Here is a 140,568-nt window from a genome sequence, read left to right on the forward strand (position 1 = left end):
CTAAAGACTTACACTAGCCCACCTGGCACTGAACTGACAGTTTTGGTTCTGATCTGGCAGAGGAGGTCCAGCAGAACCGCTTGGAGGCTCTGGATAAGAACTTTGTCTTTCCTCGGTCGGCACTGGCGGTCCAGCTGAGCACTGCGAGGGCGGGGCTAAACTACTGCCCCGAGGCACGATCCTTCCTGAAGATCGACCCGCCAACCAAACCGCTGCCCCCTCCATGCACCAGGTTCCAGGTTTTCAGGGATCTACGGGGGCGGGGCTTCTTCTTGACGTCTGCAGGGAAGTTCGGCGGAGACTTCCTCGTCTATCCAGGTGAGTCCCTTAACTTGTCTCAGGCTCCGCCTACCAGCTGACCTAGTAACCCCATTTGTCCTTAGGTGACCCTCTGCGCTTTCACGCCCACTTCATAGCCGTCTGTGTGGAGGGGGACGAGGCGGTCCGGGTTCTGGACCTGCTGGCTGTGGCACGTCTGGGCTCCAACGTGAAGAAGACCGTCTTACTTTGCTCGCCAGCAGCAAATGGAGACGTCCGCTACACCTCCTTACAGTGGAGCGGCATGGTCTGAGCCGGGGTCCACACAGAACCCAGCAGAACCCGGTTTCAAATAAGGACCTGCGCCTCCCACTGGGGTCACATGATGGGCCCAGGTCAGACCTGGCTGGACCCTTCCAGAACCTTCTGTTCTGAAGATCAGAGAGGGTTCTGTTTCTGCTGGCTAAGCGGTCGGATCCACATCCGGCACCATGAAAGGATTTGTCAGAACCTGGATTGACTGAAGACCTCCCAGCTGGACGGGTTCTGTGTTCAACAAAACCTTTGATGTTCTAACAGAACCAAAAATATTAAAGTATTTTACTTTTTGTGAAAATAACAACTCCAACTCAGTCGCTGCCTGGTGATGTCATCACACCAAATATGGTAACAGGACACATTACATCTGAGCCGGGGGTGTTCGTGTCCCTGGGGGGTGGGTTCTGGTCCTTGCTCCTGAGTGCTGGGCCCCGCCAAATTTCCAACTGTGGCCGAGCCTGGTCGGGCCATATTTACAACACCCCTTGTGGGTCCTCTTTTTCCCCCGGGGTTCCCCCCTCCTGGGCGGGGGCGGCGGGCCCCTGCCTCGCTCCTCCCTGGACCAACCGTGGGCCGGGCGGATGGCTGCCTGGAGTGCGGAGTGGGTCTCCCTTGGGGGGTCCTGGCTCGTACCTGGGGTTGGGGCGGGGGGGTGCCCGGAACTCCTGGGTGGTGGTGGGGTGCTCGTCTGGGGCTGTGGGCGTCCTTCTCCGGTGGGGCCCTGCGTTGGGTTCTCCCGGCCTGGCGGGGGGGCTGCTCTCCTGGTTGGGCTGGGGCGGCGCTCTCTTTCCCTCCGTGCCTCCCTGCTCTCTGGCTCTGGGGGCCTTGCGGCGGCCCTGCTGGCCCTGGCCTGGGTGGCGGGCTTGGTCGCCCGGGCGGCGGTTGTTCCCTGCCGGTTCCCGTGTGGCGTTGGGGGGATTCCGGCTGCCGCTGCTGGTGCGGTGGGGGTCTTGGGGTGGGGATGGCTGGGCACTCTCCCTCCTTCTTTTCACGTTCCACCATCCATTTTAGAAGAACATAAACACTCACCTGAGCATAGGTGTTAGCTCAACAGACTGAATGACTGAAATATTTCACACTAGTTGGTTTTAAGGCATAAGTATGCGTGTGAACACTATCTGTTTTGTGTACATGTCGACAGGTGGACATTTTTGCAGCTAGCAGGTGTGTTCATAACATTTGAGTGTGTGTGTGGACAGGCCCCGCCCTTTTTGTACTGCATTTGAGCCTTACCATAATGATTAACAACCAGTAAACTTGTTGCTTTATGCTGCTTCATGGTCTTACCCCCCTTCCCCTCCTATTATCACCCCCTACCCCCCCTCTCTCTATCGTCCCTCTCTCTTCTTCCCCTCTTTCCTTTTCCGTCCGGTCCAACACCAAAGATTTTCAGACATGTTTGAAATTAATAAAGTTTGGCCTCAATTCCAAAAGGGGTTTATTCAGACATACCTTTGGTTTGTCTGAAGATGAATAACCCCTCTTGTTAAAGTAAAATATGTCCAACCCAAGAGGCCCTCAGCTCTCATCTGTCTGCCCAGCTGTTGGACAGGACAAGTTTAAAAAAACAAACAAACAAAAAAAAAAAAAACAAATATGGTAACAGGAGGAATTCCTCTTGAAGTGTTATCAGCTTTGTGTCTGTGGTTCCTTTTAGCATCATAACTGGTTCTGATCCAAGTGAGGCAGATTTATTTCAACCCCGCAGGTCACACAGATCCAAATGATTGACGTTAAAAAACAAAGGTTATAAAAAAATCAACCAAAGCCTACGTTACCGTTTACGTCTCATTACAAAAACACAAAAGTCAAACCGATAAACACGACCATCACCGATAACTAACCAACCATGCAAAGTCCATTGGAGGAGGAAATGACCTGAACATTTCTGGTCTGTCCAGAAAAACACATCAAACAAATTAGCCAAAACGGTTAGCTTGCTGTAGCGGTTGACAGATGTGAGTAGTTATTTATTTATCCAGCAGAGGGCGCTAGTGGATCTGAAACCGTTTGAATTATTTCTTTCATTTTGCACATAAAATATTTATATTTTCTACACTTTATACCACCTTTATGGAGATGTGGGAGGAATAATATTTAATTTTGAAGAGTATGTAACCCTTGTGCTATCTTAGATGACCCCCCCTTCCATTGAGGTGTTCTCCCTACCATGACAAAGGTGGATAAAGGTGGAAAGATTTCATGTAATCCATGGACACCAGTGAAGATCACAAATCATTGAAGAAAAAAGGTTCAGAGCACTGTCTAGTGGGTCTAGATGACCCCACTCCCAATGTTAAAGTGCCTAGGATAGAACAAGGGTTAAATACACATATTTTACCATTTGGGATTTTCTCGGGGCGATCAGACTTTTCTGAAAGAGGGGATGTCCGGGTACAACCCGGTCCATTTTGTTCTGTCCCTCGTCTGCCTTTCAGACTTTCTGCAGTCTTTCAAAGTGGTGGGGGAACTCTGGATCTGGGCGGTACTCAGTAGAACGGGGGGAGGCCTCCCCAGTTAATTGATGCTCCTTCCCACTTGGTCCTGATGGTCATCTCCAGTGAAGGAAACCGCTTCTCCGGGTCCACATCAGAATCAGAGGAGGGCGCCTCCCAGTGGTGTGAGTGAGTGTCTGCAGGGGTTCAGAACAGATGGGTAACCACGGAGACCAGCTTTAAAGTGGGATGGCAGCACTTACCCACGGTCAGTCTGGCAGTAGTTTTCTGAGAGTTCTGGCCGTTGTAGTAGAACAGCTGGAACTGGTGCTCCGTTCTCCAGTTGGACAGCAGAGAATGGGTCAGACTGAACAGAACCGAATAGGTGCTGTTGATGCAGCAGAGCCACACTGGAAACCTGGGGGTCTTCAGCATGCTCCCCACCTGCAGACTCAGAGGGAGGGGCAAGGTAAATGTTGTGTGTCGGTCTGTTTGTTTTTAACTTGTCCAACAGCTGAGCAAACAGAAGAGAACCGCAGGTCTCTTGTGTTGCACATATTTTACTGTTACAAAATCTTACAACGAATACAACAAATCTTCTGACACACAAGGTGTATATCTGAATAAACCCCTTTTGTAATTTATACTAAACTTTATTCATATTGCTTATATTTGCAACAGTTTATTGTTGGACCGGACGGAAAAGAAAAGGAGGGAAGTAGAGAGGAATGCCGGGGTGGGAGGGTGATCATAGAAGAGGGGGGTAAAATCACGAAGCAGCAGGTTTCTGGATGTTTATAATCATTACTGTCACGTTTAGGTGTAATACAAATCTAGAGGGGGCGGGGCCTGTCCACACACACTCAAATGTTACAAACATACCTGTTGGCTCCAACAAGTAAACATGGACATAATACAACTAATGTTCACACACGCATACTTATGCCTTCAGAATAACACGTTAAACCTTTCATTCAGTCCTACTATTAGTGCAAAGGTGAGACAGCACCTGTGCTGGAGGGAGTGTTTGTTCTTCTAAGGTGGATGATGGGATGTAAAAGGAATGAGGGGGAGTGTCAAGCCATTCCCACACAAAGACCCCCGCCGCAGCAGCAGAACCCCCCCAACACCCGCACGGCAGCAGATAGAGAACAACCGCCCGCCGGGCGATCACATCCACCACCCAGGCCAGGACCAGCAGTTCCGCCACGGGGCCCCCAAGGTTAGAGAGCAGGAGGGCATGGGGGAACAGAGAGTGCAGCTCCAGCCCAGCCAGGAGAGCAGCCCCCCCGCCACGCCAGGAGGGCCCAATGCGGGGCCCCGCCCCAGGGGAGTATCCCCAGCCCCAGACGAGCACCCCACCACCACCCAGGTGTTCTGAGCACCGCCCAGGCACGAGTCAGGGCCCCCCAAGGCAGACCCACCCCACGCTCCAGGCAGCCACCCACAGCTGGACCAGGAGAGAGCAATGCAGGGGCCGGACACCCCCGCCCAAGAGTAGGACGGCCAAGAAAGGTGGGAGTCCACAAGTAATACTGTAAACATGGCCCAACCAGGCTCACCCACAGTTGGAATTTTGAAGAGGACCAGTGCTGAAGGGCAAAGACCAGAACCCCCACCACAGGGACACGGACACCCCCAGGCTCAGATGTGATGTGATCCGCGGCTCTTGCCAGAGAACTCAGGGATCCCCCTCCCTACGTCGAGAGAGTCCCCCGGAAAGCCAGCACCCAGGGGACACAGGTGTTTTATTACTAATGAGCCCCCACTCTGAGCAAGGGAAAAATTCTATCAGTGGGATTGTGAGCCCAAGAGAAAGATGTACGCAGGTCCAGTGTGCCCCCGAATGCGTGTGGGCCTCCTCAATGATGGAGTTACATTTCCAAAAGTCTCTTAAATCATTTGACCTTTGATCTGTTGGGCAGCACAAATGCAATCCTCACATATGTTCTAAGAAGTTCTGCCAGGAACTCTAAAAACTCTTGACTGAAACCCTTATTATCTCTTGAAAGCATGGACCAGGTTCCACAAAACACTACAAATAACTGCAGGTCAGCAGAAGAGCTTGTTTGTGGAAAGAAGACATCCATCCATTCTCCAAACCCGTTGAATCCCCTTCAAGATCACAGGGTTGCTATCCCAGCTACTGTTGAGTGAAGGTAGAGTCCACAGGTCGCCAGTCCATCGCAGGGCCTGATCTAAGTCCAGCTCAACTCTTTACAGAAATGTATTTCTTTCTAAAGTTGTGGAGAGAAGAGTGCGAACAGAAAGGATCTTTGAGGAGTTCCAGTCAGGATTTAAAGGATTCATAGCCCTGAAAATCTGTACCTGGGGCAGACGGCCCCTGTCCATCTGCTCTCGGCTCCAGTGCAGGTAACCTATATCACCACGAGACAGAACACCCTGCAGGGGGGGGTCCACAGGTGCAACGCCCCCTCCGACGGCCTGAGTGCCATTAAAGACGTAAGGAGTGGCTCTGCCAGTGAGCAAGAGGTTCAGCAAAGCCTGCAGGAACACACAGGACAGAACACCAGTAAGACAGAACCCGACTCTGATGTGTTCAGTCAGAGAACCGGACCATATCATCAGGAACCTTGAGGGTTGTCTCTGTGATGTTACTGAGTCTGTGTGTCTGGGTGTGTGTTTGTGTGCAAGTGTCCCACCTGGCTACATACAAAGTTACCCAGGCTGCATTGCAGTAGCTGGGCAGTGGAAGAGTCCAGATCCTCTCTGATTCTGTGACAAAATAAACAGAAGTACGTGTGGTCACTGGGGGTGTGGTCACCGCACATGATGCCAAATCCAGCTGTTACCTGTCAATGGTCCTGGAACAGACGAGACTGTACAAAAAGAGGATCACGCCATGACCGCCCTCTTCCTGAAACTACAGAAGACAGGAATTTCAATTATGATGGTGATTCTGTTACGATTTAGGTTCTGTCATGGAGGAGGTTCTGTCATGAAAGAGGTTATGTAATGAAGTAGGTTCTGTCATGAAGAAGGTTCTGTCATGGAGGAGGTTCTGTCATGAAGAAGGTTCTGTCATGGAGGACGTTTTGTAATGAAGTAGGTTCTGTCATGGAGGAGGTTCTGTCATGAAAGAGGTTCTGTCATAAAAGAGGTTCTTTAATGAAAGAGGTTCTGTCATGGAGGAGGTTCTGTCATGGAGGAGGTTCTGTCATGAAAGAGGTTCTGTCATAAAAGAGGTTCTGTAATGAAGTACGTTCTGTCATGGAGGAGGATCTGTCATGGAGGAGGTTCTGTCATGAAAGAGGTTCTGTCATAAAAGAGGTTCTGTAATGAAGAAGGTTCTGTCATAAAAAAGGGTCTTTAATGAAAGAGGTTCTGTCATGAAGAAAGTTTTGTCATGGAGGAGGTTCTGTCATGGAGGAGGTTCTGTCATGAAAGAGGTTCTGTCATAAAAGAGGTTCTGTAATGAAGAAGGTTCTGTCATAAAAAAGGGTCTTTAATGAAAGAGGTTCTGTCATGAAGAAAGTTCTGTCATGGAGGAGGTTCTGTCATTGAGGAGGTTCTGTCATGAAAGAGGTTCTGTCATAAAAGAGGTTCTTTAATAAAAGAGGTTCTGTCATGGAGGAGGTTCTGTCATGGAGGAGGTTCTGTCATGAAAGAGGTTCTGTCATAAAAGAGGTTCTGTAATGAAGTACGTTCTATCATGGAGGAGGATCTGTCATGAAGAAGGTTCTGTCATAAAAGAGGTTCATTAATGAAAGAGGTTCTGTCATGAAGAAGGTTCTGTCATGGAGGAGGTTCTGTCATGAAGAAGGTTCTATCATGGAGGTGGTTCTGTCATGAAGAAGGTTCTGTCATGGAGGAGGTTCTGTCATGGAAGAGGTTCTGTCATGGAGGAGGTTCTGTCATGGAGGAGGTTATGTCATGAAAGAGGTTCTGTCATAAAAGAGGTTCTGTAATGAAGTACGTTCTGTCATGGAGGAGGTTCTGTCATGAAGAAGGTTCTGTCATAAAAAAGGGTCTTTAATGAAAGAGGTTCTGTCATGAAGAAGGTTCTGTCATGGAGGAGGTTCTGTCATGGAGGAGGTTCTGTCATTGAGGAGGTTCTGTCATGAAAGAGGTTCTGTCATAAAAGAGGTTCTTTAATGAAAGAGGTTCTGTCATGGAAGAGGTTCTGTCATGGAGGAGGTTCTGTCATGAAAGAGGTTCTGTCATAAAAGAGGTTCTGTAATGAAGTACGTTCTGTCATGGAGGATGTTCTGTCATGAAGAAGGTTCTGTCATAAAAGAGGTTCATTAATGAAAGAGGTTCTGTCATGAAGAAGGTTCTGTCATGGAGGAGGTTCTGTCATGAAGAAGGTTCTGTCATGGAGGTGGTTCTGTCATGAAGAAGGTTCTGTCATGGAGGAGGTTCTGTCATGGAAGAGGTTCTGTCATGGAGGAGGTTCTGTCATGAAAGAGGTTCTGTCATAAAAGAGGTTCTTTAATGAAAGAGGTTCTGTCATGAAGAAGGTTCTGTCATGGAGGAGGTTCTGTCATGGAGGAGGTTCTGTCATGAAAGAGGTTCTGTAATGAAGAAAGTTCTGTCATGGAGGAGGTTCTGTCATGAAGAAGGTTCTGTCATGAAGAAGGTTCTGTAATGAAGTACGTTCTGTCATGGAGGAGGTTCTGTCATGAAAAAGGTTCTGTCATGAAGAAGGTTCTGTCATGAAGAAGGTTCTGTCATGGAGGAGGTTCTGTCATGGAAGAGGTTCTGTCATGGAGGAGGTTCTGTCATGAAAGAGGTTCTGTCATGAAGAAGGTTCTTTAATTAAAGAGGTTCTGTCATGAAGAAGGTTCTGTCATGGAGGAGGTTCTGTAATGAAGTACGTTCTTTCATGGAGGAGGTTCTGTCATGGAGGAGGTTCTGTCATGAAAGAGGTTCTTTAATGAAAGAGGTTCTTTAATGAAAGAGGTTCTGTCATGAAGACGGTTCTGTCATGGAGGAGGTTCTGTCATGGAGGAGGTTCTGTCATGAAGAAGGTTCTGTCATGGAGGAGGTTCTTTCATGAAAGAGGTTCTGTCATAAAAGAGGTTTTTTAATGAAAGAGGTTCTGTCATGAAGAATGTTCTGTCATGGAGGAGGTTCTGTAATGAAGTAGGTTCTGTCATGGAGGATGTTCTGTCATGGAGGAGGTTCTGTCATGAAGGAGGTTCTGTCATGGAGAAGGTTCTGTCATGAAAGAGGTTCTTTAATGAAAGAGGTTCTGTCATGAAGACGGTTCTGTCATGGAGGAGGTTCTGTCATGGAGGAGGTTCTGTCATTGAGGAGGTTCTGTCATGAAAGAGGTTCTGTCATAAAAGAGGTTCTTTAATGAAAGAGGTTCTGTCATGGAGGAGGTTCTGTCATGGAGGAGGTTCTGTCATGAAAAAGGTTCTGTCATAAAAGAGGTTCTGTAATGAAAGAGGTTCTGTCATGAAGAAGGTTCTGTCATGGAGGAGGTTCTGTCATGGAAGAGGTTCTGTCATGGAGGAGGTTCTGTCATGAAAGAGGTTCTGTCATAAAAGAGGTTCTTTAATGAAAGAGGTTCTGTAATGGAGGAGGTTCTGTCATGAAGAAGGTTCTGTCATGAAAGAGGTTCTGTCATGGAATAGGTTCTGTCATAAAAGAGGTTCTTTAATGAAAGAGGTTCTGTAATGGAGGAGGTTCTGTCATGAAGTAGGTTCTGTCATGAAGAAGGTTCTGTCATGGAGGAGGTTCTGTCATGGAGGAGGTTCTGTCATGAAAGAGGTTCTGTAATGAAGAAAGTTCTGTCATGGAGGAGGTTCTGTCATGAAGAAGGTTCTGTCATGAAGAAGGTTCTGTCATGGAGGAGGTTCTGTAATGAAGTACGTTCTGTCATGAAGGAGGTTCTGTCATGAAGAAGGTCCTGTCATGAAGAAGGTTCTGTCATGAAGAAGGTTCTGTCATGGAGGAGGTTCTGTCATGGAAGAGGTTCTGTCATGGAGGAGGTTCTGTCATGAAAGAGGTTCTGTCATAAAAGAGGTTCTTTAATTAAAGAGGTTCTGTCATGAAGAAGGTTCTGTCATGGAGGAGGTTCTGTAATGAAGTACGTTCTGTCATGGAGGAGGTTCTGTCATGGAGGAGGTTCTGTCATGAAAGAGGTTCTTTAATGAAAGAGGTTCTGTCATGGAGGAGGTTCTGTCATGGAGGAGGTTCTGTCATGAAAGAGGTTCTGTTATGAAGAAGGTTCTGTCATGGAGGAGGTTCTGTCATGAAGAAGGTTCTGTCAGGGAGGAGGTTCTGTAATGAAGTAGGTTCTGTCATGGAGGAGGTTTTGTCATGGAGGAGGTTCTGTCATGGAGAAGGTTCTGTCATGAAAGAGGTTCTGTCATGGAGAAGGTTCTGTCATGTAAAAGGTTCTTTAATGAAAGAGGTTCTGTCATGAAGACGGTTCTGTCATGGAGGAGGTTCTGTCATGGAGAAGGTTCTGTCATGGAGGAGGTTCTGTCATGGAGAAGGTTCTGTCATGGAGGAGGTTCTGTCATGGAGAAGGTTCTGTCATGGAGAAGGTTCTGTCATGTAAAAGGTTCTTTAATGAAAGAGGTTCTGTCATGAAGACGGTTCTGTCATGGAGGAGGTTCTGTCATGGAGAAGGTTCTGTCATGGAGGAGGTTCTGTCATGGAAAAGGTTCTGTCATGAAAGAGGTTCTTTAATGAAAGAGGTTCTGTCATGAAGACGGTTCTGTCATGGAGGAAGTTCTGTCATGGAGAAGGTTGTGTCATGGAGGAGGTTCTGTCATGGAAAAGGTTCTGTCATGAAGACGGTTCTGTCATGGAGGAGGTTCTGTCATGGAGGAGGTTCTGTCATGAAGAAGGTTCTGTCATGGAGGAGGTTCTGTCATGGAGGAGGTTCTGTCATGAAAGAGGTTCTGTCATAAAAGAGGTTTTTTAATGAAAGAGGTTCTGTCATGAAGAAAGTTCTGTCATGGAGGAGGTTCTGTCATTGAGGAGGTTCTGTCATGAAAGAGGTTCTGTCATAAAAGAGGTTCTTTAATGAAAGAGGTTCTGTCATGGAGGAGGTTCTGTCATGGAGGAGGTTCTGTCATGAAAGAGGTTCTGTCATAAAAGAGGTTCTGTAATGAAGTACGTTCTATCATGGAGGAGGATCTGTCATGAAGAAGGTTCTGTCATAAAAGAGGTTCATTAATGAAAGAGGTTCTGTCATGAAGAAGGTTCTGTCATGGAGGAGGTTCTGTCATGAAGAAGGTTCTATCATGGAGGTGGTTCTGTCATGAAGAAGGTTCTGTCATGGAGGAGGTTCTGTCATGGAAGAGGTTCTGTCATGGAGGAGGTTCTGTCATGGAGGAGGTTATGTCATGAAAGAGGTTCTGTCATAAAAGAGGTTCTGTAATGAAGTACGTTCTGTCATGGAGGAGGTTCTGTCATGAAGAAGGTTCTGTCATAAAAAAGGGTCTTTAATGAAAGAGGTTCTGTCATGAAGAAGGTTCTGTCATGGAGGAGGTTCTGTCATGGAGGAGGTTCTGTCATTGAGGAGGTTCTGTCATGAAAGAGGTTCTGTCATAAAAGAGGTTCTTTAATGAAAGAGGTTCTGTCATGGAAGAGGTTCTGTCATGGAGGAGGTTCTGTCATGAAAGAGGTTCTGTCATAAAAGAGGTTCTGTAATGAAGTACGTTCTGTCATGGAGGATGTTCTGTCATGAAGAAGGTTCTGTCATAAAAGAGGTTCATTAATGAAAGAGGTTCTGTCATGAAGAAGGTTCTGTCATGGAGGAGGTTCTGTCATGAAGAAGGTTCTGTCATGGAGGTGGTTCTGTCATGAAGAAGGTTCTGTCATGGAGGAGGTTCTGTCATGGAAGAGGTTCTGTCATGGAGGAGGTTCTGTCATGAAAGAGGTTCTGTCATAAAAGAGGTTCTTTAATGAAAGAGGTTCTGTCATGAAGAAGGTTCTGTCATGGAGGAGGTTCTGTCATGGAGGAGGTTCTGTCATGAAAGAGGTTCTGTAATGAAGAAAGTTCTGTCATGGAGGAGGTTCTGTCATGAAGAAGGTTCTGTCATGAAGAAGGTTCTGTAATGAAGTACGTTCTGTCATGGAGGAGGTTCTGTCATGAAAAAGGTTCTGTCATGAAGAAGGTTCTGTCATGAAGAAGGTTCTGTCATGGAGGAGGTTCTGTCATGGAAGAGGTTCTGTCATGGAGGAGGTTCTGTCATGAAAGAGGTTCTGTCATGAAGAAGGTTCTTTAATTAAAGAGGTTCTGTCATGAAGAAGGTTCTGTCATGGAGGAGGTTCTGTAATGAAGTACGTTCTTTCATGGAGGAGGTTCTGTCATGGAGGAGGTTCTGTCATGAAAGAGGTTCTTTAATGAAAGAGGTTCTTTAATGAAAGAGGTTCTGTCATGAAGACGGTTCTGTCATGGAGGAGGTTCTGTCATGGAGGAGGTTCTGTCATGAAGAAGGTTCTGTCATGGAGGAGGTTCTTTCATGAAAGAGGTTCTGTCATAAAAGAGGTTTTTTAATGAAAGAGGTTCTGTCATGAAGAATGTTCTGTCATGGAGGAGGTTCTGTAATGAAGTAGGTTCTGTCATGGAGGATGTTCTGTCATGGAGGAGGTTCTGTCATGAAGGAGGTTCTGTCATGGAGAAGGTTCTGTCATGAAAGAGGTTCTTTAATGAAAGAGGTTCTGTCATGAAGACGGTTCTGTCATGGAGGAGGTTCTGTCATGGAGGAGGTTCTGTCATTGAGGAGGTTCTGTCATGAAAGAGGTTCTGTCATAAAAGAGGTTCTTTAATGAAAGAGGTTCTGTCATGGAGGAGGTTCTGTCATGGAGGAGGTTCTGTCATGAAAAAGGTTCTGTCATAAAAGAGGTTCTGTAATGAAAGAGGTTCTGTCATGAAGAAGGTTCTGTCATGGAGGAGGTTCTGTCATGGAAGAGGTTCTGTCATGGAGGAGGTTCTGTCATGAAAGAGGTTCTGTCATAAAAGAGGTTCTTTAATGAAAGAGGTTCTGTAATGGAGGAGGTTCTGTCATGAAGAAGGTTCTGTCATGAAAGAGGTTCTGTCATGGAATAGGTTCTGTCATAAAAGAGGTTCTTTAATGAAAGAGGTTCTGTAATGGAGGAGGTTCTGTCATGAAGTAGGTTCTGTCATGAAGAAGGTTCTGTCATGGAGGAGGTTCTGTCATGGAGGAGGTTCTGTCATGAAAGAGGTTCTGTAATGAAGAAAGTTCTGTCATGGAGGAGGTTCTGTCATGAAGAAGGTTCTGTCATGAAGAAGGTTCTGTCATGGAGGAGGTTCTGTAATGAAGTACGTTCTGTCATGAAGGAGGTTCTGTCATGAAGAAGGTCCTGTCATGAAGAAGGTTCTGTCATGAAGAAGGTTCTGTCATGGAGGAGGTTCTGTCATGGAAGAGGTTCTGTCATGGAGGAGGTTCTGTCATGAAAGAGGTTCTGTCATAAAAGAGGTTCTTTAATTAAAGAGGTTCTGTCATGAAGAAGGTTCTGTCATGGAGGAGGTTCTGTAATGAAGTACGTTCTGTCATGGAGGAGGTTCTGTCATGGAGGAGGTTCTGTCATGAAAGAGGTTCTTTAATGAAAGAGGTTCTGTCATGGAGGAGGTTCTGTCATGGAGGAGGTTCTGTCATGAAAGAGGTTCTGTTATGAAGAAGGTTCTGTCATGGAGGAGGTTCTGTCATGAAGAAGGTTCTGTCAGGGAGGAGGTTCTGTAATGAAGTAGGTTCTGTCATGGAGGAGGTTTTGTCATGGAGGAGGTTCTGTCATGGAGAAGGTTCTGTCATGAAAGAGGTTCTGTCATGGAGAAGGTTCTGTCATGTAAAAGGTTCTTTAATGAAAGAGGTTCTGTCATGAAGACGGTTCTGTCATGGAGGAGGTTCTGTCATGGAGAAGGTTCTGTCATGGAGGAGGTTCTGTCATGGAGAAGGTTCTGTCATGGAGGAGGTTCTGTCATGGAGAAGGTTCTGTCATGGAGAAGGTTCTGTCATGTAAAAGGTTCTTTAATGAAAGAGGTTCTGTCATGAAGACGGTTCTGTCATGGAGGAGGTTCTGTCATGGAGAAGGTTCTGTCATGGAGGAGGTTCTGTCATGGAAAAGGTTCTGTCATGAAAGAGGTTCTTTAATGAAAGAGGTTCTGTCATGAAGACGGTTCTGTCATGGAGGAAGTTCTGTCATGGAGAAGGTTGTGTCATGGAGGAGGTTCTGTCATGGAAAAGGTTCTGTCATGAAGACGGTTCTGTCATGGAGGAGGTTCTGTCATGGAGGAGGTTCTGTCATGAAGAAGGTTCTGTCATGGAGGAGGTTCTGTCATGGAGGAGGTTCTGTCATGAAAGAGGTTCTGTCATAAAAGAGGTTTTTTAATGAAAGAGGTTCTGTCATGAAGAAGGTTCTGTCACGGAGGAGGTTCTGTAATGAAATAGGTTCTGTCATGGAGGAGGTTCTGTCATGGAGGAGGTTCTGTCATGGAGGAGGTTCTGTCATGGAGAAGGTTCTGTCATGAAAGAGGTTCTTTAATGAAAGAGGTTCTGTCATGAAGACGGTTCTGTCATGGAGGAGGTTCTGTCATGGAGGAGGTTCTGTAATGAAGTAAGTTCTGTCATGAAGAAGGTTCTGTCATGGAGGAGGTTCTGTAATGAAGTAAGTTCTGTCATGGAGGAGGTTCTGTAATGAAGTAGGTTCTGTCATGAAGAAGGTTCTGTCATGAAGAAGGTTCTGTAATGAAGTACGTTCTGTCATGGAGGAGGTTCTGTCATGAAAAAGGTTCTGTCATGAAGAAGGTTCTGTCATGAAGAAGGTTCTGTCATGGAGGAGGTTCTGTCATGGAAGAGGTTCTGTCATGGAGGAGGTTCTGTCATGAAAGAGGTTCTGTCATGAAGAAGGTTCTTTAATTAAAGAGGTTCTGTCATGAAGAAGGTTCTGTCATGGAGGAGGTTCTGTAATGAAGTACGTTCTTTCATGGAGGAGGTTCTGTCATGGAGGAGGTTCTGTCATGAAAGAGGTTCTTTAATGAAAGAGGTTCTTTAATGAAAGAGGTTCTGTCATGAAGACGGTTCTGTCATGGAGGAGGTTCTGTCATGGAGGAGGTTCTGTCATGAAGAAGGTTCTGTCATGGAGGAGGTTCTTTCATGAAAGAGGTTCTGTCATAAAAGAGGTTTTTTAATGAAAGAGGTTCTGTCATGAAGAAGGTTCTGTCATGGAGGAGGTTCTGTAATGAAGTAGGTTCTGTCATGGAGGATGTTCTGTCATGGAGGAGGTTCTGTCATGAAGGAGGTTCTGTCATGGAGAAGGTTCTGTCATGAAAGAGGTTCTTTAATGAAAGAGGTTCTGTCATGAAGACGGTTCTGTCATGGAGGAGGTTCTGTCATGGAGGAGGTTCTGTCATTGAGGAGGTTCTGTCATGAAAGAGGTTCTGTCATAAAAGAGGTTCTTTAATGAAAGAGGTTCTGTCATGGAGGAGGTTCTGTCATGGAGGAGGTTCTGTCATGAAAAAGGTTCTGTCATAAAAGAGGTTCTGTAATGAAAGAGGTTCTGTCATGAAGAAGGTTCTGTCATGGAGGAGGTTCTGTCATGGAAGAGGTTCTGTCATGGAGGAGGTTCTGTCATGAAAGAGGTTCTGTCATAAAAGAGGTTCTTTAATGAAAGAGGTTCTGTAATGGAGGAGGTTCTGTCATGAAGAAGGTTCTGTCATGAAAGAGGTTCTGTCATGGAATAGGTTCTGTCATAAAAGAGGTTCTTTAATGAAAGAGGTTCTGTAATGGAGGAGGTTCTGTCATGAAGTAGGTTCTGTCATGAAGAAGGTTCTGTCATGGAGGAGGTTCTGTCATGGAGGAGGTTCTGTCATGAAAGAGGTTCTGTAATGAAGAAAGTTCTGTCATGGAGGAGGTTCTGTCATGAAGAAGGTTCTGTCATGAAGAAGGTTCTGTCATGGAGGAGGTTCTGTAATGAAGTACGTTCTGTCATGAAGGAGGTTCTGTCATGAAGAAGGTCCTGTCATGAAGAAGGTTCTGTCATGAAGAAGGTTCTGTCATGGAGGAGGTTCTGTCATGGAAGAGGTTCTGTCATGGAGGAGGTTCTGTCATGAAAGAGGTTCTGTCATAAAAGAGGTTCTTTAATTAAAGAGGTTCTGTCATGAAGAATGTTCTGTCATGGAGGAGGTTCTGTAATGAAGTACGTTCTGTCATGGAGGAGGTTCTGTCATGGAGGAGGTTCTGTCATGAAAGAGGTTCTTTAATGAAAGAGGTTCTGTCATGGAGGAGGTTCTGTCATGGAGGAGGTTCTGTCATGAAAGAGGTTCTGTTATGAAGAAGGTTCTGTCATGGAGGAGGTTCTGTCATGAAGAAGGTTCTGTCAGGGAGGAGGTTCTGTAATGAAGTAGGTTCTGTCATGGAGGAGGTTCTGTCATGGAGGAGGTTCTGTCATGGAGAAGGTTCTGTCATGAAAGAGGTTCTGTCATGGAGAAGGTTCTGTCATGTAAAAGGTTCTTTAATGAAAGAGGTTCTGTCATGAAGACGGTTCTGTCATGGAGGAGGTTCTGTCATGGAGAAGGTTCTGTCATGGAGGAGGTTCTGTCATGGAGAAGGTTCTGTCATGGAGGAGGTTCTGTCATGGAGAAGGTTCTGTCATGGAGAAGGTTCTGTCATGTAAAAGGTTCTTTAATGAAAGAGGTTCTGTCATGAAGACGGTTCTGTCATGGAGGAGGTTCTGTCATGGAGAATGTTCTGTCATGGAGGAGGTTCTGTCATGGAAAAGGTTCTGTCATGAAAGAGGTTCTTTAATGAAAGAGGTTCTGTCATGAAGACGGTTCTGTCATGGAGGAAGTTCTGTCATGGAGAAGGTTCTGTCATGGAGGAGGTTCTGTCATGGAAAAGGTTCTGTCATGAAGACGGTTCTGTCATGGAGGAGGTTCTGTCATGGAGGAGGTTCTGTCATGAAGAAGGTTCTGTCATGGAGGAGGTTCTGTCATGGAGGAGGTTCTGTCATGAAAGAGGTTCTGTCATAAAAGAGGTTTTTTAATGAAAGAGGTTCTGTCATGAAGAAGGTTCTGTCATGGAGGAGGTTCTGTAATGAAATAGGTTCTGTCATGGAGGAGGTTCTGTCATGGAGGAGGTTCTGTCATGGAGGAGGTTCTGTCATGGAGAAGGTTCTGTCATGAAAGAGGTTCTTTAATGAAAGAGGTTCTGTCATGAAGACGGTTCTGTCATGGAGGAGGTTCTGTCATGGAGGAGGTTCTGTAATGAAGTAAGTTCTGTCATGAAGAAGGTTCTGTCATGGAGGAGGTTCTGTAATGAAGTAGGTTCTGTCATGGAGGAGGTTCTGTAATGAAGTAGGTTCTGTCATGAAGAAGGTTCTGTCATGGAGGAGGTTCTGTAATGAAGTACGTTCTGTCATGGAGAAGGTTCTGTCATGAAGAAGGTTCTGTCATGAAGAAGGTTCTGTCATGAAGTAGGTTCTGTCATGGAGGAGGTTCTGTCATGAAAGAGGTTCTGTCATAAAAGAGGTTCTTTAATGAAAGAGGTTCTTTCATTAAGAAGGTTCTGTCATGGAGGTGGTTCTGTAATGGAGGAGGTTCTGTCATGAAAGAGGTTCTGTCATAAAAGAGGTTCTTTAATGAAAGAGGTTCTGTCATGGAGGATGTTCTGTCATGGAGAAGGTTCTGTCATGAAGAAGGTTCTGTCATGAAGTAGGTTCTGTCATGGAAGAGGTTCTGTCATGAAAGAGGTTCTGTCATAAAAGAGGTTCTTTAATGAAAGAAGTTCTTTCATTAAGAAGGTTCTGTCATGAAGAAGGTTCTATCATAAAAGAGGTTCTTTAATGAAAGAGGTTCTTTCATTAAGAAGGTTCTGTCATGAAGAAGGTTCTGTCATGGAGGTGGTTCTGTCATGGAGGAGGTTCTGTCATGAAAGAGGTTCTGTCATGGAGGAGGTTCTGTCATGGAGAAGGTTCTGTCATGAAAGAGGTTCTGTCATGAAGAAAGTTCTGTCATGGAGGTGGTTCTGTCATGGAGGAGGTTCTGTCATGAAAGAGGTTCTGTCATAAAAGAGGTTCTTTAATGAAAGAGGTTCTGTCATGGAGGACGTTCTGTCATGGAGGAGGTTCTGTTATGGAGGAGGTTCTGTCATGGAGAAGGTTCTGTCATGAAAGAGGTTCTGTCATGGAGAAGGTTCTGTCATGAAAGAGGTTCTTTAATGAAAGAGGTTCTGTCATGAAGACGGTTCTGTCATGGAGGAGGTTCTGTCATGGAGAAGGTTCTGTCATGGAGGAGGTTCTGTCATGGAGAAGGTTCTGTCATGAAAGAGGTTCTTTAATGAAAGAGGTTCTGTCATGAAGACGGTTCTGTCATGGAGGAGGTTCTGTCATGGAGGAGGTTCTGTCATGAAGAAGGTACTGTCATGGAGGAGGTTCTGTCATGGAGGAGGTTCTATAATGAAGTACGTTCTGTCATGGAGGAGGTTCTGTCATGAAGAAGGTTCTGTCATGAAGAAGGTTCTGTCATGGAGGAGGTTCTATAATGAAGTACGTTCTGTCATGGAGGAGGTTCTGTCATGAAGAAGGTTCTGTCATGAAGAAGGTTCTGTCATGAAGAAGGTTCTGTCATGGATGTGGTTCTGTCATGGAGGAAGTTCTGTCACTAAAGAGGTTCTGTCATAAAAGAGGTTCTTTAATGAAAGAGGTTCTTTCATTAAGAAGGTTCTGTCGTGAAGAAAGTTCTGTCATGAAGAAAGTTCTGTCATGGAGGTGGTTCTGTCATGGAGGAGGTTCTGTCATGAAAGAGGTTCTGTCATAAAAGAGGTTCTTTAATGAAAGAGGTTCTTTCATTAAGAAGGTTCTGTCATGAAGAAGGTTCTGTCATAAAAGAGGTTCTTTAATGAAAGAGGTTCTTTCATTAAGAAGGTTCTGTCATGAAGAATGTTCTGTCATGGAGGTGGTTCTCTCATGGAGGAGGTTCTGTCATGAAAGAGGTTCTGTCATGGAGGAGGTTCTGTCATGGAGAAGGTTCTGTCATGGAGAAGGTTCTGTCATGAAAGAGGTTCTGTCATAAAAGAGGTTCTTTAATGAAAGAGGTTCTTTCATTAAGAAGGTTCTGTCATGAAGAAGGTTCTGTCATGAAGAAAGTTCTGTCATGGAGGTGGTTCTGTCATGGAGGAGGTTCTGTCATGAAAGAGGTTCTGTCATAAAAGAGGTTCTTTAATGAAAGAGGTTCTGTCATGGAGGAGGTTCTGTCATGGAGGAGGTTCTGTCATGGAGGAGGTTCTGTCATGGAGAAGGTTCTGTCATGAAAGAGGTTCTCTCATGGAGAAGGTTCTGTCATGAAAGAGGTTCTTTAATGAAAGAAGTTCTGTCATGAAGACGGTTCTGTCATGGAGGAGGTTCTGTCATGGAGAAGGTTCTGTCATGGAGGAGGTTCTGTCATGAAAGAGGTTCTGTCATAAAAGAGGTTCTTTAATGAAAGAGGTTCTGTCATGGAGGACGTTCTGTCATGGAGGAGGTTCTGTCATGGAGGAGGTTCTGTCATGGAGAAGGTTCTGTCATGAAAGAGGTTCTCTCATAAAGAAGGTTCTGTCATGAAAGAGGTTCTTTCATGAAAGAAGTTCTGTCATGAAGACGGTTCTGTCATGGAGGAGGTTCTGTCATGGAGAAGGTTCTGTCATGGAGGAGGTTCTGTCATGGAGAAGGTTCTGTCATGAAAGAGGTTCTTTAATGAAAGAGGTTCTGTCATGAAGACGGTTCTGTCATGGAGGAGGTTCTGTCATGGAGGAGGTTCTGTCATGGAGAAGGTTCTGTCATGGAGGAGGTTCTGTCATGGAGGAGGTTCTGTCATGAAAGAGGTTCTGTCATAAAAGAGGTTTTTTAATGAAAGAGGTTCTGTCATGAAGAAGGTTCTGTCACGGAGGAGGTTCTGTAATGAAGTAGGTTCTGTCATGGAGGAGGTTCTGTCATGGAGGAGGTTCTTTCATGGAGGAGGTTCTGTCATGGAAAAGGTTCTGTCATGAAAGAGATTCTTTAATGAAAGAGGTTCTGTCATGAAGACGGTTCTGTCATGGAGGAGGTTCTGTCATGGAGGAGGTTCTGTAATGAAGTAAGTTCTGTCATGAAGAAGGTTCTGTCATGGAGGAGGTTCTGTAATGAAGTAGGTTCTGTCATTGAGGAGGTTCTGTAATGAAGTAGGTTCTGTCATGAAGAAGGTTCTGTCATGGAGGAGGTTCTATAATGAAGTACGTTCTGTCATGGAGGAGGTTCTGTCATGAAGAAGGTTCTGTCATGAAGAAGGTTCTGTCATGGAGGTGGTTCTGTCATGGAGGAGGTTCTGTCACGAAAGAGGTTCTGTCATAAAAGAGGTTCTTTAATGAAGGAGGTTCTGTCATGGAGGAGGTTCTGTCATGGAGAAGGTTTTGTCATGAAGAAGGTTCTGTCATGAAGTAGGTTCTGTCATGGAGGAGGTTCTGTCATGAAAGAGGATCTGTCATAAAAGAGGTTCTTTAATGAAAGAGGTTATTTCATTAAGAAGGTTCTGTCATGAAGAAGGTTCTGTCATGGAGGTGGTTCTGTCATGGAGGAGGTTCTGTCATGAAAGAGGTTCTGTCATGGAGGAGGTTCTGTCATGGAGAAGGTTCTGTCATGAAAGAGGTTCTGTCATAAAAGAGGTTCTTTAATGAAAGAGGTTCTTTCATTAAGAAGGTTCTGTCATGAAGAAGGTTCTGTCATGAAGAAAGTTCTGTCATGGAGGTGGTTCTGTCATGGAGGAGGTTCTGTCATGAAAGAGGTTCTGTCATAAAAGAGGTTCTTTAATGAAAGAGGTTCTGTCATGGAGGAGGTTCTGTCATGGAGGAGGTTCTGTCATGGAGGAGGTTCTGTCATGAAAGAGGTTCTGTCATAAAAGAGGTTCTTTAACGAAAGATGATCTGTCATGAAGAAGGTTCTGTCACGGAGGAGGTTCTGTAATGAAGTAAGTTCTGTCATGAAGAAGATTCTGTCATGGAGGAGGTTCTGTCATGAAAGAGGTTCTGTCATAAAAGAGGTTCTTTAATGAAAGAGGTACTTTCATTAAGAAGGTTCTGTCATGAAGAAGGTTCTGTCATGGAGGAGGTTCTGTCATGGAGGAGGTTCTGTCATGAAAGAGGTTCTGTAATGAAGTAGGTTCTTTCATGGAGGAGGTTCTGTCATGAAGAATGTTCTGTCATGAAGAAGGTTCTGTCATGAAGAAGGTTCTGTCATGGAGGAGGTTCTGTAATAAAGTACGTTCTGTCATGGAGGAGGTTCTGTCATGAAGAAGGTTCTGTCATGAAGAAGGTTCTGTCATGGAGGTGGTTCTGTCATGAAAGAGGTTCTGTCATAAAAGAGGTTCTTTAATGAAAGAGGTTCTGTCATGGAGGAGGTTCTGTCATGAAGAAGGTTCTGTCATGGAGGTGGTTCTGTCATAAAAGAGGTTCTTTAATGAAAGAGGTTCTGTCATGAAGAAGGTTCTGTCATGGAGGGGGTTCTGTCATGAAGAAAGTTCTGTCATGGAGGAGGTTCTGTCATGAAGAAGGTTCTGTCATGGAAGAGGTTCTGTCATGGAGGAGGTTCTGTCATGAAAGAGGTTCTGTCATAAAAGAGGTTCTTTAATGAAAGAGGTTCTGTCATGGAGGAGGTTCTGTCATGAAGAAGGTTCTGTCATGGAGGTGGTTCTGTCATAAAAGAGGTTCTTTAATGAAAGAGGTTCTGTCATGAAGAAGGTTCTGTCATGAAGAAAGTTCTGTCATGGAGGAGGTTCTGTCATGAAGAAGGTTCTGTCATGGAGGAGGTTCTGTCATGGAGGAGGTTCTGTCATGGAGGAGGTTCTGTCATGAAAGAGGTTCTTTAATGAAAGAGGTTCTGTAATGGAGGAGGTTCTGTCATGGAGGAGGTTCTGTAATGGAGGAAGTTCTGTCATGAAAGAGGTTCTGTAATGAAGTAGGTTCTGTCATGGAGGAGGTTCTGTCATGAAGAAGGTTCTGTCATGAAGAAGGTTCTGTCATGGAGGAGGTTCTGTAATGAAGTACGTTCTGTCATGGAGGAGGTTCTGTCATGAAGAAGGTTCTGTCATAAAAGAGGTTCTTTAATGAAAGAGGTTCTGTCATGAAGAAGGTTCTGTCATGGAGGGGGTTCTGTCATGAAGAAGGTTCTGTCATGGAGGAGGTTCTGTCATGAAGAAAGTTCTGTCATGGAGGAGGTTCTGTCATGGAGGAGGTTCTGTCATGAAAGAGGTTCTTTAATGAAAGAGGTTCTGTAATGGAGGAGGTTCTGTCATGGAGGAGGTTCTGTCATGAAAGAGGTTCTGTAATGAAGTAGGTTCTGTCATGGAGGAGGTTCTGTCATGAAGAAGGTTCTGTCATGAAGAAGGATCTGTCATGAAGAAGGTTCTGTCATGGAGGAGGTTCTGTCATGGAGGAGGTTCTGTCATAAAAGAGGTTCTTTAATGAAAGAGGTTCTGTAATGGAGGAGGTTCTGTCATGGAGGAAGTTCTGTCATGGAGGAGGTTCTGTCATGAAAGAGGTTCTGTAATGAAGTAGGTTCTGTCATGGAGGAGGTTCTGTCATGAAGAAGGTTCTGTCATGAAGAAGGTTCTGTCATGGAGGAGGTTCTGTAATGAAGTACGTTCTGTCATGGAGGAGGTTTTGTCATGAAGGTTCTGTCATGAAGAAGGTTCTGTCATGGAGGTGGTTCTGTCATGAAGAAGGTTCTGTCATGGAGGAGGTTCTGTCATGGAAGAGTTTCTGTCATGGTGGAGGTTCTGTCATGAAAGAGGTTCTGTCATAAAAGAGGTTCTTTAATGAAAGAGGTTCTGTCATGGAGGAGGTTCTGTCATGAAGAAGGTTCTGTCATGGAGGTGGTTCTGTCATAAAAGAGGTTCTTTAATGAAAAAGGTTCTGTCATGAAGAAGGTTCTGTCATGGAGGGGGTTCTGTCATGAAGAAAGTTCTGTCATGGAGGAGGTTCTGTCATGAAAGAGGTTCTTTAATGAAAGAGGTTCTGTAATGGAGGAGGTTCTGTCATGGAGTAGGTTCTGTCATGGAGGAAGTTCTGTCATGAAAGAGGTTCTGTAATGAAGTAGGTTCTGTCATGGAGGAGGTTCTGTCATGAAGAAGGTTCTGTCATGAAGAAGGTTCTGTCATGAAGAAAGTTCTGTCATGGAGGAGGTTCTGTAATGAAGTACGTTCTGTCATGGAGGAGGTTCTGTCATGAAGAAGGTTCTGTCATAAAATCGGTTCTATAATGAAAGAGGTTCTGTCATGAAGAAGGTTCTGTCATGGAGGGGGTTCTGTCATGAAGAATGTTCTGTCATGGAGGAGGTTCTGTCATGAAGAAGGTTCTGTCATGGAGGAGGTTCTGTCATGGAGGAGGTTCTGTCATGAAAGAGGTTTTTTAATGAAAGAGGTTCTGTAATGGAGGAGGTTCTGTCATGGAGGAGGTTCTGTCATGAAAGAGGTTCTGTAATGAAGTAGGTTCTGTCATGGAGGAGGTTCTGTCATGAAGAAGGTTCTGTCATGAAGAAGGATCTGTCATGAAGAAGGTTCTGTCATGGAGGAGGTTCTGTCATGGAGGAAGTTCTGTCATAAAAGAGGTTCTTTAATCAAAGAGGTTCTGTAATGGAGGAGGTTCTGTCTTGGAGGAGGTTCTGTCATGGAGGAGGTTCTGTCATGAAAGAGGTTCTGTAATGAAGTAGGTTCTGTCATGGAGGAGGTTCTGTCATGAAGAAGGTTCTGTCATGAAGAAGGTTCTGTCATGGAGGAGGTTCTGTAATGAAGTACGTTCTGTCATGGAGGAGGTTCTGTCATGAAGAAGGTTCTGTCATGAAGAAGGTTCTGTCATGGAGGTGGTTCTGTCATGAAGAAGGTTCTGTCATGGAGGAGGTTCTGTCATGGAAGAGGTTCTGTCATGGTGGAGGTTCTGTCATGAAAGAGGTTCTGTCATAAAAGAGGTTCTTTAATGAAAGAGGTTCTGTAATGGAGGAGGTTCTGTCATGGAGGAGGTTCTGTCATGGAGGAGGTTCTGTCATGAAAGAGGTTCTGTAATGAAGTAGGTTCTGTCATGGAGGAGGTTCTGTCATGAAGAAGGTTCTGTCATGAAGAAGGTTCTGTCATGGAGGAGGTTCTGTAATGAAGTACGTTCTGTCATGGAGGAAGTTCTGTCATGAAGTAGGTTCTGTCATGAAGAAGGTTCTGTCATGGAGGTGGTTCTGTCATGAAGAAGGTTCTGTCATGGAGGTGGTTCTGTCATGGAGGAGGTTCTGTCATGGAGGAGGTTCTGTCATGAAAGAGGTTCTGTCATAAAAGAGGTTCTTTAATGAAAGAGGTTCTGTAATGGAGGAGATTATGTCATGGAGGAGGTTCTGTCATGAAAGAGGTTCTGTCATAAAAGAGGTTCTTTAATGAAAGGTTCTGTCATGAAGACGGTTCTGTCATGGAGGAGGTTCTGTCATGGAGGAGGTTCTGTAATGAAGTAAGTTCTGTCATGAAGAAGGTTCTGTCATGGAGGAGGTTCTGTAATGAAGTAGGTTCTGTCATTGAGGAGGTTCTGTAATGAAGTAGGTTCTGTCATGAAGAAGGTTCTGTCATGGAGGAGGTTCTATAATGAAGTACGTTCTGTCATGGAGGAGGTTCTGTCATGAAGAAGGTTCTGTCATGAAGAAGGTTCTGTCATGGAGGTGGTTCTGTCATGGAGGAGGTTCTGTCACGAAAGAGGTTCTGTCATAAAAGAGGTTCTTTAATGAAAGAGGTTCTGTCATGAAAGAGGTTCTGTCATAAAAGAGGTTCTTTAATGAAAGAGGTTCTGTCATGGAGGAGGTTCTGTCATGAAGAAGGTTCTGTCATGGAGGTGGTTTTGTCATAAAAGAGGTTCTTTAATGAAAGAGGTTCTGTCATGGAGGAGGTTCTGTCATGAAGAAAGTTCTGTCATGGAGGTGGTTCTGTCATAAAAGAGGTTCTGTAATGAAAGAGGTTCTGTCATGAAGAAGGTTCTGTCATGGAGGGGGTTCTGTCATGAAGAAAGTTCTGTCATGGAGGAGGTTCTGTCATGAAGAAGGTTCTGTCATGGAGGAGGTTCTGTCATGGAGGAGGTTCTGTCATGGAGGAGGTTCTGTCATGAAAGAGGTTCTTTAATGAAAGAGGTTCTGTAATGGAGGAGGTTCTGTCATGGAGGAGGTTCTGTCATGGAGGAAGTTCTGTCATGAAAGAGGTTCTTTAATGAAGTAGGTTCTGTCATGGAGGAGGTTCTGTCATGAAGAAGGTTCTGTCATGAAGAAGGTTCTGTCATGAAGAAGGTTCTGTCATGGAGGAGGTTCTGTAATGAAGTACGTTCTGTCATGGAGGAGGTTCTGTCATGAAGAAGGTTCTGTCATAAAAGAGGTTCTTTAATGAAAGAGGTTCTGTCATGAAGAAGGTTCTGTCATGGAGGGGGTTCTGTCATGAAGAAGGTTCTGTCATGGAGGAGGTTCTGTCATGAAGAAGGTTCTGTCATGGAGGAGGTTCTGTCATGAAAGAGGTTCTTTAATGAAAGAGGTTCTGTAATGGAGGAGGTTCTGTCATGGAGGAGGTTCTGTCATGAAAGAGGTTCTGTAATGAAGTAGGTTCTGTCATGGAGGAGGTTCTGTCATGAAGAAGGTTCTGTCATGAAGAAGGATCTGTCATGAAGAAGGTTCTGTCATGGAGGAGGTTCTGTCATGGAGGAGGTTCTGTAATGAAGTACGTTCTGTCACGGAGGAGGTTCTGTCATGAAGAAGGTTCTGTCATGAAGAAGGTTCTGTCATGGAGGTGGTTCTGTCATGAAGAAGGTTCTGTCATGGAGGAGGTTCTGTCATGGAAGAGGTTCTGTCATGAAGAAGGTTCTGTCATGGAGGTGGTTCTGTCATAAAAGAGGTTCTTTAATGAAACAGGTTCTGTCATGAAGAAGGTTCTGTCATGGAGGGGGTTCTGTCATGAAGAAAGTTCTGTCATGGAGGAGGTTCTGTCATGAAGAAGGTTCTGTCATGGAGGAGGTTCTGTCATGGACGAGGTTCTGTCATGGAGGAGGTTCTGTCATGAAAGAGGTTCTTTAATGAAAGAGGTTCTGTAATGGAGGAGGTTCTGTCATGGAGGAGGTTCTGTCATGGAGGAAGTTATGTCATGAAAGAGGTTCTGTAATGAAGTAGGTTCTGTCATGGAGGAGGTTCTGTCATGAAGAAGGTTCTGTCATGAAGAAGGTTCTGTCATGAAGAAGGTTCTGTCATGGAGGAGGTGCTGTAATGAAGTACGTTCTGTCATGGAGGAGGTTCTGTCATGAAGAATGTTCTGTCATAAAAGAGGTACTTTAATGAAAGAGGTTCTGTCATGAAGAAGGTTCTGTCATGGAGGGGGTTCTGTCATGAAGAAGGTTCTGTCATGGAGGAGGTTCTGTCATGAAGAAGGTTCTGTCATGGAGGAAGTTCTGTCATGGTGGAGGTTCTGTCATGAAAGATGTTCTTTAATGAAAGAGGTTCTGTAATGGAGGAGGTTCTGTCATGGAGGAGGTTCTGTCATGAAAGAGGTTCTGTAATGAAGTAGGTTCTGTCATGGAGGAGGTTCTGTCATGAAGAAGGTTCTGTCATGAAGAAGGATCTGTCATGAAGAAGGTTCTGTCATGGAGGAGGTTCTGTCATAGAGGAGGTTCTGTCATAAAAGAGGTTCTTTAATGAAAGACGTTCTGTAATGGAGGAGGTTCTGTCATGGAGGAGGTTCTGTCATGGAGGAGGTTCTGTCATGAAAGAGGTTCTGTAATGAAGTAGGTTCTGTCATGGAGGAGGTTCTGTCATGAAGAAAGTTCTGTCATGAAGAAGGTTCTGTCATGGAGGAGGTTCTGTAATGAAGTACGTTCTGTCATGGAGGAGGTTCTGTCATGAAGAAGGTTCTGTCATGAAGAAGGTTCTGTCATGGAGGTGGTTCTGTCATGGACGAGGTTCTGTCATGGAGGAGGTTCTGTCATGAAAGAGGTTCTTTAATGAAAGAGGTTCTGTAATGGAGGAGGTTCTGTCATGGAGGAGGTTCTGTCATGGAGGAAGTTATGTCATGAAAGAGGTTCTGTAATGAAGTAGGTTCTGTCATGGAGGAGGTTCTGTCATGAAGAAGGTTCTGTCATGAAGAAGGTTCTGTCATGAAGAAGGTTCTGTCATGGAGGAGGTGCTGTAATGAAGTACGTTCTGTCATGGAGGAGGTTCTGTCATGAAGAATGTTCTGTCATAAAAGAGGTACTTTAATGAAAGAGGTTCTGTCATGAAGAAGGTTCTGTCATGGAGGGGGTTCTGTCATGAAGAAGGTTCTGTCATGGAGGAGGTTCTGTCATGAAGAAGGTTCTGTCATGGAGGAAGTTCTGTCATGGTGGAGGTTCTGTCATGAAAGATGTTCTTTAATGAAAGAGGTTCTGTAATGGAGGAGGTTCTGTCATGGAGGAGGTTCTGTCATGAAAGAGGTTCTGTAATGAAGTAGGTTCTGTCATGGAGGAGGTTCTGTCATGAAGAAGGTTCTGTCATGAAGAAGGATCTGTCATGAAGAAGGTTCTGTCATGGAGGAGGTTCTGTCATAGAGGAGGTTCTGTCATAAAAGAGGTTCTTTAATGAAAGACGTTCTGTAATGGAGGAGGTTCTGTCATGGAGGAGGTTCTGTCATGGAGGAGGTTCTGTCATGAAAGAGGTTCTGTAATGAAGTAGGTTCTGTCATGGAGGAGGTTCTGTCATGAAGAAAGTTCTGTCATGAAGAAGGTTCTGTCATGGAGGAGGTTCTGTAATGAAGTACGTTCTGTCATGGAGGAGGTTCTGTCATGAAGAAGGTTCTGTCATGAAGAAGGTTCTGTCATGGAGGTGGTTCTGTCATGAAGAAGGTTCTGTCATGGAGGAGGTTCTGTCATGGAAGAGGTTCTGTCATGGTGGAGGTTCTGTCATGAAAGAGGTTCTGTCATAAAAGAGGTTCTTTAATGAAAGAGGTTCTGTAATGGAGGAGGTTCTGTCATGGAGGAGGTTCTGTCATGAAAGAGGTTCTGTAATGAAGTAGGTTCTGTCATGGAGGAGGTTCTGTCATGAAGAAGGTTCTGTCATGAAGAAGGTTCTGTCATGGAGGAGGTTCTGTAATGAAGTACGTTCTGTCATGGAGGAGGTTCTGTCATGAAGAAGGTTCTGTCATGAAGAAGGTTCTGTCATGGAGGTGGTTCTGTCATGAAGAAGTTTCTGTCATGGAGGTGGTTCTGTCATGGAGGAGGTTCTGTCATGGAGGAGGTTCTGTCATGAAAGAGGTTCTGTCATAAAAGAGGTTCTTTAATGAAAGAGGTTCTGTCATGGAGGAGGTTCTGTCATGAAGAAGGTTCTGTCATGGAGGTGGTTCTGTCATAAAAGAGGTTCTTTAATAAAAGAGGTTCTGTCATGAAGAAGGTTCTGTCATGGAGGGGGTTCTGTCATGAAGAAGGTTCTGTCATGGAGGAGGTTCTGTCATGAAGAAGGTTCTGTCATGGAGGAGGTTCTGTCATGGAGGATGTTCTGTCATGGAGGAGGTTCTGTCATGAAAGAGGTTCTGTCATAAAAGAGGTTCTTTAATGAAAGAGGTTCTGTAATGGAGGAGGTTCTGTCATGGAGGAGGTTCTGTCATGAAAGAGGTTCTGTCATAAAAGAGGTTCTTTAATGAAAGAGGTTCTGTCATGAAGAAGGTTCTGTCACGGAGGAGGTTCTGTAATGAAGTAGGTTCTGTCATGGAGGAGGTTCTGTAATGAAGTAGGTTCTGTCATGAAGAAGGTTCTGTCATGGAGGAGGTTCTTTAATGAAGTACGTTCTGTCATGGAGGAGGTTCTGTCATGAAAGAGGTTCTGTCATAAAAGAGGTTCTTTAATGAAAGAGGTTCTGTCATGAAGAAGGTTCTGTCATGGAGGAGGTTCTGTAATGAAGTAGGTTCTGTCATGGAGGAGGTTCTGTAATGAAGTAGGTTCTGTCATGAAGAAGGTTCTGTCATGGAGGAGGTTCTGTCATGAAGAAGGTTCTGTCATGAAGAAGGTTCTGTCATGGAGGTGGTTCTGTCATGGAGGAGGTTCTGTCATGAAGGAGGTTCTGTCATAAAAGAGGTTCTTTAATGAAAGAGGTTTTGTCATGGAGGAGGTTCTGTCATGGAGAAGGTTCTGTCATGAAGAAGGTTCTGTCATGAAGTAGGTTCTGTCATGGAGGTGGTTCTGTCATGGAGGAGGTTCTGTCATGAAAGAGGTTCTGTCATGAAAGAGGTTCTGTCATAAAAGAGGTTCTTTAATCAAAGAGGTTTTGTCATGGAGGAGGTTCTGTCATGAAGAAGGTTCTGTCATGGAGGAGGTTCTGTAATGAAGTACGTTCTGTCATGGAGGAGGTTCTGTCATGGAGGAGGTTCTGTCATGAAAGAGGTTCTGTCATAAAAGAGGTTCTTTAATGAAAGAGGTTCTGTCATGAAGAAGGTTCTGTCATGGAGGAGGTTCTGTAATGAAGTAGGTTCTGTCATGGAGGAGGTTCTGTAATGAAGTAGGTTCTGTCATGGAGGAGGTTCTGTCATGAAGAAGGTTCTGTCATGAAGAAGGTTCTGTCATGGAGGAGGTTCTGTAATGAAGTACGTTCTGTCATGGAGGAGGTTCTGTCATGAAGAAGGTTCTGTCATGAAGAAGGTTCTGTCATGGAGGTGGTTCTGTCATGAAGAAGGTTCTGTCATGGAGGAGGTTCTGTCATGGAAGAGGTTCTGTCATGGTGGAGGTTCTGTCATGAAAGAGGTTCTGTCATAAAAGAGGTTCTTTAATGAAAGAGGTTCTGTAATGGAGGAGGTTCTGTCATGGAGGAGGTTCTGTCATGGAGGAGGTTCTGTCATGAAAGAGGTTCTGTAATGAAGTAGGTTCTGTCATGGAGGAGGTTCTGTCATGAAGAAGGTTCTGTCATGAAGAAGGTTCTGTCATGGAGGAGGTTCTGTAATGAAGTACGTTCTGTCATGGAGGAAGTTCTGTCATGAAAAAGGTTCTGTCATGAAGAAGGTTCTGTCATGGAGGTGGTTCTGTCATGAAGAAGGTTCTGTCATGGAGGTGGTTCTGTCATGGAGGAGGTTCTGTCATGGAGGAGGTTCTGTCATGAAAGAGGTTCTGTCATAAAAGAGGTTCTTTAATGAAAGAGGTTCTGTAATGGAGGAGATTCTGTCATGGAGGAGGTTCTGTCATGAAAGAGGTTCTGTCATAAAAGAGGTTCTTTAATGAAAGGTTCTGTCATGAAGAAGGTTCTGTCACGGAGGAGGTTCTGTAATGAAGTAGGTTCTGTCATGGAGGAGGTTCTGTAATGAAGTACGTTCTGTCATGAAGAAGGTTCTGTCATGGAGGAGGTTCTGTCATGGAGGAGGTTCTGTAATGAAGTAGGTTCTTTCATGGAGGAGGTTCTGTCATGAAGAAGGTTATGTCATGAAGAAGGTTCTGTCATGAAGAAGGTTCTGTCATGGAGGAGGTTCTGTCATGAAGAAGGTTCTGTCATGAAGAAGGTTCTGTCATGGAGGTGGTTCTGTCATGGAGGAGGTTCTGTCATGGAAGAGGTTCTGTCATGGAGGAGGTTCTGTCATGAAAGAGGTTCTGTCATAAAAGAGGTTCTTTAATGAAAGAGGTTCTGTCATGGAGGAGGTTCTGTCATGAAGAAGGTTCTGTCATGGAGGTGGTTTTGTCATAAAAGAGGTTCTTTAATGAAAGAGGTTCTGTCATGGAGGAGGTTCTGTCATGAAGAAAGTTCTGTCATGGAGGTGGTTCTGTCATAAAAGAGGTTCTGTAATGAAAGAGGTTCTGTCATGAAGAAGGTTCTGTCATGGAGGGGGTTCTGTCATGAAGAAAGTTCTGTCATGGAGGAGGTTCTGTCATGAAGAAGGTTCTGTCATGGAGGAGGTTCTGTCATGGAGGAGGTTCTGTCATGGAGGAGGTTCTGTCATGAAAGAGGTTCTTTAATGAAAGAGGTTCTGTAATGGAGGAGGTTCTGTCATGGAGGAGGTTCTGTCATGGAGGAAGTTCTGTCATGAAAGAGGTTCTTTAATGAAGTAGGTTCTGTCATGGAGGAGGTTCTGTCATGAAGAAGGTTCTGTCATGAAGAAGGTTCTGTCATGAAGAAGGTTCTGTCATGGAGGAGGTTCTGTAATGAAGTACGTTCTGTCATGGAGGAGGTTCTGTCATGAAGAAGGTTCTGTCATAAAAGAGGTTCTTTAATGAAAGAGGTTCTGTCATGAAGAAGGTTCTGTCATGGAGGGGGTTCTGTCATGAAGAAGGTTCTGTCATGGAGGAGGTTCTGTCATGAAGAAGGTTCTGTCATGGAGGAGGTTCTGTCATGGAGGAGGTTCTGTCATGAAAGAGGTTCTTTAATGAAAGAGGTTCTGTAATGGAGGAGGTTCTGTCATGGAGGAGGTTCTGTCATGAAAGAGGTTCTGTAATGAAGTAGGTTCTGTCATGGAGGAAGTTCTGTCATGAAGAAGGTTCTGTCATGAAGAAGGATCTGTCATGAAGAAGGTTCTGTCATGGAGGAGGTTCTGTCATGGAGGAGGTTCTGTCATAAAAGAGGTTCTTTAATGAAAGAGGTTCTGTAATGGAGGAGGTTCTGTCATGGAGGAGGTTCTGTCATGGAGGAGGTTCTGTCATGAAAGAGGTTCTGTAATGAAGTAGGTTCTGTCATGGAGGAGGTTCTGTCATGAAGAAGGTTCTGTCATGAAGAAGGTTCTGTCATGGAGGAGGTTCTGTAATGAAGTACGTTCTGTCACGGAGGAGGTTCTGTCATGAAGAAGGTTCTGTCATGAAGAAGGTTCTGTCATGGAGGTGGTTCTGTCATGAAGAAGGTTCTGTCATGGAGGAGGTTCTGTCATGGAAGAGGTTCTGTCATGAAGAAGGTTCTGTCATGGAGGTGGTTCTGTCATAAAAGAGGTTCTTTAATGAAACAGGTTCTGTCATGAAGAAGGTTCTGTCATGGAGGGGGTTCTGTCATGAAGAAAGTTCTGTCATGGAGGAGGTTCTGTCATGAAGAAGGTTCTGTCATGGAGGAGGTTCTGTCATGGACGAGGTTCTGTCATGGAGGAGGTTCTGTCATGAAAGAGGTTCTTTAATGAAAGAGGTTCTGTAATGGAGGAGGTTCTGTCATGGAGGAGGTTCTGTCATGGAGGAAGTTATGTCATGAAAGAGGTTCTGTAATGAAGTAGGTTCTGTCATGGAGGAGGTTCTGTCATGAAGAAGGTTCTGTCATGAAGAAGGTTCTGTCATGAAGAAAGTTCTGTCATGGAGGAGGTTCTGTAATGAAGTACGTTCTGTCATGGAGGAGGTTCTGTCATGAAGAAGGTTCTGTCATAAAATCGGTTCTATAATGAAAGAGGTTCTGTCATGAAGAAGGTTCTGTCATGGAGGGGGTTCTGTCATGAAGAATGTTCTGTCATGGAGGAGGTTCTGTCATGAAGAAGGTTCTGTCATGGAGGAGGTTCTGTCATGGAGGAGGTTCTGTCATGAAAGAGGTTTTTTAATGAAAGAGGTTCTGTAATGGAGGAGGTTCTGTCATGGAGGAGGTTCTGTCATGAAAGAGGTTCTGTAATGAAGTAGGTTCTGTCATGGAGGAGGTTCTGTCATGAAGAAGGTTCTGTCATGAAGAAGGTTCTGTCATGGAGGAGGTGCTGTAATGAAGTACGTTCTGTCATGGAGGAGGTTCTGTCATGAAGAATGTTCTGTCATAAAAGAGGTACTTTAATGAAAGAGGTTCTGTCATGAAGAAGGTTCTGTCATGGAGGGGGTTCTGTCATGAAGAAGGTTCTGTCATGGAGGAGGTTCTGTCATGAAGAAGGTTCTGTCATGGAGGAAGTTCTGTCATGGTGGAGGTTCTGTCATGAAAGATGTTCTTTAATGAAAGAGGTTCTGTAATGGAGGAGGTTCTGTCATGGAGGAGGTTCTGTCATGAAAGAGGTTCTGTAATGAAGTAGGTTCTGTCATGGAGGAGGTTCTGTCATGAAGAAGGTTCTGTCATGAAGAAGGATCTGTCATGAAGAAGGTTCTGTCATGGAGGAGGTTCTGTCATAGAGGAGGTTCTGTCATAAAAGAGGTTCTTTAATGAAAGAGGTTCTGTAATGGAGGAGGTTCTGTCATGGAGGAGGTTCTGTCATGGAGGAGGTTCTGTCATGAAAGAGGTTCTGTAATGAAGTAGGTTCTGTCATGGAGGAGGTTCTGTCATGAAGAAAGTTCTGTCATGAAGAAGGTTCTGTCATGGAGGAGGTTCTGTAATGAAGTACGTTCTGTCATGGAGGAGGTTCTGTCATGAAGAAGGTTCTGTCATGAAGAAGGTTCTGTCATGGAGGTGGTTCTGTCATGAAGAAGGTTCTGTCATGGAGGAGGTTCTGTCATGGAAGAGGTTCTGTCATGGTGGAGGTTCTGTCATGAAAGAGGTTCTGTCATAAAAGAGGTTCTTTAATGAAAGAGGTTCTGTAATGGAGGAGGTTCTGTCATGGAGGAGGTTCTGTCATGAAAGAGGTTCTGTAATGAAGTAGGTTCTGTCATGGAGGAGGTTCTGTCATGAAGAAGGTTCTGTCATGAAGAAGGTTCTGTCATGGAGGAGGTTCTGTAATGAAGTACGTTCTGTCATGGAGGAGGTTCTGTCATGAAGAAGGTTCTGTCATGAAGAAGGTTCTGTCATGGAGGTGGTTCTGTCATGAAGAAGTTTCTGTCATGGAGGTGGTTCTGTCATGGAGGAGGTTCTGTCATGGAGGAGGTTCTGTCATGAAAGAGGTTCTGTCATAAAAGAGGTTCTTTAATGAAAGAGGTTCTGTCATGGAGGAGGTTCTGTCATGAAGAAGGTTCTGTCATGGAGGTGGTTCTGTCATAAAAGAGGTTCTTTAATAAAAGAGGTTCTGTCATGAAGAAGGTTCTGTCATGGAGGAGGTTCTGTCATGAAAGAGGTTCTGTCATAAAAGAGGTTCTTTAATGAAAGAGGTTCTGTCATGAAGAAGGTTCTGTCACGGAGGAGGTTCTGTAATGAAGTAGGTTCTGTCATGGAGGAGGTTCTGTCATGAAGAAGGTTCTGTCATGGAGGAGGTTCTGTCATGGAGGAGGTTCTGTCATGGAGGAGGTTCTGTCATGAAAGAGGTTCTTTAATGAAAGAGGTTCTGTAATGGAGGAGGTTCTGTCATGGAGGAGGTTCTGTCATGGAGGAAGTTCTGTCATGAAAGAGGTTCTTTAATGAAGTAGGTTCTGTCATGGAGGAGGTTCTGTCATGAAGAAGGTTCTGTCATGAAGAAGGTTCTGTCATGAAGAAGGTTCTGTCATGGAGGAGGTTCTGTAATGAAGTACGTTCTGTCATGGAGGAGGTTCTGTCATGAAGAAGGTTCTGTCATAAAAGAGGTTCTTTAATGAAAGAGGTTCTGTCATGAAGAAGGTTCTGTCATGGAGGGGGTTCTGTCATGAAGAAGGTTCTGTCATGGAGGAGGTTCTGTCATGAAGAAGGTTCTGTCATGGAGGAGGTTCTGTCATGGAGGAGGTTCTGTCATGAAAGAGGTTCTTTAATGAAAGAGGTTCTGTAATGGAGGAGGTTCTGTCATGGAGGAGGTTCTGTCATGAAAGAGGTTCTGTAATGAAGTAGGTTCTGTCATGGAGGAAGTTCTGTCATGAAGAAGGTTCTGTCATGAAGAAGGATCTGTCATGAAGAAGGTTCTGTCATGGAGGAGGTTCTGTCATGGAGGAGGTTCTGTCATAAAAGAGGTTCTTTAATGAAAGAGGTTCTGTAATGGAGGAGGTTCTGTCATGGAGGAGGTTCTGTCATGGAGGAGGTTCTGTCATGAAAGAGGTTCTGTAATGAAGTAGGTTCTGTCATGGAGGAGGTTCTGTCATGAAGAAGGTTCTGTCATGAAGAAGGTTCTGTCATGGAGGAGGTTCTGTAATGAAGTACGTTCTGTCACGGAGGAGGTTCTGTCATGAAGAAGGTTCTGTCATGAAGAAGGTTCTGTCATGGAGGTGGTTCTGTCATGAAGAAGGTTCTGTCATGGAGGAGGTTCTGTCATGGAAGAGGTTCTGTCATGAAGAAGGTTCTGTCATGGAGGTGGTTCTGTCATAAAAGAGGTTCTTTAATGAAACAGGTTCTGTCATGAAGAAGGTTCTGTCATGGAGGGGGTTCTGTCATGAAGAAAGTTCTGTCATGGAGGAGGTTCTGTCATGAAGAAGGTTCTGTCATGGAGGAGGTTCTGTCATGGACGAGGTTCTGTCATGGAGGAGGTTCTGTCATGAAAGAGGTTCTTTAATGAAAGAGGTTCTGTAATGGAGGAGGTTCTGTCATGGAGGAGGTTCTGTCATGGAGGAAGTTATGTCATGAAAGAGGTTCTGTAATGAAGTAGGTTCTGTCATGGAGGAGGTTCTGTCATGAAGAAGGTTCTGTCATGAAGAAGGTTCTGTCATGAAGAAAGTTCTGTCATGGAGGAGGTTCTGTAATGAAGTACGTTCTGTCATGGAGGAGGTTCTGTCATGAAGAAGGTTCTGTCATAAAATCGGTTCTATAATGAAAGAGGTTCTGTCATGAAGAAGGTTCTGTCATGGAGGGGGTTCTGTCATGAAGAATGTTCTGTCATGGAGGAGGTTCTGTCATGAAGAAGGTTCTGTCATGGAGGAGGTTCTGTCATGGAGGAGGTTCTGTCATGAAAGAGGTTTTTTAATGAAAGAGGTTCTGTAATGGAGGAGGTTCTGTCATGGAGGAGGTTCTGTCATGAAAGAGGTTCTGTAATGAAGTAGGTTCTGTCATGGAGGAGGTTCTGTCATGAAGAAGGTTCTGTCATGAAGAAGGTTCTGTCATGGAGGAGGTGCTGTAATGAAGTACGTTCTGTCATGGAGGAGGTTCTGTCATGAAGAATGTTCTGTCATAAAAGAGGTACTTTAATGAAAGAGGTTCTGTCATGAAGAAGGTTCTGTCATGGAGGGGGTTCTGTCATGAAGAAGGTTCTGTCATGGAGGAGGTTCTGTCATGAAGAAGGTTCTGTCATGGAGGAAGTTCTGTCATGGTGGAGGTTCTGTCATGAAAGATGTTCTTTAATGAAAGAGGTTCTGTAATGGAGGAGGTTCTGTCATGGAGGAGGTTCTGTCATGAAAGAGGTTCTGTAATGAAGTAGGTTCTGTCATGGAGGAGGTTCTGTCATGAAGAAGGTTCTGTCATGAAGAAGGATCTGTCATGAAGAAGGTTCTGTCATGGAGGAGGTTCTGTCATAGAGGAGGTTCTGTCATAAAAGAGGTTCTTTAATGAAAGAGGTTCTGTAATGGAGGAGGTTCTGTCATGGAGGAGGTTCTGTCATGGAGGAGGTTCTGTCATGAAAGAGGTTCTGTAATGAAGTAGGTTCTGTCATGGAGGAGGTTCTGTCATGAAGAAAGTTCTGTCATGAAGAAGGTTCTGTCATGGAGGAGGTTCTGTAATGAAGTACGTTCTGTCATGGAGGAGGTTCTGTCATGAAGAAGGTTCTGTCATGAAGAAGGTTCTGTCATGGAGGTGGTTCTGTCATGAAGAAGGTTCTGTCATGGAGGAGGTTCTGTCATGGAAGAGGTTCTGTCATGGTGGAGGTTCTGTCATGAAAGAGGTTCTGTCATAAAAGAGGTTCTTTAATGAAAGAGGTTCTGTAATGGAGGAGGTTCTGTCATGGAGGAGGTTCTGTCATGAAAGAGGTTCTGTAATGAAGTAGGTTCTGTCATGGAGGAGGTTCTGTCATGAAGAAGGTTCTGTCATGAAGAAGGTTCTGTCATGGAGGAGGTTCTGTAATGAAGTACGTTCTGTCATGGAGGAGGTTCTGTCATGAAGAAGGTTCTGTCATGAAGAAGGTTCTGTCATGGAGGTGGTTCTGTCATGAAGAAGTTTCTGTCATGGAGGTGGTTCTGTCATGGAGGAGGTTCTGTCATGGAGGAGGTTCTGTCATGAAAGAGGTTCTGTCATAAAAGAGGTTCTTTAATGAAAGAGGTTCTGTCATGGAGGAGGTTCTGTCATGAAGAAGGTTCTGTCATGGAGGTGGTTCTGTCATAAAAGAGGTTCTTTAATAAAAGAGGTTCTGTCATGAAGAAGGTTCTGTCATGGAGGGGGTTCTGTCATGAAGAAGGTTCTGTCATGGAGGAGGTTCTGTCATGAAAGAGGTTCTGTCATAAAAGAGGTTCTTTAATGAAAGAGGTTCTGTAATGGAGGAGGTTCTGTCATGGAGGAGGTTCTGTCATGAAAGAGGTTCTGTCATAAAAGAGGTTCTTTAATGAAAGAGGTTCTGTCATGAAGAAGGTTCTGTCACGGAGGAGGTTCTGTAATGAAGTAGGTTCTGTCATGGAGGAGGTTCTGTAATGAAGTAGGTTCTGTCATGAAGAAGGTTCTGTCATGGAGGAGGTTCTTTAATGAAGTACGTTCTGTCATGGAGGAGGTTCTGTCATGAAAGAGGTTCTGTCATAAAAGAGGTTCTTTAATGAAAGAGGTTCTGTCATGAAGAAGGTTCTGTCATGGAGGAGGTTCTGTCATGAAGTAGGTTCTGTCATGGAGGAGGTTCTGTAATGAAGTAGGTTCTGTCATGAAGAAAGTTCTGTCATGGAGGAGGTTCTGTCATGAAGAAGGTTCTGTCATGAAGAAGGTTCTGTCATGGAGGTGGTTCTGTCATGGAGGAGGTTCTGTCATGAAGGAGGTTCTGTCATAAAAGAGGTTCTTTAATGAAAGAGGTTTTGTCATGGAGGAGGTTCTGTCATGGAGAAGGTTCTGTCATGAAGAAGGTTCTGTCATGAAGTAGGTTCTGTCATGGAGGTGGTTCTGTCATGGAGGAGGTTCTGTCATGAAAGAGGTTCTGTCATGAAAGAGGTTCTGTCATAAAAGAGGTTCTTTAATGAAAGAGGTTTTGTCATGGAGGAGGTTCTGTCATGAAGAAGGTTCTGTCATGGAGGAGGTTCTGTAATGAAGTACGTTCTGTCATGGAGGAGGTTCTGTCATGGAGGAGGTTCTGTCATGAAAGAGGTTCTGTCATAAAAGAGGTTCTTTAATGAAAGAGGTTCTGTCATGAAGAAGGTTCTGTCATGGAGGAGGTTCTGTAATGAAGTAGGTTCTGTCATGGAGGAGGTTCTGTAATGAAGTAGGTTCTGTCATGAAGAAGGTTCTGTCATGGAGGAGGTTCTTTAATGAAGTACGTTCTGTCATGGAGGAGGTTCTGTCATGAAGAAGGTTCTGTCATGAAGAAGGTTCTGTCATGGAGGTGGTTCTGTCATGGAGGAGGTTCTGTCATGAAAGAAGTTCTGTCATAAAAGAGGTTCTTTAATGAAAGAGGTTCTTTCATTAAGAAGGTTCTGTCATGAAGAAGGTTCTGTCATGGAGGTGGTTCTGTCATGAAGAAGGTTCTGTCATGGAGGAGGTTCTGTCATGAAAGAGGTTCTGTAATGAAGTAGGTTCTGTCATGGAGGAGGTTTTGTCATGAAGAAGGTTCTGTCATGAAGAAGGTTCTGTCATGGAGGAGGTTCTGTCAGGAAGGAGGTTCTGTCATAAAAGAGGTTCTTTAATGAAAGAGGTTTTGTCATGGAGGAGGTTCTGTCATGGAGAAGGTTCTGTCATGAAGAAGGTTCTGTCATGAAGTAGGTTCTGTCATGGAGGAGGTTCTGTCATGAAAGAGGTTCTGTAATGAAGTAGGTTCTGTCATGGAGGAGGTTCTGTCATGAAGAAGGTTCTGTCATGAAGAAGGTTCTGTCATGGAGGAGGTTCTGTCATGAAGGAGGTTCTGTCATAAAAGAGGTTCTTTAATGAAAGAGGTTTTGTCATGGAGGAGGTTCTGTCATGGAGAAGGTTCTGTCATGAAGAAGGTTCTGTCATGAAGTAGGTTCTGTCATGGAGGTGGTTCTGTCATGGAGGAGGTTCTGTCATGAAAGAGGTTCTGTCATAAAAGAGGTTCTTTAATGAAAGAGGTTCTGTCATGAAGAAGGTTCTGTCATGGAGGAAGTTCTGTCATGAAGGAGGTTCTGTCATAAAAGAGGTTCTTTAATGAAAGAGGTTTTGTCATGGAGGAGGTTCTGTCATGGAGAAGGTTCTGTCATGAAGAAGGTTCTGTCATGAAGTAGGTTCTGTCATGGAGGTGGTTCTGTCATGGAGGAGGTTCTGTCATGAAAGAGGTTCTGTCATAAAAGAGGTTCTTTAATGAAAGAGGTTTTGTCATGGAGGAGGTTCTGTCATGAAGAAGGTTCTGTCATGGAGGAGGTTCTGTCATGAAGAAGGTTCTGTCATGAAGAAGTTTCTGTCATGGAGGTGGTTCTGTCATGGAGGAGGTTCTGTCATGGAGGAGGTTCTGTCATGAAAGAGGTTCTGTCATAAAAGAGGTTCTTTAATGAAAGAGGTTCTGTCATGAAGAAGGTTTTGTCATGGAGGAGGTTCTGTAATGAAGTAGGTTCTGTCATGGAGGTGGTTCTGTCATGGAGGAGGTTCTGTCATGAAAGAGGTTCTGTCATAAAAGAGGTTCTTTAATGAAAGAGGTTTTGTCATGGAGGAGGTTCTGTCATGAAGAAGGTTCTGTCATGGAGGAGGTTCTGTAATGAAGTACGTTCTGTCATGGAGGAGGTTCTGTAATGAAGTAAGTTCTGTCATGAAGAAGGTTCTGTCATGGAGGAGGTTCTTTAATGAAGTACGTTCTGTCATGGAGGAGGTTCTGTCATGAAAGAGGTTCTGTCATAAAAGAGGTTCTTTAATGAAAGAGGTTCTGTCATGAAGAAGGTTCTGTCATGGAGGAGGTTCTGTAATGAAGTAGGTTCTGTCATGGAGGAGGTTCTGTAATGAAGTAGGTTCTGTCATGAAGAAGGTTCTGTCATGGAGGAGGTTCTGTAATGAAGAAGGTTCTGTCATGAAGAAGGTTCTGTCATGGAGGTGGTTCTGTCATGGAGGAGGTTCTGTCATGAAGGAGGTTCTGTCATAAAAGAGGTTCTTTAATGAAAGAGGTTTTGTCATGGAGGAGGTTCTGTCATGGAGAAGGTTCTGTCATGAAGAAGGTTCTGTCATGAAGTAGGTTCTGTCATGGAGGTGGTTCTGTCATGGAGGAGGTTCTGTCATGAAAGAGGTTCTGTCATGAAAGAGGTTCTGTCATAAAAGAGGTTCTTTAATCAAAGAGGTTTTGTCATGGAGGAGGTTCTGTCATGAAGAAGGTTCTGTCATGGAGGAGGTTCTGTAATGAAGTACGTTCTGTCATGGAGGAGGTTCTGTCATGGAGGAGGTTCTGTCATGAAAGAGGTTCTGTCATAAAAGAGGTTCTTTAATGAAAGAGGTTCTGTCATGAAGAAGGTTCTGTCATGGAGGAGGTTCTGTAATGAAGTAGGTTCTGTCATGGAGGAGGTTCTGTAATGAAGTAGGTTCTGTCATGGAGGAGGTTCTGTCATGAAGAAGGTTCTGTCATGAAGAAGGTTCTGTCATGGAGGAGGTTCTGTAATGAAGTACGTTCTGTCATGGAGGAGGTTCTGTCATGAAGAAGGTTCTGTCATGAAGAAGGTTCTGTCATGGAGGTGGTTCTGTCATGAAGAAGGTTCTGTCATGGAGGAGGTTCTGTCATGGAAGAGGTTCTGTCATGGTGGAGGTTCTGTCATGAAAGAGGTTCTGTCATAAAAGAGGTTCTTTAATGAAAGAGGTTCTGTAATGGAGGAGGTTCTGTCATGGAGGAGGTTCTGTCATGGAGGAGGTTCTGTCATGAAAGAGGTTCTGTAATGAAGTAGGTTCTGTCATGGAGGAGGTTCTGTCATGAAGAAGGTTCTGTCATGAAGAAGGTTCTGTCATGGAGGAGGTTCTGTAATGAAGTACGTTCTGTCATGGAGGAAGTTCTGTCATGAAAAAGGTTCTGTCATGAAGAAGGTTCTGTCATGGAGGTGGTTCTGTCATGAAGAAGGTTCTGTCATGGAGGTGGTTCTGTCATGGAGGAGGTTCTGTCATGGAGGAGGTTCTGTCATGAAAGAGGTTCTGTCATAAAAGAGGTTCTTTAATGAAAGAGGTTCTGTAATGGAGGAGATTCTGTCATGGAGGAGGTTCTGTCATGAAAGAGGTTCTGTCATAAAAGAGGTTCTTTAATGAAAGGTTCTGTCATGAAGAAGGTTCTGTCACGGAGGAGGTTCTGTAATGAAGTAGGTTCTGTCATGGAGGAGGTTCTGTAATGAAGTACGTTCTGTCATGAAGAAGGTTCTGTCATGGAGGAGGTTCTGTCATGGAGGAGGTTCTGTAATGAAGTAGGTTCTTTCATGGAGGAGGTTCTGTCATGAAGAAGGTTATGTCATGAAGAAGGTTCTGTCATGAAGAAGGTTCTGTCATGGAGGAGGTTCTGTCATGAAAGAGGTTCTGTCATAAAAGAGGTTCTTTAATGAAAGAGGTTTTGTCATGGAGGAGGTTCTGTCATGAAGAAGGTTCTGTCATGGAGGAGGTTCTGTAATGAAGTACGTTCTGTCATGGAGGAGGTTCTGTAATGAAGTAGGTTCTGTCATGAAGAAGGTTCTGTCATGGAGGAGGTTCTTTAATGAAGTACGTTCTGTCATGGAGGAGGTTCTGTCATGAAAGAGGTTCTGTCATAAAAGAGGTTCTTTAATGAAAGAGGTTCTGTCATGAAGAAGGTTCTGTCATGGAGGAGGTTCTGTAATGAAGTAGGTTCTGTCATGGAGGAGGTTCTGTAATGAAGTAGGTTCTGTCATGAAGAAGGTTCTGTCATGGAGGAGGTTCTGTCATGAAGAAGGTTCTGTCATGAAGAAGGTTCTGTCATGGAGGTGGTTCTGTCATGGAGGAGGTTCTGTCATGAAGGAGGTTCTGTCATAAAAGAGGTTCTTTAATGAAAGAGGTTTTGTCATGGAGGAGGTTCTGTCATGGAGAAGGTTCTGTCATGAAGAAGGTTCTGTCATGAAGTAGGTTCTGTCATGGAGGTGGTTCTGTCATGGAGGAGGTTCTGTCATGAAAGAGGTTCTGTCATGAAAGAGGTTCTGTCATAAAAGAGGTTCTTTAATCAAAGAGGTTTTGTCATGGAGGAGGTTCTGTCATGAAGAAGGTTCTGTCATGGAGGAGGTTCTGTAATGAAGTACGTTCTGTCATGGAGGAGGTTCTGTCATGGAGGAGGTTCTGTCATGAAAGAGGTTCTGTCATAAAAGAGGTTCTTTAATGAAAGAGGTTCTGTCATGAAGAAGGTTCTGTCATGGAGGAGGTTCTGTAATGAAGTAGGTTCTGTCATGGAGGAGGTTCTGTAATGAAGTAGGTTCTGTCATGGAGGAGGTTCTGTCATGAAGAAGGTTCTGTCATGAAGAAGGTTCTGTCATGGAGGAGGTTCTGTAATGAAGTACGTTCTGTCATGGAGGAGGTTCTGTCATGAAGAAGGTTCTGTCATGAAGAAGGTTCTGTCATGGAGGTGGTTCTGTCATGAAGAAGGTTCTGTCATGGAGGAGGTTCTGTCATGGAAGAGGTTCTGTCATGGTGGAGGTTCTGTCATGAAAGAGGTTCTGTCATAAAAGAGGTTCTTTAATGAAAGAGGTTCTGTAATGGAGGAGGTTCTGTCATGGAGGAGGTTCTGTCATGGAGGAGGTTCTGTCATGAAAGAGGTTCTGTAATGAAGTAGGTTCTGTCATGGAGGAGGTTCTGTCATGAAGAAGGTTCTGTCATGAAGAAGGTTCTGTCATGGAGGAGGTTCTGTAATGAAGTACGTTCTGTCATGGAGGAAGTTCTGTCATGAAAAAGGTTCTGTCATGAAGAAGGTTCTGTCATGGAGGTGGTTCTGTCATGAAGAAGGTTCTGTCATGGAGGTGGTTCTGTCATGGAGGAGGTTCTGTCATGGAGGAGGTTCTGTCATGAAAGAGGTTCTGTCATAAAAGAAGTTCTTTAATGAAAGAGGTTCTGTAATGGAGGAGATTCTGTCATGGAGGAGGTTCTGTCATGAAAGAGGTTCTGTCATAAAAGAGGTTCTTTAATGAAAGGTTCTGTCATGAAGAAGGTTCTGTCACGGAGGAGGTTCTGTAATGAAGTAGGTTCTGTCATGGAGGAGGTTCTGTAATGAAGTACGTTCTGTCATGAAGAAGGTTCTGTCATGGAGGAGGTTCTGTCATGGAGGAGGTTCTGTAATGAAGTAGGTTCTTTCATGGAGGAGGTTCTGTCATGAAGAAGGTTATGTCATGAAGAAGGTTCTGTCATGAAGAAGGTTCTGTCATGGAGGAGGTTCTGTCATGAAGAAGGTTCTGTCATGAAGAAGGTTCTGTCATGGAGGTGGTTCTGTCATGGAGGAGGTTCTGTCATGGAAGAGGTTCTGTCATGGAGGAGGTTCTGTCATGAAAGAGGTTCTGTCATAAAAGAGGTTCTTTAATGAAAGAGGTTCTGTCATGGAGGAGGTTCTGTCATGAAGAAGGTTCTGTCATGGAGGTGGTTTTGTCATAAAAGAGGTTCTTTAATGAAAGAGGTTCTGTCATGGAGGAGGTTCTGTCATGAAGAAAGTTCTGTCATGGAGGTGGTTCTGTCATAAAAGAGGTTCTGTAATGAAAGAGGTTCTGTCATGAAGAAGGTTCTGTCATGGAGGGGGTTCTGTCATGAAGAAAGTTCTGTCATGGAGGAGGTTCTGTCATGAAGAAGGTTCTGTCATGGAGGAGGTTCTGTCATGGAGGAGGTTCTGTCATGGAGGAGGTTCTGTCATGAAAGAGGTTCTTTAATGAAAGAGGTTCTGTAATGGAGGAGGTTCTGTCATGGAGGAGGTTCTGTCATGGAGGAAGTTCTGTCATGAAAGAGGTTCTTTAATGAAGTAGGTTCTGTCATGGAGGAGGTTCTGTCATGAAGAAGGTTCTGTCATGAAGAAGGTTCTGTCATGAAGAAGGTTCTGTCATGGAGGAGGTTCTGTAATGAAGTACGTTCTGTCATGGAGGAGGTTCTGTCATGAAGAAGGTTCTGTCATAAAAGAGGTTCTTTAATGAAAGAGGTTCTGTCATGAAGAAGGTTCTGTCATGGAGGGGGTTCTGTCATGAAGAAGGTTCTGTCATGGAGGAGGTTCTGTCATGAAGAAGGTTCTGTCATGGAGGAGGTTCTGTCATGGAGGAGGTTCTGTCATGAAAGAGGTTCTTTAATGAAAGAGGTTCTGTAATGGAGGAGGTTCTGTCATGGAGGAGGTTCTGTCATGAAAGAGGTTCTGTAATGAAGTAGGTTCTGTCATGGAGGAAGTTCTGTCATGAAGAAGGTTCTGTCATGAAGAAGGATCTGTCATGAAGAAGGTTCTGTCATGGAGGAGGTTCTGTCATGGAGGAGGTTCTGTCATAAAAGAGGTTCTTTAATGAAAGAGGTTCTGTAATGGAGGAGGTTCTGTCATGGAGGAGGTTCTGTCATGGAGGAGGTTCTGTCATGAAAGAGGTTCTGTAATGAAGTAGGTTCTGTCATGGAGGAGGTTCTGTCATGAAGAAGGTTCTGTCATGAAGAAGGTTCTGTCATGGAGGAGGTTCTGTAATGAAGTACGTTCTGTCACGGAGGAGGTTCTGTCATGAAGAAGGTTCTGTCATGAAGAAGGTTCTGTCATGGAGGTGGTTCTGTCATGAAGAAGGTTCTGTCATGGAGGAGGTTCTGTCATGGAAGAGGTTCTGTCATGAAGAAGGTTCTGTCATGGAGGTGGTTCTGTCATAAAAGAGGTTCTTTAATGAAACAGGTTCTGTCATGAAGAAGGTTCTGTCATGGAGGGGGTTCTGTCATGAAGAAAGTTCTGTCATGGAGGAGGTTCTGTCATGAAGAAGGTTCTGTCATGGAGGAGGTTCTGTCATGGACGAGGTTCTGTCATGGAGGAGGTTCTGTCATGAAAGAGGTTCTTTAATGAAAGAGGTTCTGTAATGGAGGAGGTTCTGTCATGGAGGAGGTTCTGTCATGGAGGAAGTTATGTCATGAAAGAGGTTCTGTAATGAAGTAGGTTCTGTCATGGAGGAGGTTCTGTCATGAAGAAGGTTCTGTCATGAAGAAGGTTCTGTCATGAAGAAGGTTCTGTCATGGAGGAGGTGCTGTAATGAAGTACGTTCTGTCATGGAGGAGGTTCTGTCATGAAGAATGTTCTGTCATAAAAGAGGTACTTTAATGAAAGAGGTTCTGTCATGAAGAAGGTTCTGTCATGGAGGGGGTTCTGTCATGAAGAAGGTTCTGTCATGGAGGAGGTTCTGTCATGAAGAAGGTTCTGTCATGGAGGAAGTTCTGTCATGGTGGAGGTTCTGTCATGAAAGATGTTCTTTAATGAAAGAGGTTCTGTAATGGAGGAGGTTCTGTCATGGAGGAGGTTCTGTCATGAAAGAGGTTCTGTAATGAAGTAGGTTCTGTCATGGAGGAGGTTCTGTCATGAAGAAGGTTCTGTCATGAAGAAGGATCTGTCATGAAGAAGGTTCTGTCATGGAGGAGGTTCTGTCATAGAGGAGGTTCTGTCATAAAAGAGGTTCTTTAATGAAAGAGGTTCTGTAATGGAGGAGGTTCTGTCATGGAGGAGGTTCTGTCATGGAGGAGGTTCTGTCATGAAAGAGGTTCTGTAATGAAGTAGGTTCTGTCATGGAGGAGGTTCTGTCATGAAGAAAGTTCTGTCATGAAGAAGGTTCTGTCATGGAGGAGGTTCTGTAATGAAGTACGTTCTGTCATGGAGGAGGTTCTGTCATGAAGAAGGTTCTGTCATGAAGAAGGTTCTGTCATGGAGGTGGTTCTGTCATGAAGAAGGTTCTGTCATGGAGGTGGTTCTGTCATAAAAGAGGTTCTTTAATGAAACAGGTTCTGTCATGAAGAAGGTTCTGTCATGGAGGGGGTTCTGTCATGAAGAAAGTTCTGTCATGGAGGAGGTTCTGTCATGAAGAAGGTTCTGTCATGGAGGAGGTTCTGTCATGGACGAGGTTCTGTCATGGAGGAGGTTCTGTCATGAAAGAGGTTCTTTAATGAAAGAGGTTCTGTAATGGAGGAGGTTCTGTCATGGAGGAGGTTCTGTCATGGAGGAAGTTATGTCATGAAAGAGGTTCTGTAATGAAGTAGGTTCTGTCATGGAGGAGGTTCTGTCATGAAGAAGGTTCTGTCATGAAGAAGGTTCTGTCATGAAGAAGGTTCTGTCATGGAGGAGGTGCTGTAATGAAGTACGTTCTGTCATGGAGGAGGTTCTGTCATGAAGAATGTTCTGTCATAAAAGAGGTACTTTAATGAAAGAGGTTCTGTCATGAAGAAGGTTCTGTCATGGAGGGGGTTCTGTCATGAAGAAGGTTCTGTCATGGAGGAGGTTCTGTCATGAAGAAGGTTCTGTCATGGAGGAAGTTCTGTCATGGTGGAGGTTCTGTCATGAAAGATGTTCTTTAATGAAAGAGGTTCTGTAATGGAGGAGGTTCTGTCATGGAGGAGGTTCTGTCATGAAAGAGGTTCTGTAATGAAGTAGGTTCTGTCATGGAGGAGGTTCTGTCATGAAGAAGGTTCTGTCATGAAGAAGGATCTGTCATGAAGAAGGTTCTGTCATGGAGGAGGTTCTGTCATAGAGGAGGTTCTGTCATAAAAGAGGTTCTTTAATGAAAGAGGTTCTGTAATGGAGGAGGTTCTGTCATGGAGGAGGTTCTGTCATGGAGGAGGTTCTGTCATGAAAGAGGTTCTGTAATGAAGTAGGTTCTGTCATGGAGGAGGTTCTGTCATGAAGAAAGTTCTGTCATGAAGAAGGTTCTGTCATGGAGGAGGTTCTGTAATGAAGTACGTTCTGTCATGGAGGAGGTTCTGTCATGAAGAAGGTTCTGTCATGAAGAAGGTTCTGTCATGGAGGTGGTTCTGTCATGAAGAAGGTTCTGTCATGGAGGAGGTTCTGTCATGGAAGAGGTTCTGTCATGGTGGAGGTTCTGTCATGAAAGAGGTTCTGTCATAAAAGAGGTTCTTTAATGAAAGAGGTTCTGTAATGGAGGAGGTTCTGTCATGGAGGAGGTTCTGTCATGAAAGAGGTTCTGTAATGAAGTAGGTTCTGTCATGGAGGAGGTTCTGTCATGAAGAAGGTTCTGTCATGAAGAAGGTTCTGTCATGGGGGAGGTTCTGTAATGAAGTACGTTCTGTCATGGAGGAGGTTCTGTCATGAAGAAGGTTCTGTCATGAAGAAGGTTCTGTCATGGAGGTGGTTCTGTCATGAAGAAGTTTCTGTCATGGAGGTGGTTCTGTCATGGAGGAGGTTCTGTCATGGAGGAGGTTCTGTCATGAAAGAGGTTCTGTCATAAAAGAGGTTCTTTAATGAAAGAGGTTCTGTCATGGAGGAGGTTCTGTCATGAAAAAGGTTCTGTCATGGAGGTGGTTCTGTCATAAAAGAGGTTCTTTAATAAAAGAGGTTCTGTCATGAAGAAGGTTCTGTCATGGAGGGGGTTCTGTCATGAAGAAGGTTCTGTCATGGAGGAGGTTCTGTCATGAAAGAGGTTCTGTCATAAAAGAGGTTCTTTAATGAAAGAGGTTCTGTAATGGAGGAGGTTCTGTCATGGAGGAGGTTCTGTCATGAAAGAGGTTCTGTCATAAAAGAGGTTCTTTAATGAAAGAGGTTCTGTCATGAAGAAGGTTCTGTCACGGAGGAGGTTCTGTAATGAAGTAGGTTCTGTCATGGAGGAGGTTCTGTAATGAAGTAGGTTCTGTCATGAAGAAGGTTCTGTCATGGAGGAGGTTCTTTAATGAAGTACGTTCTGTCATGGAGGAGGTTCTGTCATGAAAGAGGTTCTGTCATAAAAGAGGTTCTTTAATGAAAGAGGTTCTGTCATGAAGAAGGTTCTGTCATGGAGGAGGTTCTGTCATGAAGTAGGTTCTGTCATGGAGGAGGTTCTGTAATGAAGTAGGTTCTGTCATGAAGAAAGTTCTGTCATGGAGGAGGTTCTGTCATGAAGAAGGTTCTGTCATGAAGAAGGTTCTGTCATGGAGGTGGTTCTGTCATGGAGGAGGTTCTGTCATGAAGGAGGTTCTGTCATAAAAGAGGTTCTTTAATGAAAGAGGTTTTGTCATGGAGGAGGTTCTGTCATGGAGAAGGTTCTGTCATGAAGAAGGTTCTGTCATGAAGTAGGTTCTGTCATGGAGGTGGTTCTGTCATGGAGGAGGTTCTGTCATGAAAGAGGTTCTGTCATGAAAGAGGTTCTGTCATAAAAGAGGTTCTTTAATGAAAGAGGTTTTGTCATGGAGGAGGTTCTGTCATGAAGAAGGTTCTGTCATGGAGGAGGTTCTGTAATGAAGTACGTTCTGTCATGGAGGAGGTTCTGTCATGGAGGAGGTTCTGTCATGAAAGAGGTTCTGTCATAAAAGAGGTTCTTTAATGAAAGAGGTTCTGTCATGAAGAAGGTTCTGTCATGGAGGAGGTTCTGTAATGAAGTAGGTTCTGTCATGGAGGAGGTTCTGTAATGAAGTAGGTTCTGTCATGAAGAAGGTTCTGTCATGGAGGAGGTTCTTTAATGAAGTACGTTCTGTCATGGAGGAGGTTCTGTCATGAAGAAGGTTCTGTCATGAAGAAGGTTCTGTCATGGAGGTGGTTCTGTCATGGAGGAGGTTCTGTCATGAAAGAAGTTCTGTCATAAAAGAGGTTCTTTAATGAAAGAGGTTCTTTCATTAAGAAGGTTCTGTCATGAAGAAGGTTCTGTCATGGAGGTGGTTCTGTCATGAAGAAGGTTCTGTCATGGAGGAGGTTCTGTCATGAAAGAGGTTCTGTAATGAAGTAGGTTCTGTCATGGAGGAGGTTTTGTCATGAAGAAGGTTCTGTCATGAAGAAGGTTCTGTCATGGAGGAGGTTCTGTCAGGAAGGAGGTTCTGTCATAAAAGAGGTTCTTTAATGAAAGAGGTTTTGTCATGGAGGAGGTTCTGTCATGGAGAAGGTTCTGTCATGAAGAAGGTTCTGTCATGAAGTAGGTTCTGTCATGGAGGAGGTTCTGTCATGAAAGAGGTTCTGTAATGAAGTAGGTTCTGTCATGGAGGAGGTTCTGTCATGAAGAAGGTTCTGTCATGAAGAAGGTTCTGTCATGGAGGAGGTTCTGTCATGAAGGAGGTTCTGTCATAAAAGAGGTTCTTTAATGAAAGAGGTTTTGTCATGGAGGAGGTTCTGTCATGGAGAAGGTTCTGTCATGAAGAAGGTTCTGTCATGAAGTAGGTTCTGTCATGGAGGTGGTTCTGTCATGGAGGAGGTTCTGTCATGAAAGAGGTTCTGTCATAAAAGAGGTTCTTTAATGAAAGAGGTTCTGTCATGAAGAAGGTTCTGTCATGGAGGAAGTTCTGTCATGAAGGAGGTTCTGTCATAAAAGAGGTTCTTTAATGAAAGAGGTTTTGTCATGGAGGAGGTTCTGTCATGGAGAAGGTTCTGTCATGAAGAAGGTTCTGTCATGAAGTAGGTTCTGTCATGGAGGTGGTTCTGTCATGGAGGAGGTTCTGTCATGAAAGAGGTTCTGTCATAAAAGAGGTTCTTTAATGAAAGAGGTTTTGTCATGGAGGAGGTTCTGTCATGAAGAAGGTTCTGTCATGGAGGAGGTTCTGTCATGAAGAAGGTTCTGTCATGAAGAAGTTTCTGTCATGGAGGTGGTTCTGTCATGGAGGAGGTTCTGTCATGGAGGAGGTTCTGTCATGAAAGAGGTTCTGTCATAAAAGAGGTTCTTTAATGAAAGAGGTTCTGTCATGAAGAAGGTTTTGTCATGGAGGAGGTTCTGTAATGAAGTAGGTTCTGTCATGGAGGTGGTTCTGTCATGGAGGAGGTTCTGTCATGAAAGAGGTTCTGTCATAAAAGAGGTTCTTTAATGAAAGAGGTTTTGTCATGGAGGAGGTTCTGTCATGAAGAAGGTTCTGTCATGGAGGAGGTTCTGTAATGAAGTACGTTCTGTCATGGAGGAGGTTCTGTCATGGAGGAGGTTCTGTCATGAAAGAGGTTCTGTCATAAAAGAGGTTCTTTAATGAAAGAGGTTCTGTCATGAAGAAGGTTCTGTCATGGAGGAAGTTCTGTAATGAAGTAGGTTCTGTCATGAAGAAGGTTCTGTCATGGAGGAGGTTCTGTCATGAAAGAGGTTCTGTAATGAAGTAGGTTCTGTCATGGAGGAGGTTCTGTCATGAAGAAGGTTCTGTCATGAAGAAGGTTCTGTCATGGAGGAGGTTCTGTCATGAAGGAGGTTCTGTCATAAAAGAGGTTCTTTAATGAAAGAGGTTTTGTCATGGAGGAGGTTCTGTCATGGAGAAGGTTCTGTCAGGAAGTAGGTTCTGTCATGGAGGAGGTTCTGTCATGAAAGAGGTTCTGTCATAAAAGAGGTTCTTTAATGAAAGAGGTTCTGTCATGAAGAAGGTTCTGTCATGGAGGAGGTTCTGTAATGAAGTAGGTTCTGTCATGGAGGAGGTTCTGTAATGAAGTAGGTTCTGTCATGAAGAAGGTTCTGTCATGGAGGAGGATCTTTAATGAAGTACGTTCTGTCATGGAGGAGGTTCTGTCATGAAGAAGGTTCTGTCATGAAGAAGGTTCTGTCATGGAGGTGGTTCTGTCATGGAGGAGGTTCTGTCATGAAAGAAGTTCTGTCATAAAAGAGGTTCTTTAATGAAAGAGGTTCTTTCATTAAGAAGGTTCTGTCATGAAGAAGGTTCTGTCATGGAGGTGGTTCTGTCATGAAGAAGGTTCTGTCATGGAGGAGGTTCTGTCATGAAAGAGGTTCTGTAATGAAGTAGGTTCTGTCATGGAGGAGGTTCTGTCATGAAGAAGGTTCTGTCATGAAGAAGGTTCTGTCATGGAGGAGGTTCTGTCATGAAGGAGGTTCTGTCATAAAAGAGGTTCTTTAATGAAAGAGGTTTTGTCATGGAGGAGGTTCTGTCATGGAGAAGGTTCTGTCATGAAGAAGGTTCTGTCATGAAGTAGGTTCTGTCATGGAGGAGCTTCTGTCATGAAAGAGGTTCTGTAATGAAGTAAGTTCTGTCATGGAGGAGGTTCTGTCATGAAGAAGGTTCTGTCATGAAGAAGGTTCTGTCATGGAGGAGGTTCTGTCATGAAGGAGGTTCTGTCATAAAAGAGGTTCTTTAATGAAAGAGGTTTTGTCATGGAGGAGGTTCTGTCATGGAGAAGGTTCTGTCATGAAGAAGGTTCTGTCATGAAGTAGGTTCTGTCATGGAGGTGGTTTTGTCATGGAGGAGGTTCTGTCATGAAAGAGGTTCTGTCATAAAAGATGTTCTTGAATGAAAGAGGTTCTGTCATGAAGAAGATTCTGTCATGGAGGAGGTTCTGTCATGAAGGAGGTTCTGTCATAAAAGAGGTTCTTTAATGAAAGAGGTTTTGTCATGGAGGAGGTTCTGTCATGGAGAAGGTTCTGTCATGAAGAAGGTTCTGTCATGAAGTAGGTTCTGTCATGGAGGTGGTTCTGTCATGGAGGAGGTTCTGTCATGAAAGAGGTTCTGTCATAAAAGAGGTTCTTTAATGAAAGAGGTTTTGTCATGGAGGAGGTTCTGTCATGAAGAAGGTTCTGTCATGGAGGAGGTTTTGTCATGAAGAAGGTTCTGTCATGAAGAAGTTTCTGTCATGGAGGTGGTTCTGTCATGGAGGAGGTTCTGTCATGGAGGAGGTTCTGTCATGAAAGAGGTTCTGTCATAAAAGAGGTTCTTTAATGAAAGAGGTTCTGTAATGAAGTAGGTTCTGTCATGGAGGTGGTTCTGTCATGGAGGAGGTTCTGTCATGAAAGAGGTTCTGTCATAAAAGAGGTTCTTTAATGAAAGAGGTTTTGTCATGGAGGAGGTTCTGTCATGAAGAAGGTTCTGTCATGGAGGAGGTTCTGTAATGAAGTACGTTCTGTCATGGAGGAGGTTCTGTCATGGAGGAGGTTCTGTCATGAAAGAGGTTCTGTCATAAAAGAGGTTCTTTAATGAAAGAGGTTCTGTCATGAAGAAGGTTCTGTCATGGAGGAAGTTCTGTAATGAAGTAGGTTCTGTCATGGAGGAGGTTCTGTAATGAAGAAGGTTCTGTCATGAAGAAGGTTCTGTCATGGAGGAGGTTCTTTAATGAAGTACGTTCTGTCATGGAGGAGGTTCTGTCATGAAGAAGGTTCTGTCATGAAGAAGGTTCTGTCATGGAGGTGGTTCTGTCATGGAGGAGGTTCTGTCATGAAAGAGGTTCTGTCATGGAGGAGGTTCTGTCATGAAAGAGGTTCTGTCATAAAAGAAGTTCTTTAATGAAAGAGGTTCTTTCATTAAGAAGGTTCTGTCATGAAGAAGGTTCTGTCATGAAGAAGGTTCTGTCATGGAGGTGGTTCTGTCATGGAGGAGGTTCTGTCATGAAAGAGGTTCTGTGATAAAAGAGGTTCTTTAATGAAAGAGGTTCTATCATGGAGGAGGTTCTGTCATGGAGGAGGTTCTGTCATGAAAGAGGTTCTGTCATAAAAGAGGTTCTTTAACGAAAGAGGTTCTGTCATGAAGAAGGTTCTGTCACGGAGGAGGTTCTGTCATGAAAGAGGTTCTGTCATAAAAGAGGTTCTTTAATGAAAGAGGTACTTTCATTAAGAAGGTTCTGTCATGAAGAAGGTTCTGTCATGAAGAAGGTTCTGTCATGGAGGAGGTTCTGTCATGAAGAAGGTTCTGTCATGAAGAAGGTTCTGTCATGGAGGAGGTTCTGTCATGGAGGAGGTTCTGTAATGAAGTAGGTTCTGTCATGGAGGAGGTTCTGTCATGAAGAAGGTTCCGTCATGAAGAAGGTTCTGTCATGAATGAGGTTTTGTCTGCATTGTTCTATCTTAGATGACCCCCCCCCTTACAATGACGTGTTCTCCCTACCATGACAAAGGTGGATAAAGGTGGAAAGATTTCATTTAATCCATGGACACCAGTGAAGATCACAAATCATTGAAGAAAAAAGGTTCAGAGCTCTGTCTAGTGGGTCTAGATGACCCAACTCCCAATGTTAAAGTGCCTAGGATAGAACAAGGGGTAAAGAGTCCATGTAACAGATTACTGAGCATGTCTCCTTCTGGTTAACTCACACACTGGATGTGGTCCAACAGGAAGCTGCTGAGGTTCTCCTTCCTGTTGAAGACGAACATCTGCATCTATAAGGTGTGATGAAGGAACACGATGATGAGAGGTGGAACCAGAACCACATGATGCTCCTCAGACGCACCTTTTCTGTCAGGAGGTCCAGTTTGTGGTCTAAGTAAGGTTGGTGGCAGAAATCCTCTGTTACCATGGTTACCGTTGCACTCTCCTCCTGACCAGCCAACCAGAGGCTGTCGGACAGGGCAGCTACCAGCGCCCCCTGCTGTTCCTGTGATCCGAGCTCTGTCAGACTAAAGTGTTTGGGGGGGGGGGGGGGGGGGGGGCAGGACAACAGGTCAGTGTCTCACAGAAACTGGACAGGCTGTCCTCCTGGTCTGAAGGGGCCTTCTCTGTGATTTGTAAGCTTTGGTCGCTGCCGTGAATTTCCGACCACGGCTCTGGGTTTTGGCCTTTGGCTTCGATAACCCAACGCTTCTAAAAGTGAATGTGCTACCCAGATTGTTATATCTGTTCTTATCATTGCCGGTGCAGATTCCAGAGGATGAATTTGTAAAATGGGACAAAGAAGTGAGTAGATTTATTTGGGAATGGAAAAAACCAAGAGTAAAATTGAAAACGCTCCAACTAGAAAAAGAAAGAGGAAGATTAGGTCTCCCAAGCTTTCAAGAATACTATTCAGCAGCCCAGTTAAGATACATAGTATGTTGGTGTACAACAGAATATTACTCCAAATGGAAACAAATGGAGTTAAGGCTAAATGTCCACCACAAGCAAGACTGGGGGAGAAAATACAAATAGAAATCATAGAACAAAACCCTATTATTGAAATGATATTAAAGATCTGGAGGGGCGTGGCCAATAAATACAAAAGAGGTGGAGATTACAAACTACTTATCTGGCCCTCCCAATCTCAAAAATTCAGAATGGGACAGACGGACAATATCTTTAAGAAATGGAGTGACAGAGGAATGACGGCAGTGTGCTCAAAGGCTCAAAGAGGAGTTTCAGCTGGATACGGCTGACCTATTCAGGTATTTCCAATTAAGGCACTTCTACAATACGGAGATTAAAAAATATGTTAGTCAAGACAGAAGCAAGGTAATCGAAATGCTGACGGGGTCTTATAAGAAGTTACACTCAAAGGTTGTTTCCAAACATGCTTGGTAAACCGTAACGGACATAACTCTGCATACAAAGCAAAAGTGGGAATCAGAATTACAAATTTCACCATCAGAAGATAAATGGCATTCAATCGGTGGACTACAGCATAGCTCCACATGTTCTAGAAAATGGAGAGAATTTGGATGGAAAAACATGACAAGGTTTTTTATTAGTCCTCACATAAATAGTAAACAGGAACCCCACAACCACGCTGGAGGCTGTGTGGGGACTTTACCGCTAACCATTCACACATCTTCTGGTCATGTGGAAATATTTCTCCTTTCTGGGAAATTATGGTCAAAACCTTTCAGATATCCTAGGATGTGAGATAGTCATGGACCCACAGATACTGTACTTTGGCCTAACGACGGACGTCATTTGACCAGAAGACAAGAACCTGTTCAAGGTGATGATACTAGCCTGTAAAAAGGCTGTAACAAGAAACTGGTTGAGAAGTGAAATGCTGACACTGCAGCAATGGAGACATTATGGAGGAAATTTTCTCCATGGAGAAGATGACGCATTACTTAAGGCTACATGCACAAAAACTTGAAGATCGATTGAAGAAATGGACACGATATTCTGCTATCTCGGACCGGTCTTGAAACAACGTTTTAGTTGCTCCCCGCTACTTGTGTTTGTCTTTGCTGTTGTTTGTGAAGGAACAGCTGTATTTTGTGCTAAGAAAAATATTTTTAAAAATAAAGTTAAAAAAAAATGATACCCACTAGCACAACAGGGTCCTTCACTGCCTCACAGAATGGATTTTCAGTCATGAATCTTAGCTGTAATGCTGTCAGTCAATACAATATTTACTAGGATTTTGTCAGTATTTTCATCATCGTCACAATCATTATCTGTAAGGAATTTGTTGGAGGAGCTGCTCAAGTCTAAGGGAAGAACAATAAGTGGTCCTTCTGTCAGCCCCGCCTCCAAAATCCTCTTCCAGGTGTTTTCCATCGTTTCACACACGTGAGTGTACAGGTACAGGTGTGTACAGGTATCAGACAGGTGTCATGACACCAGCTCACCTGAGCAGCACACGCCTCTCTGAGCCCACCTGCTGGCCGAAGAGCAGATGCTTGATGATGCGAGCCTGGATGACCATCTGAACAGTGCGAGCCCCGCCCTGAAACACACACCTGAGCAGGTGAGAGCTGCTTTCAGAAAGATGAGAGGTTTTTCTATTGACTCAAGTTTATATTTGAATCTCCAGAGCGTTTTTTTCTACTTCTCGTTCCTTATCCTTTCTTTTCTGGTGCAGGAATCCTTTGACACCTAACGGCTATGCAGAGGACAGGTGGCTGACGGAGCCCAGAGACGTACCCGGTCCACCTCCAGAGCATAGGAGAGCTCCGAGTTTGGTTCTCTAAACTGGAAAAAGGATTTCCTCCAATCAAAGTTAAAGACACGGACCGTTCTCCCAAACAGGAGCCTCCTCAGGTTCTGAAAGCAATCAAAGGACATGTCCAGAAAACTGAGACGAGTACCAAATATAGTCTAGTGTAAAGCCAAACAGCACACCAGGGGGTATTCCAGAAGGCCCGTTTAAACTCCCCTGACTTTAACCCTGAACTCTGGCTGAAATCCTCCTGAACTTGTTTATTCTGGGTATGTCGGTTCCTAAAGACCGGATATGAGTTAGCATAATTACACTCCACTTGGTAACCCTGGGTTAATGCACGTGCACAGCAGGTACATAAAGACATTCTCAATGGATCACAGATTTCCAGAGTCACCATGGAAACGCGTGGAGGAAAAAAAGAGAGCGCTATACTTCAGTGAGACGGAGTCTGAGATTTTAACCCTTGTGCTATCTTAGATGACCCCCCCCCTTCCATTGAGGTGTTCCCCCTACCATGACAAAGGTGGATAAAGGTGGAAAGATTTCATGTAATCCATGGACACCAGTGAAGATCACAAATCATTGAAGAAAAAAGCTTCAGAGCACTGTCTAGTGGGTCTAGATGACCCACCTCCCAATGGTAAAGTGCCTGGGATAGAACAAGGGTTAATGACGGGGTATGAAGATTATACGTCCATTAATAAAGTAACACAGCTGCATCATCAAAAGAAAGAGTTTCTGCTTGGAGAAAAAGAACAAAGTAAACGCACGAGTTTCTGATCTTATTTCCATTTTCATTGTGACGCATATATATATATATATATATATATATATATATATATATATACATATATAACTTATCCAATTTTCCCATCGTAAATGAATTACTTATTGGTAACAAGTAATTGAGTTAAATTTAATCAAACTAATTTCTTACGTCTATAAACTCAATAATTGTTAATACAACTCAAATTTACATATTTATCTAACTAAATGTCATATTACTCCAATTCAATTAAATGTTTTTAATATTACACCACAAACTAGTAGAGGTTCTAAATATCATCATCCTCCTCTTCCTCCCTCTCACTCATGGTGCAGTAAGAATTAAACATATAAGTACAAATAACTCAACAAAACACAGTAAAACGACTAAACAACTAAACACATTTGGTCAAAAACCCACACTTAAACCCAAATCCGTCCAGACAGGCAAAGGGAATGATATCCCAAATATATATATATATTATCCAAGTTATATATATATATATGTGTATGTATATACATATATACATATATATATATATATATATATATATATATATATATATATATATATATATATATATATATATATATATATATATATATATGTGTGTATGTATATACATATGTATATATATATATATATATGTATATAGAGGCTCAGATCTACCACACCAGACAAGACCCAAGGTGTAGGCTATGCAAAGAGGCGCCTGAAACAATCCAGCACATAACTGCAGGGTGTAAGATGCTGGCAGGTAAAGCATACATGGAGCGCCACAATCAAGTGGCTGGAATAATATACAGGAACATGTGTGCAGAATATGTACTGGAAACCCCAAGGTCAAAATGGGAAACACCTCTGAAGGTGGTAGAGAATGAGAGGTAAAAGATCCTGTGGGACTTCCAGATCCAGACTGATAGGATGGTGATGGAGAACCAACCAGACATTGTAGTGGTGGATAAAGAACAGAGGAAAGCCGTTGTGGTGGATGTGGCAGTGCCAAGCGATGGGAACATCAGGAAGAAGGAACATGAGAAACTGGAGAAATACCAGGGACTCAGAGAAGAACTGGAGAAAGCCTGGAAAGTGAAGGTGACAGTGGTGCCTGTGGTAATTGGAGCACTGGGGGCAGTAACCCCCAAGCTGGAGGAGTGGCTACAACAGATACCTGGAAAGACCTCAGACCTCTCAGTCCGGAAAAGAACAGAACAGGAACAGCTAAGATACTGCAGGACCCTCAAGCTCCCAGGTCTCTGATAGAGGACCTGAGCTTGGAGGAGAAACCACCTGTGGGGGGGCAGAGGGGCGTTTTTTTTTATATATATATATATAAAAAAAAAACGCCCCATATATATATATATATATATATATATATATATATATATATATATATATATATATATATATATATATATATATATATATATATATATATATATATATATATATATATATAATTTGGATAACCTATCCAACTTAAATGAATTAATTCAATTGGTAACAAGTAATTGAGTTACATTTATTCAACCTAATTTCTTACGTTTACGCAACTCAATATTTTTGATTTGATTTTTGATTTTTGATTTTATTGATTTATTTCAAGCATTGTAGTCAAAGCAATAAAGAATTCACACATATTTATCAAAGTCATTACAGAAATGATGAAATGCATAGATTAAAAAGACAGAAAACAAAACAAAAATGTCACTTAAATCATATATGCTTAATTAAATACAGTGATCATTAACTGAAGTATAAGTAGAGTTTGATATATTGCTTGAAAAGGAGCGTGAAGAAGCAAGTTTATATAACCCCACCCCTACTGAGTTCATTCATGTGATAGTTTTACAGAGTTTTAAATCCGGTTCTGATCAGATAGATTCCACTGCCTAGAAATGATTGATGATCTTCAGAAAACATTCATTCATGATTTCAGTAAACAGTAACGATACCGATATGAAATAATAATTGATTATCATTAGAACACATGATAAGATTAAACCAGAAATTATTGCTACACATTGCAGATCAAGTAAATAAAATCAATAGCTTATTGATTGTAATTTAAACCTTTCAGTAATCATTATTGCACATCACAATGTAACACTCAGTGGTTGTAATTAAAAGATCTTTGATTATTTCACCACATTCCAGTTCACACATGGATTTGGAATTATTCAAACACCTGTTGATCCTTAAATCCTCTTATCTTCATATCCTGAAATCAGAGTTTCTTTATACATTTTCTTGAATATTTGAATATTTGATCATTTCTTGAGCTCATTACTTAAACTGTTCCAAAGTTTAGTGCCACACCGACACACAGAAACTTTTCTTTGTGGTTCTTATCAGTTTGATCTTGAAGTTCCTACATCCCCTCAGTCTGTAGCCTCCTTCATTTTCTAAGAACTGTTTTTGGATGTTGAATGGTAACAATTTCCAGCTGGCTCTGTATAAAAGTTGCGCAGTGTAAAAATCAACAAGGTCATACAGTTTTAAAAGTCTTGATTGATAAAATAGATTGTTTGTATGATCAAGATATCCGGCTTTATGTACAATACTGACGGCTCGTTTTTGAAGTAGAAAGAGAGGATGTAGTGAGCTCTTGTAATTATTCCCCCAAATTTCTATACAGTAGGTGAAATATGGTAATATTAAAGAACAGTACAATAAATATCTACTGTTGTATCCTAATATATGTTTAGATTTATTTACGATTGAAATACTTTTTGAGACTTTAGTTTGTATGTGTCTGATGTGTGGCTTCCAACTTAGTTTGTCATCGATAAAAACCCCTAAGAATTTGATTTCTGTAACACGTTCGATTAAGACATTATTTATTTCAATTGAGAGCTCTTTATTTGCATTGAAGTTTCCAAAAAACATCGCTTTGGTTTTATCTAGGTTCAAAGATAATTTGTTGTAATCCATCCATAGTTTTATATTATTTAACTCTGTGTTCACCACCTTTATAAGTTCCCTATGATTGTCTGTAGAATAGAATATATTTGTGTCATCAGCAAATAATATGAGTTTCATAAGCTTTGAAACATTGAATATGTCATTTATGTAAATATTGAATAGCAGCGGGCCTAGAATTGATCCTTGTGGGACACCACAACTTATCTCTTTGGTTTCTGATGTATATTCATCAATCTTGACAAATTGTTTTATTCCCGTTAAATAGCTTTTGACCCAAGTTAATACTAGTCCTCTTATCCCATACACTTCCAGTTTGTCCAGTAGGATGTCATGATTGAGAGTCAAATGTTTTTTTTAGGTCAATGAAAATTCCAGCTGCATTTTTCTTTTTGTCCAGAGCATTTGTGATTTCCTCCACAGCATCAATGATAGCCAATGAGGTGGATCTATTTTCTCTAAAACCGTATTGGTTTTCATTTATAATGTTATGTTTTTCAATAAATAAAGCTAATTTATCATTGAATATTCTTCTAAAATTTTTGAGAATTGTGGAAGAAGAGAAACAGGTCTATAGTTTGTAAATTGGTGTTTGTCTCCACTCTTATAGATGGGAATCACTTTGGCTATTTTCATTTGGTTTGGGAATCTCCCAGTTTGTAATGATAAGTTACATATGGATGTTAGAGGCTTAGCTACACTATGAATGACTTCTTTCACCACCTTCATATCTATATCCTCACAATCTTTTGAGTTTTTACTTTTGAAATTATTCACAATTGATATCAGCTCATTTTTGTTCACATTAGAGAGAAAGATTGAGTGTGGGATCCTTTCGATGGGTGGGTTATTGTCTTTGCTAGTTTTGCATTTTGGAATTTCCGCTGCCAACTCTGGACCCACGTTTACAAAGTAGTTATTGAGACCGTTTGCAGCTTCATTGATGTCATAGCTTTGACCCTTCTCATCTGTAAAGTAATCTGGATAAGTTCGCTTTTTTGTCCCATTTTTAATGATGTTATTTAATATTTCCCAAACTCGCTTTACGTTGTATTTATTTTCATTCAGTAGATTATTGAAGTACACTTTTTTACTGTAACGTGTTATTTCAGTTAGTTTATTTTTATATGACTTATATCTTTGTTCAGTTTCTCTTGTCCTCTGTTTTTATAGAGGTTATTTTTCTTTTTACAAGCATTTTGTAGACCGGTGGTTAACCAAGGGCATTTGGCAAATGTGTTCTTGAATTTATAAATTGGACAGTTCTTATTGTAAAGTGAGCTAAATATTTCTAAAAAACATTTATAAGCGATATCGACATCTTTCTCTCTGTACACAGAGTTCCAGTTTTGTCTGGATAAGTCATTATTCAGAGCATTCATGGTTTTTTCATTTCTTAGCCTTTTGTAGACTGGTTCTTTTATCATTTTCTTTGTCTTCACCTTGATGTCAAATAGGGAAAAAACTGGTAAATGATCAGTTATGTCACATATCATTAGTCCGCTCATATGAGTGCATTCTATATTATTTGTAAAAATATTATCAATGAGAGTAGCACTTTGAGTAGTGATTCTGCTGGGTCTTGTTATGGTTGGATATTAAACTCATAGCATACATTCTGCTGATAAAGTCGTCGGTTGCTTTATGTTTGCTGGGGTTTATCAGATCCATATTAAAGTCTCCACAGATGTAGAATATTTTGTTATTTAGAGAGGTAAACATCTTTTCCATCCAGTCACTGAAAACTTCTAAGCTTGACCCTGGCGACCTATAAACACAGCTTATAAAGACATTTTTCCCTGAATTGTTACATATTTCAATTGTAAGACATTCCAGTATTCCATCCACTGCGACAGACAATTTATCAATTACCATAAACTTCATATTTTTTTTCACAACTCAAATTTACATATTTATCTAACTAAATGTCATTTTACTCCAATTCAATAACATTTTTTTCCATCTTCATTTTGTCATATGTCTAAATTTGAGGCTGCAGATATTCTCATTTATATAACAATAAAATGAATGAAACAAAACGGATTCACAACTTAAAATCAATCATCATTTCTCTGACTTTAACATTACACTATGAAACAGTAGAGGTTCTAAATATCCTCATCCTCCTCTCTCACTCATGGTGCTGAAAGAATTAAACATAACAGGACAAATAACTCAACAAAACACAGTAAAACAGCTAAACAACTAAACACATTTGGTCACAAAGCCACACTTAAACCCAAATCCATCCAGACAGGCAAAGGGAATGATATCCCACAATCCCTTGCGGTGCCGATCTAACAGCAGCAACAAAGTTACACCTACTTAATTGAATTAGTTTGAATGAAAGTAAAATACCTACGGTGGCCCTGAAGTGCAAACCATTCAACAAATCACTCGATACAAAAACATTTTTAAGATCACAGCAACTATTTAAAAAGCAGTATTACATTTTAGAAAAACAAGACAAAATTTCAGAAACCAAAACACAAAAAAGAAAAAAAAGAAAAAAACATTTCAGAAAACAAAATTAATTTCCAGAAAACAAAACGAAATCTTCAAAAATGAAAAACATTTCCAAACCGGAAGAGGCAGGTACTATGGAACAACGCTGATTGGATGATGATTTTTGTCAATCATTTGAACTGAAAAGTATTTTAAATGAAGCGATGCCGGATTTCATCGTCCAAACAACAATGTACTATAATAATCCAAGTATTTCCCATTTACATATTAAATCAAAAATGCAGCAAACGGATAATGAAGGTTTAAATTCTTTTTTGAATATTTCGTCTGAAGCAGAACGGTCACCCGGAAGTAGTTTGTGTGGATGACGTCCGTTCTGCAGGTAAACAAAGAAAGGGACGGTAAAACGTTAACTCAAACGTTAATCTTTGAATATTTAGCGGATGTGATGACAGAACGCACAGAAATATCAACACCGACCAGGTTTACAAATGTTTCGAAATGTCGTGAGAGGATTCTGTCTAAAGCAGCAGCTGTGAAGAAACGGGTGTTAAAGACGGCGCACATCAGGAAATGCAGTCCCGTCATCCACAGATAAGGTATGGAGGCACATTTGTTTGATCTAATAAATGTAGCGTTAAACGTGATTTCTAGGTGGGTGTTTACAGACAGATCCAAGATCCTTCAGTCATACGTTAATGACAGGTTACCTCATCAGCTGGAGAGGGGGGGGGGGTCACGTGGGCAGGATTCTCAGACAGGTGTACCAGCCGCATAAATCAGCAAAGCTGTCAGGTAAACTGCAGCAGTTTGTGTCTCAGAATAACATTTATGAATGCTTCTTATTCACACTATTAAGATCTGTGACTTTAGAGTGTGTCAGTGCACAGAAACATGACAGTAAATGACTGGATCTGCACATCATCAGACACGTCCAGGTGTGTAACTAACGGTGGCAAAGTCTGTAGAGTAAAAAACATCTTTAAAAAAACATTTTAGTCTTTCAGGCAGAGGAGGAATACCAAAGTGTTTTAGAATGTATTTTTATAAGACTGAAATAATGTATTTTATTCTGAGTTTGGTGTTTTGACCCCTCCCTAATGAATTTCTGGTTTAACCCATTTTCTCCTCATTTTGATGAACTCAACTTTTTCCTGAATGAAAGATGAACGGCAGCTGATGTTTTTCTGTCAGGGATTTTTAATTTATTAATTTATTTCTGTCAGGGATTTCAATGGAGCTGGAGTCCAGTGCAGAGGAAGCTGCCAGCATGTACGAGCAGGAACTGGCGTCCCTTACCTGTGCATCTTCCTCTGGATGTGATGCTGAGCAGCAATGTGGACAAACCTTCCCTGACATGACTTTTTTATATAGTTGTTAAGCACAAACAGACTTTTCCCAGATGCATTTTTTCCTCTAATAAATGTGACTGACAGGTCCGCTGAGTAAATGCTGATTGTAAGCGCAACATTTGATTGACTGCATGAAGAAGCCCATAAAGGAAAATCCACAACTGTTTCTTTGTTTCTGTTACTGAATAACGTATTCATGTTAAGTTTTCAATAAATATACTGCATTGCTATGAAACAAATTTGTTTATTTTCATATCCATTATTACAATCCTCACGTCAGCATTCAGTTTTTTTTGTATGCAGCAGGTTAAAGACTTTTTTTTAAAGGACCTGCAATTAAAAAAAAAAAATAGATATTAAGGTTAAATAATATTTATTGATTACATTTCACATAAATCATGGTGACTTGCCTGTACACTGCACAATGATATGAATGACTTTAGTCTTTTTGTATTCCCATGTAGAGCTGCCATCTGTTCTTCTGCAGCACAAACCTTTCTGGAACTTCGCTTTGAGAAACTTCACCTGCAGAAATATTACATGTTCATTCAATTAAGCATTTTATAAACTTTTAAAGTTCATTTTTAAGTTTCAGTATATGTATATGCATGGTTCAAAAATATACAATACACTTAAATATTATTTCCCATAAGAACTTGTTTGTGATTTCAGTCTTAAAGTCGATTTTTAGCAACACTGATGCCATATAATTACTGTAATTACTGTATAAATCACAGAATCAGGCTGGCTCGGAGCTTTTTCTCTCATGTTGTCACCAAAAACGGGAACGGCTATCATGTGAAGACGGTTCGTCTCCATCGGGTTCTTTTTGCGCATGCGCAAGATAAAAAGAAATTATCTTTTCAAAGCAGCACTTTAACATCCTAAAATTAACATCCTTAGAGACATGTGACTGACAAAAGAAAAGATCACAGAATTGATTCTTACCTGAAGATGATTGACAGCGTGAACCTCGCAGCCGTAGACATCAGCGCACAGCGTTCACAGTAAAAGTGCTCACAAACTACTTCCGGGTGATCGTGTGTCAGGCGAAATGTTAAAAAATTTTTTTAAAAGTTCATTAACAGTTTGCTGCAATTTTTATTTGACATACAAATGGGAAATACGTGGATTATTATAGTACATTGTTGTTTGGACGATGAAATCCGTCGTCGCTTCATTTAAAATACTTTTCAGTTCAAATGATTGACAAACATCATCATCCAATCAGCGTTGTCCCATAGTACCTGCCTCTTCCGGTTTGGAAATGTTTTTCATCTTTGAAGATTTCATTTTGTTTTCTGGAAATTAATTTTGTTTTCTGAAATGTTTTTTTTTTCCCATTTTTGTTTTTTAAGTTTTGGTTTCTGAAATTTTGTTTTGTTTTCTAAAATTTAATGCAGCTTTTTAACTTTTTTTTTTTTTTAATTGTTGTGATCTTAAAAATGTTTTTGTATCGAGTGATTTGTTGAATGCTTTGCACTTCAGGGCCACCGTAAATACCTGTCTGAAAAATATGTGTTATTTTGAAACCGACTTAACTAAAAAAGGATTTATCTTAACTGAAGCAAATAATGAAGTTAAATCAAAGTGGGGACATCACTGTGAGTAATCCCCGCGAAGGGGGGTCTAAGGGCAGGGATGCCAGTATAGCTTAGTCAGTTTGTTAGTTCATTTTAGTATTTTCTATTGAACTCTTTGTATTCGTGATCCTTTTGAATTCATGTTTTACTTTGAAGCCCATCGAGACGACTGTTGTTGTGATTTTGGGCTATACAAATAAAATTGAATTGAATTGAATTAATCAGGAGACGTCCCCTCAGTGCCCTACCCGCACATTTTAACTGCACCCCCCTTAGTACACCCCCCCTCCCCCCTTCAAAATATACATTCCAACACAAACACACACACATACACGCACACACATTTTGCAAGGAAGATGGGACATAGGACATCACCCTGGTGGGGGGTACAGGGCCCTTTGCAGCCGGGGGTGTCCGTGTCCCTGGGGGGTGGGTCCTGGTCCTTGCCCCTGAGCGCTGGGCCCCGCCAAATTTCCGACTGTGGCCGAGCCTGGTCGGGCCAAGTTTACAACACGTAATGGTGGGCCCCCTTTTTCCCCGGGGTTCCCCCCTCCTGGGCGGGGGCGGCTGGCCCCTGCCTTGCTCCTCCCTGGACCAACCGTGGGTGGGTTGGGCGGCTGCCTGGAGTGCGGAGCGGGTCTCCCTTGGGGGGTCCTGGCTCGTACCTGGGGTTGGGGCGGGGGGAAGCCCGGAACTCCTGGGTGGTGATGGGGTGCTCGTCTGGGGCTGTGGGTGCCCTTCTCCGGTGGGGCCCTGCGTTGGGCTCTCCCGGCGCGGTGGGGGGGCTGCTCTCCTGGTTGGGCTGGGGCAGCGCTCTCTTTCCCTCCGTGCCTCCCTGCTCTCTGGCTCTGTGGGCCTCACAGCGGTCCTGCTGGCCCTGGCCTGGGTGGCGGATTTGGTCGCCCGGGGGGCGGTTGTCCCCTGCCTGCTGCCGTGTGGCGTTCGGGGTTCCGGCTGCCGCTGCTGCTGCGGTGGGGGTCTGGGTGTGGGGGTGGCTGGGCGCTCCTCCTCCTTCTTTTCACATTCCACCATCCATTTTAGAAGAACATAAACACTCACCTGAGCACAGGTGTTAGCTCACCTTTGCATTAACAGTTTGCATGATTGAATGAATGAAAGATTTCACACTAGTTGGTTTAAAGGCATAGGTATGCGTTCGTGAACACTATCTGTTTTGTGTACATGTTGACATGTGGACATTTTTGCAGCTAGCAGGTGTGTTGATAACATTTGAGTGTGTGTGTGGACAGGCCCCGCCCTTTTTGTACTACATTTGAACCGTACCGTAATGATAAACAACCAGTAAACCTGTCTGCTCTATGCTGCTTCATGGTCTTACCCCCCCCCCCCCTTCTATCATCACCCTCCTACCCCCATCCCCCTTTCTAACGTCCCTCTCTCTTCTTCCCTCCTTTCCTTTTCCGTCCGGTCCAACACCAAAGATTTTCAAACATGATTGAAACAAACATGATACCTCTGGTTTGTCTGAAGATGAATAACCCCTCTTGTTAAAGTAAAATATGTCCAACACAAGAGGCCCTCAGCTCTCATCTGTCTGCCCAGCTGTTGGACAGGACAAGTAAAAAAAAAAGTTAGATCAAAGTATAAAGTTCATCTTTCCAACATCCATATGTGGTCTTATCACCCTCTCACGGTGGAAAAAGTATTATCTGAGCTTCTTCATCCACTAAATCATCTTCAAATGGACACGCCATGCTGCTTCACCTCTCTGTAAACAAACTAACCTTCAACTAAACCTGCTCCAGACCAGGTTATGTTCAGAGCATGAGTTGCTATGGCAACCTGACATATCCTGAAACATACCTCCATTTGTGGAGCCGAAAGCTGAGGTTATCAACTTCCTTAGCCTCAAACTTACTGTGGGAGCTAGCATAACCTAATTTCTGGAATACCCCCCTGGTCAATAGACTCCAGCAGGAAGAAAACAAGTGGAAAACAGAGCTGCAGGAAAGGTGGAGTTAGTGTCTAAAGGGGGTTGCAGCAGAGAGGAGGCTGATGGACGCTCACACCAAAGAAAAGACGATCATTCTCCCAGAACAGACTCAAAATGCTGATTACCTCTGTAAACTGAGGTGTTAAAGGTTTCCCTCCATGGCTTGGGGAGACGGCCAGCCTCCGTGTTGCGGGGCTGGTCTGTGGGAGAGGCCTGGGGGGCGTGGCCTCATCTTGCTCCTCCTCATTCCTCACACAAAGCTGCCTCTAATTATAAGTTATAAAGCAAAGATCTGTTTACTTGCTGGTTCTTTTCAATATCTCAAAGAACAAATGCTTGAGTAAGGGAACGTCCAGAACAGAGGAACAAAAGGAACACTACTTTCCGGGTTCTAAGGCTGGCCTGGTTTTATTTGTGTCCATCAAAAGGAATTCTACAGAAGAGTTTAAAATCAGGCTAAGATAGCTGTGATTCCACAGACCCGGTAAGGCCTTAAAGCAGAACCTGTAGGTTCATGCAGAACCTCATTTCCGAACATCATGAAGGAACCTTCAAATTAAAACCAAAGAGTTAGAAAAAGAGACAGCAGTCGCCATGTAATGCTGTGGAGTCTGTTTTCATCTAAACAGGCCTCTGTCATCTGCATAAAGTTCAACTCTGAGGTTGTCCAGTAAAACTCAGAGCTTAAACTCCGTAAATGCAGCATTTGAAAGTCTGTGTTTGTTGAAACTGCTGCAAGAACGTTTCTGGAATTTTCTTTTATAGATAAGAAAACCTTCAGTGTTCCATTTACAGAGAATTCAATCCACTTATGTAGAAAAGAACCTTTAGAACCTTTACTGCTGCTGCATTCTGGATCTTCTCTGTCTGCTGACATTTAGGAAGACCTGCTGTTTACCTGCAGACCTCCATCATTTCAGAAACCGCTGTTTTCTTCACAATTGCTGCCATTTTGGCGGCCATTTCGGATCCTCATCATAAAGTCTGACATAGGAAAGGCGGGGGCTCTCTCTCTGCCTCATGACTGGAAGTCACAAAAACGAGGATTCCAGTCCCAGCTGGGCTGCAGGGGTAGGACCTGCTTGTTTTCCAACATACCCCTGATCACCTGATACCAACTGATCCAGGTAATCAGCTGTAAGTGGGGAACTGATATCTGGAAAACATACAGATACTCCTGCCCTACAGACCTGAGGTCCCCCCCCCCCCCCCCCTCCGGTTTCAGGAGACAGACTCACAGCAGAAGTCCGGTCCACTTCCTGTTGAAGCAACTCAATGTAGTCCAGTCCAAAGTCTGACATCATCAACCTGCAACACTGCAGCAGAACCGTCTACAGCCTGATTCTGGACCTTCTGAGGTGGACTCTTGACGTTGTGTGTGGCAACAGTGAAACTGTATCCTGCTGGTCATGTGACCAGGTGAAATATGACCAGACTGCAGTGCCGCCCCTCTCAAGGAGGAGGTTCAATAGGAAAACCAGCAGTGTTTGGTTTCTGTGTGACTGAGGAAAAAACAAACTAACCTGTCGGTGGTTCCACTGCCGCCTGCAGAGAACATAGAACACTGATTTTGCTTAGTGTCCAAGACTCCCTAAAGAGGGAGGTCTTCTTCACACACACACATGATGATACACAAACCGCATAGACAATCAAAATCATTGCATATAAATGCTCACATGGATGTTTATGTAAATATCATATTAAGTCATGATTGATAAATAATTTAAAAATAAAGTAATTCATCAATTTTTTATCAAATTGAAAATTGTATAGTTTCCTAGTTTCCTTTAACCACTTGAATGGATTAGATAATTGTGAAAACTGGGACACAACAGAAGCGAAAGAGAAGAGGATGAATCTAGGAGATGAGGTGCATCAATTTATCGTAACGAACACCTCATCTGGTTTTATTCCATCCATAACACGTAATATTTATGGTTTGTTTGAGTTAACTGAGTAAAAACTACAAAGTCGCACATTGTTGACATCACAGAAGTGACAAGGTCAAAATGGGAAACACCTCCGAAGGTGGTAGAGAATGAGAGGGCAAAGATCCTGTGGGACTTCCAGATCCAGACTGATAGGATGGTAATGGCGAACCAACCAGACATTGTAGTGGTGGATAAAGAACAGAGGAAAGCCGTTGTGGTGGATGTGGCAGTGCCAAGCGATGGGAACATCAGGAAGAAGGAACATGAGAAGCTGGAGAAATACCCGGGACTCAGAGAAGAACTGGAGAAAGCCTGGAAAGTGAAGGTGACAGTGGTGCCTGTGGTAATTGGAGCACTCGGGGCAGTAACCCCCAAGCTGGAGGAGTGGCTACAACAGATACCTGGAAAGACCTCAGACCTCTCAGTCCAGAAAAGAAAAGAACAGGAACAGCTAAGATCCTGCAGGACCCTCAAGCTCCCAGGCCTCTGGTGGAGGACCCCAGCTTGGAGGAGAAACCACCCGCAAAGGGGGAGGGGGCGAAAAATAGATAAATATGAAAAATCTGATTATCATGGAAAAGTGTTTTCATTCCATTCATTTCCATTCCAAAAATTAAAGTTTCATTGAATATAAATTGATTTGTTTCTATATAAACTGGCGTTCCAGCTCATAAATCCCATGAAAACAGGATTTCAGAACATTAGACTCTTATGGAGAAATGTGTCCAATAATTTCTGCAGGACATGAACGTTTGAACCTGAGGGCGTCTTCAGACTGTAAAGGTTTGATCTGGACCGAGTCCTGAACCTTGAGTTTGGTCTGTATGCAGACTGCTGTCAAGCGGCCTTTCCTGATTCGAACCCAAGCTTGTAAACAACACCGCATGACTAAAGATCTCTTCACTCATTGGTCAGAAATTGTGAGGGCGGAGCAAAGCCACTAGAGACAGAAATAATGGAAGTCCTTTGCAGTCATTTCCCTGAGTCAATCTTTAGATTTGGCTGATCAGTTGTGAAGGTCTGTATCAACAGGTTTTGCTTTGGTCCGGTGGAGGCGTGCTGCGGGGCGGTTCCTGAGGAAATGACGGCTCAGAAGGAACGCCGACAACGTCCTGACACACAGATTGATGGGAGAACCGTGAGAAGCGAGTCTGAATTCATCCAGGCACATGTGAATGAGCTGCCGTCTCATCGTTGTGGAGTTATGGCGTTGTTAACAAGGGTTAACCCTTGTTCTATCTTAGATGACCCCCCCTTCCATTGACGTGTTCTCCCTACCATGACAAAGCTGGATAAAGGTGGAAAGATTTCATGTAATCCATGGACACCAGTGAAGATCACAAATCATTGAAGAAAAAAGGTTCAGAGCTCTGTCTAGTGGGTCTAGACCAGTGTTTTTCAACCAGTGTGCCGCAGCACACTAGTGTGCTGTGGAAGATGGTCAAGTGTGCCGTGGAAAATTGCCCTCATTAACTGATCTAAAAACATTTCCCATCTCCAGGATATCAGCTCTTTGTTCATGAAAAAACACTGAGTAGTTAGGAATATGAAAGATCATGAAATACTTTTTTCTTTGTGTTTATTTGATTCTATCAACGACATTTTGATAAGAATGACGGTAACGCGATTTAGCTGCAGCTATAACTGTTTTCTGAAAAGTCCCGCAGCTTTTACTGTCTCCACGACTCCACCAATCATTCTTGAAGGCTTAATCACATGTCATCAGTCTGACCAATCAGAAGTGGTTAAAGTCTTCACTTCCTTGTTCCGATTCTTCTCATAAAGTCTCTCATTCCAACATAAATACCAGCTAAAGCTCGTCTTTAGCGGTGTAGCTTTCCACAGAATCCGGTATCAGACCGTGGAACAAGTGAACAAAACAATGAAGCTCAGAGACGCGAGTCTTTCTGCCGTTTTCTTGCAGTATTCACACTACATCTCCCATGATGCATTGGCTTAAAGGGACAACGCCTCAGCGTACAAAGAGTCGTTCTTGTTACACGTCTTGAAACCACAACGAACATACAGTTTGTATGTAACTTAACTTTTATTACATCTTTTAGAAAAAAACATCTGCAACTTCCTGCTTTTTCTGCCACAATTATCACAAAAATGCACGTCAGATTGCCGAGGGGGGGGGGGGGGGGGTAGATCAAAACAGACTGAGTTTCTGCTTTTCTGTTTTGTTTCGGGATGCTGGTGTGCCGCGGGATTTTTGTCAGGGTTAAAGTGTGCCGTGGCTCCAAAAAGGTTGAAAAACACTGGTCTAGATGACCCAACTCCCAATGGTAAAGTGCCTAGGATAGCACAAGGGTTACGAGAATTTTAGGATGATGTCACAGCAGTGCCGGAGAAGCATGTGACGCGTAACGAGTCACAGAAACGCGTGTCACAAACGTTTTCATTTGGGTGGAAACAAAGTTTGGTTCACTTAAACCAAATGTGTCCAGTCTGAATACAACCTGATTTTCACCAACCAATCATCTACTGAACCGAGGCACCTTCACAGGTTCCCCAGATGTTGATAAATTTGTTGTGTTTGGTTTCAATATGGGGAAGACTTCCGACTTGACAATGAAAGGACTTCTGATGAAAGAAAAGTGTGTTTTTCATTTGGGAATCAGGGTCCAAGGGTTTGGAGGAAGACTGGTGAGGAACAGAACCCGAGCTGCTGGAGGCCCAGTGTGAAATCTCCAAAGGCAGGGTCTGTGTGCGTTTAGTGTGTGAAGCTGTTCTGAGTTATAAATGCTGTCAATGAACCGTGGAACAGCTAACAGAAGAAGATGGAACAATCTACCAACCAGCTCTCCATAGAAACTCACCTTTTATCTTCCAGGCTGGATACCTGGACCAGGATCTGTTGAAGCTCAGCTTCCATCTGCACTTACACACACACACACACACACACACACACACACACACACACACACACACACACACACACACAGTCCTAATTTGAGTCCAACTCGCAGGAGGTTTTGACTTGAGATTATCCATCATAGGACTAAGAACCTCAACAATCAGTGAAAACTCAGGAACTGGATTATCCCAGCAGATGAAACAGAAGTGAGATGTGGACCCTTTGTTCCTGTTGGACATCAAAACAGATTAACTGCTAAGAATGAGTGATGTTTAGATCTGGTTTGGATCTGGGTTAGAGCCTGTTTAGGTTCTTTATAATTCAGAAACACTTCTGGTGTCTTTCCCCCCTTCGACCACCAGAGGGAGCTGTCTTCTGAGTATTAACCTTCCCTTTGTCACAGCTGGAGACAGAAAACATGCAGGAGGAACTGAAGAAGGGGTTCATCCGGCTTCTTTTTTGTTAAGAAGAAGGACGTCAATCTCCGGCCCTGCATCGACCCCCGTTACCTTAATGAGACCACAGTGACACATCGATATCCACTGCCATTGGTCCCTTCGGCTCTGGAACAACTGTGCAAGGCGTGTTATTTCAACAAGCTGGACCTGTGCAGCACATACATCATCAGGGCGAGGAATTCTCGACCACTACAGGCTTTGTTAAGGATGTGTTCCGAGAGATGCTGCAGCACCACGTCATAGCTTACATCGACAACATCCTTGTCTACTCCATAACTTTCAAGGAGTATGTCATCCACGTCTGGCAGGTCCTCCAACATCCCATTGACCACAACCTTTATGCCAAGAGGGAAAAGTGTTTCTTCAAACCTCTATCTCCTTCCTGGGCTCCATCATCAGCGTGCAGGGAGTGGTCATGGACCGAGGCAAGGTAAACACTGTAACCACTTGGTGGCAACCAACCTCTGTGAAGGACCTGCAATGCTTTCTGGGCTTTGTGAACTTAAAAAGACGGTTCATTAGGGGGTTCAGCACAGTGTCAGCTCCTCTGACCTGTCTGCTCGAAGGAGGTCCTCATCGGCTACAGTGGATGCTGCAGCATCACAGGCTTTCCAGAGTCTTAAAGAACGCTTCACACAAGCTCCTATTGTCCATCATCTGGATCCCTCTGCTCAGTTTATCATGCAGGTGGACACCTCTCACACTGGCGTTAGAGCGGTACACCACAACACCACGGCCAGCCCGCTAAGATGTTCCCGTGTGCCTATTTTTCTTGCAAACTCAACGACACTGAAAAGAACTATAACTTTGGGGTTGGGAACTGCTGGGTATGAAGGAGGCCTTCAGGGCTGGAGGGGGGCGCTCAGCCTTTCCTAGTTCTCACTGATCATCAGGGGCCAGTTGTTCAAAAAGTTTAATCTGGATCAAAATGATCCGGCTTTGGAAATCACATTTTTTCCTATGCAGGATCAGGTAATCGGTCTTACTTTTAATGCCGGTTTTTCAAAGCAACATTGGACTGGATCACCCTGATCCAGATACAGAGTTTTCAAGATTACCAAATCCAGATTACCTGTGCTCTAAATGGGAGAACATATCACAACACGGACTACCAGCTATGTGAAGAACAGGTAGAAGAGCCAACATGGGGTCACTGTAAGAGATTGTTATTCTGAGAAAAAACACAAAAATAACAAACATCCCTCATGAGAGGGATTGGGAGTACATCAACCTAAAGGGCAGGCGCAGCATCAACATCCAACTTGTGGGCGATGTTGACCTCATCATCGTCACAAACTGTCGTGAAGTGGCCTGGGTCTGTTCATGATGCACGTATCCTGAGAGAGAGTGCTCTATACAGAGAGCTCCAAACCAACCGACCGGATGGCATAACATTAGGAGACAGGGCCTACCCATCCTACCATGGCTGATAACTCCTTTTCTTGCAGCATCCACACCAGCGCAGGCACGCTTCAACACTGCTCATTGCAAAACAAGATGTGCAATTGAGCGTTTAAATGGAGTTCTACAGAGGCGCTCTGCATGCCTTAACTACTTAGTGGAACCACAGGGAGCTGCAACATAATACTAGCATGTATCGTCCTGCACAACATCTCTATCAGGCGCAATGTCCCTCTGTGTGATGATGTTTATGATGCACCTGAGCCATTTGAAGAACCAGACCAGCCTCTGGCATTCTGTCAGTATGAGGGACTGAGTGGACGTATAGTAAAGGATGCAATTGGTAGACATTATTTTTGACAGGCTCATCTTTGATGATTGTTTATTTGAAATTAATATACCGTGATGAATTGAATATATTATTTTTGTTTGTTATTGAAATCTGTTTTGGGGATTATTTCATATTTCATTGTTTTTACTTTACTGAATAGCTTAACTGGTAGCCTATGTCTACTGTATCTACTCTATCACTGTTCCAACGGTTACACAAGTCAAGTGCAAAATATGAATAAAAGTTTAAACACTAAATGAAACAAATGTATTATTTGACCAATTTTAAAGTTTTTCTACCTTTCCCTCCTGTAATCCACCTTTAAATCCTACCCCCTGTTGGGATCTGGATAATCCAGTTTGTTTGGATCAAAGTTATCCAGATCCTATTGACAAGTTTTGAACAACACAAACTGAAAGTTTGATCCAGATTAGAACTAGGATTGGATTCTGTGATCTAATCTGATTTCAGATTCCTTCTTTCCCTTTTAAACAACCCATTTTCAAGATTTGATCCAATCCGATCACCACAACTGGCCCCTGAATCTAGAATACATTAGGTCGGCCAAGTGGCTCAAGCCTCTCCAGTTGCACTGGTCTCTGTTCTTCTCTCACTTTGATTTTTAAATTACCCATCACCCAGGGTCCAAGAATGGGAAAGCTGATGCCCTTTTCCGCCTCCGCAATGCTCCCACACAGGCAGCGAGTCCAGCAGAGCCCATAGCTCCCTCTTCATTGGTCCTCGGTCCGGTGCAGTGGGACATCATGACAGAGTTAATGAAGATCAACGCCACACATCCTCCTCCACCGTCCTGCCCAGATGACAAGGTGTACGTTCCCCATCTCGCCGCCAGCAGGTCCTAAATCTATCTTGTACACAATGCCCTGGCCAACACACTATCACTCACCTCGAACAGCTTTTGGTGTTCTGCCCTGCAAGCAGATGTGGTCTAGTTCGTTATCCAGTGCGCCACCTGTCAATTGGCAAAGGTACCTCGGTAGCATCAGGCCAGCCTCTTACAGCTCTATTGACTCGTCGTTGCCCATGGACACACGTTACAGTGGATTTTGTGATGGGCTTTTCAAAATCCCAAGGTAAAACCACAATATAGGTTCTCTAAGGCATGCAGGCTCATTCCATTACCCAAGCTAACGAAGTTCAATACCAATCTGCAACTTCCTCCTGAACTTCAGAGCTAAACAGAAGTTCAGAAATGCTCCTAAAATTCTAGGATCATTAAGACTTCGGTTGAAGGTTTTTGACTATAGTAAAAATCGCACTGTGCTGAAAGGTGGAAACATGGAATCATTTAAGCTCAGCTTGACAGAAACTGGAACCACAGAATAATACGCATTTAGAAACAGAGGTGAGGTTGGCATCAAGTTGAGGAACTGATGGTCCATTTGAACAGATTTCGCATGTCCTGGGTAACTAGAGAGAAAGTGGACAGACTGTTGTCATCAATAGTGTCAAAGAACGTTTTAGGATTCCTCCTATTGGATGAAACCAACTGTTAAAAAAAAATACATGGTGTCATCTCCATATTCTAGAAAAGGGTCAAATTCCTGCCAATCAGATCAAGCTCAGGGCGGACCTTAGTCCTCCTTACCTGCAGATTTCAGGAAATGTTCAGAATCCAATAACAAGTGACAGGAGATTGCCTGAAACACCCAGACCCGAACAAGACTCTTATGAGCTAAGGGCTCTCACTTAGCCCGGATCCACAAGGCTTCGTCCTGCCCTTCTCTCTGCATCGCCATGGCAACAGCAGCATGCATAATCCTTCAGGAGCTGACGATGCTCAGTTAGTGGACCTTTAGCAGAAGCCAGTTCCTTCAATAAGATCAAATCAGATGTTTGTACTTGGTTGTTCAGAGTCAAACCAGACCCTGACAGCTTCTTCAGCAAAGAAAAGTCCTTTGGAAGATTGTTGCTGCTTTCAGAAGATCAATACCAAAAACTTTGGTGGGGGGAAAAACAACTCAAACTTGGTTTTGTCTGAACTTAAACTTTAGCTGAAACTAGAACCTAAATCAAATCTCAAGAAAATGCAGCTGTCTGGCTGGGGGGGTCTGGAGGAGTTTCAGTCTAACTCTTCTTAGGGAACAGGACACCACAGTTAATCACACGGACAATACAACATGAGCCCCGCCCCCCCAGCTGCTATTCTTTAAAGGAGCCGGGTTTTCTTGACGCTGATTGTTCTAAACTGTCAACACTAAGGTTTAGTGTCACTGTTTGTGAATGTGTGTGCATGCGTGGACTAATGAATCTCCTTCAGGGTCCAGATCTGGTGCTGGGTCCCTGTTTTCATATTTTTGTTGAGGCTGATTAAACAGAAGCAGATGATTTTTTGGACAGATATAAAAAAGATAAAAAGAAGTGCAGACCTTTAGAACTTCCGCTGAAGGTCTTACAGCTTTCACAGCAATAAAACTGACAACAACATAAAACAACAAGCACTCTAACAATAATGACAGCTCAGAAAACAGCCATGATAACCACGTTATCCCGTCATCCAGGTGAATACTGGACTCTGATTGGCTGCAGGGTGTCCATCAATAGTGATAATGTTCACCTAAAAAGTAGTTCCAGATTCATAGCCTTAATTTTCTGTATTATTGCACTGGCCTAAACTCCCTAACCAGAACAACAGAAACTTTGTGGACAGACGTTATTCCACAGAATCGTCTTGGCGCCTTTAGTCACCGAGGCGATGGGGGAATTACTAATGGGCCTGGCACATGGAGGCGGGCACCCAATCCAGTGTCCTAGGGACAGGAACAACTCCTAACTCAGATGTAATATAACCCCCTATTGGAAAATCCAAGAGATCACCCCCACCAAGTTGACAGGGGGCCAATGGGGCAAAGGAGTCAGTGCACCATCCCTGCACCATCTGCTGACCCCCACTAAAAAAGGTAGGGCATATAGGATCCCAGCTGGCTTCGCTCCTTTTGCAGAAGTAGACGAGGACAAACAAACAACGTGGAAACTAACATAATACAAGTAAGGTTCCGCTTGTGTCCATCTGCCATAAGGACATGACAACAGTCACATAGGAGTTTGAATTTACAGAAAATGGCTAAACTGCTTCTGACAAACTATCTTTCCTTTCTTCAAATTTGATCTAAGTCAAGCATAAAAACGTCTGGAGGCAAGAAGACAAAATAAGAATATAATAAATGATGAAGATGTAACCTGATGATTTCCAGGATACAAAACTAAAAAACAAAAACTGAGACTGTACTCTGTCTGGAATTTTCCAAGAGCAGAGAAAACTCCACTTCAGTGAAAATTGTTTCTGGAGATCAAAGGTTACATTTTTTTTTCTAATTTAATGATAATTATTAACATTTATAACGACTATTTTAAGTTAGGTTAACCCTTCTAACCCGATCAGTTCGAACCCGATCAACCCAACTAAACCAAATCCAACCAACATGAACCCAACCAACACAGACCCTATCAACCCCAGCCGAACAAATACAAACCATGACCAACCCAACTCCAACTAACCTGAACCCAAATAATACGAACCTGACCAACCCAAACCCAGCTAATCTGAGCCCAACTAACGTGAACCCAACAAACCTGAATCCAACCAACACAAATCCAACTAACCTGAACCCAACTAACCCGAACCCGACCAACCCAAACCCGACCTACTCAAACCCAACCAACCCAAACCCAACCAACCCAACCCAAACCCAACCAACCCAAACCCAACCAACCCAACCCAAACCCAACCAACCCAAACCCAACCAACCTGAACCAAACTAACCTGAACCCAACTAACCCAAACCCAACTAGTCAGTGATGAAATGTACAGCCGCTTTTCATCATTTAACCGCTGGCTTTCTAGATGGTGCCCAGAAAACGGCGTTGGTTTTGTGGATAACTGGAGCGCGTTTTGGGGGAAGCCCGCTCTAATGCGGAGAGACGGCGTCCATCCTACTCTGGACGGTGCCGCTCTTCTTTCTAGAAACATTTCTGCTAGGCTCAGTCTGTTAACCTGACAATCCAGAGACGAGACCCGGGCGCAGAGCAGCAGTGGAAAACGCTCCTCTGAGCCTCCCTTAGGGTTAGTGCCGGTGCAAAACCCATGCAGGGAAAGTCAAGCAGGTCCTAGCTTTAGCTTATGTGCTGAAAGACAAATGAAAGGAGCTCGTCATAGAAACCTTAAAGTGACAGACAGCAGTTCTCACAAGCAGAATTATGATGTCATTAAATGCGGTTTATTAAACATTCGATCCATTTCCTCCAAGTCCCTCTTAGTCAACGAGTTAATTACTGATAACAATCTTAGTCTTTTAGCCTTAACAGAAACTTGGCTCCATCAGGATGACTATGTTAGATTGAATGAAGCAACCCCCCCCACTTATGCTAACTATCAGAAATCCAGGATTTCAGGGAAAGGAGGTGGTTTGGCAGTAATATCACAGTCTAGCTTACTTCTCAGCCCTAAAGTTAAAAATGCTTATAATTCATTTGAAAACATTATATTGTCTATAAATCACCCAAACAGGAAAACTCCAAAACCTGTTTTACTCATAATTATTTATCGCCCCCCCGGCCCATATTCAGAATTTTTAACTGAGTTTTCCGACTTCCTATCGACTATTGTCTTAGATTCTGATCAAATTATAATATTAGGGGATTTTAATATTCATGTTGATGACCCCAGTGACTGCCTAGGAAAGGCTTTTGCAGCTTTATTAGATGATGTTGGTTTCACCCAAAGTGTGAATGAACCCACTCACTGTCATAAGCACACCCTGGACCTTGTTCTAACCCATGGTATAGAGATCAGCCAGCTGAGTGTCCTTCCTCTTAACCCCATCATTTCTGATCACTTTATGATTACCTTCCAGCTTACACTGGAACATCCTTCTGCCCCAGTGAATAAGAAACAGCTTAGAAGAACCTTAACTGACCGTTCTGTGTCTGAGTTTAAACACACAGTTCAGCCAGTACTTAGTGATATTCTGAGAAAATACTCTGAGACCAGCTCCCATAGTATCAGTCCTAGTATAAATGACCACTTTGTTAATGATGCCTTACAAGCCCTCAGGAGTACACTCGATGTTGTTGCCCCCCTGAAACCTAAGCTCGTCAGACAAAACCGAGTAGCACCGTGGTTTAACGCTGAAACTCGTTCTCTGTAATCCTTGGTCTATCCTAGGCACTTTAATGTTGGGAGTTGGGTCATCTAGACCCACTAGACAGAGCTCTGAACCTTTTTTCTTCAATGATTTGTGATCTTCACTGGTGTCCATGGATTACATGAAATCTTTCCACCTTTATCCACCTTTGTCATGGTAGGAAGAACACATGGGTTAAACTAGTAACCCGTAAGTTGGAAAGAGAATGGCGCCGCTCCGGTTCAGAGCAGTCTCTGAATACCTGGAAACATAGCCTATTAAATTATAAAAAAGCTCTGCGTAGAGCTAGAAGCCAGTACTATTCAACCTTAATATCAGAGAATGGAAATAATCCAAGATTTCTTTTTAGCACTATTGCTAGATTAACTCGCAGTCAGAGTTCAGTAGAACCACATGTTCCTGTTTCTCTCAGCTCTGATGATTTTCTTACATTTTTTGATAGTAAAATCTCAAATATTAGACATAAGTTGATTCTAGTTATTTCTACTATCAGCCCAGAACAGGCTGAAGCGGTAGAAATGGAGGCATCCATAGAAACCTCTGTAACATTGGACTGCTTCACTGCTGTGGATCAAGTGGAAATAACATCAATTATTATGTCCTCCAAATCCTCAACGTGTCTGTTACACCCAATTCCCGCTAGACTTGTGACAAAGCCACATAAATGTATCATGTTTTCTGTATTTTACACCCTATGAGGTGAAGAGGTCCTATGTTTTTCTTTTATTTTAGTGAATGTGTGTATTTTGGGTATTTGTGTACCGGGGATGCCGCTGACGTCACTCCTCACAGGTGATGCGATCAGCTGGGGTGCGTTAACACCCGGCATGGCTTCCGGGTTAAAAAGGGACAGACAAGGTGGGCTAGGAGCCTAAGGAGAGTTCAAACTCTGACAAGACGGAAAGGGAGACTAAGAGGGCCCTTCCAACAGCAAGCACGCACGGAATACCCCGGAAACCGACCACCGGGAGTCACAGAGGAGGATCTGACGCGGACCTTTCCAACTTCTGCCGCGGGGATTATTATTAATTTCTTTTGGGGAAGTACGTGGCTGGAAAGTGACCATGAGAAAAATGAGACTCCCTGACGTTAACCCGAAGGACGGGGTGAGATCATTTCAGTTTTTCTGTTTCTTTTGATTTTGGGAGGAATTGTTTACGTCGGAGCGCTTACGCGCACACAGGTGGGAGTCGCTAGACGGACAATAGGGAATCATCGTAAACGCGTGCACGGACCTATAATGTAATCGGGAGCGCGATTCATGGAGTGTGACTGGGTTCAATGAAATTATGATGGTTAACGACAATAATCTTAAGACTCTAAATGAACTGTAGAGTGTTACAGACTTTTTAAAGAAACTTTTCCCCTAATTAATGATCCCATATTAACAATGATAAATGCCTCTCTGGAAACGGGTTACGTGCCACAGTCTTTTAAATATGCAGTTGTTAAACCTCTTCTGAAAAAGCCCAGTTTGGATCCTAGCATCTTGGCCAACTATAGACCGATATCAAACCTGCCCTTTATTTCTAAAATCCTAGAAAGAGTTGTAGTTAAGCAGCTTTACTGCCACCTACAGGACAACAGCCACTTTGAAGACTTTCAGTCGGGGTTTAGACCTCACCACAGTACGGAAACTGCACTAGTTAGAGTCTCTAATGACCTGCTATTGGCCTCAGAAAAGGGACTACTTTCTATTCTGGTCCTGTTGGACCTCAGTGCAGCCTTTGACACTATCGACCACAGTATTTTACTCCATAGACTAGAGCAGGACATAGGGATCAGAGGATCAGAATCAGAATCAGAATCATTTATTATCATTCTGCAGTGCACAATGACATTTTTTTCCATCAACTCTCTACCAACAATATAGAAAAGGAGAATTAAATAAAATAAGGATAAGGAGCTATATAAGACATAAATACTGTACAGTATAGTGGGGTGAATATTGCACATATGAGTGGGTATTCCACATATGGAATGAATATTGCACATACAGCATGAATATTGCGTACATAGTTTTTCAGTACAGTCAGAGCATTGTCAGCTGTGTGCTGACAGGAGTTAGTGGGTTATGTCAAGCCTGGGGGGGGGGGGGGTGTTGTTGACCCAGTTGTGTGGTGGGGAGTGTGTGTGTGTGTGTGGGGGGGTGGGGGGTGGATGGACCTCACTGCTCTTGGGAAGAAGCTGTTCCTCAGTCTGTTCGTGTGAGTTCTGATGTTCGTACCCCGTCCCAGAGGGAAGGGGTACAAACAGGTTATGTCCTGGGTGGGTGGGGTCTGAAGCTATACGACCGCCCTTCCGTCGGACCCGGCTGTCGTACACTGAGTCGAGTTGTGGGAGAGGTCCTCCCACAATCTCCTGTGCGGTTCTCACCACCCGGGCCAAGTCCTTCCTGTCTTGAGCGGTGCAGCTCCCGTACCACACCGTAGCACTCAGACAGAGGATGCTCTCAATGGTTGCCCTGTAGAAGTTCCCCAGAAGTTGAGATGAAAGTCCAGTCCTTTTAAGCTTCCTGAGAAAGAAGAGTCTCTGCTGAGCCTTCTTCACCAGGTGGGATGTGTGCAGCGACCAGGTGAGGTCAGATGAGATGTGGATCCCCAGGAACTTGATGTGGTCCACCCGCTCCACCTCCTCCCCGTTAATGAGGAGGGGGGGGTGAGCCACCTTTCTAGTCCTTCTAAAATCCACAATGATCTCTTTGGTCTTGGAGGTGTTCAGGATGAGGTTGTTGTCAGCACACCATCCTGTCAGGTGCTCAACTTCCTCTCTGTAGTGAGTCTCATCATTGTTGGATATGAGACCCACTACGGTGGTGTCGTCGGCGAACTTTAAAACCAGGTTTGTGGAATGAATAGCGGAGCAGTCGTGGGTGAACATAGTGAAGAGGGCGGGGCTGAGGACACACCCCTGTGGTGTTCCTGTGCTCAGGATCAGAGTGGATGATGCTGAGTCCCCGATTCTCACCACTTGGGGCCTGTTGGTGAGAAAGTCTTTGATCCAGAGGCACAGGGAGGCAGGCAGACCCAGGTTGTGGAGCTTCAGTGTCAGCTTGTCCGGGATCAGCGTGTTGAAGGCGGAACTGAAGTCCACAAATAACATCCTGACATAGGTGTCAGGATGCTCCAGGTGGGACAGGGTAGCATGCAGGGCTAGTGAGACTGTGTCCTCTGTCGATCGGTTCTCCCTGTAAGCGAACTGATGGCTGTCCAGAGTAGCAGGGATGATGTCCTTGATGTGGTTCAGGATGATCCTCTCAAAGCACTTCATGATCACCGGTGTCAGAGTGACCGGCCGGTAATCATTGAGGCACGAGACAGAGGATTTTTTTGGCACCGGCACGATGATGGAGGACTTGAGGCACACGGGAACTGAGGTGAGCTGCAGGGACCAATTGAAGATTTCCAGGAAAACTCCAGCCAGTTGATGTGCGCACAGCTTCAGAACCCGACCTGACACCTTATCTGGTCCTGCGGCTTTGCTGGTGTCGATCCTCCTCAGAGTGGAGCTCACCTGATGTAGCTGCAGGACGAGAGACTGGGACTGTTCCTCCAGCTGTAATAGAGGACCAGAGTCCCTGCTGCTGCCGGGCGTGTCGAAGCGTGCAAAGAAGGTGTTTAGAGTGTCAGGCAGGGTGGGGTCATGAGTGGTCTGCTGCATGCTGCTCCTGTGGTCTGTGATGGTTCTGATGCCTCTCCACATCTCCCGCGGGTTGTTATTAGCAAAGTGCTGTTCCACCCGTTGTCTGTGTCTGCGTTTGGCCTGGTTGATGCCCCTCCTCAGCTCTGTCCGGGCTCTGCTGTAGGCCAGCCTGTCACCTGACCTGTAGGCTGCATCCCGAGCTTTGAGCAAAGACCGCACTGTTCCATCAAACCATGGTTTCTGGTTTGGGTAGACTTTGATGGACTTTGTGGGCAGAACAGCATCGGTGCAGAACTGCACATAGCTCAGGACGGATGTTGTGTAGGCCTCCAGGTCTGAGCCATCTTTAAACACCTCCCAGTCAGTGAGTTCAAAACAGTCCTGTAGTGCAGAAGAAGCCTCTTCGGTCCATACCTGAACTGTTTTGATGGTTGGTTTGGTCCTGCAGATCAGAGGTCTGTATGTGGGGGTTAGCTCCACAGAGATGTGATCTGACATGCCCAGGTGAGGAGCTCCTGCAGCCTTGTATGCACCTGGGATGTTGCAGTAAACTTGATCCAGTGTGTTGTTGTCTCTGGTGGGAAAGTGAATAAACTTCTGAAATTTGGGGAGCACTGCTTTGAGTTCCACATGATTGAAGTCTCCTGCCACGATCACAGCTGCTTCTGAGTTGGAGTTCATCTGCCTGCTGATCAGACAGTAGAGCTCCTCTAGCGCTAGCTTAGCGTTAGCTTGGCTCCGCGCGGAACAAAGAACGGTCCGCTAGCTCCACCGTGGCGTTAGGTGTGTTATTGTCCAGCCAGGTTTCTGTTATGATGGCCACACAGCTGTCCATCCGACGCGAGACGATCCGTAGCCGAAACTCATCCAGCTTGTTGGCGAGTGATCTTACGTTAGCGAGGAAGAGACTGGGGAGAGCTGGTCGATGCGGGTTGGCATGTAGCCTGGCGCGTGCTCCGCTTCTCCTCCCCCGCTTTTGTTTACGGTGTCTTCTCCGTCTCCTTGGCGGGGTATGGGGGGTATGGTGAAGGCCGTGGCAGTCCGTTGGATCTCGAGTGGTATAAAGTCCGACTTTGGGGGAGTAATAAATTGACAATTCCAACTCATTTGAAGTAGTTCTGTCCTGCTGTACTGAGTAAACGCTTCCAGTGTCTGTAGCACCAACAAAAACATGAAAAAAACAAACAAAAGCAGAGAGCGCTGAGCCGCAGCGTGTGCACGCGCCGCCGCCATCTCGCCGCCGCCATCTCGCCGCCATCTGCTCTCCAGTGGTTTAAATCCTATCTGTCTGATAGGTATCAGTTTGTTAATGTAAATGGCCATTCCTCTCAGTGCACTCGAGTCAACTATGGAGTCCCACAGGGCTCAGTCTTGGGACCGATCCTGTTTACGCTTTATATGCTACCCCTAGGAAACATAATCAGGAAACACAGCATTAATTTTCATTGTTATGCCAACGATACGCAGTTGTATTTATCCATGAAACCTGACCAGAATGACCAGATAGAGAAACTGAATGCCTGCATCAGTGACATCAAGACCTGGATGACAATTAATGACCTCTTGAACCCAGAAAAAACTGAGGTCATTATACTTGGTCCTAAAAACCTCAGAGATACTCTGTCTGCTCAGATAGTCTCCCTGGATGGTATAAGTATAGCCCCCTAATTCCGCAGTTAGAAACCTTGGGGTTTTATTTGACCAGGATTTATCATTTAACCCTTGTGTTATTCTATGACCCCCCCTTCCATTGAGGTGTTCTCCCTACCATGACAAAGGTGGATAAAGGTGGAAAGATTTCATGTAATCCATGGACACCAGTGAAGATCACAAATCATTGAAGAACAAAGGTTCAGAGCCCTGTCTAGTGGGTCTAGATGACCCAACTCCCAACGTTAAAGTGCCTAGGATAGAACAAGGGTTAAGAAGTCTCCAGCTTGTTCAGAACGCAGCAGCTAGATTGTTAGCAGGAACTAGCAGAAGAGATCACATCACTCCTGTGTTAGTTTCACTTCACTGGATCCCAGTTGATTCTAGAATCAAGTTCAAGATCCTCCTGTTAACCTATAAGGCCTTACATGGAATGGCCCCGTCCTATATTAAGGACCTCATAGTCCCTTACCAACCAATCAGAACACTTCACTCACTAAATGCAGGACTGCTTGTGGTTCCTAGAATTAGTAAAAGTACGGTTGGAGGTAGAGCGTTTAGCCACCAAGCCCCTGTTTTATGGAATAAACTCCCAGCTCATGGAAGAGAGGCCGACTCAGTTTCTACATTCAAAGTTAGACTGAAAACATTCCTCTGTGGACAGGATTATTGTCAGACTAGTTAGTATTCAGAGATTATTTAACTTACTATTATCATGTTTGAGTTCAACTTAACAATAACAATTAGTGGTCAGTAGGCTGCTAGAAGCTGGAGAAAGTCTGGAGCACTGAGGTTCTGTCCTCTATTCTCGTCTACTCTCCTCTATTCTTGATCTTTATTCATCATTTAGTTCTCCATGCCTCCGTTTGGTTCAGTGGGATTCATGCACCGTCCCTCTTTCCCCTCCTGGGGAGTGATTCCAGAATCCAGTTTGGTTTAGCCGTTAGCTATTGAATCCTATGACTTTATGATTCTAATGATTTCATGTTTACTACACTATTACTGGTATGAAGTTCATATTGTAATATTGGGTTACAGAAATAAACTGAATTGAACTAACCTGAACCCAAGTATGAGAACCTCCAAAACCGACTCCATAGTTTTCACAGAATCTGAATGTTGTCTTCATGGTTGGACCTTTTTAACCACCATCTGGTTTTATTATGACAAACCAACAGAACTTCATTTGAACCGGCACCAACGTGGTCCGTTTATTGAACTGAAGGGTTTCCCTCCAAACACTAAACAAAATGCATTCAGAGAAGCCAGTCAAACTAAAGCAGCACAGCGTTACACAAGAGTCCCTTGCATCAGCAACTATACCCACAATGCATTGCTGCAGTATGGTTTTAGCTCATCTCTACAAACAAAGGTGTAACAACAACCAAAGTTGGAGATTATAAAGAATAATTAAACTTTATTTACTCGCTACTAAAAATTCTAAAGTGGTTAGAGTTCAGCATCATACTTTAATTACAATAATCCTTGTTCTATCCTAGGCACTTTACCGTTGGGAGTGGGGTCATATAGACCAGCGTTTTTCAACCTTTTCTGAGCCACGGCACACTTTAACCTTAAAAAAAATCCCGCGGCACACCAGCATCCAAAAAAAAAAAAAAAAAAAAAAAGGAGAAACTCATAGTCTGTATTGATCTACAGCTCCTCCACAATCTCACATGCATTTTTGAGATAATTGTGTCAGAAAAAGCTGGAAACTGCAGCTGTTTTTTTCTAAAAGATGCAATAAAAGTTAAGTTAGAAGATTTAAAAACAGTTTGATGTGTGTTTGTTGGTTTCAAGACGTTTAACAACAGATCTCCTTGTGTGCTGTCACTCTCACAACCCAATGCATCATGGGAGATGTAGTGCATAAAACGGTCGAAGATCGCTTTTCGGAGCTTCATTGTTTTGTTCACTTGTTCCACGGTCTGACACCGGATTCTGTGGAAAGCTACACCGCTAAAGACGAGCTTTAGCTGGTATATTTGTTAGAACTGAGAGACTTTATGAGCTAAATCGGGACAAGGAAGTGAAGACTTTAACCACTTCTGATTGGTCAGACTGATGACATGTGATTAAGCCTTCAAGAATGATTGGTGGAGACAGTTAAAGGGACGGGACTTTTCCAAAATACAGCCGAAGGTGCAGCTGAATCGCGCCATTCTAATTAAAATGTCTTTAATAAAATAATATAAACGCAAAGAAAAAGTATTTTACGATCTTTTATATTCCTAACTCCTCAGTGTTTTATCAGGGCCTGTTTGGATGAACACAGAGCTGAATCCTGGAGATGGGAAATGTTTTTGATCAGTTAATGAGGGCAATTTCCCACGGCACACTTGACCATCTCCCACGGCACACTAGTGTGCCGCGGCACACTGATCTAGACCCACTAGACAGGGCTCTGAACCTTTTTTCTTCAATGATTTGTGATCTTCACTGGTGTCCATGGATTCCATGAAATCTTTCCACCTTTATCCACTTTTGTCATGGTAGGGAGAACACGTCAATGGAAGGGGGGGGGGGGGGATCATCTAAGATAGCACAAGGGTTAAAATCATGTTTCCAAAAACTAACAGAAACTAGAAGCTAGCACGATGGTACCACTTAGTTCGGATTGGGTCCAAGTTCCTCTATAAAAACATATGAAGGATAGAGGTCAACATAGAAAAGGTTTAATAGAACCCTGAAAATCCTGATGGTACCAGACTTTTACCTGCGTTCTGAGCAGTTGGACCACAGGAGAGAACCGAAAGAAGCGTTTTCCAGGATTTTCAACAAATGTTTTTCCAAAACAATCAAGACTTTTCCACCTCAGGGAGACCTCAGTAGTGGGGCGGGGGCTGGGCATCAGGTATTTTAGACCTTCAAATTAAAAACAACAGAAAACCCCTCCAACCCCTCCCCAGACGAGTCAAAGATCTGCTTTTGTTCTTGGGGTTCCTCAGGGTCTGGAGGTTCTACAGTCATAGATCAAAACCACAGAACTGGTGTCTGGGGTTGTGATCATCAGTACATGAGGTCAGACGCCCCCCCGCTGAGGGTGAGGTCTTTGTTCTGCTGGAAGGGGAACTGGACCGCCACCAGGCGGATCAGCAGAACATTGAGTCCATGGAGGAGGAAGACCAGGAAGAAGAGCCAGAAGCAGCAGCCGTAGTCCTCCCTGAAGGTCTGGAACACAAAGTTGTCCTCCTTGAAGTTGGAGATTTGCTCAGAAAGACGGTGAAGCTTCACCTCACAGGAGAAAAGCACCAGCACCAGAAAGCTGCTCACACCTGGGGGGACAGAAGCAAACACTTCAGAACCACACCTGAGACTCGGCTCCCTCTGTGCGCAGCCCCCCCCCCCCCCTCTGATCCGGCTCCTCCTAACCCCTCACGAATAGCCCCCCCACCTCGGTTTCTGGACCGCCTGCGTCTCACACATCCATCAATGATGTTTCCTGTTTCTACTTTGTCTTCACTTCACTCACACCTACAGACACGGACACCTGCAGCTCAGGTGACGCCTGCGGGAGGGGGGGTTCTGAGTGAAGGAGAACGGGGGGGGGGGGGGGGGGGGGGGGGGGCCGAATTTTCCTCACAGCAGATGAAGGTCCACAGGTAGAGACCCGCGGGCCCCTGCAGCATCTCATAGGGTCTGCCGAAAGCGTTGAAGAAGAAGAATCCGGAGGCCACCGAGGAGAAGAGGACCACCACCCCGCAGAAGAAGATCACGGCCACGTGGAGACCGGCAGGAACCGCCCCCAGCAGGTCCGGAAAGACTGGGAACACAGAAGAACTCAGATCAGGTGTTCTGACATGATGTCCCCCCCAGGCAGAAAGGCCCTTGGTCATGGCGGCTCTCACTGGAACCAGCTGACCCAGTCTGCGGCACCGCAAAGAGTTCAGAACAGAACCCACTTCTGGTTCCTGCAGTCCTGAGGCAGGTTTAGAAGAACCCCGTGAGAACTAGAACCTGAGACTAGAGGAGAGCTGGACGACAGGCTGCTGGTTCTGTTGACGCTTCTGCAGAATCCCCGTCCGAACCTGCAGTCCAGACTGGCTCAGAACCTGATCAGAAACACTCACAGGAGAACCGGGACGGTCGGCCCCCCAGGCCGCACTGCTTCACCATCTGTCCGTGGAACAGCCCATAGCTCAGCTCCCCCAAGAACTGCTCCAGTTCCGGTCCAGTAGCGTTGACCAGCTCGGCCCCGGTGCGGCACAACACGGTCCCGCGCAGCCACCGCGGCAGGCCGGTGACCACGGCGGCCATGAGCGCGCAGGAGAACGCGAGCACACCGGACACGGAGAAGAGCAGCTGCTTCTGCCGGCGCGGCATGGCGACAGGCGCGCGGGGGGGGGGGGGGGGGGGGGTCAACTGAGCCGCTGCGTCTCCATGGCAACAGGGGGTGCCCGGTGGAGGGGGAGGCAATCATCTGACCCGCTGCGTCTCCATGGCGACGAGGCTCCAGTTACCGCCACCGGCAGAGGGCTATCGTGTCACGCGCGCTGGAACTCTGGCTCTGTAAAGCCCAAACACGGAGTTGTTCTGGTACCGTCCAAATCGGCCCAGTATGACCGAGCTTGTTCGAGACTCGAACTGGGTCGTTTAAGGCTAAAGAAACCGCGGGAACGACACAAAAAGCAAACTTTCACGCAAAGTGGCGGCAAAAACCAGAATATTGTTTCCTATCAGCATCCTAACTGACACGTGATTATCTGAGGTAATCTGATTACTCTGCACATGAGCGAAGCTTTGCGCCTGCGCCACGTTCACGTCACGCCTTTGGATTTGACGTGAACGTGGAACAGAAGACTCATCTTCGTCTTTAACATCATCATGAGGTAAGATCGCACGCGCGCTTGCCCTGCAAACTTTGTTTGGAGTAATCCGATTACTGCAGTTCATGTCACTTTCATTCTATTTAAAGTTTTTAATTTGAAGCGCAGAGAAACTTTCTGGGTCACGTGGTCTGTGCGTGTCCCAATTTGAAGGAGCCTGAGCGCCGCGCGCGCCATGGACTGCGTTTGTTCAGAAAAACGGGCAAAGAACACCTGGTGCACAGGCTGGACGCTGAGGCGGGGACGGAGGACAAAACGCTCCCACTGCATGAGTGGAAAAGATGAGGATTTCCGGGTTGAAGCTGCTTGGAAAGGGAATGAATTGGATGTAGTTCAACACGTGACCACCAGGAGGTGCATCCGAAGACCAGGTGGATCTGAACCACTTCAATGGAAAACAGCCTGAAAACGTTTGTTATGCCACCACATTACAAACTAAAGTTGCAGCAAAAATATAAAATAATTGTAGAAAAAAAATGAAATATTTGTAGCAAATAAAAATATTAAATATGTGTGACAAATAAAAACAATTAATATTTGTAGCAAATAAAAATATTAAATATTTGCTTTCAATAAATATTTATTTTGCATCTCTGCCCTTAGCCCCCCTTCTCTGTGAGGAATAACTCCTAAAAAAACAGATTCCAGGAAAAAACAAAGAAACCTCAGGGGTGCCCACATGAAGGAGGGATCCTCCCCCAGGACGGACAGGCGATTTACCAGAACTCTTAGAGAAGAATGAACTTATCTAAATCTACAACTACATATATAAAAGTCCAGCAGACGAGCTTCATCCAGCCGTGGTTGGGGGGACAGTCGGGGGGACAGTCGAGCCGGAGACAGGAACCACAGCCAGGTGTAGGAGCAGGAGCAGAGACGAGGTAAACGGTCAGGAACTGGAGCACGGATGAAACAACTGGAGTCTGGAAGCACTCCCACTCCCCAGGAGGGGAGAGGAAAAGAGGGACAATACATGAATCACTGCAGCAAACAGAGGCATGGAGAACTAAATGATGAATAATGATCAAGAATGGAGGAGAGAGGAAGGGTTGTGTTGTGTCTCATCTCACTGTCTTTGATTTTGCGTTCATAAGTTTCAGTTTAGCATAGCTGCCATCAAACAGCTGCTGATTGGTCTAGATTCCACCCAATCAAATCACCACATTTATCTAACATGGCAACTGCTATTGAGGCTCGGAAGCCAAACCAGCTCTTTTCCCCTCGATTATGTCTCTGGCTGAAGAAAACTTCATTTTTAATCATTTATGTTGATTCTTCTGCTAGGGAGCGCTCTCTAGATCAGTGTTTTTAATCCAGTGTGCCGCGGCACACTAGTGTGTCATGGGAAATTGCCCTCATTCCCTGACCTAAAAACATTTCCCATCTCCAGGATATCAGCTCTTTGTTCATGAAAAAACACTGAGTAGTTAGGAATATGAAAGATCATGAAATACTTTTTTCTTTGTGTTTATTTGATTCTATCAACGACATTTTGATAAGAATGACGGTACCGCAATTTAGCCATAGCTTCAGCTGTTTTCAGAAAAGTCCCGCCCCTTTAACTGTCTCCACCAATCATTCTTGGAGGCTTAATCACATGTCATCAGTCTGACCAATCAGAAGTGGTTAAAGTCTTCACTTCCTTGTTCTGATTCTGCTCATAAAGTCTCTCAGTTCCAGCAGAAATACCAGCTAAAGCTCGTCTTTAGCGGTGTAGCTTTCCACAGAATCCGGTGTCAGACCGTGGAACAAGAGAACAAAACAATGAAGCTCAGAGAAGAGAGTCTGTCTGACATCACTACATCTCCCATGATGCATTGGGTTAAAGTGACAGTGTCTCAGCACGCAATGAGTCTTCCTTTTACGTCTTAAACCACAACGAACACATCAACCGGTTTTTAAATTTTCTATCTTCACTTTTATTCCATCTTTTAGAAAAACAGCAGCAGTTTCCAGCTTTTTCTGCCACATTTATCACTAAAATGCTCGTGAGATCAAGAAGGGACTGTCCATCAATACAGACTATGAGTTTCTCCTTTTTTTTACTTTTTGGATGCTGGTGTGCCCCGGGATTTTTGTCAAGGTTGAAGTGTGCCGTGGCTCAAAAAAGGCTGAGAAACACTGGTCTAGAGGGAGCATCTGTGTACGTTCTGCCCGCTAATAAAGGAGACTGGGGGCGTGTCCAAATTCCAGGCCTGCTTCCTTCAATGGCCAAGGCCTTCCCGGGTGACGTTAGCCGGGTCCTCCGGCGAGCCGGTAGGCCGGATGTCAACAGCTATGAATTTGGACAAGTCTAGCCTTTAGATAATTCCAGCCGCTACATCGGCAAATGTCCTGTCGCCTAGCAACCGTGAGTGAAGTGTGGTAGAACTCTCTCCTTAACCTGTTCTCTCAGGTTCCTCTTCTTCTCATCGCTCTTGGCGCTGGGATTCGCCTCCAGTCTGCTGTCCGTCTCACAAATGTACGGCAGCCTAGAGTCACCAAACTTCCCGGAACCGTACCCCCACCTGGTGGAGCGGCGCTGGAACGTCAGAGTTCCTTTGGGTTTTAGGATCCAACTGTCCTTCAGCCACTTCAACCTGGAGCCGTCTTACCTGTGCGAGTACGACTACGTAAAGGTGAGCAGAACCAAACAGAACTCACAAGAGAAGCAAAGAGACTCAACCCAAACACCAGAACCAGACTGGTTCTTCTGAACCAGTTAACAGTCCCGATTGGACCAAACCACAAGGATGTGGGGGGGCTTATGACTTTAAATATGTTATTGTTGAGCTGATTCTGGTGGGCGGAGCTTCCCTATGCATGTCCTACTGAACTTCTCTGCAGAGCTTTCAGCTGAGACTGTTGGGGGGGGGGGGGGGGGGGGGTTTACAGAGGGACCCACAGGTCAGTGACCCCCCCCTCTGATAAGAGAAGCTAAATGTAAACAGTTCTGCTCCTCGCTCTGGGACCGGGTCAGGATGTGCATTTACTGTTGGATAAGTGCTCAGAGTTTTCTCAGAACTCCCTAAAGGCCCGGAATGGTCCTGATCCAAGAGTCTAGAACACACGTGTCAAACTCAAGGGCCGGGGGCCAAATGTGGCCCAGAGAGCATAAAAGTTTTTAATTTCTTAAGAAAACGTTTCTTTTAGTTGATGACATTTTCTTTATGTGTTTCTGCAGTTGTAATTATTCAAACCATCAAGGCTCTTTTGGTAAAATGTTACTCGTGTCATACATGTTCTTTCTAGCTCAGTTTATGTTATGTTTCCTTATTCACTTGGACAGTTTGATCCTTCATTAATGGAGTTATGACAAAATGTAAAAAGATTTATGCTAAAGTAACAAACAGATGTTTTCTATGCAGCTGGAATTGTCACTTTAAAAAGTTATAATAAATAAATAATCAGTTATTTAACATTAAGGAGTAGTTACATTCATTTTTCATTACATTTAGTTACATGTATAAGTTACATCTGGCCCTTTGAAGACAGACACTATGCTGATGTGGCCCCCAGTGAAAATGATTGGACCCCCCTGATCCAGGACGTCAAAAAAAACCCAAACACCTCTGAACAGTTTCTCTTCCCCCTGTAGGTGGAGGCAGAGGGGGGGGTGCTGGCGCTGTTCTGTGGGACGGAGAAGACGGACACTGAGGCGGTTCCAGCCCACCGGGTCCTCACCTCCCCCAAGAACACGCTAAGTGTTCTGTTCGTGTCAGACTTCTCCAACGAAGGGCCGTACACGGGCTTCAGGGCCCACTACAGCGCCACGGGTATGGACGCACAACCACACACACACACAAAGATATAGACGCACAACCACACACACAAAGATATAGACGCACAACCACACACACAAAGATATAGACGCACAACCACACACACAAAGATATAGACGCACAACCACACACACACACAAAGATATAGACGCACAACCACACACACAAAGATATAGACGCACAACCACACACACAAAGATATAGACGCACAACCACACACACACACAAAGATATAGACGCACAACCACACACACAAAGATATAGACGCACAACCACACACACAAAGATATAGACGCACAACCACACACACAAAGATATAGACGCACAACCACACACACACAAAGATATAGACGCACAACCACACACACAAAGATATAGATGCACAACCACACACACACAAAGATATAGACGCACAACCACACACACAAAGATATAGACGCACAACCACACACACAAAGATATAGATGCACAACCACACACACACAAAGATATAGACGCACAACCACACACACACAAAGATATAGACGCACAACCACACACACAAAGATATAGACGCACAACCACACACACAAAGATATAGACGCACAACCACACACACACAAAGATATAGACGCGCAACCACACACACAAAGATATAGACGCACAACCACACACACACACAAAGATATAGACACACAACCACACACACACACAGATATAGACACACAACCACACACACAAAGACATAGACACACAACCACACACAAAGATATAGACACACAACCACACACACACACAAAAATATAGACGCACAACCACACACACACAAAGATATAGACGCACAACCACACACACAAAGATATAGACGCACAACCACACATAGATATAAACACACAACCACACACACACAGATATAGACGCACAACCACACACACACACAAGGATATAGACACACAACCACACACACACACACAGATATAGACGCACAACCACACACACACACAAAGATATAGACGCACTACCACACACACAAAGATATAGACGCACAACCACACACACAAAGATATAGACGCACAACCACACACACAAAGATATAGACGCACAACCACACACACACACAAAGATATAGACACACACACACACAGATATAGACACACAACCACACACACAAAGACATAGACACACAACCACACACAAAGATATAGACACACAACCACACACACACACACAAATATAGACGCACAACCACACACACACAAAGATATAGACGCACAACCACACACACAAAGATATAGACGCACAACCACACATAGATATAAACACACAACCACACACACACAGATATAGACGCACAACCACACACACACACAAGGATATAGACACACAACCACACACACACACACAGATATAGACACACAACCACACACACACAGATATAGACGCACAACCACACACACACACAAAGATATAGACGCACAACCACACACACACAAAGATATAGACGCACAACCACACACACACAAAGATATAGACGCACAACCACACACACAAAGATATAGATGCACAACCACACACACACAAAGATATAGACATACAACCACACACACAAAGATATAGACGCACAACCACACACACAAAGATATAGATGCACAACCACACACACACAAAGATATAGACGCACAACCACACACACACAAAGATATAGACGCACAACCACACACACAAAGATATAGACGCACAACCACACACACAAAGATATAGACGCACAACCACACACACACAAAGATATAGACGCGCAACCACACACACAAAGATATACACGCACAACCACACACACACACAAAGATATAGACACACACACACACAGATATAGACACACAACCACACACACAAAGACATAGACACACAACCACACACAAAGATATAGACACACAACCACACACACACACAAAAATATAGACGCACAACCACACACACACAAAGATATAGACACACAACCACACACACAAAGATATAGACGCACAACCACACATAGATATAAACACACAACCACACACACACAGATATAGACGCACAACCACACACACACACAAGGATATAGACACACAACCACACACACACACACAGATATAGACACACAACCACACACACACACAAAGATATAGACGCACAACCACACACACAAAGATATAGACGCACAACCACACATAGATATAAACACACAACCACACACACACACAAAGATGTAGACACACAACCACACACACACAAAGATATAGACACACAACCACACACAAAGATATAGACACACAACCACAAAGATATAGACGCACAACCACACAAATATATAGACACACAACCACACACACACAGATATAGACGCACAACCACACACACACACAAAGATGTAGACACACAACCACACACACACAAAGATATAGACACACAACCACACTCACACACACAGATATAGACACACAACCACACACACACACACACACACACAGATATAGACGCACAACCACACACACACACAAACAGATATAGACACACAACCACACACACACACAAAGATATAGACACACAATTACACACAAAGATATAGACACACAACCACACACACACACACAGATATAGACACACAACCACACACACACACACACAAAGATATAGACACACAACCACACACACACACAAAGATATAGACACACAACCACACACACACATAGATATAGACGCACAACCACACACACACAAAGATATAGACACACAACCACACACAAAGATATAGACACACAACCACAAAGATATAGACACACAACCACAAAGATATAGACACACAACCACACACACACAGATATAGACGCACAAGCACACAAGCACAAAGATATAGACACACAACCACATACACACAAAGATATAGACACACAACCACACACAAAGATATAGACACACAACCACAAAGATATAGACACACAACCACACACACAAAGATATAGACACACACACACACAAAGATATAGACACACAACCAAACACACACACAAAGATATAGACACACACACACAAAGATATAGACACACAACCACACACACACATAGATATAGACACACAACCACACACACACACAAAGATATAGACACACAACCACACTCACACACACAGATATAGACACACAACCACACACACACACACACACACACATAGACGCACAACCACACACACACACAAACAGATATAGACACACAACCACACACACACACAAAGATATAGACACACAATTACACACAAAGATATAGACACACAACCACACACACACACACAGATATAGACACACAACCACACACACACACACACAAAGATATAGACACACAACCACACACACACACAAAGATATAGACACACAACCACACACAAAGATATAGACGCACAACCACACACACACATAGATATAGACGCACAACCACACAAGCACAAAGATATAGACACACAACCACACACAAAGATATAGACGCACAACCACACACAAAGATATAGACATACAACCACACACAAAGATATAGACACACAACCACAAAGATATAGACACACAACCACACACACACATAGATATAGATGCACAACCACACAAGCACAAAGATGTAGACACACAACCACATACACACAAAGATATAGACACACAACCACACACAAAGATATAGACACACAACCACAAAGATATGGACACACAACCACACACACAAAGGTATAGACACACAACCACACACACTTACAAAGATATAGATGCACAACCACACACACAAAGATATAGACACACAACCACACACACACAAAGATATAGACACACACACAAAGATATGGACACACAACCACACACATACAAAGATATAGACACACAACCACACACACACAAAGATATAGATACACAACCACACACACACAAAGATATAGACACACAACCACACACACACACACACACACACACAAAGATATTGGCACACACACACAAAGATATAGACACACAACCACACACACACATAGATGTAGACACACAACCACACAACCACAAAGATATAGACACACAACCACACACACACAAAGATATAGACACACACACAAAGATATAGACAAACAACCACACACACACAAAGATATAGACACACAACCACACACACACAAAGATATAGACACACACACACAACAGGAAACAGGAAGGAGTCTTCTCTCTCTCTGCAGATGTGGACGAGTGTAGCGACGACACGGGCGAACTCCCCTGTGACCATTTCTGCCATAACTACATTGGGGGGTATTACTGCTCGTGTCGCTATGGTTACCGGCTGCACTTTGACAATCACACCTGCACAGGTGAGCATGTGCTACGGTTTGGGCCTCTTTCTAAGTAAACCCAGGCGTCTGTCTGGAAAATGTGCAAAAGTTTCTGCACCAAAGCCTCAGTCCCAGCGGACCTTGCGGTAGAAATGGGCGGAGCCGCTGGACGGAACCGCTGGACGGAGAGGCTCAGTCAACCCGTAGATGTCATGTCTCGTCATTTTTATCTTGTGTGTGTGGTTGTGTGTTTATCTGTGTTGTCTCATGTCGCACTTCCTGTTTTATTTTGAAACACCAACTGTCGTCTCGTTTCAGGCGTGTTTCTTCCTGCCCTTGTGTTCCCCTACAGGTGTGACTGTGTAATCTTCCCTGATTGTGTCCCTTCCTCATGTCCTGTGCTGGTTGTTTGGTTAAATTCACGAGTCGTAGCTAAAGCTTCATTCAGACATTAGAAGCTCTGCATCTCAGTCCTGCCCTGTGAGAAAATATTTCTTTCCTTTCTGCAGGCACCTGCCCCCCACTGTCCAGTTCAGACAGGGGGGTTCCATGTTTATAGAGTGACTGAAGCTGCTGCTCACTGTTTACATTCGGAGCATGTTGGGGGGGGGGGGGGGGGGGTGAACTAAGGCCAAACTTAACAAACCGTCTGTGGTTCTAGAAAGGTCTACCCTTAAGTTCACTCAGAGTTTAAGAGGGGGGGTAGATAGGCTCAGAGACATGCACATACCTTCACGTGTGTGTGTGTGTGTGTGTGTACACACAGTGGAGTGCAGAGGTGTTGTGTTCAGGGAACGCTCCGGCGTTCTGAGCAGCGTGGATTTTCCCGGCTCGTACCCAAAGAACTCCAACTGCTCGTACCGCATTGAGGTGGAAGAGGGCTTCAAGCTCCGCCTCCACTTTGATCCCCAGTTCGATGTGGAGGACCACCCTGAGATCATCTGCCCCTACGACTACATAAAGGTGAGGAGCCTCCACACCAACGCACTCAGGAAGCACGCACACACTGACCGGTCAGGTGTGTGTGTCAGGTGGAAGCAGGAAGTAAGGAGTACGGTCCGTTCTGCGGGGGTCAGTCACCAGGACTTGTCCAGACCGACACCAACGTCCTAACTTTGAGATTTCACAGCGACGACTCGGGAGAAAACTTCGGCTGGAGGCTTAACTACTCCACCACAGGTGAGCCCTAGACGACACACAGGTACAGGTGAGTGTCCTGCAGATGTCCTCTCAGCTGTTTTACACAAGACTCCAAACATGCTTTTATTTTGCTAATCACAGGTACTCAGTGTCCCGTACCTGAGACTCCGCCCCATGGAGTGCTGGAGCCAGTCCAATCAGAATATTTTTTTAAAGACCACATCCTGTTTACCTGTGTTTCTGGCTACTGCCTGATGAAGGTGAGCTGCTCTTGGTTCCTGTGGAACATACCTGCACAGGTGAGACCCACATGTGAGTCATGTCAGCGCGGTCAGACCTCAGTGGCGGTTTTCGTGGGTATCCTGCAGGACGGTGCTGTTCTGAATCATTACCAGGTCGACTGTGGAGCAAACGGCTCATGGAGCGGCACAACTCCTCGCTGTCACAGTACGACCTCCACCTGACCGCCAACCTGGGTTCTCCACCCTCACACCTGCTCTTTCCACCCTCACACCTGCTGCCTCCCCCCTCACACCTGCTGGCTCCCCCCTCACACCTGCTGTCTCCCCCCTCATACCTGCTGGCTCCCCCCTCACACCTGCGTTCTCCCCCGTCACACCTGCTGGCTCCACCCTCACACCTGCTGTCTCCCCCCTCACACCTGCTGTCTCCCCTGTCACACCTGCTAGCTCCACCCTCACACCTACTGTCTCCCCCCTCACACCTGCTGGCTCCCGCCTCACACCTGCTGGCTCCCCCCTCACACCTGCTGTCTCCCCCCTCACACCTGCTGGCTCCCCCCTCACACCTGCTGTCTCCCCCCTCACACCTGTTGTCTCCCCCCTCAAACTTGCTGTCTCCCCCCTCACACCTGTTGCCTCCCCCCTCACACCTGATGTCTCCCCCCTCACACCTGCTCTCTCCCCCCTCACACCTGCTGTTTCCCCCCCCTCACACCTGTTGTCTCCCCCCTCACACCTGTTGGCTCCCCCTCACACCTGCTGGCTCCCCCCTCACACCTGCTGGCTCCCCCCTCACACCTGTTTTCTCCCCCGTCACACCTGCTGTCTCCCCCCTCACACTTGCTGTCTCCCCCCTCACACCTGTTGTCTCCCCCCTCACACCTGATGTCTCCCCCCTAACACCTGCTCTCTCCCCCCTCACACCTGCTGGCTCCCCCGTCACACCTGCTGGCTCCCCCCTCACACCTGTTGCCTCCCCCGTCACACCTGGTGGCTCCGCCCTCACACCTGCTGTCTCCCCCCTCACACCTGCTGGCTCCCGCCTCACACCTGCTGGCTCCCCCCTCACACCTGCTGTCTCCCCCCTCACACCTGTTGTCTCCCCCCTCACACTTGCTGTCTCCCCCCTCACACCTGTTGCCTCCCCCCTCACACCTGATGTCTCCCCCCTCACACCTGCTCTCTCCCCCCTCACACCTGCTGTTTCCCCCCCCTCACACCTGTTGGCTCCCCCCTCACACCTGCTGGCTCCCCCCTCACACCTGCTGGCTCCCCCCTCACACCTGTTTTCTCCCCCGTCACACCTGCTGTCTCCCCCCTCACACCTGTTGTCTCCCCCCTCACACCTGTTATCTCCCCCCTCACACCTGCTGTCTCCCCCCTCACACCTGTTGTCTCCCCCCTCACACCTGATGTCTCCCCCCTCACACCTGCTCTCTCCCTCCTCACACCTGCTGTTTCCCCCCTCACACCTGTTGTCTCCCCCCTCACACCTGTTGGCTCCCCCCTCACACCTGCTGTCTCCCCCCTCACACCTGTTGTCTCCCCCCTCACACTTGCTGTCTCCCCCCTCACACCTGTTGTCTCCCCCCTCACACCTGTTGTCTCCCCCCTCACACTTGCTGTTTCCCCCCCCTCACACCTGTTGTCTCCCCCCTCACACCTGTTGGCTCCCCCCTCACACCTGCTGTCTCCCCCCTCACACCTGTTGTCTCCCCCCTCACACCTGCTGTCTCCCCCCTCACACCTGTTGTCTCCCCCCTCACACTTGCTGTCTCCCCCCTCACACCTGCTGTCTCCCCCCTCACACCTGCTGTCTCCCCCCTCACACCTGTTGGCTCCCCCCTCACACCTGCTGTCTCCCCCCTCACACCTGCTCTCTCCCTCCTCACACCTGATGTTTCCCCCCTCACACCTGTTTTCTCCCCCCTCACACCTGTTGGCTCCCCCCTCACACCTGCTGTCTCCCCCCTCACACCTGTTATCTCCCCCCTCACACCTGCTGTCTCCCCCCTCACACCTGTTGGCTCCCCCCTCACACTTGCTGTCTCCCCCCTCACACCTGTTGTCTCCCCCCTCACACCTGATGTCTCCCCCCTCAGACCTGTTGTCTCCCCCTTCACACCTGTTGGCTCCCCCCTCACACCTGCTGGCTCCCCCCTCACACCTGTTTTCTCCCCCGTCACACCTGCTGGCTCCCCCCTCACACCTGTTTTCTCCCCCGTCACACCTGCTGTCTCCCCCCTCACACCTGTTGTCTCCCCCCTCACACTTGCTGTCTCCCCCCTCACACCTGTTGTCTCCCCCCTCCTACTGTTATCTCCCCCGTCACACTTGCTGTCTCCCCCCTCACACCTGTTGTCTCCCCCCTCACACTTGCTGTCTCCCCCCTCACACCTGCTGTCTCCCCCCTCACACCTGTTGTTTCCCCCCTCACACCTGTTGGCTCCCCCCTCACACCTGCTGTCTCCCCCCTCACACCTGCTCTCTCCCTCCTCACACCTGCTGTTTCCCCCCTCACACCTGTTGTCTCCCCCCTCACACCTATTGGCTCCCCCGTCACACCTACTGGCTCCCCCCTCACACCTGCTCTCTCCCTCCTCACACCTGCTGTTTCCCCCCTCACACCTGCTGTCTCCCCCCTCACACCTGTTGTCTCCCCCCTCACACTTGCTGTCTCCCCCCTCACACCTGTTGTCTCCCCCCTCACACCTGTTGTCTCCCCCCTCACACTTGCTGTTTCCCCCCCCTCACACCTGTTGTCTCCCCCCTCACACCTGTTGGCTCCCCCCTCACACCTGCTGTCTCCCCCCTCACACCTGTTGTCTCCCCCCTCACACCTGCTGTCTCCCCCCTCACACCTGTTGTCTCCCCCCTCACACTTGCTGTCTCCCCCCTCACACCTGCTGTCTCCCCCCTCACACCTGCTGTCTCCCCCCTCACACCTGTTGGCTCCCCCCTCACACCTGCTGTCTCCCCCCTCACACCTGCTCTCTCCCTCCTCACACCTGCTGTTTCCCCCCTCACACCTGTTGTCTCCCCCCTCACACCTGTTGGCTCCCCCCTCACACCTGCTGTCTCCCCCCTCACACCTGTTATCTCCCCCCTCACACCTGCTGTCTCCCCCCTCACACCTGTTGGCTCCCCCCTCACACTTGCTGTCTCCCCCCTCACACCTGATGTCTCCCCCCTCAGACCTGTTGTCTCCCCCCTCACACCTGTTGGCTCCCCCCTCACACCTGCTGGCTCCCCCCTCACACCTGTTTTCTCCCCCGTCACACCTGCTGGCTCCCCCCTCACACCTGTTTTCTCCCCCGTCACACCTGCTGTCTCCCCCCTCACACCTGTTGTCTCCCCCCTCACACTTGCTGTCTCCCCCCTCACACCTGTTGTCTCCCCCCTCCTACTGTTATCTCCCCCGTCACACCTGCTGTCTCCCCCCTCACACCTGTTGTCTCCGCCCTCACACTTGCTGTCTCCCCCTTCACACCTGCTGTCTCCCCCCTCACACCTGTTGTTTCCCCCCTCACACCTGTTGGCTCCCCCCTCACACCTGCTGTCTCCCCCCTCACACCTGCTCTCTCCCTCCTCACACCTGCTGTTTCCCCCCTCACACCTGTTGTCTCCCCCCTCACACCTATTGGCTCCCCCGTCACACCTACTGGCTCCCCCCTTACACCTGCTTGCTCCCCCTTCACACCTGCTGGCTCCCCCGTCACAACTGCTGGCTCCCGCCTCACACTTGCTGTCTCCCCCCTCACACCTGCTGTCTCCCCCCTCACACCTGTTGTCTCCCCCCTCACACTTGCTGTCTCCCCCCTCACACCTGGTGGCTCCGCCCTCACACTTGCTGTCTCCCCCCTCACACCTGCTGGCTCCCTCCTCACACCTGCTGGCTCCGCCCTCACACTTGCTGTCTCCCCCCTCACACCTGCTGGCTCCCTCCTCACACCTGCTGGCTCCCCCCTCACACCTGCTGTCTCCCCCCTCACACCTGCTGTCTCCCCCCTCACACCTGGTGGCTCCGCCCTCACACTTGCTGTCTCCCCCCTCACACCTGCTTGCTCCCCCTTCACACCTGCTGGCTCCCCCGTCACAACTGCTGGCTCCCGCGTCACACTTGCTGTCTCCCCCCTCACACCTGTTGTCTCCCCCCTCACACTTGCTGTCTCCCCCCTCACACCTGGTGGCTCCGCCCTCACACTTGCTGTCTCCCCCCTCACACCTGCTGGCTCCCTCCTCACACCTGCTGGCTCCCCCGTCACAACTGCTGGCTCCCGCGTCACACTTGCTGTCTCCCCCCTCACACCTGTTGTCTCCGCCCTCACACTTGCTGTCTCCCCCCTCACACCTGCTGGCTCCCTCCTCACACCTGCTGGCTCCCCCCTCACACCTGCTGTCTCCCCCCTCACACCTGCTGGCTCCCTCCTCACACCTGTTGGCTCCCCCCTCATACTTGCTGGCTCCCCCCTCACACCTGCTTTCTCCGCCCTCACACCTGATGTCTCCCCCCTCACACCTGCTCTCTCCCTCCTCACACCTGATGTCTCCCCCCTCACACCTGCTCTCTCCCTCCTCACACCTGATGTCTCCCCCCTCACACCTGTTTTCTCCCCCGTCACACCTGCTGTCTCCCCCCTCACACCTGTTGTCTCCCCCCTCACACTTGCTGTCTCCCCCCTCACACCTGTTGTCTCCCCCCTCCTACTGTTATCTCCCCCGTCACACCTGCTGTCTCCCCCCTCACACCTGTTGTCTCCCCCCTCACACTTGCTGTCTCCCCCCTCACACCTGCTGTCTCCCCCCTCACACCTGTTGTTTCCCCCCTCACACCTGTTGGCTCCCCCCTCACACCTGCTGTCTCCCCCCTCACACCTGCTCTCTCCCTCCTCACACCTGCTGTTTCCCCCCTCACACCTGTTGTCTCCCCCCTCACACCTATTGGCTCCCCCGTCACACCTACTGGCTCCCCCCTCACACCTGCTCTCTCCCTCCTCACACCTGCTGTTTCCCCCCTCACACCTGCTGTCTCCCCCCTCACACCTGTTGTCTCCCCCCTCACACTTGCTGTCTCCCCCCTCACACCTGTTGTCTCCCCCCTCACACCTGTTGTCTCCCCCCTCACACTTGCTGTTTCCCCCCCCTCACACCTGTTGGCTCCCCCCTCACACCTGCTGTCTCCCCCCTCACACCTGTTGTCTCCCCCCTCACACCTGCTGTCTCCCCCCTCACACCTGTTGTCTCCCCCCTCACACTTGCTGTCTCCCCCCTCACACCTGCTGTCTCCCCCCTCACACCTGTTGGCTCCCCCCTCACACCTGCTGTCTCCCCCCTCACACCTGCTCTCTCCCTCCTCACACCTGCTGTTTCCCCCCTCACACCTGTTGTCTCCCCCCTCACACCTGTTGGCTCCCCCCTCACACCTGCTGTCTCCCCCCTCACACCTGTTATCTCCCCCCTCACACCTGTTGGCTCCCCCCTCACACTTGCTGTCTCCCCCCTCACACCTGATGTCTCCCCCCTCAGACCTGTTGTCTCCCCCCTAACACCTGTTGGCTCCCCCCTCACACCTGCTGGCTCCCCCCTCACACCTGTTTTCTCCCCCGTCACACCTGCTGGCTCCCCCCTCACACCTGTTTTCTCCCCCGTCACACCTGCTGTCTCCCCCCTCACACCTGTTGTCTCCCCCCTCACACTTGCTGTCTCCCCCCTCACACCTGTTGTCTCCCCCCTCCTACTGTTATCTCCCCCGTCACACCTGCTGTCTCCCCCCTCACACCTGTTGTCTCCGCCCTCACACTTGCTGTCTCCCCCCTCACACCTGCTGTCTCCCCCCTCACACCTGTTGTTTCCCCCCTCACACCTGTTGGCTCCCCCCTCACACCTGCTGTCTCCCCCCTCACACCTGCTCTCTCCCTCCTCACACCTGCTGTTTCCCCCCTCACACCTGTTGTCTCCCCCCTCACACCTATTGGCTCCCCCGTCACACCTACTGGCTCCCCCCTTACACCTGCTTGCTCCCCCTTCACACCTGCTGGCTCCCCCGTCACAACTGCTGGCTCCCGCCTCACACTTGCTGTCTCCCCCCTCACACCTGCTGTCTCCCCCCTCACACCTGTTGTCTCCCCCCTCACACTTGCTGTCTCCCCCCTCACACCTGGTGGCTCCGCCCTCACACTTGCTGTCTCCCCCCTCACACCTGCTGGCTCCCTCCTCACACCTGCTGGCTCCCCCCTCACACCTGCTGTCTCCCCCCTCACACCTGCTGTCTCCCCCCTCACACCTGGTGGCTCCGCCCTCACACTTGCTGTCTCCCCCCTCACACCTGCTTGCTCCCCCTTCACACCTGCTGGCTCCCCCGTCACAACTGCTGGCTCCCGCGTCACACTTGCTGTCTCCCCCCTCACACCTGTTGTCTCCCCCCTCACACTTGCTGTCTCCCCCCTCACACCTGGTGGCTCCGCCCTCACACTTGCTGTCTCCCCCCTCACACCTGCTGGCTCCGTCCTCACACCTGCTGGCTCCCCCGTCACAACTGCTGGGTCCCGCGTCACACTTGCTGTCTCCCCCCTCACACCTGTTGTCTCCGCCCTCACACTTGCTGTCTCCCCCTTCACACCTGCTGGCTCCCTCCTCACACCTGCTGGCTCCCCCCTCACACCTGCTGTCTCCCCCCTCACACCTGCTGGCTCCCTCCTCACACCTGTTGGCTCCCCCCTCATACTTGCTGGCTCCCCCCTCACACCTGCTTTCTCCGCCCTCACACCTGATGTCTCCCCCCTCACACCTGCTCTCTCCCTCCTCACACCTGATGTCTCCCCCCTCACACCTGCGCTGCTCAAACCTGGAGATGTTCTGCAGTTCTGCAGCTCCTCTCCTGTCCTTCTTTCCTCTGTTGATCTATATTTGGGGGGGGGTTCCTCTCCAAGAATGGAAGGGAATTGGACTTTATAGACCTAAACACAGTCATGAACCCTAACTTGGTTTTGTTTGGTTCTGGTTCTGCTCTTTCTATCTGATTCATTTTTGCTCCGGGTTTGGTTCCTGATCTTCTCCTGTTCTGGACGTCCTCTTTCGCACAGACCGGTGGATCGTTCACAGTTGTGTGTTGCAGGGATCGATTGTGGGCGCCCTCAGGGAGTCGATCTGGCTGACGTCGTATTTGGTAGCAATGACAACAGCACGCTATTTGGAGCCACCATAGCGTATGTGTGCCGGGGGGACAGCGGGCAGCCGAGCAACAGTAAGAGTTTGACACCAACAGCTGCCGTCATTCTGAAAGCTATCGTGTCTTCATCCTGGTTGTGTCTCAGTTTCCTTCAGGTGCGGTCCAACCGGAAAATGGACCGATCCGGATGGAGGAACCGAACCTCCCAGCTGTCACTCAGGTCTGTTACCACCACGATGAAGGCTGTTTCTCACGCTCTCTGAACATACATGTGTCGAGCTGCTGAGGAATCATCTGCTCTTCATCACAGATCACACCTGCCGCTCCATGAACACAGCAGTTGCTGTCATAGTCTTCCTCACTGAGAAAAAGCTTCGATAAAGAAGTTTTCTTGCAGACTAAACATTGTGAACTCTCCTTTGTCTTCTGACCGCTCCCTTAACCCTTGTGCTATCCTAGGCACTTTAACGTTGGGAGTTGGGTCATCTAGACCCACTAGACCAGGGGTCGGGAACCTTTTTGGCCAAGAGAGCCCTAAACGCCACATATTTTTAAATGTAATTTCGAAAGGGCCATACAATAATGTAGTGTCCCTTTCCCACACGTAACCTCTTTTAAGGTTCTTTATTCTGGTTACTGTAGACCGCAACGAACGCCTTACAATTAATTCAGCAACTCCTGAATCTCTCCCGCCGATACGAGAGCGCTTCTCCCAAATTTATATTCCCCTGCTCCCGCTCCAGCCCTCCCATTTCCCTTATTCGGCCCATAGCTGAACCCCATTGGTCCAAATTACCTAACAACAGGCTGAACGACAGAACTGAGGGCCAATCAGATCTCTGCTTGATGCGTTTTAATGAACTCCAGAACTTTTAACGCGGCCCAACAGCCAAGTTAAACTCAGTCCGCGACGATTTGTTTAAAACTAAATATACAAATGAATGTGTGCATTTGATTTAATTTCAACACTTTTAAAGTACAATAAGTCTGTGGATTCTTTTTAATAACATTGTTATGCTGTTGCTAATAAATGATGAGTATTTCTCGTGGTAGTTTTGCTGATGGTCTAGTCTGGTTGATCCGTGGTGAGTTTCTGCTTCATGCAGGCGTTGAGACTTTAAACGTGATCGTAGGTCTGAATGTTCTGTAGATGTGAGAAAGACTGATCACATGCAGACGGGGAGCCAAACACACACTCACACGCTGCAGTGAGTGACGGGCAGCGGGTTTTTTACTATCCCTGCGCGATTCACCTGCTGCCTGTCCCCACAACACCTCACCCACCCCCTGCTTTCTTCCTCACACATCCCGTCCCCGAAACTGCGCGCTCTTTCTCAGAGACGGGAGCGCAGTTTTAGGCACGGCAATTCACAGGTTTCCGGGTGGTACAAACTCTGTGAAATAATAGATAATAGTAACTGATAGTGCTGGTGTAGATTTTGTTCTCCAAGCACTGCCACTACTGCGCGCCTCTGGCATCGCATCGCGCCCGAGAAGGACTGGTCTAATGAAAAAAAAAAAGTATAATTAAAGATTTGTCTGCGAGCCACATGTGACCATCAAAAGAGCCATAGGTTCCCGACCCCTGCACTAGACAGTGCTCTGAACCTTTTTTCTTCAATGATTTGTGATCTTCATTGGTGTCCATGGTTTACATGAAATCTTTCCACCTTTATCCACCTTTGTCATGGTAGGGAGAACACCTCAATGGAAGGGGGGGGGGGGGGTCATTTAAGATAGCACTAGGGTTAAGGGGCGCCCCAGAGAATCATCCACCTCTATCCACCATTCTCCTCTGCATCCTCCATCCATGAACCTCCTCTTTAGTCTTCCTCCTCTTTCCTGGTAGCATCCTTTCATCATCATCATCATCATCATCACTGTTCCTCCTCTCAAACGTCTCCACCTGCTTCCCTGTTTGGATCTCCAGAACATCCATGATCTGGTCCTCTGATGGATTCAGTGATCCATTCTGGTCCCAACAGAAGCTCAGCATCTTCTACTCTGCCTCAGAGTCTCTGGCTGCTCTCTCCTCAGTCTGCTGCACCTTTCCTTTGCTCTCACCTGGACCTTCCTCCACCTGTTCTGACCTGCTTGAACACATTTCCTCCTCCTCTGCTCCTGGAACCTCCCTGTTCCTCTTCAGTTTCTCTCATTCACGCACAGATTCTCTGCAGCTGATCTTCATTCCTCTCTTTCAAGAAACAACCTCCACCTCTCTGGATGTTCCTCCACCTGTTCTCTGCTCTCACTACAGATCACAGTGTCATCTGCAAACATCCTGATCCACAGAAAGTCCTGTCTGACCTCATCTGTCAGTCTGGCCATCACCATGGAAACAAGCAGGAGCTCAAAGCTGATCCTTGGTGCAGTCCCACCTCCACCTCCTCAGCCACGCCTGCAGAACATCTCTCCACTGTGTTCCAGCTCTCATCCATGTCCTGAACTTCCCCAACGTTCTTCTCTATTTAGAATCCTGGCAGCAAACATCTGTGGTTCTCTGCAGGGATCCGTCCTGTTCCTCACAGATGTTCCTCTGACCCAGTCTACCTTCCTCTACTCGTTCCCGTAGCGTCACAGTGACTCTTCAGCTGTAGAACATCTCTGTTCTTAACATGGAAGCAGCACTCTTCTATGTTACTCCTCCTCTTCTCACTCTCAAAGATCTTCCTAAACTCTTCCAGACCACCTCGGGTATGTTCTTTGGAGTCCACCTGCCTCTGTCTCTCCCCCAGCCTGCGGTCAACCTTCCCGGGTCCTCCCAGCTGTGGTGAAGCGGATTGTCGGTGGTCAGAGCGCTGCATCTGGCCTCTTCCCCTGGCAGGCTCTGCTCAGTGTGGAGGACTTGTCTCGGGTCCCTCATGATCGCTGGTTCGGTTCTGGAGCCTTGCTCTCCGATTTGTGGGTCCTCACAGCCGCCCACGTCCTGCGGTCCCACAGGAGGGACCCCAGCGTGGTTCCGGTGGCTCCGGAGCATGTCAAGGTGGGCCATCAAAAAAGTTTTGTGTGTGTGCTGTTCTTCTGCAGCTGTTGTGATAGAGAACCAGACCAGGCAGCTCCAGAACTGATGCTGTCCCTCACCCCTATGCTGTTCTCCCTGCAGGTCTTCCTGGGTCTCCACCGGATCAGGGACAAGCATCTGTCCACCGGCCGCCTCGTGAATCGGATCCTGCTCCACCCGCACTTTGAGCCCAGCAACTACAACAATGACATCGCCCTGCTGAGGCTGGGGGGGCGCGTAGAGTTCAGCTCAAATGTCCGTCCTGTTTGTCTGCCCCCGGCTCACCGACAGGTGGGGAAAACCTACTGGCCACAATCTCAGGTGGACCTCTGAACAAAGGTCCTGCTGACCTCTGACCTCTCCTTTGGTCTAGGACCACCACCTGTTTCCTCCCCCCAACACTCTGGGTGTAGTTGCTGGTTGGGGCATCTTCACTCCTAATGCCTCCACTTCCACCTCACCCCACTTGATGTCTGACCCCGGGGTGCTGGCGGACGTCCTTCAGTACGTGAAGCTGCCGGTGGTGTCCCAGGACGAGTGTCGGGCCAGCTACGCCTCCCGCTCTGTCGGCTACAACATCACCGACAGCATGTTCTGCGCCGGCTTCCCAGAGGGGGGGCGGGACACCTGCTTGGGGGACAGTGGGGGGGCGTTTGTCATTGAGGACGAGGTAACTGGGAGGTGGGGGGTGTTTGGGTTGGTGTCCTGGGGTGGGCCAGATGAATGTGGCGCCCAGAGAATGTATGGGGTGTACACGCGGGTCGGCCCGTTCCTGGACTGGATTCAGAACCATCTCCGTGTCCCCCCCCAGTAGAGAGACAGAAACGGTGCATGAGGGGCCACCTCTGTGCCCCCCGCTGTCTGGTCCTCCCACAATAAAAAATGACTCCACCCCCTGGAGGTTGACCGCTCATCGGTTTGTTCCTTGAAGTTTCGGACCTCCTGTGTTCGGGATCCAGACCGGAAAGGGTTTGGTGTGAAGCTGCTGTGACACGCGCACGTGCACGCTCACTGAAAGCATTAATAAACATGTTTCTACACTGCAGTGACTGGTGCTGTTTGCTGATATCCCCATGGAAGGGAGGCAGGGGGGTGCTAACTGCATCAGACTGTATCAGAGAACTGGACTGAGTAGCTGTGACCCCCCCCCCCCCCCCCCCCCCCAAAAAAAAAAAAAAAAAAACACTCCAGAGCCAGACAGTGATTGGGTTGTCTGAGTCACGTTTCTATGGCAACTACCATCGCCAATCAGGAGTGAGCGTGTTGGTAGAGGCACAACCTGCTTTAAGGAGGCGTCTGATTGGTCAGTTTATAACTTTGACTACAGAAAAATAAGAAAACATTGTTTTTAAGAAAAAAATAGCTGTTTATTTCTCTGTAGAAGTATATGGTGAAGGAATTTATATTTTTGTGGTCTTTATTTCTCTTAGGCTTTTTATCTTATCTTTATTTCATTGAAGGTTCTTTTTCAGGTTTACTGTGTGTGGCTCCCGTACTTTGAATTTCAAAGGGGCTTACTTACCCATGACAAAATGGGAGTCTGAGCTATCATTGAATTCTAGTGATCAATTTTGGCTACAGATCTGTTTGAATGCCTTTAATACGACCAAAAGCCCTAATCTGCAACTTATTCAATACAAGATTCTCCACAGAACTCACTACACCGGACAGAGGTTATTTAAAATGGGTCTCAATCAGTCTGCTATATGCACACAGTGCATAGGTAACAACATAGACCACTATTTGCATGCCCTGTGGCTCTGTCCACCTGTCCAATCATTCTGGCGTAAGGTTTGTGAGGATTTATCAATCTGGTTTAATCATAAGATTCCTGCTTGCCCCAAATTTTGCTTATTAGGTGACCTGAATAACATCAACATGGAATCTAACAAGGCTTATATGGTTCTCAACGCTGTATGTATCGCAAAGAAAACTATCCTCCTAAACTGGAAATCTAAAAATAATCTTAGCATCAACCACTACAGAAACCTCATGTCAGAGCATATTAGTTCAGAGATAATGTCCTCCACAAAAAACCTGTCGGCTTCAGACTCTCCCTGGCTCCAGCTGGTTAGTCACATCACCTAGTAGGGGTGGGATGGTGATAGGTTGAGCCGGGTCCTGGCTGGTTGGGTGGGCTGGGGTGGGTTTGGGGGGTGGGCTCTGCCGGGCCTGTAGTTCTCCCGGCTCGGGGCTCTGGTTGCCTGGGTGGGGTGGTGGTGGGGGCGCACACTCTGCCGGCAACTTGGCAGGGGTTCCTGGGCGGATGCCTTCTGGGCGCAGGATAGGCAGTGCGGCTGACCGGGAACGGCGGCCGGGTGCCGTGCTGGGTGGCTGGTCGCCGTGGCGGGGGCTGGGGGGGGGCTTGGGGCTCTGGGGCCTGGGGTCGTCTGCCCATGGCCGGTGTTTCGCCCGTGGCCGGTAGTTGGCGCGTGGCCTGGCCCCCCGGGGGTCGACGCCGCAGTCACAGCAGGGGTTAATGGGTTCACCTGGGTGGGTTTATTTCATTATTATTATAATTATTATTATTATTATTATTATTATTATTATTAATTTTATTATTATTATTATTATTATTTGATGAAATCTTTCCACCTTTATCCACCTTTGTCATGGTAGGGAGAACACCTCAATGGAAGGGGGGGTCATCTAAGATAGGCTTTGATGTTGTTGTGAGTGGTTGCCAACCAACCTTTCTTGTTCAGTGTGCCCACTGTCCCGCTGGTCAGGAGGATCCAGACGTCTCCTCAAGCTCCATTGAGCCAATAAACATCTTTTATCAGCAAAGTCTGCTTCTTCTTTGGGTTCTGTGAGACGGTGACAGGAAGAATCTGCAGAGCTGGTGAACTTCAGACTTGAATGCGATTGTACTCAACACAAACACTGAATGACCTTTCAGAGGTTTAGTTTCCTGGTGTTCAGCGCTTTGCTGTCAGGTTTAAAAGTAGATCTGCTCCTCTGAGGAAAACAAACATTATCCTGTCAATCAAAGTTCAAACAGATCAGAGCCGAAGGCCTCTTTATGTTGGACAGATTTTACTGTTACAAAACAATGAGTGCTTGTCGGGGGGGCTAACTGGCAGATGGACCCAACCAAGCTTCAAGCTTTACTTTGTCCCACCCAATCGCCAATCTGGACAATGTTGCAGTGGGGGGAGCAAACGCTGGTCAACGTTGTCCTGATTCAGGCTTTATTTTGCGCCTGCTGAGGTCAGAGGTCATCCATCCGTGAAAGAGGAATAAGACTCACTCTGACAGAAGATGGACTTTAGTGACCACGGAACAGGAAGGGGATTAAGGTCCAGTTTGGTTCTGATACAACCTTGATATTCTAGCTGCAGGTTTTGATTTTATCTGGGGTTAAAGGTCAGCTCCACTACAGCTGAAGAACTATCAGAGACCACACACAGATCTAGGTCCTGTGCTGGTCTGGTTTTTCCATGGTGGTTCTGATCCAGCTCAGGAAATTTCCCAGTCGGGTGTAGACGCCATACTTCCCGCGGGCGGCACACTTTTCTCCCCAACTGACGACACCGGTCAGAAACCAGGCACCTCGATAGTGGACCACAAACGGGCCGCCGCTGTCGCCACTGCAGGCATCCATACTGGTCTCCAGGTACCCGGCACAGAACATGTTGTCTGTGATCACCTGGAAAACACAGGAGCACAAACTGGACTTGACTTTGGCTCCTTAAGACCAGAACTGCAGCTAAGAAAGACGCCAGAGTCCGGACTGAACGTGGTGAAGCTTCATGCTGGAACCGATTTCCTGCTGATGTCAGACAAACTTCTGTTCTGACAAAGTTCAGGTCCAAACTAAAAACTGTTCCGGGGTCAGAGTACAGCTGATTCTACTTTTCCTTTGGGCGTTTCCCGTCAGGGTCTCCCCAGCCAATCAGCTTCCTGCGTCTGTCCTCTGCATCCTCTACCAGCAGCTACCTTCATGTCCTCCTTCATCCAGAATCCTCCTCTCTGGTCTTCCTCTAGACCTCTGGCAGCTCTAGACTCAGCATCCTTCAGTCTCAACCATCTCAGTCTGACTGGATCTCCAGAACTTCTACCATGTTCCGTCCCTCTGATGTCCTCCTTCCTGATCCATCCTGAACCTCAGCATCTTCCTCTCTGCTTCCTGTCTTCCTCAGTGTCTCTAGGAAACAACATGGCTGCTCTCTCCACACTTTTCTCCACCCATTCCAACCTGCCAGCACTCTTCTTCACATCTTTTCCACTCTCTCCATTCCTCTGGACTGCTGAGCCTAGGTCAGGGGTCGGCAACGTGTGGCTCTTTGTGGTTAAAGATGGTTTTGGCACCTTTTACATGTGCCAGCGGGCAGGAAGAAGAAAGCAGCGTGAACGCGCGGAGGGGGCGTGTCTGTAAACGCGGACCAGAGTTCTATTATGGGATGGAAAGTTCTTCTAAAAAGACAGTACATGTTGAATCAGGTTAAATTAGAAGTGAATAAAAGCCTCATCATGCAGAACCTCATCCGGGTCGTCTGTCTTTTTTTTTTTTTTTTTTTAACTTGTCCTGTCCAACAGCTAGGCAGACAGATGAGAGCTGAGGGCCTCTTGGGTTGGACATATTTTACTTTAACAAGAGGGGTTATTAATCTTCAGACAAACCAAAGGTGTGACTGAATAAACCCCTTTTGGAATTGAGGCCAAACTTTATTAATTTCAACCATGTTTGGAAATCTTTGGTGTTGGACCGGACGGAAAAGGAAAGGAGGGAATAGGGGGGGGGGTAGGAGGGTGATAATAGGAGGGGGGGGGGTAAGACCATGAAGCAGCATAGAGCAGCAAGTTTACTGGTTGTTTATCAGTACGGTAAGGTTGAAATGTAGTACAAAAAGGGCGGGGCCTATCCACACACACACTCAAATGTTGTAAACACACCTGCTAGCCGCAAAAATGTCCACCTGTCGACATGTACACAAAACAGATAGTGTTCACAAACGCACACTTATGCCTTTAAACCAACTAGTGTGAAATCTTTCATTCATTCAATCATGCAAACTAGTAGTGCAAAGGTGAGCTAACACCAGTGCTCAGGTGAGTGTTTATGTTCTTCTAAAATGGATGGTGGAATGTGAAAAGAAGGAGGAGGAGCGCCCAGCCACCCCCACACCCAGACCCCCACCGCAGCAGCAGCAGCGGCAGCCGGAATCCCCCCAACGCCACACGGGAACAGGCAGGGAACAACCGCCGCCCGGGCGACCAAGCCCGCCACCCAGGCAAGGGCCAGCAGGACCGCCGCAAGGCCCCCAGAGCCAGAGAGCAGGGAGGCACGGAGGGAAAGAGAGCGCCGCCCCAGCCCAGCCAGGAAAGCAGCCCCCCCGCCGCGCCGGGAGAACCCAACGCAGGGCCCCACCGGAGAAGGACGCCCACAGCCCCAGACGAGCACCCCACCACCACCCAGGAGTTCCGGGCATCCCCCCGCCCCCACCCCAGGTACGAACCAGGACCCCCCAAGGGAGACCCGCTCCGCACTCCAGGCAGCCATCCGCCCGGCCCACGGTTGGTCCAGGGAGGAGCAAGGCAGGGGCCCGCCGCCCCCGCCCAGGAGGGGGAACCCCGGGGAAAAAAGAGGGCCCACAAGGGGTGTTGTAAATATGGCCCGACCAGGCTCGGCCACAGTTGGAAATTTGGCGGGGCCCAGCGCTCAGGAGCAGGGACCAGAACCCACCCCCCAGGGACACGAACACCCCCGGCTCAGATGTAATGTGAACCCCCCCACCGCGCGGAGAGAGCACCGCTGGGCCCAGGAAGCCGGCACCCCGGGGACACGGCCGCCGTTGCAAAGGGGCCCGTACCCCCCACCAGGGAAGAGGTAGGGGACAGATGGTCCTAGGTCCCACCTTCCTTGCAAAATGTGTGTGCGTGTATGTGTGTTTGAAAGGGTGTGTGTGTGCATGTGTGTGTGTTTATGTTGGGATGTATATATTGAGGGGGGAGGGGTGTGTGTACTAAGGGCGGTGCAGTTAAAATTGGCGGGTAGGGCACTAAGGGGACATCTCCTGATTACTCACAGTGACGTCCCCTCACCCTCCCCACCAAGGGGCCTTAAATGTCTAAGGTGCGGTTAAAATTGGCGGGTAGGGTGCTAGGAGGACATCTGCTGCTTGCTGGCAGTATATATACATCCCAACATAAACACACACACATGCACACACACACCCTCTCAAACACACATACACGCACACACATTTTGCAAGGAAGGTGGGACCTGGGTCCGTCTGTCCCCTGCCTCTTCCCTGGTGGGGGGTGCGGGCCCCTTTGCAACGGCGGCCGTGTCCCCGGGGTGCCGGCTTCCTGGGCCCGGCGGTGCTCTCTCCGCGCGGTGGGGGAGTTCACATTACATCTGAGCCGGGGGTGTCTGGTCCCTGGGGGTTGGGTTCTGGTCCTTGCTCCTGAGTGCTGGGCCCCGCCAAATTTCCAACTGTGGCCGAGCCTGGTCGGGCCATATTTATAACACCCCTTGTGGGCCCTCTTTTTTTTCCCCGGGGTTCCCCCCTCCTGGGCGGGGGTGGCGGGCCCCCTGCCTCGCTCCTCCCTGGACCAACCGTGGGCCGGGCGGATGGCTGCCTGGAGTGCGGAGTGGGTCTCCCTTGGGGGGGTCCTGGCTCGTACCTGGGGTTGGGGCGGGGGGATGCCCGGAACTCCTGGGTGGTGGTGGGGTGCTCGTTTGGGGCTGTGGGCGTCCTTCTCCGGTGGGGCTCTGCGTTGGGTTCTCCCGGCGCGGCGGGGGGGCTGCTCTCCTGGTTGGGCTGGGGCGGCGCTCTCTTTCCCTCCGTGCTTCCCTGGCCTCTGGCTCTGGGGGCCTTGCGGCGGCCCTGCTGGCCCTGGCCTGGGTGGCGGGTTTGGTCGCCCGGGCGGCGGTTGTTCCCTGCCGGTTCCCGTGTGGCGTTGGGGGGATTCCGGCTGCCGCTGCTGCTGCGGTGGGGGTCTGGGTGTGGGGGTGGCTGGGCGCTCCTCCTCCTTCTTTTCACGTTCCACCATCCATTTTAGAAGAACATAAACACTCACCTGAGCACAGGTGTTAGCTCACCTTTGCACTAATAGCTTGCATGACTGAATGACTGAAATATTTCACACTAGTTGGTTTTAAGGCATAAGTATGCGTGTGTGAACACTATCTGTTTTGTGTACATGTCGACAGGTGGACATTTTTGCAGCTAGCAGGTGTGTTTATAACATTTGAGTGTGTGTGTGGACGGGCCCCGCCCTTTTTGTACAGCATTTGAACCTTACCATAATGATTAACAACCAGTAAACTTGTTGCTGTATGCTGCTTCATGGTCTTACCCCCCTTCCCCTCCTATTATCACCCTCCTACCCCCCCTCTCTAACATCCCTCTCTCTTCTTCCCCTCTTTCCTTTTCCGTCCGGTCCAACACCAAAGATTTTCAGACATGATTGAAATTAATAAAGTTTGGCCTCAATTACAAAAGGGGTTTATTCAGACATACCTTTGGTTTGTCTGAAGATTAATAACCCCTCTTGTTAAAGCAAAATATGTCCAACACAAGAGGCCCTCAGCTCTCGTCTGTCTGCCCAGCTGTTGGACAGGACAAGTTAGAAAAAAAAAAAAAAAAAAAAAAAAAAAGAAAGAGTCGCCCCCCCCGGAGCAAGCCCAGGCCCCCACCCCCAAACGCCGGCCCTAGAAGAGCTCTGGTCAGGCCTCGACGGGACCGAGGAGGCCAACCGGCCGGGGAAACCGCCGATGGCCTCAGCGGAGACCCCCGACCCGTCAACCCCCCCTGCCCCCGTACCAATAGCTGTTGTATTTTTGAGAGCAGGTCTGAACCTGGAGCGGGTCGGAACCAGGCGAGCTGCTCCAGGGACGAGCGGACGACTATGGTCAGTTAACAGGAAAGGTTCATAAAAATAATAAAAAATAAAAAAACAAACGGGTTGAGTGTTCTATCTAAATGTAGACATTTTCTCAGTAAGGTTCTATGCGACTATTGACCTGCATCATGACCAGGACTCCCACGCCAGCGTGTGATCCTAACAATGTTCCGACCCGGATAGAACAACGATGGAGAATCTGGAGCAAATGGAAGTTCCTGAAGAAAACAGTCTGTTTAATGGCTCCTGGGCAGATGTCTCTGCCTTCAGCGACTTTACCCGTACAATTAATATGTAACCAGGAATTTGCAAACAACAACGTCTCAAATGTGGCGAGACATCCCAGAATAAACATACAGCTTTAGTCCCAAAACATCCTGATCCAGATGAGAAAAACAGTTCATTGACAAAAATCTATTGGAGAATCGGATTAACTGCAGGTTAATGATGACACATCTGCTAGTTTTGTGGGAAATAGTTCTCATTGGAACCCATAAATGACAGAGAATACTAAAAAATGAACATCTATTCAGCAACTTCAAAAACCAGTGAAATGATGCTGTTCACTGGAAAGACCGGGTTTTCCAAAGACTGTTGCTCCCAGTGCTTTCATTTCTATAGGAACTGATCCAAACGGCTCTTTGATTGGTGAAGGTTGCCAACCCCTGCCCTAGATCCTTCTTCATCTCTTCTCCCTGTGACCTCACTCTTCCTCTTGGGTTCCTCTAATTCACACACATGTTCTTGTCTTACTGGAACTTACTTTGCACCTCCCTCCACTCCTGTCTACTCTCCTCAGTCCTCTCAGTGTCCCTCCTCTTCTTAGCTAGCCTTTTCCTCCGTATAAACTCCCGCAGCTCCTCATTCCTCCTCCAAGTCTCCTTATCAACTTTCTTTCCTGATGACACACGAAGTTCATTCGTACCGTCTCCCTGATCTCATCAGCTGTAGTTCTCCAGTCATCTGGGAGTTTCTCCTGAACACCCAGAGTCTGCACCAAGGAACAAAAGTCCTGCAACATTCTTCCTTTTTCAGCTTCCACCAGTTTGTCCTCTTCTCTGCCTTTGTCCTTTCTATCTTCGTCCTTTTCATCCCCAGAGTCATCCTCCACTCCAGCATCCTATGCTGTCTGGAAACACTCTGACAGTCACTACTTTGCAGTCACTGATCTTCAGATTACTCCGTCTACACAAGATGTAGTCTATCTGTGCTGCTACTCTTATCTATGTTCCTGCCTCTTCTTAAAGAACGTATTCACTAGAACCATTCCATCTTTGTTACTGAATCAACCCCCATTTGTTCTTCTACGTTCCTCTCCTGGATACCAAACCTGCCCGTCACCTCCTCATTACCTCTGTTTCCGGCACCAACATGTCCGTTCTGCACCAATGACAACTCTTCTAGGGTTGCTATCAGAGCGCAGCAGCTGCAGGTCTTTGTCTGAACTCTGATGTAACAGTTTTAAGCGGGTCGTCCAATGACCGAAGGGTTGGCGGTTCGATCCCCGCTCCCACCAACCAAAATGTCGTTGTGTCCTTGTGTAACACGGTTGCCAACTCAGGCCATTGTATTTTTTTCCTTTTTTTTCCTTTCCTTCCTCACCTGTTACGTGTGTACGACGTGCCTTGCGTGCCTTGGGTCATGTGACCCGACTACCCAATCAGTAAACTTTATAAGCCGCTACCCCGGAAGCTATCACATTCCATGACAGGAGAGCTGAATTGAGACGCTACGGGTATGTTTAGTTTCGGTTTCACTTTTTAACGTCGTTCGGTTATGTTCTAATCTTTGGATATGATCAATTGATTTGTAGGAGCCAACTGCCAGTATAACACGCCGCGAATAAGCAGCATATTTGGTGCACTTAGTCGCAATCGGTGAGTTTATACTCCTTTTAGTTGTTTGTTGGTTAGCATTTGCCTCCCTCAATGAATGAGGTGAACTGATTAGCAGCTGCTATCGATGCCAAAGTTCTGTTTTGTTTTTTGTTAACGTAACCACACTGATTATTAATCAGCGTGGGGGCTCTTTTGTTATTGTTTTTCTTTTTTCTTTTTCTTCTTTGGTGTATTATGCACTTAAATGCACTTTAGATTGAAATTCATGAATTGACGTATGATGATGAACTGTATTATGAATTGTAAGATGTTGGTACTTTAAAATGAGATTCATTTACCAAACTGCAATACAATTATGGTTCTATTGATATTTTGGTATTTAACTTGGAGTTTGTGTGTACACACAGTTTAATGTTAGAACCCTATGGGTCATGTTCTTTATCCAGGCCATAGGGATTGATGGCGAGCTAAGCCCGAACCTGAAATCAAGCGCTGGAGCTCTCTGAAGGAATCACCTCCTCCCTGCCGTTCAGCCCAGGCTGGTAGGAGGCTCCTGTAGCCTAATGACTCATTTAATCAATGAACCTGCATTCGTCCTACAACCCAGAGACACAAAGACTTTCAATCACTTCCCATCACTGAACACTAACCTCCGGATTCAACTATTTCTGTCTGGGTTGCATGGACAATACATGAGCTGATGATATTGAGTCGGATACGACGGATCACTCACTGAACCGTCCATCTGTACATAATCTTTGTAAAGGATATCCTGGAATAATTTGAAATATTCTTTTGTAATATTGGTGTATGGTGTATGTTTATGTGTGTGTCTAAAAATACATGGTACCATTCATAGCAAACCTACAGTCTCCAGTCTCTGCCTCCTCTCTCCCTGAGCCGTCCCTGTTCTTCTGACTCTAGTCCACGATAGATATGCTACACTTGGGCAAGACACTTCACCCTCCTTGCCTCCAGTGTGGCTCCACTGGTGTGTGAATGTGTATGAATGATCCCGGTGATGGTCAGAGGGGCCGTAGGCGCCAACTGGCAGCCACGCCTCTGTCAGTCTGCCCCAGGGCAGCTGTGGCTACAACCGTAGCTACCGTCACCAAGTATGAATGAGGAGTGAATGAATAATGGACACAATGTAAGCGCTTTGGGTGTCTTGAAAAGCGCAGATAAATCCAATCCATTATTATTATTATTATTAACCATTGCCTCTTTGACCTTCGGCTTCCTCTGAGCGCTCTCCTCTCCATCCCCCTCCGCCCAAACCAACAGATCCCCACCTCTTTTCTGGAATAGGTGTGTTTGGTTTTCAGGACTACAGTCGTTTGACAGAAGGTAGACCAGGACCCCTTGAGAACCCCCGGTTTTCCCCTGGTTCTCTTACTTGTTCTGTGGTTTCAATGCAGGCCTCGTAGCTGACAACTGGGACTGTCACCTTCCTTAGGAACCTCGAGGACCGACCCAGAAACCGGGTGGCGCCCCAGCCCGTGACCACGCCCTGGTTCGCCTCCTGAACACAGATCCCAGTCAGCTCAGAAATTTTTCCAGGAGTCTGACCTGCTTTGATAGTTACCCTCAACAGGTATGTGGACAGGTGCGCATCAGGCAGGCAGACAGGTGTGGCCGTGGGGCCCCTCAGAACCGGTTCAGCAAGGTACAGAAGAGCAATGTCACTGTCAAAAGTGAAGGGGTGGAAGTGAGGGTGGACAATGACCTCCTGGATCTTGATCTGCTGCTCGGCTGGATCAGAACGCTGCTTGTCGTAGTCTCCTAAACAGAACCACAGGACAGGTTTGAGACCCAGTAGATGAAGGTTAAACATAGACTTAGACGACCCCCAAAGCCAGCGGTCTGGATCAGCTGATCTTGCAGCTCTGATGTTCATCAGGCGACAGACGGAACGCTCACCTATGGTTACAAAGTCGGCGGATTCCTGGAAGCAGTGGGCCGCAGAGACTACCCACCGGTCTGACACCAGGGCCCCTCCACAGAACCCAAAACCATCTGGCCGGTGGACCAGGACCTGAATACAAACAGGGGGATCAGTTCAGAACAGGAACACACAAACACTGGGATCGGACCAGAACCAGAACATACAAACACTTGGATCTGATCAGAACCAGAACATACAAAGAGTGGAGTCGGAACAGAACCAGAACACACAGACACTTCCATTACCCAAACTCTTAAAAGTGACCGTGTTACTGGTACCTGCCAGGGGCTCCCTCCTGGTTTCTCCAGGTCTCCTCCCACTATCCGAGGGTCTGCCCACCCCCCCCGGCCCGTCCAGTTTCCTCTCCTCTCAGACGATACATTCACTGTCTTCAAATCACCGAAGGATCCTGTTTGGTTGAGTTCATGTTCCCAGCTGTAGGTGATGTTGCTGTCCCACACAGTTTCTGTCTCCATGGTTACGTTCGTGTCCTCAGACCGAAGCCTCAGAGAGAGACCGCGGAACCACGGTTCTGCCTGCTGGAGACCACAGGGAAACGCCACTGTGAGGAGAGAGGATCACATTACTTCCTGTTTCCTTGAAGTCCTATTGGTCGTCTCAGAGGACTCTGAATAAGAGAACTAGTCAATGAAGATGTTGGGTGACTCCAATATTTACAGAAGTTTGAATCCTTTAAGCAGCTGCATCAATCGTCTACAGCTGTTTGTTCTGACCCATAGAACATGGTTCTGATGGGATTCACCCCAGAATAGTTCATAGTGAGGAGCCCCAATCAACAGTCTCTGCACCATTCATGGTTCCTGGACAGTGAACGTTTGGGCATTCAGGCAGAACTCACCTGTTTGGGAACAGCTGTGTCCATCAGCTTCCAGTCTGTATCCGTCTGCACAGCTGCACTCAACTCCAGCGCCCCCTGTGAGGTCTCTGCAGTACTGCAGGCAGCCTCCGTTCCTGTAGCGGCACTGAGGCGTTGCTATGAGCAGGTGGGAGTCAGAGGTCAATTAGTTGAACTCCAGATGATGACCTGGTGTTTTTCCTCTTTGTTCAGGTGAGTCTTACCTGACTCACAGATCTTGCCATGGTACTGTGGGGGACACAGACACATGGAAGCCCCCCGCTCCACCGTACAGAGTCCTCCGTTCAGACAGGGATTTATACGACACGGGTCAAGGTCTACAAAACAGAGGGAGGGGGGTGACATCATCAATGATGGATCTCCCCTCTTGGAGAACAGTGATAACCAGAATCAGGACGAGGTACTCACGAGTGTATCTTTGCCAGAACTCCAGCTGTGTGTGGGGAGGGGGGAGGGGACTTTGCATTAAAACCTGCAGATCTGAAAAACTCAAACATGTTCAAACACCAAAACAGCAGCTAGAAGCCTCATGGCAGAAACTGAACCAGAGGAGCTCCTTAGCCTGCAACAGTTAGGTCAGAGGACAACATGGGCTCCTTCGGTCAGAGTAGGTTTGGTATCAGAAGGTCCAGGTTCAGGTGAAATGTGGACCATCACTTTGGACCCTAGAAGGTTCCGTTACCGTTTTCTCTCGGGTTTGGAAGATTTCGGCGACCTCCTCCTGTGAGCACCTCTCCTCATAGCACTCCCTCTCCAGGTTTCCTGGCAGCATCTCCTCTAGCAAAAAGGAATTGGCCCGGCGCCTCCTGGTGGTGGAGTGCAGCAGCTGCGCGGTTGCCACCTGACTCTGAAAGACTGACAGTGGGAGCAGAAGGATTTCACAGACCTGCAAACCAGTGAATCCTGCCTGAGGCCCACAGCTTTCTATTCAGTTCAGTTACAAACTGAAAGTCGTCTCACGGCTCCACAAAAACAGAAACATCACATCAGGAGTCGTGGTGGTTGGTAAAAATCAGTCACCAGGACTTGGTTGATCTTTTATCACAGAGGACTTTAAGGAATTTTCTCAATTCTGAAAGGTGAAAAATCTTCAGCAATAACTGAAAACCAAGTCCAGCTGATGTTCCCTCTGATGGAATCAACCTGGATCAACGAGAATCTACTAAATCGTGTGATTGTTATGATCCAGTTCATTCCTAAATTCCTGATTTTTATGATCCAGTTTAGTCCAGATACACGTAAACTGCAGACTCTGAGGATTTGACCTGCACTGAGGAGGTCACAGGTGACAGAGGAAAGGAAAAATCCTTCTGAATGGAAGCATGTCTGTGTAGGTTCTCTTTCGTCTAGCTTTCACTCTATTTTGAAGACAGTTCTCTTTCCCAAGAGACTTAGAGGAAGACATGACTCCTCATTCTGTTGATCAGGAAATTTATAGGCAAACCAAAGTGGTTTTGTGTCGTTGTTTGTTCTTGTCCTCAGCTGAGGTGGGGGGCAATCATTAGCAGTCCACAGCCTTGTCTATTCCTCTGGTTAAAACCTGTTTGTTGGGTTTCCAGAGACGGTCAGGTTCAACCCTAATCCACTATTTGGCTGAGGGAATGTTTGCCTTTCCTGTCAAAATGTCCTTCTTCTACGTCTTGCTCAAACCATCCTCTCTCCGACGACAGACTTTGCTGTCCACAAAAGTTGGGGCCTTCAGGTGGATGTGAACTGCAGAGTCTGGTCCACCAGAGTTGGTCCTGCGATGTTGACAAAGTCTCCTATGCAACAGTTGGTTGCAGTCCTCACCTATCTGTGGGTGGAGTAAACCTCATCACTCTGTAGCTCTGGATTTTGTCCTTAAGGGGAACCAGTTTCTGTCTCAGTGTGGAATGGTTTGGAATGGGTCGGGATGTTGTGCTGGCCAAAATCTTTTTTAGCTCTTGTTTATTTCTTGTGATATACTGTAGTTCAAGATCCTCCTGTTAACCTATAAGGCCTTACATGGAATGGCCCCGTCCTATATTAAGGACCTCATAGTCCCTTACCATCCAATGAGAACACTTCGCTCACTAAATGCAGGACTGCTTGTGGTTCCTAGAATTAGTAAAAGTACGGTTGGAGGTAGAGCGTTTAGCCACCAAGCCCCTGTCTTATGGAATAAACTCCCAGCTCATGGAAGAGAGGCCGACTCAGTTTCTACATTCAAAGTTAGACTGAAAACATTCCTCTTTGGACAGGATTATTGTCAGACTAGTTAGTATTCAGAGATTATTTAACTTACTATTATCATGTTTGAGTTCAACTTAACAATAACAATTAGTGGTCAGTAGGCTGCTAGAAGCTGGAGAAAGTCTGGAGCACTGAGGTTCTGTCCTCTATTCTCGTCTACTCTCCTCTATTCTTGATCTTTATTCATCATTTAGTTCTCCATGCCTCCGTTTGGTTCAGTGGGATTCATGCACCGTCCCTCTTTCCCCTCCTGGGGAGTGATTCCAGAATCCAGTTGGCTTGTCTGTGCTCCTGTCCCTGACTGTGGACCTCCTCTCTGCTCCTACAGTTGGCTTTCAGTGGTTGGCAGATGTAGTTTAGACTTTTGTAACTGGGCTTTCATTACAGATCACAGGAAAACCAAGAGTAAACAAGAACCTAAAAAGGGATCAAACCCATCAGGACAGTCCAGGAAACCAGAACAAGGGCCCGGTTCATTTCAAACCATTTTTTAATGGCTTCTTCTTGGGCTCTGTGCTGCATAGTTGGGATCTAGAGCTGTCAGAGATTGTTTTCCTATTGTAGTTCAGCGCCACCTTGAGGAAAAAGGCAGAGTGTACAGCAGCTGACCTTGTTCCCGGTAACACTCATTAGTTTGGCCAAAGAATAAATTCAACAAAATCCTATCGGAATCTTTTTGAAAAGTGAGAACAATCACAACTGGAGCTACTTTTTGGACATTTTAACAGTAAGTTCTAAAAGACTTTGAGGCTGAGGATGTTGGTGTCAGCGCGTCAGTTCTGTACAGAAACCCAAGGATTAGTTTCAGCTGTTGGTTTATTCCCAGACTACACTGGTTAATCTCACCTGAGCTTTGGATCAGCGTGCAGCCGGTCAGCAGAAGGCTAAGAATCCAGAATGTTGATGGTGGCATGTTGTTCACTTTTGGCTTGTTTAGCGTCCGTCTGTGGGTAAAATGGTGGACGGTGTCCAGCTGCAAGACTCATTAACCGAAGTCCAAATATTGACTCAGCAACGTCACGAACACAATGGTCCTGAAGGCCTCAGGCCCTCCGATGATGGTTCTGCTAGGTCTCATTTTCAGCAGTGTGAAGGCGGTGGATCACCTACTCCACCTGTGGATCATGTGTGGTCTTTGCATCACGCAGTTTTAATCCCAAAGGAGTATCAAATATTTCTAATCCTGCAACATGATGGTGGATTTTTGGAACTGGGTTTTCTAAATAGATCTAGCCTTTTTTATGTTAGTGTCACTTCTGAGAAAAGCTGCTTTAGACTCTTGGATCAGGTTTTAAATGCTGGCGGCAGCAGAACTTCTGACAGGAAGTCAGCAGAATTTATGTAAAAACACATTTTTCTATGCATTTCTTCTGTTTTGATGTTCATCGCGTAAATCGAGGGGACTGTAATGTTTAAAGGAGCAGTACTAAATTTAGCCAAACTGTGGTGTCAATCAGAGGCACACAGTTATGGAATACGCTGCCACAGAACACTAGAACATGTGAAAACTATCCTACCTTCCAAACAGCTCTGAAAACAAACCAGTCCTGAAGACATTAGTTGTTGGTGTTTTTCTTGGGTTTTTTAGACCCGGTTTTTACTGTAAATAACCTTTGTAAATATTTTTCCCACTAATATTGTGCTATTGTATTATGTTGTAAATGTAACTGTTGAACCTTTTATCCTGTCTTAGGACAATGGATGACATTTAGCTCCTGTGCTAAAACTCTGGCATATTTATGTGGAAGCAGCTGATGAAACATTGTTTAATATGCACTGTCCTTATTCAAATAAATTAAAAATATACAACATTTATTTGTTGATGTGTGTATGTGAGAACTAAGTCATGCAATTTACTTATGGCACTCTTATGTTATGACTGTATTATCAACTGCTCCCCCCTCTAACTCCCCCATCTTAACCCCTAACCCCCATCTCTAACATACCACACTGTATTTTTTTCTGTTCAGTCCAACAAGAAACACATATAAACATCATTACTATGAATAAAGCTTAGCCTCAAATACAGAAGGGGTTTATCCAAATATACTCTGTTTGTCAGAAGATCCAGAATCCTCTGTTGAAACAGTAAGATCTGTCCAACACAAAAGGCTGTGATCTGTTTGCTCAGCTGTTGGACAGGACAAGTTAAAAAAGAGAAATGTTAAACATTTATTGAGGTTTGTGTGTCTAAGAGAAAGGAAGAGCTCTGCATGCGTTTGAACACAGGAAGTTTATTATGAAGAATGTCATGTCTGAACAGGTATTTACAGCTGCATCCCTGCAAGGACGCTTGTTCATTCATAAATATTAATAAATATGAGGGGGGTGCCCTTCATAGCAAACATTTGTTCAATCCCCTCCGCCTCCTGCCAGTCCAGTCTGTCAATCAAACATCAGACTATCAGCAGATTTATCAATCAGCTGACCCCAGCTCCTGTTGTTCCATTAAAGGACCGTGTAAAACCTAAAATTCTCCTCTAGAGCTGGTTCTGGACTGCTCTGCAGAGATCTAGATCTGGTTCTGGACTGCTTTGCAGAGGTCTAGATCTGGTTCTGGACTGCTTTGCAAAGGTCTAGATCTGATTCTGGACTGCTCTGCAGCTGCTGATAGGGAGAAATCTGTGGAACTGGACTAAAGTTTAACTTCCAAATTTCTGAACGTTCTCTCAACCGGATTTCGTTTCTGTATGCAGACACCAGGTTCTGATTGGTCCCAGATGAAACGCTGTACGACACACAGAAGTCACACGACCTGTCTGCCATCCAGAACTTTTCTTTTCTGTAATCACATAATGACTCAGTGGGGGGAGGGGGTATGTTGCAGTCTTCTGAAGTTCTGTTAAAGGGATTTGCTGGTTCTGATAGACCTTTTCGGTTGGTTCAAACCTCGGCAAATGCTAAAACTGAACCAATGCACAGAAATATTGAAGGCACAGGTCGGGGTTGCCACTTACCCACAGCTGATTGATTTTCTGCTCTGGATTGAGCTGAGTAGAGGATTCGGTTTTTGGAGCTGTAACCCTGACCTTTGCGGCGCACTGCTCTGATTGGTTGCAGGGTAAAAAGAAAGGCACCCTAAAGTTAAGAGTAGTTCCTGGTTCATTTTGGTCCAGGTACACAGAACTCAACATGTTTTTTTAGACTGTCTGATCATGGTGCTGGTTCTGCTGTTAGGTCAGAAGGCTAGGCTTCACTGGCGCTGCTGGTCCTACTGAGGTCCTTGATACCTTGCAGGATCCGCTTCATGTGACCCACTTTTGTCACCCCCAGATCCTGGAACACAGACAGTGATAAGGCCCGGCCCACCACAGACCTGATACCCCACACTCCACACGCTGATACCTTTAGGTCCCGTCTCTCTAGGTGGACCAGCTCGGCTCCACGCACATCGTGTCTGATGAAGATGTCTTTGTACTCAGGGAGGCACAGAAGGTCCAGCCACACCCCCACTTCCTCTGTTCCCCACTGGTGAACTAAGACAGAAGCGCAAGTGGTTCCGATCAAACAGAAAAGTCTGACCCCGAGTGACAGGGCAGATTAAACACAGGTGCAACAGTGAGGCAGCACTCACCTGGCAGGGGTAGAGTGCAGCAACTTTCCTTGTTCTTGTTGTTCTTGTCCTTTTTGAACTTTGGAACTAGACGGAACTTCGCGCTCCGACTGCGCTTTGAGAAGTCTGTGACCAGACCCTAAAAAAACCAAGAAGACTCACCACCTCAATCAGCAGGTCATCCTGGGATCCCACATCCCCAACATCACAACTTTAGGCTGGAGTTCTGGTCCCATGTGACACCCTACCTCGTGGTCCGATGACCCAATGATGGGACACAACCAGGCAACAACAGAGAGCCGGCGAAGCTGCTGGCCCACACAGCTCAGAGCTGTGTTCAGCTCCTCCTGTTGGGGAGGGTCCAACTGCTACAAAAATAGAATCGGACCATTTTGATCAGGGAAGAACCAAAGACCAAGACAAGAAAATGGATCATCAACAGATACCAAAACTAGAAACTGAACCTGAGCCTGCACCAGGATTCTGAACAGTAGCTTGGATTGGAGTACCAATGACTTGTACCCAGTAGATGTTGGACTCTTGACACTGATTCCTTTTGTCTCTGCTTCTGTCCAAAATTGTTAAGTGCAGAATTTCTAGTCCCAGCCAGAACAGGAAGCAGTTTAGTTACAGGAACAGGCATATTCCTTCCTACTTTCTACATTTTTTGATTTCGTCCTGTTGGCAACCCAAACCAGAACCCTCGCTGCACTGGAGTGTACCGCTCCTCTCTAAGACCATGGTTCTTGACCTGAAAAGGACAGCCTGCCCTCTTTGGGTTAGTGAAGATCTTCTGGCCTGAGCAGAAACATTTCAGCATCTTACTGTCTTGTTGACACAAAAGGGAAGAAAGGGCCATCAAATCGGGAAGCTGGTTGGTGCAGCGGGACCTGAACTGATTGTTGGGTCTACGCTCCTGCTCTCACCCATGTTCATGACAACATTTTGGAGAATGAGGGCTATAGGGGGAGGAGCTTGTTGAACTGGGGGGAAAATGGGAAGAAGCTACAGCTTCTTCACACTTAGACAAGCCGGCCATGGTGACCACATCTACTCTAAAAAGGTAATGGAAACCTCAAGCAACATGAGGGGACCAGAACACAATCAAGACTAGAAACTAGGCTTTAACCAAACCAAACCAAACCAAATATAGATTAGTCCAGCGGTCCGATACGAGGACTTGGACCAGGTAAGCCTAAGAAAATGGTTATAGATGGAGTGCATTCAAATAACTTTAAGACCAAGGGTTACCATGGACATCTTTCCGACGAGGAGCAGTTCAGTCTCGCTGAGCAGAGCTTTGACGTTGCTGACCAGGTGAAGGACAACACTGCAACTGAGAGCCTGAAACATCACGGGATTAAAGAAGTCATTCTAGGGTTACAGAACAGGGGGGTCAAGTTGAAGTGTACATAGCCTAGACTAGATGGTGGGGGCTGGGTTTCACCTCGGAGCTCTTGCTGTAGACAGCGTCCATGGCCTTGGCGCTTGCATTGACGGCATGGGCCAGCTCCTGCTCCATGGTGTGGTGGGACTGAGCCACATCCCGAATGCTGAAACAACACTAACATACTCAGAGTCTGGCCTCCAAGAGAGCATGGCCAAACAAGGCTCCTCACCTGTGTATGAGGGCGCCGGCCGCCAGACCAAACTCTGCTATAAGGGAGGCCTCTTCCTCAGACACCACCTCCGGTTGGAACGACTGCGGACACTGTGATGGGTGGGGGGGAGTAAACTCACACCGCTGTTTGTCCTCCCAGGACTTCAAGGTGCTCTCAAATGCCTGTAAGATGCAGGAACACTCTAGGAACCGCCCATGGTCTCTGGAATAGACCCATCCCTGCACTCACCCGATCTCTGGTCAGAGTCTGAGTCCGGTTTTTGTGGACGATCTTGATGTAACCCGGAGGCTGGATCCAAGCTTCTCCATCCACCTGGACTGGAACGCCCTCATCTCCCAGGATAGCGATCTTTACTGTCCGACACTGACAACAGGGGGGTGAAGAACATTCAGACGGGTCCTTCAGTCCAAACCAGCAGCCCGGGTCTACCACCTTTCAGGGATCAGACCCACCTGTGCGATGCGGTGGTGCTGCAGGTTGATGACGCGCGACACTGCCATCTGCATGCTGCCAAACACTGCCACCACTTCCAGGATCTTATCGTCAAAGGACGGGGCTGCAAAGGTCTACAGCACGAGTGACATCACGGATCACATGACACACAGGAACCAATAGGAGGCTGCCCGTCTGCTTACATCATCCTCTTTAGTTCCTCCCCAGAAGTTGGTTCCTCCCGCGTAACTGGGGATGTTCAGCACCGCGATCCCCTGCAGGCTGGGGAGGGGGATGGTCCGGCCGTCACACTGCAGCAAACACACCAAAGCACATGAATGTAGTGTTAGCAGATACTTGGAACCAGAATGCCCGATGTTCTGGTTCTGTTCCGGCTCTTACTTCTAGCAGAACTCTCTGTTCCAGGTTCTTGTAAGTTCTGTGCAGCAGCTCTTTAGTTCCTAAAACACCGTACCACATCATGTTCTTAGTGCGACTCCTGTGGAAAGCAGGGGGGGGTCCAATCAGTGTTGTGGTTCTGAATGTGAAACAGATCCGGTCAGCTCTCGGGCCGGACCTGCACTTCTCTGGGTGTTCGTCTCTTTTGTTGTTGAAGTCCAGAGAGATCTTAGCATCCAGTCCGATCCCAAAGTAGTTGTTCATGACGCACTTCTCTGTGTAGCAGTCCCTGAAACGCACACGCACGTGCACGCACAGTCACCGACAAACACCAGAGCCAACGCGCACACGGTGAAAACGCACAACAAACTCACAAACTGTCTGGGTCACAGCTGCACGGGTCAGCGTTGACCAGGAGACGACTGATCACGGAGCTGCTGGGCAGGGAGCCTGAAAAACACACACAAAGACCCACAGGAACACACAATGAGACACACACACAAAGACCCATAGGAACACACAATGAGACACACAGGAACACACAATGAGATACACACACAAATAAACACATGAACACACACAAAGACACACACGAACACAAAATGAGACACACTCACAAAGACACACAGGAACACACACATACACACACAAAGACACACAGGAACACACACACACAGACACACAGGAACACACAATAAGACACACGCACAAAGACACACAAATACACAAAGACATACAAGGACATACCCAGGAACACACACACACACAAATACACACAGGAACACACAAAGCGACACACACACAAAGACACACAGACACAAAAGGAAACACACAGGAACAAACACACACACAAATACACACAGGAACACACAATGAGACACACAGGAACACACAATGAGATACACACACAAATACACACATGAACACACACAAAGACACACACGAACACAAAATGAGACACACTCACAAAGACACACAGGAACACACACATACACACACAAAGACACACAGGAACACACACACACAAATACACACAGGAACACACAAAGCGACACACACACAAAGACACACAGACACAAAAGGAAACACACAGGAACAAACACACACACAAATACACACAGGAACACACAATGAGACACACACACAAGGACCCACAGGAACACACAATGAGACACACACACAAGGACCCACAGGAACACACAATGAGACACACACACAAGGACCCACAGGAACACACAATGAGACACACACACAAGGACCCACAGGAACACACAATGAGACACACACACAAGGACCCACAGGAACACACAATGAGACACACACACAAAGACCCACAGGAACACACAATGAGACGCACACACAAGGACCCACAGGAACACACAATGAGACACACACAAGGACACACAGGAACACACAATGAGACACACACACAAGGACCCACAGGAACACACAATGTGATACACACACAAGGACACACAGGAACACACACAAAGACACACACGAACACAAAATGAGACACACTCACAAAGACACACAGGAACACACACACACACACACCGACACACACGAACACACAATAAGACACACGCACAAAGTCACTCAGAAATACACAAAGACACACAAGGACACACCCAGGAACACACACACACAAATACACACAATGAGACACACAAAGAGACACACACACAAAGACACACAGACACAAAAGGAAACACACAGGCACAAACACACACACAAATACACACAGGAACACACACAGAGACACACACACACACACACACACACACAAAGACACACAGGAACACACACATACACACACACACAAAGACAGACAGGAACACACAATAAGACACACGCACAAAGACACACAGAAATACACAAAGACACACAAGAACACACCCAGGAACACACACACACACAAATAAACACAGGAACACACAAAGAGACACACACACAAAGACACACAGACACAAAATGAGAAACACACAGGAACAAACACGCACACAAATACACACAGGAACAAACACAGAGACACACACACAAAGACACAAACAGACACACACAAGAACAAACACACACACAAAGACACACAGGAACACATAATGAGACACACACACAAGGACCCACAGGAACACACAATGAGACACACACACAAGGACCCACAGGAACACACAATGAGACACACACACAAGGACACACAGGAACACACACATACACACACACACACACACAGGAACACACAATGAGACACACACAAAAAAAAACACACACACATACAGGAAGACTCACACACACACACGCACACACACAAATACACACACACACAAAGACACACAGAAATACACAAAGAGACACACACACAAAGACAAACAGGAACACACAATGAGACACACACACAAAGACCCACAGGAACACACAATGAGACGCACACACAAGGACCCACACGAACACACAATGAGACACACACACAAGGACACACAGGAACACACAATGAGACACACACACAAGGACCCACAGGAACACACAATGTGATACACACACAAGGACACACAGGAACACACACAAAGACACACAGGAACACACAATGAGACACACACACAAGGACACACAGGAACACACAATGAGACACACACACAAGGACCCACAGGAACACACAATGTGATACACACACAAGGACACACAGGAACACACACAAAGACACACACGAACACAAAATGAGACACACTCACAAAGACACACAGGAACACACACACAAACACCGACACACACGAACACACAATAAGACACACGCACAAAGTCACTCAGAAATACACAAAGACACACAAGGACACACCCAGGAACACACACACACACACAAATACACACAATGAGACACACAAAGAGACACACACACAAAGACACACAGACACAAAAGGAAACACACAGGCACAAACACACACACAAATACACACAGGAAAACACACAGAGACACACACACACACACACAAAGACACACAGGAACACACACATACACACACACACAAAGACGGACAGGAACACACAATAAGACACACGCACAAAGACACACAGAAATACACAAAGACACACAAGAACACACCCAGGAACACACACACACACACAAATACACACAGGAACACACAAAGAGACACACACACAAAGACACACAGACACAAAATGAGAAACACACAGGAACAAACACGCACACAAATACACACAGGAACAAACACAGAGACACACACACAAAGACACAAACAGACACACACAAGAACAAACACACACACAAAGACACACAGGAACACATAATGAGACACACACACAAGGACCCACAGGAACACACAATGAGACACACACACAAGGACCCACAGGAACACACAATGAGACACACACACAAGGACACACAGGAACACACAATGAGACACACACACAAGGACACACAGGAACACACAATGAGACACACACAAAAAAAACACACACACATACAGGAAGACTCACACACACACACGCACACACACAAATACACACACACACAAAGACACACAGAAATACACAAAGAGACACACACACAAAGACAAACAGGAACACACAATGAGACACACACACAAAGACCCACAGGAACACACAATGAGACACACACACAAGGACCCACAGGAACACACAATGAGACACACACACAAGGACACACAGGAACACACAATGAGACACACACACAAGGACCCACAGGAACACACAATGTGATACACACACAAGGACACACAGGAACACACACAAAGACACACACGAACACAAAATGAGACACACTCACAAAGACACACAGGAACACACACATACACACACACCGACACACACGAACACACAATAAGACACACGCACAAAGTCACTCAGAAATACACAAAGACACACAAGGACACACCCAGGAACACACACACACACACAAATACACACAATGAGACACACAAAGAGACACACACACAAAGACACACAGACACAAAAGGAAACACACAGGCACAAACACACACACAAATACACAGAGGAACACACACCGAGACACACACACACACACACAAAGAAACACAGGAACACACACATACACACACACACAAAGACAGACAGGAACACACAAAGACACACAAGAACACACCCAGGAACACACACACACAAATACACACAGGAACACACAAAGAGACACACACACAAAGACACACAGAAATACACAAAGACACACAAGAACACACCCAGGAACACACACACACACACACAAATACACACAATGAGACACACAAAGAGACACACACACAAAGACACACAGACACAAAAGGAAACACACAGGCACAAACACACACACAAATACACAGAGGAACACACACCGAGACACACACACACACACACACACAAAGAAACACAGGAACACACACATACACACACACACAAAGACAGACAGGAACACACAAAGACACACAAGAACACACCCAGGAACACACACACACAAATACACACAGGAACACACAAAGAGACACACGCACAAAGACACACAGAAATACACAAAGACACACAAGAACACACCCAGGAACACACACACACAAATACACACAGGAACACACAAAGAGACACACACACAAAGACACACAGACACAAAATGAGAAACACACAGGAACAAACACGCACACAAATACACACAGGAACAAACACAGAGACACACACACAAAGACACAAACAGACACACACAGGAACAAACACACACACAAAGACACACAGGAACACATAATGAGACACACACACGAAGACACACAGGAACACACAAAGACACACAGGGACACACAATGAGACACACACAAAGACACACAGGAACACATACAAATACACACACACACAAAATGAGAAACACAGGATCACACAAAGACAACCAGAAACACACAATGAGACAGACACACAAGGACAAACCGGAACACACAAAAAGACTCACAGGAGCACACAATGAGACACACACACACAAGGACACACAGGAAGACTCACACACACACAGGAATACACAAAAACACACAAGGACACACCCAGGAACACACACACACACACGCAATACACACAGGAATACACACACAAAGACACACAGACACAGAGGGAAACACACAGGAACAAACACGCACACAAATACACACAGGAACACACACACAAAGACACACAGACACAAAAGGAAACACACAGGAACAAACACGCACACAAATACACACAGGAACACACAAAGACACAAATGGTGGTCAGTGTTACAGGATGTTGCACTGGAAGGTGTGACGCTCCTCCCCTGCTCACCTGGATAAAGGTGTTTTGAGTTGACCACGGGCGTCTCGTCTCTACTTCCTGCATGGACAGGAAGTGAAGCAGAGCTGCTCAGGGACAGGTAGCCTTTACTGATGAGCCGCTCGCATGGCGTCTTACTGACTGAATCCACACATCCATGTCAGAACCTCATCCAGCCGAGCCTTGCACAGACGGTACCAGAACATTTTTAGACCCACCTCGCCGAGAGCCACAGTGCTTGGTGCTGAAGGTGGACTGCAGAGATGTCCTGTCCTCCTCCAAGTCTTCATCTTCATCCTCCTCAACAAGACCCCCCTGCTGCTCGGCCCGACCGAGAGAGAAGACTTGCTGCTGGGTCTGAGCGTTCTGCTCGTCCACGGCTGCAACAGAACCGGGTCAGAACAGGAAGGAGCAGCAGACAGGTGCGGTGATCTCACCTTTCTCCGTGTGCTCGATGATCTGCCGAATGGCCTTTTTCAGGCTGTTCGCTCGCAGCATCAGCTGCTCCCGCGGTTTGAAGATGGACACTGCTGAGGGCGGGGGCGCAGAGCGTGGCGAGCAAGACGGGGCGTTGCGAGGAGAGGAAGGTCGCTGGGCAGGGTCGGGCTCGCGTGGCTCCTCTGCGATGGTGGGGGAGGGCGGAGCCGGAAGAGCCGACAAAGCCTGGGACTCATCGCTGAGAGTCTTCAGCAGAGAGTCCAGCTTCTCCTTCAGCACACCACACTGCAGCAGACACACACACACACACACACACACAGACAGGGGTCAGAAACACACACTCACACACACACAGACACAGGAGTCAGACACAAACTGTGGCAGCAGGGTGGAGCGTCCTGCACCTTACGAGCCATGGCCTCAGATTCCTCCGAACTCTCTCTGTTCTTCTCGTAAGCTTTGCCAATCCGAGCCACAAAGTCCTTCACCGTCTCGCACAGCACTCTGGGAACAAAAGCTCGGTTAGAAACTCCCCAGACTTGTTTGTCAGAACCCCCAGCATGCACTGCAGCACAGAAACCAGCCGTACTTGGCAGACGAGATGACGACCGAGTGCTGGTCCGAGGTCAGAATCTTGGACAGATGAGCTGCCACAGAGTCCTCATAAGTCAGAATCTGCTGAACCTGCTCCAGAACAGAAATGGTGTCAGAACCAGCAACCTCTTATCCCAAATTAACCAAACTCCCAAACCAGGAAGTCCTGAATGTTGCAGTTTCTAAAATGTACAGTGGCCGAGAAGGGTCACAACACAACACATTAACTTTACACACAACACATTAACTCACAATACAGCACATTAACTTAACACACAACACATTAACTCACAACACAACACATTAACTCACAACACAACACATTAACTTTACACACAACACATTAACTCACAATACAACACATTAACTTTACACACAACACATTAACTCACAACACAACACATTAACTCACAACACAACACATTAACTTTACACACAACAAATTAACTCACAATACAACACATTAACTTAACACACAACACATTAACTCACAACACATTAACTCACAACACAACACATTAACTTTACACACAACACATTAACTCACAATACAACACATTAACTTAACACACAACACATTAACTCACAACACAACACATTAACTCACAACACAACACATTAACTTAACACACAACACATTAACTCACAACAGTTGTGAGTTAATGTGTTGTGAGTTAATGTGTTGTGAGTTATTGTGTTGTGTTGTGAGTTAATGTGTTGTGAGTTAATGTGTTGTGTGTAAAGTTATTGTGTTGTGTTGTGAGATAATGTGTTGTGTTGTGAGTTAATGTGTTGTGTTGTGAGTTAATGTATTGTGTTGTGAGTTATTGTGTTGTGAGTTAATGTGTTGTGTTGTGAGTTAATGTGTTGTGTTGTGAGTTATTGTGTTGTGTTGTGAGTTAATGTGTTGTGAGTTGTTGTGTTGTGTTGTGAGTTAATGTGTTGTTCTGTGAGTTGTGTTGTGAGTTAATGTGTTGTGAGTTATTGTGTTGTGTTGTGAGTTAATGTGTTGTGTTGTGAGTTAATGTGTTGTGTGTTAAGTTAATGTTTTGTGTGCAAAGTTAATGTGTAGTGTGTTAACTTTTTTTTTTTTTTTTTAACTTGTCCTGTCCAACAGCTGGGCAGACAGATGAGAGCTGAGGGCCTCTTGTGTTGGACATATTTTACTTTAACAAGAGGGGTTATTAATCTTCAGACAAACCAAAGGTATGTCTGAATAAACCCCTTTTGTAATTGAGGCCAAACTTTATTAATTTCAAGCATGTTTGAAGATCTTTGGTGTTGGACCGGACGGAAAAGGAAAGAAGGGAAGAAGAGAGAGGGACGTTAGAGAGAGGGATGTTAAAGGGTGGGGGGGTGATAGTGAGAGGGGGGGGTAAGACCATGAAGCAGCATAGAGCAGACAGGTTGCTGGATGTTTATCATTACGGTAAGATTCAAATGTAGTGCAAAAAGGGCGGGGCCTGTCCACACACACTCAAATGTTATAAACACACCAGCTAGCTGCAAAAAATGTCCACATGTCAACATGTACACAAAACAGATAGTGTTCACGAACGCATACCTATGCCTTTAAACCAACTAGTGTGAAATCTTTCATTCATTCAATCATGCAAACTGTTAGTGCAAAGGTGAGCTAACACCAGTGCTCAGGTGAGTGTTTATGTTCTTCTAAAATGGATGGTGGAATGTGAAAAGAAGGAGGAGGAGCGCCCAGCCACCCCCACACCCAGACCCCCGCCGCAGCAGCAGCGGCAGCCGGAATTCCCCCAACGCCACACGGGAACAGGCAGGGAACAACCGCCCCCCGGGCGACCAAGACCGCCACCCAGGCCAGGGCCAGCAGGACCGCCGCGAGGCCCCCAGAGCCAGAGAGCAGGGACGCGCGGAGGGAAAGAGAGCGCTGCCCCAGCCCAGCCAGGAAAGCAGCCCCCCCGCCGTGCCGGAAGAGCCCAACGCAGGGCCCCACCGGAGAAGGACGCCCACAGCCCCAGACGAGCACCCCACCACCACCCAGGAGTTCCGGGCATCCCCCCGCCCCAACCCCAGGTACGAGCCAGGACCCCCCAAGGGAGACCCGCTCCGCACTCCAGGCAGCACCCCACCCGGCCCACGGTTGGTCCAGGGAGGAGCAAGGCAGGGGCCCGCCGCCCCCGCCCAGGAGGGGGGAACCCCGGGGAAAAAAGGGTGGCCCACAAGGGGTGTTATAAATATGGCCCGACCAGGCTCGGCCATGTTGGAAGTTTGGCGGGGCGCAGCGCTCAGGGGCAAGGACCAGGACCCACCCCCCAGGGAGACGAACACCCCCGGCTCAGGTGTAATATGAACCCCCCACCGTGCGGAGAGAGCACCGCCGGGCCCAGGGAGCCGGCACCCAAGGGACACGGCCGCCATCGACAAGGGGCCCGTACCCCCCACCAGGGAAGGGGTAGGGGACAGATGGACCCAGGTCCCACCTTCCTTGCAAAATGTGTGTGCGTGTATGTGTGTTTGAGAGGGTGTGTGTGTTTATGTTGGAATATATATATTGAAGGGGGAGGGGTGTGTGTACTAAGGGGGGGGTGTTGTGTGTTAAGTTAATGTGTTGTGACCCTTCTGGGCCACCGTACTTCTGGGCCACCGTAAAAATGACCACTTGGGGCTGGTTGAAGAAGGGAGCAGTCCCCCAGAGAACTGGGTCCAAAAATTCACAGCCGACGGGGAACATCACCTCTGAGTCGTCACTGTAGTCCTCAGTCAGAGTGGATGAAGAGCGTTGCCGAGGTAACTTGGTTTCATAGACCATAATGCTCCACCTACACAGAAAAGAAGGCGGAGACTAAAATACCTGAGCTGCATCTCTGTCATAAACCTTTATTCTGACCTACATGTCTACAAACACCTCACCTGTGTGACTCTACCTCACCTGTGTGACCCTACCTCACCTGTGGGACCCTACCTCACCTGTTTGACCCTGCCTCACCTGTTTGACCCTGCCTCACCTGTCTGACCCTGCCTCACCGGTCTGACCCTGCCTCACCTGTCTGACCCTACTTCACCTGTGTGACCCTACCTCAGCTGTCTGACTCTGCCTCCCCTGCCTGACCCTGCCTCACCTGTTTGACCCTGCCTCACCGGTCTGACCCTGCCTCACCTGTCTGACCCTACTTCACCTGTGTGACCCTACCTCAGCTGTCTGACTCTGCCTCACCTGCCTGACCCTGCCTCACCTGTTTGACCTTTCCTCACCTGTCTGACCCCACCTCACCTGTTTGACCCTGCCTCACCTGTCTGACCCTGCCTCACCTATCTGACCCTGCCTCACCTGTCTGACCCTACTTCACCTGTTTGACCCTACCTCACCTATCTGACCCTGCCTCACCTGTCTGACCCTACTTCACCTGTGTGACCCTACCTCAGCTGTCTGACTCTGCCTCACCTGCCTGACCCTGCCTCACCTGTTTGACCTTTCCTCACCTGTCTGACCCTACTTCACCTGTTTGACCCTACCTCACCTGTCTGACCCTGCCTCACCTATCTGACCCTGCCTCACCTGTCTGACCCTACTTCACCTGTTTGACCCTACCTCACCTATCTGACCCTGCCTCACCTGTCTGACCCTACTTCACCTGTGTGACCCTACCTCAGCTGTCTGACTCTGCCTCACCTGCCTGACCCTGCCTCACCTGTTTGACCTTTCCTCACCTGTCTGACCCCACCTCACCTGTTTGACCCTGCCTCACCTGTTTGACCCTGCCTCACCTGTCTGACCCTGCCTCACCTATCTGACCCTGCCTCACCTGTCTGACCCTACTTCACCTGTCTGACCCTGCCTCACCTGTCTGACCCTGCCTCACCGGTCTGACCCTGCCTCACCTGTCTGACCCTACTTCACCTGTGTGACCCTACCTCAGCTGTCTGACTCTGCCTCACCTGCCTGACCCTGCCTCACCTGTTTGACCTTTCCTCACCCGTCTGACCCCACCTCACCTGTTTGACCCTGCCTCACCTGTTTGACCCTGCCTCACCTGTCTGACCCTGCCTCACCTATCTGACCCTGCCTCACCTGTCTGACCCTACTTCACCTGTTTGACCCTACCTCACCTATCTGACCCTGCCTCACCTGTCTGACCCTACTTCACCTGTGTGACCCTACCTCAGCTGTCTGACTCTGCCTCACCTGCCTGACCCTGCCTCACCTGTTTGACCTTTCCTCACCTGTCTGACCCTACTTCACCTGTTTGACCCTACCTCACCTGTCTGACCCTGCCTCACCTATCTGACCCTGCCTCACCTGTCTGACCCTACTTCACCTGTTTGACCCTACCTCACCTATCTGACCCTGCCTCACCTGTCTGACCCTACTTCACCTGTGTGACCCTACCTCAGCTGTCTCACTCTGCCTCACCTGCCTGACCCTGCCTCACCTGTTTGACCTTTCCTCACCTGTCTGACCTCACCTCACCTGTTTGACCCTGCCTCACCTGTTTGACCCTGCCTCACCTGTCTGACCCTGCCTCACCTATCTGACCCTGCCTCACCTGTCTGACCCTACTTCACCTGTTTGACCCTACCTCACCGGTCTGACCCTGCCTCACCTATCTGACCCTGCCTCACCTGTCTGACCCTACTTCACCTGTGTGACCCTACCTCAGCTGTCTGACTCTGCCTCACCTGCCTGACCCTGCTTCACCTGTTTGACCTTTCCTCACCTGTCTGACCCCACCTCACCGGTTTGACCCTGCCTCACCTGTTTGACCCTGCCTCACCTGTCTGACCCTACCTCACCTGTTTGACCCTGCCTCACCTGATTGACCCTACCTCACCTGTTTGACCATGCCTCACCTGTGTGACCCTACCTCACCTGTGTGACCCTACCTCACCTGTGGGACCCTACCTCACCTGTTTGACCCTGCCTCACCTGATTGACCCTACCTCACCTGTTTGACCATGCCTCACCTGTGTGACTCTACCTCACCTGTCTGACCCTACCTCACCTGTAGGACCCTACCTCACCTGTCTGACCCTGCCTCACCTGTCTGACCCTGCCTCACCTGTCTGACCCTACTTCACCTGTGTGACCCTACCTCAGCTGTCTCACTCTGCCTCACCTGCCTGACCCTGCCTCACCTGTTTGACCCTACCTCACCTGTGGGACCCTACCTCACCTGTCTGACCCTGCCTCACCTGTCTGACCCTGCCTCACCGGTCTGACCCTGCCTCACCTATCTGACCCTGCCTCACCTGTCTGACCCTACTTCACCTGTGTGACCCTACCTCAGCTGTCTGACTCTGCCTCACCTGCCTGACCCTGCCTCACCTGTTTGACCTTTCCTCACCTGTCTGACCCCACCTCACCTGTTTGACCCTGCCTCACCTGTTTGACCCTGCCTCACCTGATTGACCCTACCTCACCTGTTTGACCATGCCTCACCTGTGTGACCCTACCTCACCTGTCTGACCCTACCTCACCGGTTTGACCCTACCTCACCTGTCTGACCCTACCTCACCGGTTTGACCATGCCTCACCTGTTTGACCTTTCCTCACCTGTCTAACCATGCCTCACCTGTGTGACCCTACCTCACCTGTGGGACCCTACCTCACCCGTCTGACCCTTCCTCACCTGTCTGACCCTTCCTCACCTGTCTGACCCTGCCTCACCTGTCTGACCCTGCCTCACCTGTGTGAACCTAACTCACCTTTGTGAGCCTACTACACTCCCTCATGTACAGTCCATCTTCCACGTGCGACATCAACACTGATTCTATTAACAGTTCCGTGATCAAACTCCTCTTTGGTTCTTTATCCTGTCAGTCTGCAGTGCCATAGACTGGAATCATTTACTAAAAACCCAGAAACTTTTATGTCAAAGACTTAGTTTTATAATCATTTTATGATTAATTTGATCTACTTATCCAGATTTCTTTTCCGTCTCTGCTGTAACTCGCTGCAGTATTTCTTTACCTTGGCTGGATAAGTAATGGTGAAATAAATAAAAACTAAAAGTAAGGTTTAGGAAAATCTGTGTTTTGAGCGGGTTCTATTCATATAAACGTGATCGGACCCTCTTTCCTCACCTGTCCCATAATGTTGACCCCGCCTCCTTGACCTCACCTGTCAAGCATTTTGGTGCTAGCTCTTTCCAGTTTCTCCAGTATCTGGGGGAGCTGTGTGTCATCATCGCAGGCTGAGCCCCAGCCCAGAACCCGAGCCAGATCATTGCCGGTCCCAAGGGGCAGAACC

At 46.4% G+C, this 140,568-nt stretch overlaps 6 protein-coding genes and 2 long non-coding RNA genes across 17 annotated transcripts in view; 3 read left to right on the plus strand and 5 right to left on the minus strand.

The window, feature by feature from the left end:
- Positions 1-880, plus strand: part of tsen34 (TSEN34 tRNA splicing endonuclease subunit) — a 1,901-nt gene extending 1,021 nt beyond the window's left edge. For both annotated transcript variants that reach the window (XM_078929868.1, XM_078929869.1), the window contains 2 exons: positions 61-318; positions 384-880. In XM_078929868.1, coding sequence (XP_078785994.1) covers positions 61-318; positions 384-571 — 446 coding nt within the window. In that variant the 3' untranslated portion in view covers positions 572-880. The remainder of the gene's footprint in view (positions 1-60; positions 319-383) is intronic.
- A 2,035-nt stretch (positions 881-2,915) lies between these two features.
- On the minus strand, positions 2,916-66,829 carry mindy4b (MINDY family member 4B). Its single transcript, XM_078929855.1, has 11 exons — positions 66,648-66,829; positions 65,535-65,675; positions 54,348-54,467; positions 54,053-54,150; positions 51,985-52,150; positions 51,848-51,913; positions 5,825-5,895; positions 5,675-5,747; positions 5,340-5,516; positions 3,275-3,455; positions 2,916-3,208 (listed from the first exon to the last, which is right to left on the minus strand). Exons 1-11 carry the CDS (start codon positions 66,711-66,713, stop codon positions 3,066-3,068), a joined length of 1,302 nt encoding a protein of 433 aa, XP_078785981.1. The 5' UTR covers positions 66,714-66,829; the 3' UTR covers positions 2,916-3,065.
- A 17,199-nt stretch (positions 66,830-84,028) lies between these two features.
- On the minus strand, positions 84,029-87,207 carry clrn1 (clarin 1). Its single transcript, XM_078929873.1, has 3 exons — positions 86,918-87,207; positions 86,431-86,610; positions 84,029-86,122 (listed from the first exon to the last, which is right to left on the minus strand). Exons 1-3 carry the CDS (start codon positions 87,168-87,170, stop codon positions 85,857-85,859), a joined length of 699 nt encoding a protein of 232 aa, XP_078785999.1. The 5' UTR covers positions 87,171-87,207; the 3' UTR covers positions 84,029-85,856.
- A 330-nt stretch (positions 87,208-87,537) lies between these two features.
- On the plus strand, positions 87,538-108,335 carry masp1 (MBL associated serine protease 1). Of its 5 annotated transcripts, none has more exons than XM_078929826.1 (13): positions 87,538-87,676; positions 90,069-90,291; positions 91,251-91,428; positions 95,650-95,778; positions 96,506-96,702; positions 96,771-96,918; positions 97,021-97,139; positions 97,248-97,326; positions 104,236-104,364; positions 104,435-104,509; positions 107,025-107,272; positions 107,393-107,581; positions 107,664-108,335. In XM_078929826.1, exons 1-13 carry the CDS (start codon positions 87,672-87,674, stop codon positions 108,102-108,104), a joined length of 2,160 nt encoding a protein of 719 aa, XP_078785952.1. In that variant the 5' UTR covers positions 87,538-87,671; the 3' UTR covers positions 108,105-108,335. The 5 variants fall into 5 exon arrangements, with proteins under 5 accessions (XP_078785952.1, XP_078785949.1, XP_078785948.1 ...); XM_078929824.1 differs by lacking the exon at positions 87,538-87,676 and adding an exon at positions 88,299-88,554; XM_078929823.1 differs by having other exon boundaries at positions 97,021-97,326; positions 106,974-107,272.
- Positions 108,336-109,657: 1,322 nt separating this feature from the next.
- Positions 109,658-110,282, minus strand: LOC144981652 (uncharacterized). Its single transcript, XR_013647225.1, has 3 exons — positions 110,183-110,282; positions 109,983-110,097; positions 109,658-109,779 (listed from the first exon to the last, which is right to left on the minus strand). It is a non-coding gene; the product is annotated as an uncharacterized LOC144981652 (long non-coding RNA).
- A 10-nt stretch (positions 110,283-110,292) lies between these two features.
- On the minus strand, positions 110,293-123,020 carry LOC144981632 (coagulation factor IX). Of its 2 annotated transcripts, XM_078929852.1 has the most exons (10): positions 122,862-123,020; positions 120,484-120,656; positions 120,210-120,234; positions 120,005-120,118; positions 119,784-119,918; positions 119,203-119,486; positions 118,900-119,014; positions 118,565-118,761; positions 118,376-118,501; positions 110,293-110,939 (listed from the first exon to the last, which is right to left on the minus strand). In XM_078929852.1, exons 1-10 carry the CDS (start codon positions 122,926-122,928, stop codon positions 110,703-110,705), a joined length of 1,473 nt encoding a protein of 490 aa, XP_078785978.1. In that variant the 5' UTR covers positions 122,929-123,020; the 3' UTR covers positions 110,293-110,702. The 2 variants fall into 2 exon arrangements, with proteins under 2 accessions (XP_078785978.1, XP_078785979.1); XM_078929853.1 differs by lacking the exon at positions 122,862-123,020 and having other exon boundaries at positions 120,210-120,281; positions 120,484-120,598.
- LOC144981650 (uncharacterized) lies at positions 116,881-117,842 on the plus strand. The gene is made up of 2 exons (XR_013647223.1): positions 116,881-117,018; positions 117,426-117,842. It is a non-coding gene; the product is annotated as an uncharacterized LOC144981650 (long non-coding RNA).
- A 1,209-nt stretch (positions 123,021-124,229) lies between the features above and the next one.
- Positions 124,230-140,568, minus strand: part of dgkd (diacylglycerol kinase delta) — a 71,895-nt gene continuing 55,556 nt past the window's right edge. For 3 of the 4 annotated variants that reach the window (XM_078929818.1, XM_078929820.1, XM_078929821.1), the window contains 20 exons: positions 140,440-140,568; positions 137,056-137,140; positions 134,341-134,435; positions 134,156-134,255; positions 133,751-134,036; positions 133,532-133,693; positions 133,326-133,454; positions 128,396-128,471; positions 128,200-128,310; positions 128,025-128,121; positions 127,826-127,933; positions 127,643-127,756; positions 127,419-127,553; positions 127,188-127,351; positions 127,016-127,121; positions 126,820-126,912; positions 125,817-125,936; positions 125,590-125,707; positions 125,361-125,491; positions 124,230-125,291 (listed from right to left, as the gene is read on the minus strand). The exon at positions 140,440-140,568 is cut by the window's right edge and continues 11 nt beyond it. In XM_078929818.1, the coding sequence (XP_078785944.1) occupies positions 125,202-125,291; positions 125,361-125,491; positions 125,590-125,707; positions 125,817-125,936; positions 126,820-126,912; positions 127,016-127,121; positions 127,188-127,351; positions 127,419-127,553; positions 127,643-127,756; positions 127,826-127,933; positions 128,025-128,121; positions 128,200-128,310; positions 128,396-128,471; positions 133,326-133,454; positions 133,532-133,693; positions 133,751-134,036; positions 134,156-134,255; positions 134,341-134,435; positions 137,056-137,140; positions 140,440-140,568 (2,449 nt within the window). In that variant the 3' untranslated portion in view covers positions 124,230-125,201. The remainder of the gene's footprint in view (positions 125,292-125,360; positions 125,492-125,589; positions 125,708-125,816; positions 125,937-126,819; positions 126,913-127,015; positions 127,122-127,187; positions 127,352-127,418; positions 127,554-127,642; positions 127,757-127,825; positions 127,934-128,024; positions 128,122-128,199; positions 128,311-128,395; positions 128,472-133,325; positions 133,455-133,531; positions 133,694-133,750; positions 134,037-134,155; positions 134,256-134,340; positions 134,436-137,055; positions 137,141-140,439) is intronic. The other variant, XM_078929819.1, reaches the window with a different exon arrangement.

Source organism: Oryzias latipes, chromosome 13 (genome assembly GCF_053564925.1).
Source record: "Oryzias latipes strain Hd-rR chromosome 13, Olatipes_Hd-rR_3.1".
Classification (NCBI taxonomy): Eukaryota; Metazoa; Chordata; class Actinopteri; order Beloniformes; family Adrianichthyidae; genus Oryzias; species Oryzias latipes.

Excerpts from the sequence above, each read along its gene's own strand:
- mindy4b (XM_078929855.1), bottom strand. The coding sequence starts at position 66,713 with ATGATGTCAGACTTTGGACTGGACTACATTGAGTTGCTTCAACAGGAA. Across the intron at positions 54,151-54,347 it reads ATGCTCTGGAGGTGGACCGG|GGCGGGGCTCGCACTGTTCA; the intron begins GTACGTCTCTGG and ends TGTGTGTTTCAG. Across the intron at positions 3,456-5,339 it reads ACAGGGGCCGTCTGCCCCAG|GTGGGGAGCATGCTGAAGAC; the intron begins GTACAGATTTTC and ends CTGAGTCTGCAG.
- clrn1 (XM_078929873.1), bottom strand. The coding sequence starts at position 87,170 with ATGCCGCGCCGGCAGAAGCAGCTGCTCTTCTCCGTGTCCGGTGTGCTC. Across the intron at positions 86,611-86,917 it reads CCGACCGTCCCGGTTCTCCT|TCTTTCCGGACCTGCTGGGG; the intron begins GTGAGTGTTTCT and ends CTGTGTTCCCAG. Across the intron at positions 86,123-86,430 it reads CCTGTGGACCTTCATCTGCT|GTGTGAGCAGCTTTCTGGTG; the intron begins GTGAGGAAAATT and ends CTGTCCCCCCAG.
- masp1 (XM_078929822.1), top strand. The coding sequence starts at position 88,412 with ATGAACTTATCTAAATCTACAACTACATATATAAAAGTCCAGCAGACG. Across the intron at positions 90,292-91,250 it reads GCGAGTACGACTACGTAAAG|GTGGAGGCAGAGGGGGGGGT; the intron begins GTGAGCAGAACC and ends TTCCCCCTGTAG. Across the intron at positions 96,919-97,020 it reads GCTTAACTACTCCACCACAG|GTACTCAGTGTCCCGTACCT; the intron begins GTGAGCCCTAGA and ends TGCTAATCACAG.
- LOC144981632 (XM_078929852.1), bottom strand. The coding sequence starts at position 122,928 with ATGCCACCATCAACATTCTGGATTCTTAGCCTTCTGCTGACCGGCTGC. Across the intron at positions 120,119-120,209 it reads GTTCTGGCAAAGATACACTC|ACCTTGACCCGTGTCGTATA; the intron begins GTGAGTACCTCG and ends TCTGTTTTGTAG. Across the intron at positions 110,940-118,375 it reads GCATTGAAACCACAGAACAA|GTGATCACAGACAACATGTT; the intron begins GTAAGAGAACCA and ends TGTGTTTTCCAG.